Genomic DNA, 124,099 nt, shown 5'->3' with positions numbered 1-124,099 from the left:
ATTGTATGAAATGTATGCATTCACTACTGTAAGTTGCTCTGGATAAGAGCGTCTGCTAAATGACTAAAATGTAAAAATGTAAAAAATGTTCTCATGATCATTGCAACTCCACGAGGTGAGATCTTGCATGGAGCCAAGGAGACAGTTCTTTTGTGTTTCTTCCATTTGAGAATAATCGCACCAACTGTTGTCACCTTCTCACCAAGCTGCTTGGCATTGGTCTTGTAGCCCATTCCAGCCTTGTGTAGGTCTACAATCTTGTTCCTGACATCCTTGGAGAGCTCTTTGGTCTTGGCCATGGTAGAGAGTTTGGAATCTGATTGATTGCTTCTGTGGACAGGTGTCTTTTATTTACATTTTAGTCATTCAGCAGACACGCTTATCCAGAGCGACTTAAAGTAGTGAATGCATACATTTCATACATGTTTTATTTTTGTACTGGCCCCCCGTGGGAATCAAACCCACAACCCTGGCGTTGCACACACCATGCTGGCGTTGCAAACACCATGCTCTACCAACTGAGCCACAGGGAAGACCTTTAAGAGTGTGCTCCTAATCTCAGCTCGTTACCTGTATAAAAGACACCTGGGAGCCAGAAATCTTTCTGATTGAGAGGGGGTCAAATACTTATTTCCCTCATTAAAATGCAAATCAATTTATACAATTTTTGACATGGGTTTTTCTGGATTTTTTTGTTGTTATTCTGTCTCTCACTGTTCAAATAAACCTACCATTAAAATTATAGACTGATCATTTCTTTGTCAGTGGGCAAATGTACAAACTCAGCAGGGGATCAAATACTTTTTTCCCTCACTGTATTTATCAAGCCTTCATATCACTGAGTATACCAAACACTAGGAACACCTTCCTAATATTGAGTTGCTGTACAGTACAGTATTGGTTTGTTCTGGGATGAAAGTAAAGTGGCCAATGTCAATAACATTCCTTTGTTTGCACCTCAAATATACAGAGAAAAAGCATTCTTGGCACACAGATCGCTCCATGCTGAATGAAGTTGACGTTTAGGTAATCTTTGAGATTGGCAGTCTGCCTGCGTTGGACACAGCCAGTAGCTCACTTAAATACAGAGTGACAAGTAACCTTACCACACAGCTAAGGTCACACTTAAGAAAGATATTTGCTCAGTGTAGAGGCTTACAATGATTTAAAGTAACAATGACTTACAGTGATTAAAGTCCAACGTTGTTGGTGTTTTTGGACAAAACATGTCTATCCCTAGCCTAACCCTTGCATGGAACACCCATATCCCCTCTGAGATGTTTCAGTGGTTTTACTCCACCCCCCTGGAAACAAGGATAACCCTCTGATTTCTCCTTCTTCTCTGTACAACTCCACTATTGGGTGTCAACTTCTTGTCTAGATAATTTATGGAACCTTCAAACAAGTGAACCCATGCGTGGACGGGAAAATTACGGCATATTCAATGGACTCTCCAATGACATAGAACATGACTTCCACTGGATGATTTGCTAGCTATGCCATTCTACTTCCAAAACCACAATGGCTTTAATAACAGCTCTCCCCCACGCATAGTCTCTAAGTATCCATAGCACCGATAGAAAACAGTGCTATCAAGTCTTACTAAGGGGTCCCAGTTGGGACACAGTCGAGTCACTGAACTACATGCACGTCAGTTGTGTTACCATGCAAAGAGGAGATTTATCAACCAGCTGTGCATTTGCTTGGGATTCAGGACTAATGGAAAGGTCATCGGGTGTAGCTCAAATCTGATCATGTAGTACTTCTCCAATGATGTGAATGCTATGACGCCAATAGATAAGTGAATCATCCCTTTGATGGGCCAGATCACTTCCTGTTTTCTTCTCCTTGTGTTTTGAAACACAGGAAGACATAGTGGAGTGACTAGAGTTCTTTATAATAAAGAAGTGTTAGCTTAAAGTTGCACTATGCAGAAATCGCTCCATTTCCTTGTTGCTAAAGTTCTAATAGTTTGCCTAATTTCAGTTTATGTGACAAAACAAGCAAGTATAGTGTAGAGAATCATTGTACCATCTAAACCGCTGTTGAAATATATTTTCCATAACCAAAAATATTGTATTTTCAGCTGTTCGAAGCTGGTGTGCAAAACCGAAAGTAAAAGATGCAAAACCTAAACTTAAGAATAGGAAGCATAGAAATAGCGCACACAAAACAGACCTACCACTTCTTAGACTTTCTTTCAATGAGAATGACGGATCTATAACTCATTTATATGTGAATTTGGTTGTGTCGCCCACAAACTTACATATTGCAGCTTTAAGTGTCTCACTCCCTTGAAATAATGCCATACCTTTAATTTAAAGCAATATCCTGATGACCGTGGCCACATAAAAGGTGTTCCCTTGTCACAATTCATTTTGACCCAATTCCCTTTTTGCTTGTCCTACCCAAAGTGATATTGAGTGGTGTAGCATCCTTGCTTGCTTTGACGGTGCTGAGGTTTAAGAGTGGATCGGTGTTAGAAGCACCGCTCAGAGCCTCTACCCATGGCTAATCACATCCTGGCTCTAGGCCTGCCCAACATCATCATCAAAGTACTTCCCTGTAGCTCAGTTGGTAGAGCATGGTGTTTGCAACACATGGTGTTTGCAACGCCAGGGTTGTGGGTTCGATTCCCACAGGGGGCCAGCGCAAAAAAATATATATATATATGAAATGTATGCATTCACTACTGTAAGTCGCTCTGGATATGAGCGTCTGCTAAATGACTAAAATGTAGATGTCCATAGAAGTTGTACACACGCACAGACACACAATGTAAAGACAAGTCCTTGCAGTGGATTTCCAAATTGTGACGCTATAATCACAAACATTGTCTATGTATTATCCTTAAAAGGAGGAAGCACAGTCAGAGAGGAATGTTTAGTATTCATTTATTCAGGATAATGTAAAGCACACTCAGAGAGGAATGTTTATTATTCATTTATTAAGGATAACGTAAAGCACACTTAGAGAGGAACGTTTATTATTCATGTATTCCGGATAATGTTTGAAGTAAAGATACAAATGTGTTCTCTGTGAGCATTCTCCTTTCAAGGATTTGGCCACGAGTGTGGAGGTGCTGAAGGAGATGGTCCACTCTTACAGCACTGCTGCACAGTGTCCTCTGAAGTACATCCTTCTCTTCCTCCTCCTCCTCCTCCCGAGTCTCCCGTGGGCAGATTCTCCTCTAAAATTGTCAAATAAACTACATATCTCACAATGGATGTTACTGACCTTTGACAACTGACCCATGTCGTGGAATATTCTAATCAAGTAAGAGAGACTTTGTAATTTCTTCAAACAATCATCTTTATTCAATATCGATTAATTATTGCAATAATGAAACCGTCAACCCAACAGTCTTGACTTGGGCCGAGAGCCTAACTGAAAATGAATCTTATATAGGACCTAAAAATGCTTAGTCAGACTGGTTCCAACCTTCCTTTAAGCCACCTTGGTCCATCACCTGGTTATCTGCACGGGATGTTGTTTTACTTCCAACCCGGCTTAGTTTCCCAGATGCCAGGATGATGAGACAATGAGGCATTGTTCTAAACTCTTCCAAGCTATCTCTATCTCGGGTCACACACACACACCACATCTTGTCTAAGGAATGCCAACTTTAGGTTTTTATCACCAAGTCATTGTCAGCTCAAGCTATCTCTAGCAAAAGCCATTTTTTCTTGATCATATGCCCAGACTAACTGCAGGAAGCTAGAGTGGAAACCATCTCTTTACAGAAACACAGAATTAAACAGAACAGAAATGTCTTCCTATTTGTTAAGTATTAATTGTTAACTATTAATATCAAACAAACCAGCTAAATACGCAATTTTTCTATCACACCCATGCTACTTCTTAATCACAAAGATTTGAAAACAAATCTGACCCTGGATGTAGAGTCATACACTACATGACCAAACAACACATCCTAGATCTGAATGAAATAAATAATCTTATTAAATACTTTTTTCTTTACATAGTTGAATGTGCTGACAACAAAATCACACAAAAATAATCAATAGAAATCCAATTTATCAACCCATGGAGGTCTGGATTTGGAGTCACACTCAAAATTAAAGTGGAAAACCACACTACAGGCTGATCCAACTTTGATGTAATGTCCTTAAAACAAGTCAAAATGAGGCTCAGTAGTGTGTGTGGCCTCCACGTGCCTGTATGACCTCCCTACAATGCCTGGGCATGCTCCTGATGAGGTGGCGGATGGTCTCCTGAGGGATCTCCTCCCAGACCTGGACTAAAGCATCCGCCAACTCCTGGACAGTCTGTGGTGCAACGTGGCGTTGGTGGATGGAGCGAGACATGATGTCCCAGATGTGCTCAATTGGATTCAGGTCTGGGGAACGGGCGGGCCAGTCCATAGCATCAATGCCTTCCTCTTGCAGGAACTGCTGACACACTCCAGCCACGAGGTCTAGCATTGTCTTGCATTAGGAGGAACCCAGGGCCAACCGCACCAGCATAAGGTCTCACAAGGGGTCTGAGGATCTCATCTCGGTACCTAATGGCAGTCAGGCTACCTCTGGCGAGCACATGGAGGGCTGTGCGGCCCCCCAAAGAAATGCCACCCCACACCATGACTGACCCACCGCCAAACCGGTCATGCTAGAGGATGTTGCAGGCAGCAGAATGTTCTCCACGGCGTCTCCAGACTCTGTCACGTCTGTCACGTGCTCAGTGTGAACCTGCTTTCATCTGTGAAGTGCACAGGGCGCCAGTGGCGAATTTGCCAATCTTGGTGTTCTCTGGCAAATGCCAAACGTCCTGCACGGTGTTGGGCTGTAAGCACAACCCCCACCTGTGGACGTCGGGCCCTCATACCACCCTCATGGAGTCTGTTTCTGACCGTTTGAGCAGACACATGCACATTTGTGGCCTGCTGGAGGTCATTTTGCAGGGCTCTGGCAGTGCTTCTCCTGCTCCTCCTTGCACAAAGGCGGAGGTAGCGGTCCTGCTGCTGGGTTGTTGCCCTCCTACGGCCTCCTCCACATCTCCTGATGTACTGGCCTGTCTCCTGGTAGCGCCTCCATGCTCTGGACACTACGCTGACAGACACAGCAAACCTTCTTGCCACAGCTCGCATTGATGTGACATCCTGGATGAGCTGCACTACCTGAGCCACGTGTGTGGGTTGTAGACTCCGTCTCATGCTACCACTAGAGTGAAAGCACCGCCAGCATTCAAAAGTGACCAAAACATCAGCCAGGAAGCATAGGAACTGAGAAGTGGTCTGTGGTCACCACCTGCAGAACCACTCCTTTATTGGGGGTGTCTTGCTAATTGCCTATAATTTCCACTTGTTGTCTATTCCATTTGCACAACAGCATGTGAAATTTATTGTCAATCAGTGTTGCTTCCTAAGTGGACAGTTTGATTTCACAGAAGTGTGATTGACTTGGAGTTACATTGTGTTGTTTAAGTGTTCCCTTTATTTTTTTGAGCAGTGTATATAGTGTACCTGTACTAACTCTGGTAGTGTTGATCTCCTCTCTTACTCTCTACCACTAGAGGGCTCTTTACCACTTATACTGAAGAACTGAAGCAGTGTACAGTAGGCCAGGTATGGTTGGACATTACAGTATAGAAAAAAGAAAGAAACGCACACCTATTAAGGCGAGGTGCTGGCTAGCGGAGTAGAACACTAGAAAATAAAGGAAAGCCGCACACTCTAAGAGCTCAGATGCAAAAATTTAATAACCAACGTAGCGAAGCTGTCTTCATCAGGGTATCATCACAAACACTGCGAGATGAGTCATTTATATAGTGTCAAGAGACACACAGGTGTTTGTAATCATGGCCAAGTATGGCCTAATATCATTGGTTAACTCAAATATTTTAAAAAATGGCATACAAAGAACATACAAAAAGACAAACAAATGGATAGCATACGATCATAGCATTTGTAGTCTAAAATGTATCTAACAAACAATTACAATGGCAAAATCACAATAATCACAAGAATGGCTTCAGATCAAAGTCTATGTTGAGACCGAAGGGAGCAAGGGTCTTCAAATTAAAGATCCAGGCAGCCTCTCGTTTTAACAATAAATTATCAAGGTCACCCCCTCTCCTCGGGAGGGTGACATGTTCGATGCCAATATAACGCAGAGACGAAATCGAATGGTTTGCTTCCAAAAAGTGGGCCGCAACTGGGTAAGTCAAGTTTGTTTGTCTTTTTGTATGTTCTTTGTATGCCATTTTTTAAAATATTTGAGTTAACCAATGATATTAGGCCATACTTGGCCATGATTACAAACACCTGTGTGTCTCTTGACACTATATAAATGACTCATCTCGCAGTGTTTGTGATGATACCCTAATGAAGACAGCTTCGCTGTCGAAAAGTTGGTTATTACATTTTTGCATCTGAGCTCTTAGAGTGTGCGGCTTTCCTTTAGTTTCTAGTGGACATTACAGTAGACTGGGTGTTAAGTCTCCTCCACAGGAGTACCTGTAGTAGTGTGTCAAGATCAGAGAGCACAAACACAGCGACATCTAAATCAGCCTCAGGTTCAGGTTCCAGTCTGCATGGAGATTGGATACAGTACAGAATCAACTCTATGACAGGTGATGATTGGCCCACAGCTTTCAGAGCCCTCTTAATCCACCAATCAGAAGCCAGTAAATTCAACAATCCTCTTGTTTTATACCGATCACTTCCTGCCTACATGGTCTGGGTCTGAACTGTTCAGTGCTTACTGTCTCCTGCATGGTGTTTCCATGGTAAGGAATGAATGAAGTGCATCTTAAAGTGCTTAGGGGGTTGGCAGTTCCTCTCTGCAGACAGGCAGGTCCCAGCACCCCCTCTTTCATAACATGCATTCCTTCATTGGCTTTTTCCTTGTCTGATATTTAACAGTGAAAATAAGTATGCTCTGAGAATCAGGCTGCATGGGTCTGGGCTACTGCTATCCTTCTCACTGCACGTGTACCGTGAAGAATCAGGGTATGAGCACGATTATTGGCTAAACTGACTGTGTATTAGGCAGCGAATGACATTGAGAATGTACAGGTAACTGCCAAAATAATGGAAACACTTGAGTAAATGAGGGATACAATGTATATTGAAAACTGGTGCTTCCACCCATGTGTGGTTCCTGAGTTAATTAAGCAGTCCCATAATGCTTAGGGTCATATATAAAAATACTACACAGGCCATTGTTTTGGCTACCATGGCTATGCCCCCATAGGATGACAATGCTACCATCCACAGGGCACAAGTGGTCACTGAATGGTTTGATGTAAACCATATGCCATGGCCGTCTCAGCCACCAGATCTTTAACCCAATTGAACACTTATGGAAGATTCTGGAGCAGCGCCTGAGACAGTTTTCCACCACCATCAACAAAACACCAAATGAGGGAATTTCTCATGGAAGAATGATATCACATCCCTCCAATAGAGTTCCAGACACTTGTAGAATCCATGCCAAAGTATATTGAAGCTGTTCTGGCTTGTTGTGACCCAACGCCCTATTAAGACACTTTATGTTGGTGTTTCCTTTATTTTGGCAGTTACTTGTGTGTCTGTGTGTGTATGAATGAATTAATTACATGTGTGTGTTCTATTGCATGCATATGCACACGTGTGTGTGTTTTATGTGTGTGTATACTGTACATTGTGTGTGTGTATGTACACACAGAGAGCATGGTTTCCGTTGGCACGGTGCCTGGCCTGTCACTCATCTTGGGGTATCTCTCAACACGTTGGCTTTGCCGGCAACGAGGACAGAAGAACGTCTGAAACAACAGCTTCTTCCCCTGTGCCATAATCCAAGTGTTGAGAGAGCAACTGTTGTCACCCCCACACACTCCAATGAACGTCAAACAAAACCATGTTATGAACAATTTCACCCTGTCCCATCTTGAGAGAATACAAAAAAAGAGGGGGAAATCCTTTTCAATGCTTAGATGACTTAGCGCATCTGCTACAAGACCATGGTGCTGTGAGGGGAACGGCACCTCCGTACCTTCAGGCCCTGATCAGTCCCTACACCCAAAGAAGGGCACTGCGTTCATCCACCTCTGGCCTGCTCGCCTCCCTACCTCTGCGGAAGCACAGTTCCCGCTCAGCCCAGTCAAAACTGTTCGCTGCTCTGGCACCCCAATGGTGGAACAAGCTCCCTCACGATGCCAGGACAGCGGAGTCAATCACCACCTTCCGGATACACCTGAAACCCCACCTCTTTAAGGAATACCTAGGATAGGATAAAGTAATCCTTCTACCCCCCCCCCCCCCCCCCCCCCCCCCCCAAAAAAAAAAAGATATAGATGTACTATTGTAAAGTGGTTGTTCCACTGGATATCATAAGGTGAATGCACCAATTTGTAAGTCGCTCTGGATAAGAGCGTCTGCTAAATGACGTAAATGTAAATGTAATACTGGGGGTGTCATTTGGTTGGTCGGTAATGACAAGAACTGATTGTCTTTGCATAACATTAGGGGAACTGTACTGTACAGATCCTTTTGTAACTGTTGGATCCTGATCAGAAGGCATAAGATGTTTCTGATGTGGTGTGGTCTTCGTAGTGACGTGGAGCTTCCCTATTTTCTGCCAGTTTGGCTCTAGAACAGAGATAATTCAAGGGACTACAGGGACTTTCAAAGCCTGTTTTTATCAAACCGAAGAGAGCCAACTGAATGAGGTCCACCAGGGAATCGTAAAACTCAACGACATACAAACTCATGTCAACATTAGGATCCAATGTCATCATTACATTATCATTGTATTGTTTTATGAGGGTATGAACACAACATTAAAAAAACAGACTTTGTTTAGGATGGAAAATGTTACTTCAGTATCTACTATATATTTTACAAACGGAGATAATGTGAAACGAATGTCTCTTGTTGAGGCATATGGGCAGCCCACTGGCTACAGTAAAGTGACTGCAGATATGGTGCAACCTTTTGAAGTTAGTTTCATTGGGAAACCACACGGAGACTGTGGAGTGATCTGGGTTTCAGAAAGAGTGGTATTGTTGGTGGCGGACATCCAGGCAGGGAGCTCCAGCAGAGAGAGAGAGAGACACTTCTAACACTGCTGCTCATTAGCTGCTAGGAAGGGGGTGGCACTGGAGACAAGTGTGTTGATGATACAAAGCTTTGCCATGTTTAATCATGCGACTTTGCGCCTACTTTGAAAGCCTGAGTTTACACGGTGAAACTGTTCATTCAGTCCTGCCAATGTTTTGACAGACTTTTGAATGAGTGGAATGTCAACTCAAAATGTTAAGATGTGCAGTTTTATTGATTGGATATGCAGAGAGTGGCTGTAAAGGTACTGATAGAGATTCTGTCTGCGCGTTCCATTGAGTAATATCCACCTTGCTACAGATGGCCTTGGATCTATCTCCCAATTAGAGAGAGAGAGAGAGAGAGAGAGAGAGAGAGAGAGAGAGAAGGTGAAGCTTATTTTTGATACAAATCAAGGGTGATGACTGGAATTTCCCTCCAAAGGGCACATCTGAAAGGCAGCAGGGGAGCATGGGAACACTGCAAAACAATACAGAAAGGAGAGAGAGAGCGAGTGAGAGAGAACGAGAGAGAGAGGCAGACACTGAATTATTGTCAAACCGAAGAGAATAAGTGATGATTCTGAGATCAGCAACTACAGTAAGAGAGGGAGATAGAGACTGCCAAGAAAAAAGCTGTTGCTATTTAGGGAACCGTAGATGTATGCTGAAGAAGCTTATCGAAACAAAACACAGACCTTTCAATGGAACGATGCACACTATCAATATAACATCTTATCAAGCTGCATGTGAGGTGGCCTTAAATGGCCATGTACTATTATAATCTCCACCCCACACAGCCAGAAGAGGACTGGCCACCCCTCATAGCCTGGTTCCTCTCTAGGTTTCTTCCTAGGTTCCTCCCTTTCTAGGGAGTTTTTCCTAGCCACCGTGCTTCCACATCTGCATTTCTTGCTGTTTGGGATTTTAGGCTGGGTTTCTGTACAGCACTTTGTGACATCTGCTGATGTAAAAAAGGCTTTATAAATACATGTGATTGACTGATTGAGGTGAGGACAGCGATTCTTAAAACAGTGAACATTTGCAACAATAAATCACTCATGATGACGTCTTTTTCCCTTCTACCTTTTCCAAGGCCCTGTTGTTATTGGAGACAAGGGTGGTGGACCAATCAGGGCTATGGAAGAGTTTACCACCTTTTCTTTTAAGGAACGGCTCAACTCTTCTGCCAATAGGGAGGCTGCTGCTCCCGTCTTTATCTGGTCACATGACGTGTTATAATTTGGTAACGTTTTGGTTTGAGTTAGCTTGGGGTGAGTTTTTTTTCCCTTTGCTAGTGAATATTCCACTGGCCTCACTCTAGGGACAGTGTGTCAGAGTTTGACATTTCAAACCCCTTCCTAAGGCAACAGGTTTTTTCTCCTTCTCCCTCTCCTGAATTGGATCAAAGAAAAGCCTGTCTTCAGATCAGATTCAGAACAGGCCGGGCTGAGATAAGACTTCTAATAGAAACCACATTGAGTTCAGGAGGAAAACACATGACACTGGGTGCTCTCGCTCTCTCCCTCCCTCTCTCTCTCTCTCTCCCTCGCGCTCTCTCTCTTTCTCTCTCTCAAAGAGTGATAGGTGACGCTCTGCCCATTGGCAGAGTCACACTTGTAATACCACACTAGCCAGATAAGGTAACAAAATAGCCACTATTACTGCCTCTCAGTGTAAATGTTTATTTCCATAATGATTACATTTCCATACATGGACGGAAAGTTTCAACCTTTTTAACGAACCCTCGCTGGGTTGTGTCAAATGTGTGAAAAAATTGATCCCAGCAGTCCAAGGAATGCAGAGCGGGCTATTTTGGTTTTCCAGCACCAGTCTCTGATTGTTTTGGGGAAAAAGTCTGAGTCTGAAACTGCATGATTTTGATTTAGTTTGTAGTTTTTTTCCTAACCAACTTTATGGACACAGAGAAAAGTGTTGTTTGACAGAGGTAATGGTTTATTGACACAGTGTAGTGGACGTAAAGGATCCCCTTTCGATTCCTTGACACACTCATCACTTCCTTGTTTGGCCATGTCCTCTCAGCCTTTCTGTCAATTGTTGCACTCGTCTAACGTCAATGAAGATGAATTAATTCTCTAAAGCACTTGGAGTGTAATGATGCGCCTGCAGGAATATTGTTCAGAGCCTGATTAAACAAACGAACTGCAGCTGAACTAAAAATAAAATGAATTGGTGTATACAAAGACATTTTGTCTGGCCAAGTTTGAAGTTGGTGACACACATTCTCACGAAAACATTCGAAAAGTAGGTTGCTTACCAGCAACGCTGGAGGAACATAATGCAGTGTTTCTATTTGTATGAATGTGTCCCCTAATGCATTTCTAAACGGTTTTAGCCACTGAGGATTCCCTCGAGAAAAGACAAAAGCTCAAAGATCTCATCATTATGCTAGTGTCAACATTACCCATGCCGTTGTGACTCCTACGTTGTAATATGCACAGAATTAAAAGCACCTACTGTATCTCTATGGTAACAGAAACTGTGGAAGCGTATTCTATTGAATCCCTGATGATGTTCATCCTGTCTTTGGGGAGGTCTAGAAGAGAATGGATAGGCCACGTTATGCAATTCAACATTTAGCCTTTAGGTTATTTCATGCACCATTAACTACTTTATTATGACCAATTAGTATGACATAATCCTTCTCTGATATATGACCTAGGAGACCTGGAAGAGTTTAATTCCATGTCCAGGCTTGGAAAATGTCTGCTAAATGGTTATAATATCAGCTTTAGGGTCATTCATTCAATGGATTGTTTAGGCAGAAGGAAATCTACACCATCCACTCACATGTCTTAACCGCAGAGCTTTAAGGATCTTCAGCTTAAAGACCAAAATCATGGAGGGAAACGTCTTACGTAGAAGTTTTTTGTTGTTGTTGCCAACTGTGACTTAGATATTTACTGGGGCAGAAAGCCTACACTTTCTGCTTGGTGTAGATTACTGTAAGTCTATGGGGCTCCGGTTTTCAGCAACGATATCATTATGTTGTGTGTTCTCAGCAAGACTGCTTCTCGTACTCTGTTTTTGTTATGTTGTTGTGTTGGTCCTTGTGTCTCTCAGGTGTCAGTCATCCCTCTCGGATGAGTCCGTTTGTGAAAAAGGTACTTGTCCGAAGCCTCTTTTTCTTTTCCCTTAGTGAACTCAACCCTGGGTGGGTGGGTGGATCTGTCTGTCTGTCTGTCTGTCTGTCTGTCTGTCTGTCTGTCTGTCTGTCTGTCTGTCTGTCTGTCTGTCTGTCTGTCTGTCTGTCTGTCTGTCTGTCTGTCTGTCTGTCTGTCTGTCTGTCTGTCTGTCTGTCTGTCTGTCTGTCTGTCTGTCTGTCTGTCTGTCTGTCTGTCTGTCCCGTCCTTGATGGTGAGTGGTCCCATTGCCCTCCACGTGAGGACAGAGTGGATGGTTTACGGCCTGTTGTGACAGCCATAGCCCCCGGAGTGCTGCTCACAATGCTCCATGGAAAACAGATACACACTGGGACAGGGTTGCGGGCAGCTGCTGCAGAACAAACAGCTCGGGAAGAGGAGTAACACTCCACTGTGTCTTGGCAATGCAGGATGACAGGACACACAGAGAGAGAGAGAGAGAGAGAGCCCCCGAACTCTAACTCCTGGGTTTGACATTGAATCAGTCAGAAGCTTCTGTGCGTTCTCTCTGTGTGCTTAGTTCCTCTCTTTATGGATGGCTATTAGGATTGATTGATGTTGAACCTGACCTGTGGGATTTCTATGCACCTGTTTCAATGACTTCTTACAGAGGTAGTTAGTAAAGCTTTTACTTAGGCAGGCTTTGGGTGCCAGTTTTTGACTAATGTCGTCAGTTATTGATGGCATTGTTCTAAGAACTCCTTTGACTTTGTCAAATGTGGTTGTGGTGTTTTCTGCAACTTTGGTGACTTTGAGATACAATATGACAACTCTAGAAACTCTCTAGCAGCTAACATTTCATAAATAATCTGTTTCCTGTGCCGACATAGTTTATGGAATTTATTTGTGAAATATTACACAAATCTTGCCTGTTATGTCTGTTTTTCTTGGCAGCGACTCCATCTGATACTGAGGCAGAGAGAGAGAGAGAGAGAGAGAGAGAGAGAAGCATTTGGGAAACACATGATTGGATAAGACCCGTCCTCAACTTCAGGATTTGGTAGTCCAACTTCACGACTCCAATCCATCATCACTTATTGTTATTTTCTACAGCCTCCCGCTTATCAACGTGTGATAAATACTAACAATACCACAAATGACAAACCTGATACATGTGGTTTCATCTCACTTGCCAGCGCGGTGCGTAGTCTGCCACAAATATCATTATCTAGTCTTGATTATGTAACTCCAAATAATTGTGGCGATGATATTTAATCTCAATGTTCTCCAAGACTTTGTTTTTGGAACCGCTGAATGAAAACATCGTCTTCATAATTGTTATGCTCATGATCGGAGACAAGATTGTCAGGTGTTTCCTTGGTTTCCATAACTCGGAATGCTTAGCTCTTATTTTGGGAAGCTTCACCATGGAAACGAAGGCCACGTTATCCACAGCCCTATGAAGAGAAACTGTCGGTTACATAATGTTGGATTACGACAAGACTTTAATTCAGTATAAACCGTATGGGATGCTATAGAATCAGTACTTTTCCAGGACTTTCTCTCTGTGCCCAACTGACATTCTTGCTTGGGCTCCACACAATCCTCTCTGGGGAAAGGAAGAGGTGAATTGGTGTGCAACCTAATCTCTCTGGATGGTTAATGTTAACAGCAGTAGGCCCACATGCTTTTCATCTGACACCACTACACGACGGGCCATATTCAATCAAATAGGACTGGGAAGTTTCCGGCTTTGCAGGGTAACTCGTAAAATATGGTTCTTCATGCACAGAATGGAACGTTGTTTTGTCAAGCATAGATACATTATTGCATCACAAGAACAATCATGTATTTGAGATAGATATTCTAGAATCAAGATTTTATGAACTAGAAAGTGTGCACACTGCATACAGAGCCCTACACAATCTGATCCCAGATCTGCCCTAGGCAGCTTTCCCATCTACATTTTTTTTTACATTTTAGTCATTTAGCAGACACTCTTATCCAGAGCAACTTACAGTAGTGAATACATACATTTCATACATGTTTTTTTTTTTTTTGTACTGGCCCCCCGTGGGAATCGAACCCACAACTCTGGCGTTGCACACGCCATGCTGACGTTGCAAACACCATGCTCTACCAACTGAGCCACAGGGAAGACTAAGATCTAGGGCTCTTTAAAGAGCCCAACCTGAGCACCTCAGTGCCTCTCAAAGCCCATGGCACTGATCTGAGGACAGATCAGCTCCAAAATATTTTATACAAATTTACTCCACACCATAAAACCCCCTGTATTTTGTGAGGTATTGGGTTGAGGATTGAGGTACACTGTTGCATAACAGCCTTTGAACCCCAGAGTTCTGGCGCTGGGCCCGGGGAAGCCAAGGCAGACCTGCTGACTGTAATGGCTCCTACAGGCCTGACTCACTCTCCACTGGAAGGAGGAGCGGCCCCTGGAGTTTCTGACGGCCATAAAACCTGCCTGCGCTGGCGGCACATCGGCCCTGTCAGGAAACGAAGAAGAGGAGGAAAGAAAGAGAGGAAGAAAAAGGCAAATGAATGAGGATGCTGAGGAGGATAGGAGGCACTAGTTCTGCTCAGTACATCAATGGCAGCTATCTGTTTGTGTGCCAGTATCAAACACGTCTGTTTGTGAGTTTGACTGAACACCCTCCTGAGACATACAGCCTGGGCCGGAGTTCTCAGATCTCTTACAAACATGAGACGAGCAAATGTCTGTACAACCACATGGATTCTCTGAATACGGTTTGTCTGAACATGGGTCCTCGTTGATGAACCGTGACGAAACACAGCAGCATATGGATGAAACCACTGCTGAGAATATGGGGGAATACACTGAAGTTGTGTTCAGAACACAGTTGTGCTCTTGATAAGCTGTTAGCTATAAATGGCCACCTGCAGCCATTTGGTTTCCTCCCGATGCACCTCTTCAGAGTAGCACTCATTCGCCTCGTAACCAGACCGTTATGAACACTTTAACTATCCAACGAGAGAAAATAAAATAAAATGTAAAGTCAACAGTGGGTAATACCACAGGAAAACCAAAATGATATGACAACAGCGGATTCAGCAGCAGTTGAAATATGACTTATGAGAAGAGAGGACTGGTCTATGAAATCTAACTCTGTGTAATGCCACTTTTCTGTTCAACATCACTCCCTGGTTAGCTTTTTATTGCGACCTGTTTTCGTTGGCCTTTGCTCCAGTAATATAGTCTTCTGTGGCTAACTGTATTATTGAGGGGAATAGTAATGCTTTCCCAGTTTACTTTAAAAGTCACTCAATATGAAACAGTGGTATCAGAGGCCTCTGTGGACTTTCTATGAGGTAGTGCTGGATGTCTATATCGTCGGCCCTTGAATGGCCCTTGAATGGTTCCAGACATCTACATGTATTGTCAGCGCATTCAGTCATTCATTGGTGACTCGTCTAAATGGAAAATCAACCAATCCGATGGGCAGGAAAGCAGATTGACTGACAAAGAGGTGTCACTGGTCATGGAAGCAAGGGGGTCTTCATTTTCTGTAGAGACTCATTCTCAGGACTTGAGAGAATTTGCACCATCACCATCCAAGCAATTCAGCGATTCTCATAGACGGCTTGTGTAAGGCTCCGAAACAGCTTGTATTCTTTTTCGTGATGGTTTGATAGAGAACCTTTGTGTGGGACTTTTACCTCTATTCATTCCAGCTGAAGGTCAGTCAGAATGAAATGTGTTTTAGTAAATCTCCCTCTGAGACACCAGCACCTACTGTTCTATCTGGCTGCTGGTGGCACTTTTCTTCTACCTCAACCACCACTTTTCCTTGTCACTCATTCAATACTACTTCAGTAAAGTAAAGCACTTCATATTTGCCTAAGCAACTCCCAATTAGTTTATGTTGGAATATAGAGTATGGGACTGTGCTATCATCAAAGTGTGTCTTGGAGTTCTTTCACTTCATACGTTTGACCAAGGCTAAGAGTTTGAGAGTATAAAGTTATGCTGTGCATAGTAATGTGAGCCTGATGATGAGGTGAAGAGTGCTTCAGTGTCCTCATAGGAGGTTTGTGAGATGTTTTACAGGTGGTTTGCATGCTCAGATAAGTATTTTAATATTATATGATTCATATTAAACGATGAGAAGGAGAGAACCTCCATTTGAATTCTGAGGGCCGGTTTCCCAGACACAGAATAAGTTTAGTCCTGGACTAAGAATGATTTTAGTGGAGAATCTCCATTGAGAATGTTTTTTAGTTCTGGACCATGTTTAATCTGTGCTGGGATACCGGCCATAAATGTACTTCTCCCAGTTTGTGAATTAGTCCCGGAATATTTGTTTTAACATACAGTAGAAGACCTACTTTATGTTGATGTTCCAGATGTCAATCTGAAGGTTTTAGTAGGAAATTGGTTGGTTAGAATCACAGCAGGTTGGTGGCACCTTAATAACTGGGGAGGACGAGCTCGTGGTAATGACCGGAGCGGAATTAGTGGAATGGTAACAAATACATCAAACACAGTTTCCATGTGTTTGATGCCATTTCATTTGCGTCGATCCGGCCGTTATTATGAGCCGTCCTCCCCTTACCAGCCTCCTGTGGTTAGGATAGTAGCAATAGCAAATCCTTTGTTACAAGGATATCTGTATGTGTAAACCAATTTTGGGGATTTGATGAGATGCATGATGTCATCATGAATCTGGTATGAGTTGCTTCTGTATTTAACACATCCAGCCATGGCACTTACAAAACATGGATAACAATCCCTCAGCCCACACAAAGACACTTCGAAGAAAGGAACAAATTATTGATGTTGACAATTAAAAAGTAGTCTATGCCCAACAACATGTTTCTGTGTGAGTTGACACAGATGAACCTTAAACCCCAATCAAAGGTCCAAGAAAGCTACATTTATGTTTTTGTTTTCCTGTGTGATTAGGCCTGGATGCTTAATAAAACTTGGTACAATGGCCACTCTCCACATATAGGGCAAACAAATAGACCTCTATTGAGCTTGTGTGAGTAATCTGAAATCTCTTCTACCGAAACAGGTGTGGCGTGTTACCCTTAAAGTCCTCTTACAGTGACTGGAAAATATCTTGACTTGGCAAAAATCATTTAATGTGGAACACAGCCGTCCTAAGTAAGAACAAGTGCCCCTTAGATCGTTGCTCCCCTCTTCCAGCCTCAATTAAACGACCGTACTTTGTCAGGATCCTGTCAACAGTGGTTAAGAGAGCCATGGTTTTGGTTGCGTAACCATATCCCCTCAGTCCTGGCTCGCAGGTGGAAATGAAAGACCCAAGAAATCATTCCTGCATGAGGCTACACAATGTCCTGACTCCATCTATAAAAAGGTATTACTTTAATGTATCAGTAATTATGGATATGTCGAGAATATAGTCTGCATAGAAAGCAAACGGGCCTACTTCAAAATAGTGTTTTAAAAAGGTATAATTTCAACAGGCGGAAACTTAATGAAAGAAGAGAGCATATTGTGCTGTACATATAGCGTGCTTATTTCCCATATTCATACTTTCAGATTGTTAAAAAGAGGTTTTACAAGTTGTAATATAAAGGGTAATTTTACTGTCAGATCCAATTAATTAAAAACTGCTCCAGGAAGAGCACATGTGAAATATGGCCTTGCATTCTTTAGTGCAAAGCCTTCTGGGAAATGAGCTTACAAGTCAAGCTCCCATTTGGATTACACAAAAATGCACAGAAGGACTTGTGAAACAACACAAATTTGGTAGCTAATCTCCCATAATTATTTCCAGTTCTCTTCGCTGATGATACTGATTACCTACTGGAAACAATTATTGATGACTGACAGGCTGATGTGATCTGTTGTGATCTTTGGTATCTTCACGGTGACGGGTAATGCATTCTGAATGCGAAATATGCACATTCACAACAATATTACTGAGTTTTAGTATGGATACTTGGCATTTTGTCCCAAGTCCACATGGTTTGCCACTGTAATCCTTCACTGTAAGCCCTGCATTATATATACCCAGATATTGACTTTAACAAACGTTAATTATGAAGTGGAAACCGACCTCTTTACATCCAGATGCAGTTAGACATGGTTTGAGACGGACTACATGTTCTTTGGTTTTAAAAACAAACACAATCCTGTGTAAAATGAAATGTTATTGGTAACTATATTTTCTTTCCCTCATTTCATATAAACGCTTTAATTCTCCTGATTGATTTATTTGCCGTGAGCTTTGATAGTTCTGATTGCCCCCTGCTCTGCCCACCGCAGCTCAAAGCGTTGTCTGATTATTTTTCCTGTTCAGGTTCATTTGCGTTAAATCACCTACGACTGAAGCCGGGAGGATGGTCCTAACACCGGAGAACAACCTCAGATAAATCAGACTTCTGGGAAAACAAACGGATCAATCTGGAAGTCCTCCAGAAACCACTTGGAGATGACCATCTGTCTTGTAGTTCCTTTTTTTGTGTGTCTCAGCTGAGTTTGTACATTGAGCCTAACAGATGTAGAAGTCATTTCATATCAGTTGTTTGGATTATTCTAACAGGCATATTCTTTTCACAGTATCTTAACGTATATTTCTGTTGTTGATTTCCTTATTGGGCTCTTCTGATATCGTTCTTCGTGTCATCAGAATGCCTCTGGTAAGAGTATCTATCTGGATAACAAGGCGGTCCATGCCAGTTTCAACAGCTGTGTCCACCCATTACGCCAGGAATATCAGGGATAAACCAGACTTACAAAAGCTCATTTATTTTCAATTGCGTGTTTCCATGTTTATTTAATTCTGAAAAACCCATCACGTTAGACCAGGTTGTGGCTTACCTCACTGAGTTATGCCCACTAGCAGTCTTTGTCCTAGCTCTGGAAACATGGCACCTATTTGTCTAAATTGGGTATGCTTTTGACAAATGTGTCTTTCTCTGGTATCACTGGCATGCCTACATGACACATGTAATCAGAAGGAATTTTTATGTACTGACAAGATTCGACAGCCAATAATCCATTGTTCCTATTGAAACAAACGACACACAGACGTATTACAACAGCCAACTTCAATGCTGTGTTCCATTGATGGTTTACCATCCAAGAACCAATCCTGATATGTACATTTTAGTCATTTAGCAGACACTTTTAACCAGAGCAACATACTAGTAGTGAGTGCAATCATTTTCATACATTTTTCATACTGGTCCCCCATGGGAATCAAACCCACAACCCTGGCGTTGCAAGTGCCATGCTCTACCATCTAAGCCACACGGGACCATAGCCTGTTAATCATCTGAAGTATTCCGAAACATTACACATGAGGACATTTGACACAGGGTCTTTGTTATGAGGCTTATCTGAATTAATATGCTCACAGCTCATCAGACTTTTATTTTGTGCCAAAAGTATAAAATAATAACTTTTTGTCTGATGCTAACATGTTTGAAGCAGAGTGACGCATTGAGTTTGTATTTGATGAACTTTGGCATAATACTTAACAGTATTAGATAGGTGTGGTGACTAAAGTACAAATATCTACCAGTTAATCTACCATTTACTGTCCATGTCTTTTAGATTTTGCTGAGCCGGAGATTCTCAGAATGTGTTATTATTCAAATGTTAGAATATCAATTCTTAGAAAGAAATCTTGAGTATGAATAAAATCATTACATAAAACCTGTCATGTAGGCTTGGAATGATTTACAGGAAAGTCTGACTTTGACAAGTCCTCACGCCATAAACAGACTTGAGCCGCATGCTCTGTCTAAATACACAACTCAGCACAAATGTTCAAACAGAGTCTTTGTTACACACTGCTGTTATACCGTTCAATGTAACCGTTGTGAATTAACACAAGACCTTACTGGCACAACCCTATTGGGTTTGCCTCATTTAGCTTTTTATCAGCGTTCATCATTTTGGGTTACTGGTAACTTTGGAGTTTTCATAACCATTCCTCCAAGAGATTATGTAACGACGGACGTCAGAAAGCGGGACATTGTTCGTCAGAAATGTGTTAAACGGTTCCGCACAATGCTGCCCAGTGTCTGTTTTACAACTTTAGGCTATGATGTTCTCAGTAACTTTCCTACTGTGTTCTTAGACATATGAGAAACATTCCAATCACAACCCCCATCTCTCGATTCCCCATCCCACACAATGGTAGGCAGGCCAGGTGTCTTATCCTCAGCCGACCGTGCATGGCGATGGATGAGCGTGAAGGTTTAAAACCTTAACACGAGTGAAACACGAAGCCGTCTCACGTTTCTAATAAACGTCACTACCATGACATGAACTGGAGGACGTATCCTCCGCTGAGGTCAGGGAGGCTAGGAGTCTTTGTTTACTGGTAGGTTGAGTCAAGGTGGATTTATGGGTAAGACGTGCTGCTCTGAGAGTAGCCTCGCCTTGTGTTGGCTACAGATCACAGGTGAGGCCGCTCTGACTCTGCGTCTCTTAACGATGCAACATTCCCTCCTGCATGGGGCTTCCTCTTTACTGACTGTACTGAGGGGAGGAGTGTCAATATCTCAGGCAACATTCCATGCATCACTGTTTCAATGGCACTGTCATGAAGCTACCTCCTAATGTGGCTTTCTCGTGCTGTTTGTTTTAAAACTCACTGCCAACACGGGTCGATAAAATAAAAAGAGGTCTGGATTCCTGCCTCATCCACAGGCAACAGCTTGTTAGATGAGTAATGAAAGGATGACAAGGTTTACAAGTTTACGATGTGACGGTGTCCAGTACCATAAGCAGAATGGACAGCTGCTCTGATATTTCCTTCATGTGTTGTCTAATAATGTTGCGAGTGAGGCCAAAGTTCACGGGATACTTCAAAAACGGAATCTCTACAACCTGTTGAAAAACGACACCATTTGATTTTCTGAGTGTTGACACGAGTGATGCTTTTCTTGCCACAAACTTTTACTACCTAACATTTAGAAGATAACACAGTAACTCAGGGTTGGATTCAATCCGTATAGCCGAAGTATTGCGTAAGATCTGTGTTATAGCTCGATTAAAATGTAAAGGCAATGTTCCAGCGTTCGTGGAGACTGCATCAATCGGAAATTACCTTTACATTTGAACGCAAATCTTCCGTGATATGGATTGAACCCAGCCCTTAGTCCTCCTGCAGGCGTCCACGAATGAACTGAGAGGATTGTACTGAGGGATGGAAAATATCAAATGTTTTTCTTCTCCAACTCGCCAATCACGAGACGATCCAACTGGGGGAATTGACATGGTGTGCCGTTATAAGGGCTGGCCCATGTGGGCCACATCTGCAACCATTTTCCAAATCACTAAACCTGCTGACCGAAAAAAAGGCTAAAACTTTAAAATGTTATATTTTTTAGGTCCATTTTGCTGGTTCACGAGACATATTTCCATCGGAATCAAGGTAATCCATCTTGAGAATCACTATGTAAAAGTTCATAAATCTCTGTGTTGATGGCCGTCACCTTGGTCTGCCAATGTCAGGGGCAGGAGGCCAGGGTAGAACCCAGAACTCCATATGGCCAGAGAAAGTAGGACGCTGACGGAAGACGAGTGCAGTGCACATCTGCTTCCATTGGGCTATGATGGTGTTAGATATGCTAAGGTGTGGTGCGATACTGTAAAGCGGGGGAGCTTCTCCATTAACCCTGGTGAAAGGAGGACAAGCTAAGCCTTTAGGGGCTTTAAAGGAAATACAACTCCTCAATGGTTTTCTCTTCAGCTCCCCAGCAAAAATCAAATCAAATCAAATGTTATTGGTCACATACACATGGTTAGCAGATGTTAATGCGAGTGTAGCGAAATGCTTGTGCTTCTAGTTCCGACTATGCAGTAATATCTAACAAGTAATCTAACAAATTCACAACAACTACCTTATACACACAAATACACACAAATGTAAAGGGATGAATAGAATATGTACATATAAATATATGGATGAGCGATGGCGTGCGGCATAGGCAAGATGCAGTAGACGGTGTAGAATACAGTATATACATATGAGATGAGTAATGTAGGATATGTAAACATTATTAAAGTGGTGTTATTTAAAGTGACTAGTGATACCTTTATTAAGTCAATTTATTTAAGTGGCCAGAGATTTGAGTCTGTATGTTGGCAGCAGCCTCTCTATGTTAGTGACGGCTGTTTAACAGTCTGATGGCCTTGAGATAGAAGGTGTTTTTCAGTCTCTCGGTCCCAGCTTTGATGCACCTGTACTGACCTCGCCTTCTAGATGATAGCGGGGTGAACAGGCAGTGGCTCGGGTGGTTGTTGTCCTTAATGATCTTTTTGGCCTTCCTGTGACATGGGGTGCTGCTGTAGGTGTCCTGGAGGGCAGGTAGTTTGCCCCCAGTGATGCGTTGTGCAGACCGCACTACCCTCTGGAGAGCCTTACGGTTGAGGGCGGTGAATTTGCCGTACCAGTCGGTGATACAGCCCGACAGGATGCTCTCAATTGTGCATCTGTAAAAGGTTGTAAGTGTTTTAGATGACAAGCCAAAATTCTTCAGCCTCCTGAGGTTGAAGAGGCGCTGTTGCGCCTTCTTCACCACGCTGTCTGTGTGGGTGGACCATTTCAGTTTGTCCGTGATGTGTACGCCAAGGAACTTAAAACTTTCCACTTTCTCCACTACTGTCCCGTCGATGTGGATGGGCTCCCTCTGCTGTTTCCTGTAGTCCACGATCATCTCCTTTGTTTTGTTGACGTTGAGTGAGAGGTTATTTTCCTGACACCACTCTCCGAAGGCCCTCACCTCCTCCCTTGTAGGCCGTCTCGTCGTTGTTGGTAATCAGGCCTATCACTGTAGTATCGTCTGCAAACTTGATGATTGAGTTGGAAGCGTGGATGGCCACGCAGTCATGGGTGAACAGGGATTACAGGAGAGGGCTGAGAACGCACCCTTTTGGGGCCCCAGTGTTGAGGATCAGCGGGGTGGAGATGTTGTTTCCTACCTTCACCACCTGGGCGTGGTCAGTCAGAAAGTCCAGGACCCAGTTGCACAGGGCAGGGTCGAGACCCAGGGTCTCGAGCTTAATGACCAGATTGGAGGGAACTATGGTGTTAAATGCTGAGCTGTAGTCAATGAACAGCATTCATACATAGATATTCCTCTTGTCCAGATGGGATAGGGCAGTGTGCAGTGTGATGGCGATTGCATCGTCAGTGGACCTATTGGGGCGGTAAGCAAATTGGAGTGGATCTAGGGTATCAGGTAGGGTGGAGGTGATATGATCCTTGACTAGTCTCTCATAGCACTTCATGATGACAGAAGTGAGTGCAATGGGCGATAGTCATTTAGTTCAGCTACCTTAGCTTTCTTGGGAACAGGAACAATGGCCATCTTGAAGCATGTGGGGACAACAGACTAGGATAGGGATTGGTTGAATATGTCCGTAAACACACCAGCCAGCTGGTCTGAGGACTTGGCTAGGGATGCCGTCTGGGCCAGCAGCCTTGCGAGGGTTAACATGTTTAAATGTTTAACTCACGTTGGCCATGGAGAAGGAGAGCCCACAGGCTTTGGTAGTGGGCTGTGTCAGGAGCACAATATTGTCCTCAAAGCGAGCAAAGAAGTTGTTTAATTTGTCTGGGAGCAAGACGTCGATGTCCGCGATGGGGCTGGTTTTCTTTTTGTAATCTGTGATTGACTGTAGACCCTGCCACATACGTCTCGTGTTTGAGCCGTTGAATTGCGACTGTACTTTGTCTCTATACTGATGCTTTGCTTGTTTGATTGCCTTGCGGAGGGAATAGCTGCACTGTTTGTATTCGGTTATGTTTCCGGTCGCCTTGCCATGATTAAAAGCAGTGGTGCCATTAATCCACGGTTTCTGGTTAGAGAAGGTTTTAATAGTCACAGCGGATATGACATCTCCGATGCACTTGCTAATTAACTCTCTCACAGAGTCAGCGTATACATCAATGTTGTTGCCTGAGGCTACCCAGAACATATCCCAGTCCACGTGATCGAAGCAATCTTGAAGCGTGGAATCCGATTGGTCAGACCAGCGTTGTTTTGACCTGAGCACGGGCGTTTCATGTTTTAGGCTGGGAGCAACAAAATGGATTCATGGTCAGATGCGGAGGACGCGGATGCGGAGGACATTGAACATGTGGGCCTTCTCCTTCGCCATATGACAGCATTGCTGAGTGGGATGTCCAGGGCATTAAGATGTGATAACACATTGGAAGAGGAACAACTTATCTTGATTACTGAAGCAGAACAAGGAAGAACTTCTGACCCATATAACCCAATGCTCTACTTTCCCCACAAGAGTAGTAGAAACAGAGGTTCCCCATCCCATGCTGATGGATGAAGGCGGGCTGATCTATGGGTCCTGCAGGATCTGGTTGTAGTAGGTCTTCCTGTGGCCCATTAACCACTGTGGGTTTAACAAGAGACTAGAGATGGAAGACACAGAGCAGAGACATGGAGAGAGCAGCCAATGCATGGCAATCCATTTACTCCCCACATTCATCAAGTTGAGATATAGAACCTCTCCTGTAGTGTTTGGGTAGTGTATTGAGGCCATGGGTGAACACTAAACAGCTGTGGATTGGAGGCCCAGTTGCAGTATACAGTAACAATGAGTGAACTCCAGAGATGACTAATTCAACACAGAGCGTGGTCATGGCTAGATGGGATACAGTTTATGTCAATGTTTAGCATTTTAGCTAACCCTAAAGGCGTCAGCATGCTTCAGTTCGGCTTGCAGCTAGCTAGTCTTACCTGTGAGGGCAGCAGAGGTGTTGGAGCCGGCAGCAAGCATTTTGATTGGTCCATGTGAACTGAAGAAGTCCACCAATTGGAAGGCTGTCCTCTCCTCACCCACCTGAGACCCATAGGTTAGTTGTGTTGAAAAGGAAAAGAGGAAAGGCACTGTGTAGTAATCCAGCTTGGACATCTCTGGGTGAAAGGGAATACTTCCTTACAGTTAAGTCACGGGAGAACGTTTGTACACCATCATCCCAACAGTATATGTATGTATCTCTCTCTGTATGTATCTCTCTCTGTATGTATGTATGTCTGTCTGTCTGTCTGTCTGTCTGTCTGTCTGTCTGTCTGTCTGTCTGTCTGTCTGTCTGTCTGTCTGTCTGTCTGTCTGTCTGTCTGTCTGTCTGTCTGTCTGTCTGTCTGTCTGTCTGTCTGTCTGTCTGTCTGTCTGTCTGTCTGTCTGTCTGTCTGTCTGTCTGTCTGTCTGTCTGTCTGTCTGTCTGTCTGTCTGTCTCTCTCGTCACCTACTCTGCCCAGACATGAGAGAGGGAAACAAAGGTGCCATTGAGGAGAGAATGGCTTTCCTTTCAAATAGAGTATAGAATAGAAAAGAGGTTTCTTATTTAAGTTGAGCAACCTTGTCAGTGGATTGGAGAGCGATCCAGCCTCTCCAGTGGTTTCGTCATCATGGTGTTATGGTGCAGGTGCTGCTCCCACTCTGCACCACTGAAGACTGGGATGCTTTGGCTGAAGAAACGCTTCAATTGGTTTAAGAGACTCCCATTCACAACAACAACAGCTCCTATCAATTTGAGCCTGTGGGAACTCGTTCTCAGATTCCCAGAAGGATAATGTTTTGGGGTTGTTTTTGTGGTCGGATTCAGTTAGATACTGTATGGGCATGTACGTACACTGACGTACTGTTTTAATGATGATTTACAAAGAATCAAGCTGTGGGCTTAAACACTTTGTTCAATAGTCTAAATGAGCTCAATTAAGCAAAACAACAACAACAACAATACAATCAGGGGTTTATTATCTGAAGCCAATAAACACCTATGTTTTTCTCACAAATTTCAAGTGATTCTTGATATTCAGAACTCAATGTACAAAACAATAAGTCACATCAATTAATGACCACCGTTAGCATCGTTAGCAGTGACATGTTCATAGTGACTGTGATCTACCCCTATAAGACATGCACAAACACAAGAACGATCTGTACCTTACTGTCAGAGTTAAACATTAATGGGTCACTCAACCACTGAGACATTATCCTAATTGGCAGAACAATGTGAGAGACGTGCTCTGAGGTAAAACTTTTTATTGGGGACAAACTCCGGTCAGGCAATAACACCATTTTTGTTCGCAGTCAAGAGGATGAAAAAGGAGCCTGAAGTTTCACAACTGTACAGGGGTGGACTGGACATCTGGCATCTCGGGCAAATGGCAGATGGGTCTGTCCATTTAGCCTACTGGGCCTGCCAAACCTTTTTTACACAAAATGATCACTATCTGGCTAATAATGGTGGCTTCCAGGAAGAAATGGTCTGGTGTGGGGGCCACAAGGAAAAAAGTGATCTGGTGTATTAGAAATGCCAGGGCTGATTTTTGGTCCCTGTCCGCCCCTCAGCTTGGGTGTTGACTTTGGTTACCTGCGTGTCAATGCTTGTTGGTCACTGTGTCTCTGGCAGGAATGGTCCAATGAGTACGAGGGGTTAACGTCTTTCCCTAGTTTCAACATTACATTTTTCCCTTAACAGCCTTTCTTTTTTTTTAAGTCAGAAGATGTGTGCTTTGGTTTCAGTTATTCATTCTTCTGGCGGTCAGTCAGTCACCCGTTAATTTGTCCATTGTGTAAAATCTGGATTTGGTGATTTAGTGGAGGGCAGCATGAATCATGAATACGCCTTTATTCAGTTCCTGTGGGATGGAGCAGGCAGGCGCTCTGTCTGGAACAACTGTCTCCACCAGTCCGTATCCTGTCGCATGTGATGGCACGTGTTGGTTGGATGGGGCTCCTAACTTAATCAGCTTGAAGGAAGTGTGTGGATACCCCTCTTATTCCCTTCCTCCATCCCCTCCTCCTTCTCTCCTCTGTACTACCGCCCCTCATACCTCCTCTATGTCAGGGGCTGGACTTCTTGGCGGGAGAGCATGGTCACTGCCTCCCAAAGAGCTCCAGTGGAGGTTGGATTTGGAGACCCGTTGGCGCTGCTCCACCCGTGTCCTTTGTGCTCAGAGAGAATGTACTGTGATGTTGTGTAGTGCGTTCCAAAAGCAAAGTGCTTAAAAACATGGTACTGGTTAGTCTGCACAGTGTGCACATGTTGGGCAGAGGTGGGGATGGGAGTGTGCTATACAAACTACACTGCATGAGTTTAACTTTAAGGCCATAGGTTAGGATGGAGCGAGGGTGCCACTCCTGTGCTCCTCCTGTGCCACCACCCTGTTTTGCCCACCACATTGGCGCCTCCTGGAATCTACATTGCAATAGCATTTGAGTTGAACAAAGGATAAATAAATAAATAATTAATATAAATAAAAAATAATAACACATAGGAGGAGGAGGGGAGGAGGAAGGGGAGAGGGAAACCGGGTGGGTGATACAAAAAAGAAGGGAGGGAAACAAATAGAGGGAAACATTTCAGGGAGATTCCACACATTTAGCCACCCACCTAGGAATAATGTGTTTGGGGTTGGGTTGTGACATCACCAGTCCCCTCCCACCCCCACCCCTCTCCTATCCTGCTAGTATAGATGCTTCGTGGTCCGGTGGTCCTCTCCACTCCACAGTGTTTCCACGGAGAGCTGCACAAGTCCTAAATTGAGCTGCTACCTTAGTGAAGTTGTCCAGTATCCCTGTCCAGAGAGCTCTATGGCAGGCACCATGCTCCTCAGAGTCTCTCTCCTGCTCCTCTCCGGATCCATTCTCCTCAACTGCATCCCTGCACAGAGGATTAGAGGCAAGTGCACAGATTGGCCGTTCTGTAAAGTCAGGTGTATTGAGTTTCTGGATAGTATGGGTTTTGTGTTACATGTTTTATGTATAGTTTTGAGCATGCATATTATGTTTTTGCCAATGCATGTGTGATGGAAAGTGTTTTGGTGTTGTTGATGCTTATCATTGTGCACAATGCAAATGTTTTGCTGACTTTGCATGTGTTCTCCTAATGCCATTCACATTGTATAGAAAGAAATAGCTTGCCAAAACCAAATTGCAATGTGTACATGAGTAGGGGTTTCATGGTCCAGCTGGTCCAGTTTGTAAAGTCCCATGAACTTATCGCAAAAGTATTGACCAAAATGTTTACGACATTGCATAATGTGTAGAGTTGTGCAGACTTGACTGCAGCGAAACCACAGTGTGAATGGTATCCTCATTAAAATAACAATCTAATATATGCCATTCAGCAGACGCTTTCATCCAAGTGATTTATTGACCATAAATGCAATGCATTTAGATTCAGGTGCAAAACCAATTGTATATCTGTCTTGCAACCTGTAGCTGTGCAAGATAAGAATTAGTTTGGCACAAAAACGGAATGAACAGCAGAAGTTTGGTTGTTACCAGTACATAGATTATGTTTCCTTGAATTTTGTTCTGATGCTTTTTGGTCTCACTGTAGAATTGTAATGTCTGATTGGAGCTTGGCTTGCCTCTTGTTAGAGATCATGTTCAGATGATGATGAACTGTTTGAGCTACAGGACGTTCAGCAGCGTACTGATTGTCCCATTAAACATATAGTAGTTATGCAATATGATACATTTAGTCTCCTAGAAATGAAAAGGGAAATGTCAGGCTAAAAACAACGGATGATCGATACACTGTATTAGTTCACATGCAAACACTCGCCAATATCCCAATTTTTTTTTAGCAACAGTGTGTATGTGAATAGTAAAACAACAAAAATTCATAGAAGTGAAGACGTTTTGTCAGTTCTCACTTGTAAAAAAGGCTATTTTAGGCTTAGGGGTTAGTTTTATGGTTAGAATTAGGGTTAGAATTAGGGTTAGGTTTAGGGTAAGGGTTTGGTTTAGGGTTAGGTAAAATAGGAATTTTAATGGGAATGAATTGTTGATGCCAAAAAAGTCCTCACAAGTATAGTAGGACATAGCTGTGTGTGTGTGTGTGTGTGTGTGTGTGTGTGTGTGTGTGTGTGTGTGTGTGTGTGTGTGTGTGTGTGTGTGTGTGTGTGTGTGTGTGTGTGTGTGTGTGTGTGTGTGTGTGTGTGTGTGTGTGTGTGTGTGTGTATGTATTTATCTCTGCCTGTTGGTTGTCTTGGGGTGTTTCTTGGACAGGTTCCCATGATTAAAAAGTTAATCTATGTGAGCGCCAATCTGTTTGTTGACTAGAAATCTTATCCTAATGATAACTTTGCTGCTGTCCAGTGGACTTCCCAGAGGATGTAGCCTTGTGATTGCGGTGTCCGGGGCGGTATCTATCAATGATACTCTAACACAGCTGGGAGGGGTTTGGTTAGGCTTGGGCCAACATCTCCCCTCTGCACACACCACAATCTCAGGCAGAGACGCTTCTTGTTAAACAATACATGTTGTAGAACATTCAAGTGTCCACTTTGCTTTCCGCGCGGCGGTGTCTGCTTTCTGCACATTGTTGAGGTGTTACGTGTATATTCCTGAGTACATACATGTGCTTGCTTTGCTTTCCGTGCGGCGGGGGTGGTGGGGGTACATTGTAAACGGGAAACATGTGTGTACCTGAGTGTCTGAGCTCGGAGAATGTTGAAGCTGTGGTTGTGCCCCCAGCTCTTCACGCACGGTCATACTTCATTAGAGGAGATGAAAGAGAGACGGCTCAGAGTCTCACAACAAGCCACTCATCAGTTGTGCTACAGTGCTCGGTGCAAATATACCCTACCTTCAAGCTGTTTAACTACGGTCTCTCTGGTGAGGATGGGGGTGAAGAGGAGGGGCTGCTGTGCCCCACTACTGTAGCTGGATGAGGAGGGATGGGAAGCTCTACGAATGAAAGGGTGAAGTTGGACACATGCCAGATGGACACACAGTCAAAGAGAATACAGTAGGAGTGCATGTGTGGGTATTTCAACATGCGTCCATGCGTGTGCTTATACAGTATGTGCTGCCAGTGAAAGCCCCTGCAGTTATGGAGTGAATCAACAGCTGTAGACCGTTGAGATCAAGTCCATCTAAATGTGACTGGACAATATATGCTATATGAACCCAGAGAAGCTATGAGGGACGATTTATGTTCCATATAGCCATGAGGTAAAATGCTCCTGGAGAATCGATTTAGAAAAGTAGTGTCTGGAGATTTAGGGGACTTTTGTTACAGACGTCTGTGTCATTTTAATTAAGAAGGTACAGGTATGCTCAATTTGGGAGAAATGGGAGGACCATGTTCCACAACAGAATGTACTGTAAGGGTTTCACGGTTTGGTTTGAGTGACGTTTGTTCCTTATTCAATATACAAAACAAACAAACACAACGATATGGGATATTGCTGGAAGAGAAGTTGTTTATGACTAACATATCTCAAAGTCTGCCAAAGGATTAGATGCTAGCTAGACTTTTTCCCTCAGCGCAATACCCTGAAGGCTGGCTGTTATTCACTTTAAGGGTCATGTAACCAAACCAACTGTTTTCACTTGTGATCAGCCTCACACTGAGTTCTGCTCTTGGGTCAATCAGCTGCAGTTGGAATGCCTTCAACTGTGAAACAGCACATCCGTGCCAAGAAACCAGCATGCATGATTACACATGTCTTAAGTGTGAACCTTCCATGCTTTCCCACCATTTGAGAAGGCAACAGGATGCCAATGCCAATCTGTAGAACAAACAACCCAAAGATAGCTTAAGAGACTGAAGACGGACACTGATGATCGCACACAATCTGTCTCCTGAAGACTCACAGTTGGCCAAATCAAACATGCCTGCTGCTAATGCTTAAAAATCAATTTTTTTTCTAGACGACTTAGTTACTGGGAATTCTTAATATCAACGATGCCTCTCTATCATACGAACTCAATGCATTTCATGCACACTTTGACAACAACAACATTGTGCCGGGTGTGAGGGCCGGGTGTGAGGGCCGTCACCGTCTCAGAGGATTGGGTGATCTCGCTCTCTGAGGCCGACATAAGAAAGGTCTTTAACCCGAAAGGCCGCGGGGCCCAACGGAATTCCAGGGCGCGTTCTCAGAGCATGCGCAGAACAGCTGGCTGGCATATTCACTGTAATTATCAACCTCTCCTTGTTCCAGTCTGTAATCCCCACATGTTTTAAGATGACCACCATCATTCCTGTTCTCAAGAATTCTAAGGCTTCATGCCACAATGACTACCACCCTGTAGAACTCCCTTCTGTAATCTTGAAGTGCTTTGAGAGGCTGGTTATGGCACACATCAACTCCACCATCGCAGACACCCTAGACATAGTCCAATTTGCATACCACCCCAACAGATCCATAGATGACACAATCTCAATTGCTCTCCACACTGCCCTCACCCACCTAGACAAGAGGAATACCTATGTGTGAATGCTGTTCATTGACTACAGCTCAGTGTTCAACACCTAAGCTCGTCACCAAGCGTAGGACTCTGGGTCTGAACTTCTCCCTCTGCAACTGTATGCTGGACTTCCTGACGGGCCGACCCCAGGTGGTGAGGGTAGGCAACATCACCTCCGTCATGCTGACCCTCAACACGAGGGCCCCACATGGGTGTGTGCTTAGTCCCCTCCTTTACTCCCTGTTCACCCATGACTGCGTGGCCACGCACGACTCCAACACCATCATCAAGTTTGCTGATGAGACGTCTGTGGTAGGCCTGATCACCGGCGACAATGAGTCAGCCTACAGGGAGGAGGTCAGTGACCTGGCTGTGTGGTGCCAGAGCAACAACCTCTACCTCAAGACCGAGGAGCTGATCGTGGACTACAGGAAATGGAGGGGGCGAGCACACCCCCATCCACTTCGACGGGGCTGCAGCGGAGCAGGTCGAGAGCTTCAAGTTCCTCTGTGTCCCAATCACTAAAGACTTAAAATGGTCCAAAGACACGCGCACAGTCGTGAGGAATGCGCGACAGCACCTCTTCCTCCTCAGGAGGTTGAAAAAGTTTGGCATGGGCACTCAAATCCTCAAAAGTTCTACATCTGTACCATTGAGAGCATCTTGACTGGCTGCATCACTGCCTGGTATGGCAGTAGCACCGCCCTCGATCGCATAGCGCTACAGAGGGTGGTGCGGGAAGCCCAGTACCTCACTGGGACCAAGCTCTCTGCCATACAGGACATCTATATCAGGCGGTGTGAAAGGAAGGCCTGGGAAATCATTAACCTCTCTGGGGTATGTGGGACACACTATTCAACAGCCAGTGAAATAGCAGGGCGGCAAATTCAAAACAACAAAAATCTCATAATTCAAATTTCTCAAACATACAACTATTATATCCCATTTTAAAGATACACTTCTCGTTGTCCGATTTCAAAAAGGCTTTACGGCAAAAGCATAACATTAGATTATGTTAGGACAGCACCTATACAAGAAAAACCACACAGCCATTTTCCAAGCAAGGAGAGGCGTCACAAAAAATAGAAATACAGCTAAAATTAATCACTAACCTTTGATGATCTTCATCAGATGGCACACATAGGACTTCATGTTACACAATACATGTATGTTTTGCTTGATAAAGTTCATATTTATATCCAAAAAACCCATTTTACATTGGCGTGTAATGTTCAGAAAAGTTTTGCCTCCCAAAACATCCGGTGAATGAGCACATCAATTTACAGAAATACTCATCATAAACGTTGATAAAATATTAAACTGTTATTCAAAGAATTATAGATACACCTCTCCTTAATGCAACCGCTGTGTCAGATTTCAAAAAAACTTTACAGCGAAATCACACTTTGCAATAATCTGAGTACAGCGTTCAGACACGAAACCAAACCCGCCATTTTGTGGAGTCAACAAAACTCAGAAATAATATTATAAATATTCACTTACCCTTTATGCTCTTCATCAGAATGCACTCCCAGGAATCCCAGGTCCACAATAAATGTTTGTTTTGTTCGATAAAGTCCATCATTTATGTCCAAATACCTCCTTTTTGTTCGTGCGTTCAGTCCACCCCTCCAAATGCAGAAAACGCACACAAATGTCACGACGAAAAGTTTAAAAAAGTTGTATTTACGTTCGTAGAAATATGTCAAACGATGTATAGCATCAATCTTTAGGACGTTTTTAACATAAATCTTCAGTAATATTCCAACCGGACAATTCCAATGTCTTCAGAAAAGAAAAGGAACACAGCTAACGCTCACGTGAGTGCGTGCCTCTGAGCCCATGACATTTTGTCACTCATCAACTTCCAGGCCCTCTTGTTCGCTCCATATTCACAGTAGAAGCATGAAACAACATTCTAAAGACTGTTGACATCTAGTGGAAGCCTTAGGTAGTTCAAAATGAACCCTAAGTCACTGTATACTCTATAGGCTATCACTTGAAAAACTACAAACCTCAGATTTCCACACTTCCTGGTTGGATTCTTCTCAGGTTTTTGCCTGCCATGTGAGTTCTGTTATACTCACAGACATCATTCATACAGTTTTAGAAACTTCAGAGTGTTTTCTATCCAAATCTACTAATAATATGCATATCCTACCTTCTGAGCCTGAGTAGCAGGCAGTTTAATTTGGGCATGCCTTTCATCCAGATGTCAAAATACTGCCCCCTACCCTAGAGAAGTTAAAGACTCCAACCAACCAAGCCATAGACTATCCTCTCTGCTTCCGCACGGCAAGCGGTACCGGTGCATTAAGTCTGACACCAACAGGATCTTGAACAGCTTCTATCACCAAGCAATAAGACTGATAAATAGCTAACCAAATAGCTACAAGGAATTTCTGAGTTAACCTTGTATCTTTACTGACCTTTTATCTCTATGCATACTCACACACCCATTCACTCCATAATCTGCTCACTCACGCATAATATGCACATACATTTATACAGACTCTACACACACGCACAAGCTGTTGCTACTCTGTTTATTATATTTCCTAATGCTTAGTCACCTTACCCCTGTACATATCTACCTCCATCACACCAGTATCCCTGCACATTGTAAATACAGTACAGTACTGGAACTGACCCTGTATATAAGTATGCTTACTTACTTACTGTGTTCTTCATATTTATTGTGTGCTTTTTCTAGTATTACATTGTTATTGATTATTGCATTGTTGTTTGCAAGCAAAGCATTTCACTGTTCTTGTGCATGTGACATTAAACATGTAAAACTTGAAACATTAGTCAAGAGCAGGATAACTTTATTGACAACAGAACACAACATAGCTAACAAGCTTTCCAGCATGAGGGGGCTATTTTCTATGCAGGTTGGCATTTATTGGTATGACTCATTTAATGGAGGCAGCTCTGCAGAGTGGTCACTACACTCACACTCTTAGAAAAAAGGAGAACCCTTTTTGGTTCCATATATATCCCTTTTGGGTATGTAGAACCCTCTGTAGAAGGGTTCTACATATAACCCAAAAGAGTTCTACCTGGAAGCAAAAAGGGTTATTCAAAGGGTTCTCCTGTGGGTACAGCCGAAGAACCCTTAAAGGTTCTAGATAGACAAAAGGTGCTAAGAGTGTAGCTGGCATACTCACAAAGTCATAAAATCTGATTTGAAACCTTACCCTAACATTAACCCTAACCTTAACCCCACACTGGTCGCTCAAGTAAAAGTTTTGAGATTATGCTGCGGGACATAGAGGTAATTTGTGGTTTAGTACGGTACCCTTATGCCTAACCCTAACCTTAAACTAAGACCCCCCCCCAAAATAATCTAATTTTCCCCCATTCATTTTTACAATATAGCTAAATTATGACTTTGCAGCTGCACTCTTAGGAAAAAAAAGGTGCTATCTAGATCCCAAAAGGGTTCTTCGACTGTCACGATAGGAGAACCATTTTTTGTTCCATGCAGAACCCTTTTGGTTCCAGGTAGAACCTTTTGGAGTTCCATGTAGAACCATTTCCACAGAGGGAACCCAAAAGAGCTACATAGAACCAAAAAGGGCTCTCCTATGGGGACACCCAAATAATCCTTTTGGAACCCTTTTTTCTAAGGGTGTGGCGGAAATCTCTCAGTTCTGCCTCCAGGGCAAGATTGATGACAATAAACGTCAACCTGCATTTTTGATGAGTATGCCTTTCCATAAGCTTTAGTATACATTTATTGGTATTATGTAACATAATAATGTCTTCCACATTCTCCCCTTGTAGCTAGAATCACTCTTCATCTGTATGTCTCCACAACGGGTGAAGTGGTCATCTGGTCCTCTATAAACACAGGAAAACACATTACAGTCCTTGTAAGTCTAGGGTGTCTTTAATAAAACCTTATGGATTTGCAGCTATGAAGCCAGAGACTGAAAACATCCTTCTTGTTAAATTAAAGGGAGTCAGCAATAACATGACAGGAGTCTTGAGGTAAGCAGAGGTTATGTCATGTTGCCAGGGGAGATACGTTTATTAATGACAGTTAGAATCAAAGGCGCCACTAGAAATATGATCTTCGAAAGCAGAAACATGACAAGCAAAACATCCTTTCCCCCCTCCAATTATATTCCAAACAATTCAAGATTACTCTTTGGGGTTAAACGGAGAAGAGAAATTAATTCAAGATTACTCTTTGGGGTTAAGCGGAGAAGAGAAATGGACACAAGTATCCATGTAAACAGTTAATTCACTCACACTGTGTAAAAAGTTGCACAATGTTGTTCTGATTCAGCAAACCCAGTGGTCTTTTAAATTCTTCCAAACCAATAGTTCCTGGCAACTTCCGCAAAACCACCACACAAATATGGTTGTTTGTTTGTTTTACACTTCCTTATGAGGTTCTACAGCTTCACCATCAAGAGCATCCTGACCGGTTGCATCACTGCCTGGTATGGCAACTGCTCGGCATCTGACCGCAAGGCGCTACAGAGGGTAGTGCGAACGGCCCAGTACATCACTGGGACCAAGCTTCCTGCCATCCAGGACCTTTATAATAGGTGGTGTCAGAGGAAAACCCATAAAATTGTCAGAGACTCCAGTCACCCAAGTTATAGACTGTTTTCTCTGCTACTGCACGGCAAGCAGCGCCAAGTCTAGGACCAAAAGGCTCCTCAACAGCTTCTACCCCCAAGCCATAAGACTGCTGAACAATTCATAAAATCGCCACCGGACAATTTACATTGACCCCCCCCCTTTGTACACTGCCGCTACTCGCTGTTTGTTTGTTACCTATGCATAGTCACTTCGCCCCCACCTACATGTGCAGATTACCTCAACTAGCCTGTATCCCGCACACTGACTTGGTACCAGTGCCACCTGTATATAACCTCGTTATTGTTATTCTTATTGTATTACTTTTTATTTTGGTCTACCCCTGTAAATATTTTCTTCTTCTTGAACTGCACTGTTGGTTAAGGGCTTGTAAGTAAGCATTTCACGGTAAAGTCTACACTTGTTCTATTCGGCGTATGTGACAAATAAAGTTTGATTTGATTGAAGAGGTTTGTGGGTCATCGATAATGAATGCGCCAATATTATATCCAAGGTTCATCCCAAGTTTGCTCTGTGAATGGGAGTGATTGGGTTATCGTTAAAACCTAATTAATGCTCTGAGTGATGATTAGGGTTAGCTGGAGTGCCAGAACGCTTGCCTTGCCTCTTGCCTGCATGGGCATTAAAACGGCGGCTGTTGATTGATGTGTGTGACGACAAAAAACTGCCATAACATCCTTTTCCGAACACCATCTAGAGCCCCTTTATGTGGCATTTTAAGCCTGCTTTTCATTAGCATTTAAACAGCCTCTTTAACCCAGCAGCTGAATCAGTCAAGTTCCTGCATGGTGGGAAATGGGAACCTGGTGGACAAGGGAAAGCCTTTTCCAAAGCTAAAGAGCCTTATTACCAGATTTAAATGAGATCCATTACTAATGTTTAGGACATTTCCCAGACAGCTATTTAGCCTCTGTTCTTTAATAATGACTTTTCTGAACTCTTTGGACCTCAACCTTCAAAAGTTACATCCTCCATTGCATTTCACCTTCTAATTTGACCTCTCCTGTGCTTACGCACTCCCTCAAGCCTGACGATGTCAGTGGGTTTAAAGTACTTTGGTTTTATCCTAATAGTCCAATGTTATGACTGATGGGGGAATCAAGTATCCCATCTCCTGTATGCGTTCAGGGTAATATTGGCTGCAGTTGAAGAGTACTGCAGTCTGTTTCCTGAAAACCACAAACACAATCCTATTTGATTAATCCCTTGGGTACCTGGGGAGAGGCTGATGTTTATCTTGCAATTACCCCTAAATTAATCTGTGTCCAGAAGTTTCTTAAATGCAGCACTTATAGATGCAATTCACAAATGCTCTGCACAGTATTTGCAATCTGCTCATGTTCATGTGAGGTGATGAAGGTTAGCTGTGATGGAATGCACTAGCATCTTTAGGTGCAATGCCTCACAGTTCAACTAATCATAACCACAATGCAATTCAACTGTATTATTCTACTTGTTGGCCTTTAACAGTGAGAAGACAGAACATGAAGGTTCGCATCAACGCTACGGGCGACACCATCGTGATGAAGTTTGTCCGGCCCAACCCTGACACCAAGCTGGAGGGCTACATCCTGGGCTATGGCAGCAGCATGTTCTCTAAACAGTTCATCCAGCTGCCTGAGAACGGAGAGCCTTACGAGACTGAGATAGGTAAGACCAGTCTATGGTAAGACCACACTCACGCGCACACACTAACCTATTGACTTTAAGGTATTCATCAGATAGTCATAACATAACAGTGTATATTGTGACTCCAACATACGTCAGTAGATAACCCAGGGGAGAAACCGTTCCTCTGAGAAACCTAGCAACCTGTCTTTGTAGAGCACAGAGATTCTCCAAACAGGGTGAAAAGGGCAGGAGTTACACTAAGCGCACCACAGTGTTTACTTTCCTCTTTAAAACCCTTTCCTGCAGCTCAATGGGTTCCATTCATCATCAACCACAGCCTCTCATGAGATACTTTCAACATCCCAGCATCCCAGCCCACTACGGCACCTTAGCAGGGCACCACAGGGTCAGTGGAAGACTACCTTACAGCTTGTGTAGAACATCTATTGAGCGTGAAACCACATGCTTATGTTAGAATTCGAATGATACGCTGTTACTTATTTTTCTTGATACTCCCACTCACTAAAATCACTTGAGTTAAAGTAAACATTGGAGTGCTTTCATAATTAAATCAAACAAATACGGTTCCTTTATTGCTGTTTTGTGTTGATCTGTTTGGATTGCATGACAGGCACGAAATGAGAGCAGGTCAGGAACAGGTTTTCTCTTGTCGTATGAAAAGGTCTCAATGGCCATTGGCTATGAAGTGTTAGAGTAGAAGGAACCAGAGACTAAAGAGAATGGAACAAGTCCCTTGGCTGGCTCCCCAATCAGTGAAAGGAGCGCTGTTTGTTCAATGCGGAACAGCTTTTTAGCCACTTTTCCTTGAGCCCTTTCACCTGTGTGAGAGACAACAGAAGTGATCAAACATCATTTCTCACTGGTACAAGCTGTGACCTTCCACGTACAAAAACAACGACGACAAAGAGCCGAGTTAAATTGGTCTCAGGTGCCCCTCCAGAACACCTGATGGAAGTACCTCATCATGAGAGAGCCCAGAGGGATCCAACGAGAGAGCAGAGGGTAGACAGAACCTTCCCAGGAATAATGACACACGTACTAGTCCAATAGGATATGGTTGTGTTACTGTGACTCTCTGGGATCCTCTTCTGTGCTGACTCTTAACTTATTTAAAGTGTTTCCCCACACCCAAAAGTTTGCTTTATTTTAAGCAACCAAGTGACTATCATTTGTCCAATGCCCCACCCTTAACATTGTGCCAGCTTCGATCTATGCCAACCTGCTCCTGGCATGCCAGCTCAAGTACTCTGGCTTCTATGTTAATCCATTGAACACCAGGACCTAGTCAGGCCCTTAGTGCTCCACCCTTCACATCCTGTCTATTTTGTTCTGTACAGTTATTCATTAATGAGCTTGCCATTCTCATGCAATAGAAACACAATATTTTTGGATCACTGTTTTTATAGCACATTGAGTCCAAGCGACCAGATGTTAACAGTGTTCCAGATTCATACTCATATTTCACCGCTCCTAGCTAGCCTCAGACATTGTTTGCATTTGGACGAGTATTATAACAATAGACAACTGTTAGATTGTGGGTGGATAATATAAACCCCTTAGAGAATTTACTGTAAGAATTTGTTCTTAACTGACTTGCCTAGTTAAATCAAGGTATGTATTAACGTTTCTGCAGGTTGGACAACGTTCCATTGTTCCGAGGAGTTCAAGCAACTCAATTGCATTTCAATTTACCATCCGAACGACTGTTTGTTTTCATCTGTTGTGCTTGAAGTCAAGCTCTTTCATCTGTGTATCTGTTCTGTTTCTGTTTACGCCTGATTTGAATAGTTTCAGTCCATCTCCCTAACACCAGAGACCTGGCTGGGTAGTGACTCACCAAGTGTCAGCAGGACACTTTCTTCCCAAACCCTTCTTTCACTGCCCAGGAAAATATTTCCCCCCTTCTGGTATATTCCTTTTTCCATGACAGGGAAATCAATGTGACAACGTTTTATTTTTAAACTTTTCAGACGCTGAACCCAAGTATCTTGTTGCTGTCCAGCCAATCCCGAGCAACGACGTAAAGAAACAATGCACAGGTACATGCGGCAGTCTGTCTACGCATCTAAAAGGTTAAATCAGGTCATCAAATCTGTTGCAAATATAGTGTATTACCCTTGACCTTTGTCCTCACAGGAAAGGTCAACCTGGAGAAGCCACTCCACCTGGTGATTGGCTCCGTCACCCCAACCTCTGTGCTGCTGTCCTGGGGAACCTTCCTGAAGACGCCCTACGAAGCAGGCAACATCATGAACGACTGTTTGGAAGACGGGTGAGTTATACCCTACCGCACCGCCAGCCAGGCATCTGGTTCCAGTTCCATGTTGCATTTTTCAGGCCAAAGCTTCCACAGAAACAGCCTCACTCAGCTCAAAATGGATGACAGGTGAACACAGTTACACACTGTTAAGGCATTCAGACTATCTGGTTTTCACAAAAGAGAAGGATCTAGTTGAAATCAGGTGCACACAGAGATCTGAATACCAGGCTGTTATTGCTAGCTATGTATAAAGATTACATACTGTATGAAGGCTTGACTAGATTTAAACTCATACCGTGCATTCAATGTACTGTGCCGTTGAACCTTGGAGGATTTATGACGCATAACAGTTATGTAGAGAAACGTTGAGGAAGTGTGCCATTTATTTTCTATGGAAAATGGAGCATGGGAATGGACCGAGGTCTTTTCCAACGCAGGTGTGTGCAGGAGTTGACTGAGAATACATGGACTGTACTGCTGGGACACAAACACACTTTTCCATCACTCGATTTATGCTCCACCTTAAATACATTCGAGAATTTCCCCCACTCCGTAAGTTGGAGGAGTCGTTGGAAATCTCGACCTAAGTTCCAGCTGAGAGTTCCCACTTCTATCTGGTGGCTTATTAAAAGCTAATATCAGTTCCTTCTGTTTACGGCTTGGCTACTGCCGGCAGCGCTACCCAGAAAGACAGTCCCTGAGGGCATGAAAAGGGATCGGTTGACACTGACGAGATGACCGGAGATACCGGAGCCAGAATTAACGATAGCTATGGTTCATCAGACCACAGCCGTAGAGCTGGAATAGCCACCCATACTGTATAATGTGGAGCACGCCTGCTGTGCTTTGTTGGTCGATGAGAAAAGAAGGCAGAATTTTCCAAAGGTTAGAGTTTGCCATAAAGATGCACAGCTACTGTACAAGAATCAGCATGTTGTTTACTGTGCCTTGTTTGTCCCTCCCATGCAGACACTACACCGTCCGCTACAGGGAGAGGAACAGGAAGTGGATCTACCAGACCTGCCCCACCAGCGACACTGTGATTGACAACCTGAAGCCCAACACCCCATATGAGTTTGGGGTCCGCTCCAACAAAGACGAACGCAGCGGAATCTGGAGCAAGCCTGTCATTCACAAAACCAACATGGGCGCAGGGTTGGGTAGGTTACTTTCTACATGTAATAGTTACTAGTTACCTCTCAACATTGTAATCAGTAATGCAACTTTTGAATTACCCAAACTCAGTAATGTAATCTAATTACTTTCAGTTTCTTTTGGATTACTTTCCCCTTAAGAAGCATTAGAAGAAGACAAAAACGATCCATCAAACACATTATTTGTGTCATCAAAGTGGTCTCTGACTTCTGGTCAGACTTGCTCAAGTGGAACAAATGTAAAAACTTACCGGCTTCTTTTCAATGCTGAATTGAATGCCATCGAGAAAACAGAAAGGTGTCATAATGTATTTATTTTTGAGCAAACATCCTTTCTGAATTTAAAAGTAATCCAAGAAGTAGTCATCTAGTTTTTAAAACGTATCTGTAATCTGATGACAATATTTCAGCTGGTAATGTAACTGATTACATTGACAGTTTATTTTTTTGGTAATCAGATTACATGTAATCAGTTACTTCCCAAACCTGCATGGGCGGTATGTACATCATACTTAGGAAAATGAAAATCAGAGAGTTCAGGCAGTACCTCCTCGTTTTATTTTTGAAGAAGTCTGTAAGAAATCTTTGTGGCTCAAGAACAAAGAATAAAACATCCATATCATGTGAGCCATTTTGTGCTTTATTGTTCCTACTTGCCAGACTTTCAAATGATGACCTACCAACACTCTCTTCTCAGAATAGCAGTTGTTTACATCTTCTTCATGTTTTGCAGACAAAAGCGTCCAGAAACCCTACAAGCACCGGACCCCTATTGTGAAGCCAGTGGTATGTGCTGTGTTTGTTGGCCATACAGCATAAGAACCTATGACCTACAGGACTCTCAGTCTCTGCATTAAATCGCTTCCACAGGCATACGTATTCTCACACTACAACTTTACCCTACCTCTCATTTTTCTATTTCCTGCTGTCACTGTGGAGGGAGAATACACAAAGGTGGTGAGAGAGGGTGAGAAGCAGAGCATAGCTGAGCTGTATAAGACCAGAGTAGAGTAGAAAAACTGCAGTCTGCTTCCCCTGACTGACCGCGGCACCCGGCCTGAGAGACTCTTTAACGTGGGTTTAAGAGGGTCACCCTCACAGCCCAGCTGTGACATGCAGAACATTGCAAATCAACACATGACACGCTCGCGCTGACATAGTCTTTCTGCCTACTCACAATCAATCAATCAATCAAATGTATTTATTTCTAAAGCCCTTTTTACATCAGCAGATGTCACAAAGTGCTATACAGAAACCCAGCCTAATCCTTTTTCCAATCGCTTTCATGGCGGCTATTTTAATTTTGTAGCTTACAGTGAGGGAAAAAGTATTTGATCCCCTGCTGATTTTGTACGTTTGCCCACTGACAAAGAAATTATCAGTCTATAATTTTAATGGTAGGTTTATTTGAACAGTGAGAGACAGAATAACAACAAAAAAATCCAGAAAAACGCATGTCAAAAATGTTATAAATTGATTTGCATATTAATGAGGGAAATAAGTATTTGACCCCTCTGCAAAACATGACTTAGTACTTGGTGGCAAAACACTTGTTGGCAATCACAGAGGTCAGACGTTTCTTGTAGTTGGCTACCAGGTTTGCACACATCTCAGGAGGGATTTTGTCCCACTCCTCTTTGCAGATTTTCTCCAAGTAATTAAGGTTTTGAGGCTGACGTTTGTCAACTCGAACTTTCAGCTCCCTCCACAGATTTTCTATGGGATTAAGGTCTGGACCACTCCAGGACCTTAATGTGCTTCTACTTGAGCCACTGCGTTGTTGCCTTAGCCGTGTGTTTGGGTCATTGTCATGCTGGAATACCCATCCACGACCCATTTTCAATGCCCTGGCTGAGGGAAGGAGGTTCTCACCCAAGATTTGACGGTACATGGCCCCGTCCATCGTCCCTTTGATGCGGTGAAGTTGTCCTGTCCCCTTAGCAGAAAAACACCCCCAAAGCATAATGTTTCCACCTCCATGTTTGACGGTGGGGATGGTGTTCTTGGGGTCAATGGCAGCATTCCTCCTCCTCCAAACATGGCGAGTTGAGTTGATGCCAAAGAGCTCCATTTTGGTCTCATCTGACCACAACACTTTCACCCAGTTGTCCTCTGAATCATTCAGATGTTCATTGGCAAACTTCAGACGGGCATGTATATGTGCTTTCTTGAGCAGGGGGACCTTGCGGGCGCTGCAGGATTTCAGTCCTTCACGGCGTAGTGTGTTACCAATTGTTTTCTTGGTGACTATGGTCCCAGCTGCCTTGAGATCATTGACAAGATTCTCCCGTGTAGTTCTGGGATGATTCCTCACCGTTCTCATGATCATTGCAACTCCACGAGGTGAGATCTTGCATGGAGCCCCAGGCCGAGGGAGATTGACAGTTCTTTTGTGTTTCTTCCATTTGAGAATAATCGCACCAACTGTTGTCACCTTCTCACCAAGCTGCTTGGCGATGGTCTTGTAGCCCATTCCAGCCTTGTGTAGGTCTACAATCTTGTCCCTGACATCCTTGGAGAGCTCTTTGGTCTTTGCCATGATGGAGAGTTTGGAATCTGATTGATTGATTGCTTCTGTGGACAGGTGTCTTTTATACAGGTAACAAACTGAGATTAGGAGCACTCCCTTTAAGAGTGTGCTCCTAATCTCAGCTCGTTACCTGTATAAAAGACACCTGGGAGCCAGAAATCTTTCTGATTGAGAGGGGGTCAAATACTTATTTCCCTCATTAAAATGCAAATCAATGTATAACATTTTTGACATGTATTTTTCTGGATTTTTTGTTGTTGTTATTCTGTCTCTCACTGTTCAAATAAACCTACCATTAAAATGATAGACTGATCATTTCTTTGTCAGTGGGCAAACGTACAAAATCAGCAGGGGATCAAATACTTTTTTCCCTCACTGTATATGCATGTGTGACTGTCATACGGCCCTTTACCGTGAGTGAGTGAGTGAGTGAGTGAGTGAGTGAGTGAGTGAGTGAGTGAGTGAGTGAGTGAGTGAGTGAGAGAGAGAGAGAGAGAGAGAGAGAGAGTGTGTGTGTGTCAGTTAGGCTAAATCAGGTACCAGTAAGTGAAGTGTAGACAGCAGATCATAAATGTTGTCTGGTGAAATGGCTTTTCCAGGCAGAAGTCAGGATTGATGTATTTGCCGTTAAGGGAGGTTGAAGGGCACGTTAGGTACGCTAGAAGTCTGAAGGGAGACCCTCAGTGATGTAGCACTCAAGGGGAGACAGCCCAAAGCACAACGCTATCCTCACCATAAAACGAAAACATGGCTTTAGCACGGGCAGCGTATTAGCGTTGACATATGAACTGTGGCTGTGGATCTGGTGGCAATAAAAACGTCCACCAACTGTAGATTGTTTTTGTTTCTCAGAAACCACCCATGTCCCGTGCACCTTTCCTACCTCGTCCAGGTAAGCCATTTCAGTGTAATCACTTGAAACCAGAACTTTTATATTGCATCCAAATGAAACAACGAGGAACACTACATGCCCATATGCATGTCCAGGCATGTCCATAAGCTTTATTCCAGTGTACAAGAATGTAGAGTATGTCATGATATTGTTCCAGGTGTGTAAGTCCAGACAGCTAAATGCTACTTACCCTTGTTACACCTGTTTTCTGAGGATATAACTGCATATTACACTGTTTTACACTGTTTTAATATGGTATAACGCCTATGTAAAGTGTTGGTTTACAGCATCACTACTTTAGACATAGGGAGTATGTTGCTGCTACTTGAAATCCTGCCTATCTCTTCTTGATTCTCTTTCTCCCCCAGCTATTCACAATAAGACTCAGCCTAGACTCTCTCTGACCAAAAACCACGGTTTCCCAGGAGCTCCCAAGACATCTTTTGGTGATTACTCTCTCTCTCATTCTAAAGCACTTAACTTTTCACGTTGTTTTTATTTTATTTATTGTTGCAAAAAACACTACTATTTTCACTGTCTTTAAATACCTTCTGTGGTCAAACACATTTCCTGCCCAACACCTTCGCTACCTTTGCACTTCGTTCCTATTCATACTTTATGAAACGTGATATTATTTTCTACAGCACCACCAGAGAGCCACCTGGAAGCTAGACCTGACCCCCGCTCCAATGAGCCTCAATGGCCACAGTTCCCACTGGGTAAACAGAGACTGACATTTTGAATCATATCAAGCTTTATTCGCAGTCAGTCATCGCTTGGCTATGTCCACTACGCTGCGGGGAGGGGTGGGGTGGACTGGGGTGGGGGGTGAGAACCGCAGCTGTTTGTTGTGATTGGCTGCATGCTGGCATGCCTTGAGTCCAATGAGAGGTAGAACGTCCCTGGATCGTGGAGATGGTGGTGGCACAGGATGGTGCCGCCACAGAGTTGGAAGTATGCGCGTAAGTTTCTGCCAGAGCAAATGCGAAGGCCACGCATGACAGTGATTTTGTTTTGCTTAGACCTCAGGCGCTGTGAGAGGATTGGCTGCTTGTTTTGCTCAGTTTCCCTCCATACTGTATCAGTCCAACTCTGCACTTTACCTTTCTCTCTCTCTTCCACTCTTTTTTTCTTTCACCCATAGCTCATCCATTGATCTATTCATCAATCCATTTTCTATTTTTCTGCTGTTTGTTCTTCCCATGTCTATCCCCACAACCTCTGTGACTCTCTCTCTCTCTACAGCAGTGTCCATCAAAATCCATAATTTCACATGTTTGTGTCCACACCATGACGTCTTGATCAGTCATCTCAATCATCTCTCTCCATGTTTCATCCCTGTCATCTCATTGGTTTACAGAGTTGTTGCACTTAAAGCCAGTGGCAATGCTGGGTTTAAACAGTCTGCATGACAACACTGCATGCAAAAAACGTGCTTGAATTTCCCATTAGGGAAAGGCAGCACAAAGTTGCTCTGTACCCCTTCTGTCCCTCTAAATACTCCTTCCAATTATATTTTCAAGACTTTCTGTGTGTATGTCAATGAGGTACAACTACATTATGTGACAAGTTAAATCAACCTGAATCCACTAAAAAGATAAATAACTACAATCTTATACAGTCAATGAAAGGCATTCAGAGACATTCATCTCAGAGCCAAAGAGATGGATTTGAATGCCTGTCTATGAACTGTTGATATTGACAGCAACAATTGGGCATCAAAATGTTCCATAAGGTATGTCCTTATGTGACTCCCCAGTTTCCAGTACCCATAATCAAAGTATACCTCCCTCTTCTCTCTCACCCAGATGGAGGAAACAGTATTAGAAATGCTTCCTCTCATCTCGTGGACCTCCCTCCTGTCCGCCCCCAACTCCTGCCCTCCAAAACCCCCAGTACCTCCTCTGCCACCCCTGTCCTTAACAACCCCTCTCCACACGGTGATAAGCAACAGGGAAAGACCCAACCCAGGGGACCTACTAGCGCCACAGAGAAGCCACATAACCCTTCCTCTGGTAATTTCCACCTTACAACTCTCTTTTACCTTCCCCTTCTTTTACAGAGTCTAAAGTCATGTTAAGGGCATCAGAGTATACTCTGGTACCCCTCAAATATAAGTTATCTAAAATGCCTAACTCTCTTCGGAGCAAACGCCTAGATGTTTACTGAAACCGAAAGACGTACTGGTATCTAAAGCTATTAGGGACATTTTCACTTTTTTATGAAGTGAGGCAGGAATCCTTTGCTTTCCTTTACCTCAATGGGTAGTCTTTGAGAGTGCTGCCCGAGTAACAGATAGGCAAGGAAGCTCTGTCTTGAATTTCTCTACAAACCACCGTAACCCAACTCTCCAGAAACAGATAAAACCATTTTTTCCCCACACAGCTCTCAGCGAATCACAGAAAGGAGCATCACTGCTAACCCCCGCCCTGGGCAGTGAGAAAGCCAATAATAACAACTTGGGTAACGATGACCTCATCGTATGAATGCCCTCACTGTGTTTTGCCTCAGCTGCTCTACGTACACTCCGCTGTCTGTCTGCTGCTCACTGTGTCACCATCATCTTAGACCACAGCTACAGTGTTGTTGTCCAGCTTTAATGTACACTCATTGGTCCACAGCTTCAGTGTTGTTGTCCAGCTTTAATGCACACTCATTGGTCCACAGCTTCAGTGTTGTTGTCCAGCTTTAATGCACACTCATTGGTCCACAGCTTCAGTGTTGTTATCGAGCTTTAATGCACACTCATTTGTCCACAGGTCATGATCAGGAGTTGGACTAAATGCCCGTTATTGCACCATCCACCACATTATCAACCACGTTATCTGCATTATCCATATCTGCATGGCATACACAATCTGACAGTCATGGTTACGCTACACTGCTGAGCCCCAGCAGCATTATGACTCTATTCCTCAAGATTGTGGAAGCTTTAGGATGGAAAATGCTTGAAAAATCCTATAGTAAATATTGTTTACGGCACAAAATTAATTAAAAATACACACAAAAATCATGCAACACTTATAACAACAAGGCTAACATGAGTTAAGAGCTCATGTTAGAGAACTACAGTAGATGCCTTCAATCAAACTACACTATTGAATGCTGCAGATCATTTGAGAGATCATTGACTGAATCATCCTCACTAACCCCACTATTCCACTCCTAAGGGCCGTGTCTCCCAGCACACCTGAATGGCACAACATCATTGTCTTTAACATTGAGACTACACATTATAACAGGTTCTACAATTGTTTTTGTGGTTTTCTAGGTCAAGGCAGCCAGAGAAATTTGAAACCCCTTGGCCCGGCCATCACACTGATAGCCAGGACCATGAAGTCTCCTGCTGCCACAAACCCTCTCTTTCCCTTCACTGATGGCTCAAGACAAGATACCCCCTCTTCTTCCTCATCCCCATCCTCATCCTCCTCCTCATCCCTTCTTCACAGGGCCAATAACTCATCACAGACCTCCGGGACACCAGGGGGTAATGGAATCTCTCTCCCTCCCCTTTTCCTTCCTTCCTTCCTTCTTCTCCTCCTCCTCCCCTTCTTCCTCCTCCTCCTACTCTTCCTGCTCCTCCTCTTCTTCCTCCTACTATGCAATATCCTTTATTTTTTTATATATTTTTTTAAAATCTCCCCTACCCCCACAAACCCTGTGTAACCAGTGTGCGTGCAGTACTTCCTCCAAACCAACCACAAATGTTGTCATATCTGGGCAGAAATTGAGATTAGGCAAAGATTGCAGAGTTGGTTTGGCATCAAGTGCCTAATTTCACCCTGCACAACATGTGGAGAGCGTGATCGGTCATGTTTTCGACGTAGCTTTTCATCTCCGCGGTCAAGATTTGTCATGGCTGTCCAATCTATCCATCTCTCGACTCTCGCACCATCTGAAGAAGTCACTGCTACTTTCAGCAAGATCTGTCAGATACGGTCAGCATGTCGTAGATTCTGGTTGCAGCACGGGTCAGCCATGTTAAGACAGCGCTTTCCACTGTCTTTGGGGAAACACGTTGTTCACTTGAGGCTGAAGTTCTAACAGGACTCTCCGCTGGTCCATCACATACTGTATAACACGCTACCTTTCCACACAAAATCACATATGTTTTTGTCCTGTCTTTTTTTCTCCTATTTATTTTCCTCCTCACAAGGACAGTTGGGAGATTCATCTCAAATCTGTTTCTTTCCTGAAGAATTAAGTCTGAGCTAACAATACTAGCCAATTCAGTGTTATTGTCCAGCTTTAATGCACACTCATTGGTCTACAGCTTCAATGTTGTTGTCCAGCTTTACTGCACACTCATTGGTCCACAGCTTCAGTGTTGTTGTTCAGCTTTAATGCACACTCATTGGTCCACAACTTCAGTGTTGTTGTCCAGCTTTAATGCACACTCATTGGTCCAGAGCTTCAGTGTTGTTGTCCAGCTTTAATGCACACTCATTGGTCCACAGCTTCAGTGTTGTTGTCCAGCTTTAATGCACACTCATTGGTCCACAGCTTCAGTGTTGTTGTCCAGCTTTAATGCACACTCATTGGTCCACAGCTTCAGTGTTGTTGTCCAGCTTTAATGCACACTCATTGGTCCACAGCTTCAGTGTTGTTGTCCAGCTTTAATGCACACTCATTGGTCCACAGCTTCAGTGTTGTTGTCGAGCTTTAATGCACACTCATTTGTCCACAGGTCATGATCAGGAGTTGGACTAAATGCCCGTTATTGCACCATCCACCACATTATCAACCACATTATCTGCATTATCCATATCTGCATGGCATACACAATCTGACAGTCATGGTTACGCTGCACTGCTGAGCCCCAGCAGCATTATGACTCTATTCCTCAAGATTGTGGAAGCTTTAGGATGAAAAATGCTTGAAAAATCCTATAGTAAATATTGTTTACGGCACAAAATTAATAAAAAATACACACAAAAATCATGCAACACTTATAACAACAAGGCTAACATGAGTTACGAGCTCATGTTAGGGAACTACAGTAGATACCTTCAACCAAACTACACTATTGAATGCTGCAGATCATTTGAGAGATCATTGACTGAATCATCCTCACTAACCCCACTATTCCACTCCTAAGGCCCGTGGCTCCCAGCACACCTGAATGGCACAACATCATTGTCTTTAACATTGAGACTACACATTGTAACAGGTTCTACAATTGTTTTTGTGGTTTTCTAGGTCAAGGCAGCCAGAGAAATTTGAAACCCCATGGCCCGGCCATCACACTGATAGGCAGGACCATGAAGTCTCCTGCTGCCAGAAACCCTCTCTTTCCCTTCACTGATGGCTCAAGACAAGATACCCCATCCTCCTCCTCTTCCTCTTCCTCATCCCTTCTTCGTAGGGCTAATAACTCATCACAGACCTCCGGGACACCAGGGGGTAATGGAATCTCTCTCTCCCCTTTTCTTCTCCTCCCCTTCCTCCTCCTCTTCCTCATCTTCCTCCTCCTACTATGTCATCTCCTTGTGGTTTTCTTGAAATCCCCTCTACCCCCACAAACCCTGTGTAACCAGTGTGCGTGCAGTACTTCCTCCAAACCAACCACAAATGTTGTCATATCTGGGCAGAGATTGAGGTCAGGCAAAGATTGCAGAGTTGGTTTGGCATCAAGTGCCTAATTTCACCCTGCACAACATGTGGAGAGCGTGATCGGTCATGCTTCGACGTAGCTTGTCATCTTCGCGGTCAAGATTTGTCATGGCTGTCCAATCTATCCATCTCTCGACTCTCGCACCATCTGAAGAAGTCACTGCTACTTTTAGAAAGATCTGTCAGATACGGTCAGCATGTCGTAGATTCTGGTTGCAGCACGGGTCAGCCATGTTAAGACAGCGCTTTCCACTGTCTTTGGGGAAACACGTTGTTCACTTAAGACTGAAGCGCTGACAGGACTCTCCGCTGGTCCATCACCTCCTTTTCCTATTTATTTTCCTCCTCACAAGGCCTGTTGGGAGATTCATCTTTAATCAGTTTTTTTCCTGAAGAATTAAGTCTGAGCTAACAATACTAGCTGCTTTTTCCATAACAGTCACTCTTCTTCTCCACAGCCAATGGTAAGCATCACAAAGGAACCGGCCTTCCCAAACCAGTCGTTTGGAACAGACTGAGAATGGGTAAAAAGAGCTGATATTTCTCCTCTGTGTCTCTCATCCATTAACCCATACAGTTTGTTGGCGTTGTGGCGGCGTCATCAACCAATAGCGGTGTCCTTCACCCATTCATTTTGTTTGTCAATAATGTGTCTGTCTCTCCATCCATCCATCCATCCATCCATCTGTTCATCAGCCCGTCAGTCTGTCTATCCATGCGTTGCCATCTGTCCAAGGGTCTTTGTGTTCTTGGTTTTAATGCAAGCTTCTGCAGATTCAATGCTGTTGCAGGCTTCAAAAGCTTATGATAACGAGTAGTCAAAGGGGTATTAAGTAATCACTGCTCTTTTTAGGGAGGTAAGCCTGTGTTAGTACCCATTTGTGGTGGTGGGGAAACTCAGTCCATGTTTACCAAGCAGAAACTGAAGCAGTTTCAGAGGCCTTCAAAGATCAGGCTCTTTGGATGCCGAGCTACATAACCAATGCTGTTTCTCTGTCACAAACTGGAAGTCAAATCAATGTTGAGCTGCAGAAATGTCTCTCTTTAGGAGTTCCAAGGTTTTTTCCACTACTTATGGTTGGGGTTCACCCTGTGCATGATTGTATGCATGTCAGTCCTGTACTGTCCTCATTGAGCATGAGATGTGGTTGGGTTGTCTATCATCATCATTCACTGTATGTTTGTGCTCTGTTTCATGTTATGGTCAATTGGTTGTGTCTTTACTGATAATGCAAAACAGTGGAATACTCAAGGAGGATTCTTTGAAAGATCTTAATTGATATGTTCAGATATCATCGATGTCTTCAAGTGTCTGGACACGCCACATTCCGCTCAAAGATACAATAGGTTTGGGAATAGGTTTTAATCGTAATACTTTTCCTGCAGCAAACACAAACAACTCGCTGTTGGAGGACATAAACCCTGATGTTTTGGGCCGTTCAGGCTTCTCTTCCATTGAGGACCAGTTCTATGGTAAAATGGCATGAATCCAGTCTTATCTGCACCCAGCGCAAAGCTAGCCCTGGCCACGCTGACACACGCTAGCTTCCATCGCCATCATTTCCGCCCAGACTGCATGAGTCGGCCATGTTGGATGTAAAATATGTCTTGTTTTGATCAAAACACTGGTCAACCATCATTAAGAATTCGACCAAAGGCTTCAGCCAAGCCTTTGGAAAATACTTTCCTTTTTTGGAAAGTATGACGTCTGAGGGTCATTAGCTTATTTTTAAGAACCTTATTTTTGGCGTGTTTCTCACCAAGCTTTGCACTTTCTCTTACCACATGTTAAGAAATAAAGTGTTCTATAATAGCCCTGCCGCCGTGTAATGAACTTGACGTTTTGTTTGGAGGGCGGCTCAAATGTTATTTTAATCTATTTTCCTGGGTAGGTTCCACATGCTTCTGGCTTGATTGCAAGTATTGACTTAAGAAGAACAATAATCTTCACAGGCTAGTGCATCACTGTGGAGGTGCCAGTGTTTAGAGTACCCATCATGCAATCAGGAGAGCATGGCATCAGCTTTTCATCAGCTACAGGAATTCAATATTTGCTTTTGGTTACAGATTTGTGTTTGTATGAACTAGACTTAGTGGACTAATATTTTTGCATGAGAAGACAGGTCACAGTGCAAAGGCAGAAAAAGTCAGCAGTCAATGTTGATTGTGTTTGGTGGCTTGTCACTTGATCATGCAGTCACCTATGATCAAGCTTCACTGCATGTTCTGTACCCTGTGAAACAATTGTAATCTTGATCTATGCTGGTTCCATGTGGCTAGAAAAATGCAATGTTTTAAGATTACATAGAACACTGTCATTGCAGAGAAATATCTATTCTTACTCCGATTTCAGTAGACTCAGTTTTAGACATGTACAACTTATGCTATCCTGAATGACAGCATGAAAAAAGACTGGGAAAGCTTTTCTTTTTAAGTAGAACCATGTTTTCTAGAAACTGTAGAGTTGGATAAAGCAGTGTTAACTGCAAACGGGTAGTATTTCAAACATGGATATTTACATGTAATTGATGGAAAGTAATGGACCCATATTGTTTTATATTACCAGCTAAAATGTTTCAGAGCTACACCAGCTTTTATGTACTGGGGCTTTGCATTTAGCATATTTTCTTATGGATTAGGAACAATTCCTTGATTGTGAAGAATTTGGCCTCAATGCAACAGAGCGCTAATTGGCAACAGGTTAAGCATTTCGCTCTGGGTAACTTTCAGAACATGTGTAAAACCTCAAGGAATTACAAAGGATTGTTCATGTTTTAAGGTTCATTGGGCGTAGGGTATGGGGTTTTACCATCCGTTTATTTATACAGTCCATATAGAGTTCCTCCCAGGCATAAAGATGCCAAAATAATTTTCCAAAGATCATGGTCATCAGTATGATGTGCTATCTAGAACCTAAAAGGGTTCTTCTGCTGTCCTCATAGGAGAACCCTTTTTGGTTCCAGGTGTAACCCTATTGGGTTCCATGTAGAACCCTTTACACAAAGGGTTCTACATGGAACTCAAAAGGGTTATAAATGGAACTCAAAAGAGTTCTACCTGGAAGCAAAAAGGGTTCTCCTATGGGGACAGCAGAATAACCCTTTTTGGAAATCTTTTCTCTAATCCTGCTGTAGGATTTTCTCTAGATATTGCCGATTGTGTCAACAATGGTCAAGGTATTTGGGTTATTCTACAAGTGGCGGTGAAAGAGTGTTCCACTGTTTTTCATTTAAGATGACCTCTTCAAGGCAAATAACACCATCAGAGAGACAAAGGAATGGTTATCGCAGAAATTGTCATGTTTAGTGATTATGTGATTGACTGTTGTTTCCTTTGATTTCTATTTTTCAGGATCTCGTCCGTCCATTCCTGTCAACAAAAAGACCAACCTGGTTGGCAAACCTGGTGATATGAGTAAGGTTTAGTTGGTTGTAATAATAACACATAATTGAACATTGAGCAGTTTTCTATACATCTTCCACTGCCTGAAATAGGGGTGTACACACCAGTTCCAAAACTCCATTATAAACCAGCTGTTAGTGAAAGAGTATTTTGTCATCATGAAGTTTGTCATTTGGCTGAGCTTATGTTTACAACCTCGAAAGGCACTTTTCCTATAAGCAAATATAGAAATATTGAGAAAGCCAAGAAAAACGACAAACTTTTTTTTTGTAAACAACGTGCTTTGCCAAACTCTGTTCTCTACAGACAAGCTGAATGTCTTGAAGCAAACGGACAAGGCCTCCATTTTGAATAAGTTCCCATCAGTGACGGCTAAACCTGCCAAGCAAGACCGCAGACACACAACAACGACTGCACCATCAGTCAACGGTATAACTGATCACAATTCAGACCTAAATTATGTCTTAAGAAGACCTACATTACTGGTGCCCCATGTGTGGAGCTCTAAAGCATATCCTTGTCCTTTCTCATCCTCTCACAGACATCTGGTTTGAAACCTGGGAGAACTCCTCATTATTCAGCTCCCTACCCGCCTCTGACGTGGACGCATTGGGAAAGAAACGTTTCGTTGGTAAGTAAAAAACCCTTCTTGTAACTATCATGTACTTCTATTGTCCCTGGCAGAAAATACTAAGTTACTAAATGGTTGTTTTGAACCAGTAGCGCAGGGATCCTTTAAATGTGATCTCTCTTCCCTAAGCACCCCATGTAGTCTACAAGACGGACAAGAAACCAGACGAGCCTTGTTCCATCACCACCTCTCTCAGCTACTTCCCAGAGGAGGAGGGCGGGGAGACAAACGTGACAGCCCCGCCCAAGTCTCCGCCCTCCAACCTCACCGTGGTAACGGTGGAGGGATGCCCCTCCTTCATCATTCTAGACTGGGAAAAGACCGACAACGACACCACAGGTGGGGAGAGTGGGACACTGTGTACTCCAACTACAATGCAAAAGTTTGGGGAAATGTAGAAATATAATTGTTTTTCAAAGAAAAGCAACAACATAAGTCCATTAAAATAACATCAACATCAGAAATACAGTGTACAGTAGACATTGTTAATGTTGTAAATGACTATTGTAGCTGGAAACGGCAGATTTCTTTATGGAATATCTACATAGGCGTACAGAGGCCCATTATCAGCAACCATCACTCCTGTGTTCCAATGGCACATTGTGTTAGCTAATCCAAGTTTATCATTTTAAAAGGCTAATTGATCATTAGAAAATCCTTTTGCAATTATGTTAGCACAGCTGAAAACTGTTGTCCTGATAAATAAAGCAAGAGCAAGAGGACAGGTACATTAGAGTGTCTAGTTTGAGAAGGCCAGCATCCCGGAGTCGCCTCTTCACTGTTGACGTTGAGACTGGTGTTTTGCAGGTACTATTTAATGAAGCTGCCAGTTGAGGACTTGTGAGGCGTCTGTTTCTCAAACTAGACACTAATGTACTTGTCCTCTTACTCAGTTGTGCACCGGGGCCTCCCACTCCTCTTTCTATTCTGGTTAGATCCAGTTTGCGCTGTTCTGTGAAGGGAGTAGTACACAGCGTTGTACGAGATCTTCCGTTTCTTGGCAATTTCTCGCATGGAATAGCCTTCATTTCTCAGAACAAGAATAGACTGACGAGTTTCAGAAGAAAGTTCTTTGTTTCTGGCCATTTTGAGCCTGTAATTGAACCCACAAATGCTGATGCTCCAGATACTCAACTAGTCTAAAGACCAGTGTTATTGATTCTTTAATCAGGACAACAGTTTTCAGCTGTGCTAGCATAATTGCAAAAGGGTTTTCTTATGATCAATTAGCTAATCTAAGTTTATCATTTTACAAGGCTAACACAACGTGCCATTTGAACACAGGAGTGATGGTTGCTGATAATGGGCCTCTGTACGCCAATGTAGATATTCCATAAAACAATCTGCCATTTCCAGCTACAATAGTCATTTACAACATTAACAATGTCTACACTGTATTTCTGATCAATTTGATGTTAATATAATGGTAAAAAAAAATTGCTTTTCTTTGAAAAACAAGGACATTTCTAAGTGACCCCAAACTTTTTCATGGTAGTGTACATTGGAAAGTGTGACTCTGAAAATTGGGATACTTGGTGAATTCTTGAATTCAACAGTGATTTCCTGGTTGTTGTGTAGAATATGAGGTCATCTCCACGACGAAGGGACCAGATGGTACTCAGGTCTCCATCCTGACCACCAACCAGACTCACACTGCAGTGGAGAACCTCAAACCCGAGAGCAGGTATATAACATAACATCTTTGTGCCTGTGTTTCAGATTGATACAACACATGCAACACACCTCTATGCTCTCTCTCAGTCCTCAGACGGTAGCTTTTTTCAAAGCTTTGAAAAAGTATGAAAATGCATGCACTCGCTACCGTAAGTCTGCTAAATAACTAAAAGGTAAATGTTCGTGAAACTCAAACTTTCTGGAAATAATACAGCATTTGAATTATTCATTGTATTATTACTACTTTTGTCAGAAGGATTAGCTAGCTAGCTAGCTATGTCTGGTTAAGATCAGGACCTGCACTTCTCTCTGGCGTAGTTGGAGAAGAAAGGTTCTTCACGTGTGGAGAGCAGAGGAGGGCCGCCACGCTCCCTAGGTTTTTAATGAAGTCTGAATATGGGACTATTTGACATTAAAGAAGTGATAGAATATAAACCAGGGCTTCCTGTGAGCTGAGCCTGCTGAGGCTACTGGCACGTGGTGCACCAATCGCTGTGTCTGAACATCTCATATGGAGGAGACATTAGCGGGAGGGACTCTCTGGACTGCACTGTCTGGAGAAGAGATAAATAGGGAGGCAATACTAGAGCCTCATTTTTCCTTGCTGTAACAACAAGGCCGAACAAGAATACACTACGTTTCCATCAAAATACCGTGTCCACTTTAAACGCTGTGAGGATTATAGGAAAATCTGATTCTGTGGAAATGATTGCATGCAATTGGAAATGGAGCGGAAATTGGAATCTGGAGCGAGTTGGTTGGATAATCGCTGTGAGACCTTCTGATAGTGACACTTCCTGCTCTTACCTCACAGCTACGAGTTCAAGGTGAAACCCAAGAACGAGCTTGGAGAGGGGCCACCCAGTGAGCCTGTGTCCTTCAACACTGAATCAGGTACAGTATGGGCCACATTGTTTTCTAGGCCAGCACTAATACGCCTCATTAAACGGCACAAGAACTTGGTGATTAGTTGTTTCGTTGAATCGCTGACTTACACCATTACCTATTCAGGATCAGTTAAAAGTTCAAGAGCCACATCTGGCCTTTGGCGTAGGCCATCTGTTGACTAGGTCAGGCATTTGGCGTTAAACAAACAAACAAGCATCCACTAAAATACGCATGTACAAACGTACTAACGCACAACATCGTCAGCCAGCTCCAGTCATGTCTGGCGGTCCACTGCTTACTGGTGTAGGGGTCTGTAATTAACTAGCTGTTATTAACCTAATGATTTCAGCATGGCCCCTCCATTTCCATAACATTGGCTGCTGCCTCTCCATGTAAACTGCCTCCAACCCCAGAAGTGCTGTCCGGCTGCCAGCTCTCCCTCATCCTGCATTGCAGCTCACAACACACTCAATCAAACTCACTAATACAACAGCGTATCAAAAATGAATGGCAAGTAGGGAATCAGGTCATTTTTATGTTTCTGGGAGGACCTCACCGCTCTATGTGAGAGATGATGAGGAGTTTGAAAGCAGATGATTTGTCCTGGAGTCTCCTGGAGTCCCACACTACCATATCAGACTGGCTCTTCAGTGCCAAAGTGGACTAAATGACTTGCCGTAGATGTTGTATGGCTTTGCTACAAGACGTGTGGTTTTGTGGTCTTTTCTTTAGGAGAATCACCAACTTATTTCAAAATCGTTTCGGAACCATTTGTACAGTCTATTCTGAGAAGAAGACATTTGAAAGCACCTACTAACTCACATTTCTCTTTCTGCCTCTTTCTCTCCATCTCTCCATCCCTCCGTGCTGCAGCTGACCCACGTGTGAGTGAGAATGTCTCAGGTAAGCTTCTCAGTCTGTGGTCTGTCCTGAGCACTGGTGCCAGGTGACACATTCCACCAGGCTGAATGAATGGATGATCTAATGAAAGTCTGGCCTGGCACAGTGAGAGTCTGTGGAGACTCAGGCCACAGTGCCCCAGTGCAGCAGTACACTGCTCTCCATCCAATATCTATGAGCTCACTTCTTCCACACCCAACTCACAGCCAGACCAAACATTTACACAGCTAAATGAATGGAGACATTTTTATTTTCCCTTTCATTTCATCAGTAGTAAAAGGCTGTGATACACTTAAAAGACAACTCTGTTTGGGAATGCAAATATACATTTGGGCTTCTACACATCTCTATTTTCTTAATTATTATCTTTGTTTCATGCTTCATGCCTTTGATATTCCACATTCTAATATTTTGTTAACTCTTTCCTGTAGGAAAAGATGCCATCTGGACCCAGTTCCCCTTCAAGACAGACTCATACTCGGAGTGCAATGGCAAGCAGTACGTGAAGAGGACCTGGTACCGCAAGTTTGTGGGCATCCAGCTCTGCAACTCCCTCCGATACAAGATATATCTGAGTGATTCTCTCAACGGTCAGTTCTGCTTCCAGCGCTCAGTGTCTATAGTACAGTACAGAACAGTACTGTAGCTCAGTTTAAATTGACATCCCTTTTGACAACTTTTCCCCCTAATAACTTTGCAGGTAAATTTTACAACATTGGGGACCAGACTGGCCATGGTGAGGACCACTGTCAGTTTGTAGACTCGTTCCTCGATGGAAGGACAGGAAACCAAGTCAGGGCTGACCAGCTGCCAGCAAGAGAAGGTACAAGCTACAGCACTGACAGATCTATCTTTGAATTGTTGAAATGCGAACCTGTTAAGAATATGCTTAATATCCATGCCTGAAAACAACTACATTTTCACAATGTCTAAAATGACTCAAAGTTCAGCCCCTCACTTCATTTTGTCTGTCACATACAGGGTATTACAGGGCTATGAGACAAGAACCTGTCAACTTTGGTCAGATAGGAGGGAACTCTCACGTCACCTACGTGTCATGGTACGAGTGTGGAACAGCCATTCCTGGCAAATGGTAGGACCCCCCCCAAAGCTGTCTGTGGAGAAGCCCGAAGGATATACAGTACATATCAAACCGGCTGGGAAGGTGGCAGGAGGGGTCCTTCTACGCATCCAATCAGTCTCTGGATGCTACATATCCCCCATCTATCCGCCTCCGAACACCAGCCATGTAAAAACGTGTACAGGATCTCCGTGTCAGGTTAATATAATGTCCATATGTAATAGCCTTATCTTATTTATCAAACATGACAAAAAGGCAAACGGATAAAAAGAACATAGTATGAGATAGATGGAGAAACTTCTAACTAACAGAGTGAGGTAACAAACATACAGTAGATATCTTTTTTTTTTAAATAATGGGAAGCTGGCTCCCTGAAACTTATTTTGATAACGTGTATAATATTATTTATCAAAGTGTTTGATGCCATGTTCATAGTTCTAGGAAATGGGTTATAATGCAACGCTTTTGCTGTACAGTACGAGTTGTAGAGTTTCAGACAACCTGCCGGAATTTCATGATTTCATTCAGTGACCGATTCATGGTGCAAGAATTGTTCCATAAATTGGTCAGTCTTAGGGCTCTATTCAATCCGTATCGCTGAAGCTCAGTGTTGTGGCGCGATTGAAATGTAAAGGCAATATTTCCGAGTTAGTGGAGACTGCATTCATGGTAAACGCTGCATATGTCGGCTCAATGGGAAATTACCTTTACATTTCCATCACGCAATCTTGAACGCTTCAGCGAAACAAATTGAATCCAGCCCTAGTTCAATATACACCTTCAGAGAAGATAATGCTGTATATATTAACATGAAGTCCACTCTCACACATATCCACTAACCAGTGGAGGCTGCTGAGGGGAGGACGGCTCATAATAATGGCTGGAACGGAGTAAATGGAATGGCATTAAACATGTGGACACCATGTATTTGTTGTATTTGTTAACATTCCACTAATTCCGCTCCAGTCATTACCACAAGCCCGTCCTCCCCAATTAAGGTGCCACCAACCTCCTGTGCCAGTAAAGTTCATTGTATGAATGTTGACCGAGCAATGGCACATGGTGCACCTGCATCTTCCCCTCGCAGTCACCTAAAACCAAAAACAAGCATTGGAAAATAAGCACACACGCAAAACACACAGAGGACGTCTTGTACCAAACCAATATTTCTCCTTCATTAGCCCTGATATATGGGGTGGCTATGCATGGGAGGTCTTTAAACATGCAATTTGCACAGCATAAATGTATTTATATGTATATGGAGAGAAAGTATTTTTTCAACTAACTTTTTCAAAAGACACGTCCGTTAAAGTTAACGTTCATACTTCACAGTGTTCCACTGGCAACATTTTACAACCTCTGATACAACACGTTGTATATATCTTGTTGGAAAATAAGAGGGATATCTTATCTTCTTAGTAGCCTTGATAAATGGTACAGAGAGGAGTCCTGTTGAATGATTTCTTAGTTTTGTACAAAAATACACTTTTTGGCTCAATGCGCTTGCAGATCAGTGTTTTTATACTTATTTTTTATGGAAAATGTTTGTCATATGGAACTGTACTCTTGTTTTTTTAAACATACTTTCATTCCTGTATCTATTTTCTAATAATAAAAACAGAAGTTCTGTTCCTTTTTTATAAAAAAAATATATGTCCTTGACATTTTTCACTTTGGGTAGCTAGAAGGATAGTGTTTTCCAGTTGAAGAAGCGTACAGGTGGAACTTGAAAAATAAACTGCCTTCCTTAACTGGGCTGCTCTGTTTCATCCATAGAATTTCTATTAGGTAGAAAAGAAAACGTAGTGTTTTTTATGGTCTGTCTATGTTGACATGAGATGTTGACCACCACTGAGCCGATCCCCTTACAGCTCATACATCCTGGTGTACTTTCCCCATGTCAGAGTAGAACCACATCGCCAATTAGAAAAATCAACAGACATCCATGGATTACCACACTTTTCCAGAGAAAGCCCAACGAACGCCAAATTCAACACAAGGACATTCTTCGAAATCGCAGGGGCAAGGGGAAAAAAGGCTCTCAATGTCTGTATTAGCTTTCCAAGAGAAAGTTATAGTCTGGGCATAACAGCAAATGTCACATCAAGGTGGAGCGTTCCCTCAAATAGGACAGTAGTCTGAACCCAGGAACCTGACTGCATCTCCCACAGCTGACCTACATACGCTTTTAGAAGCAGTCTTTCAGAAGGAAGTTCAAGTTATGTCACTCTCACACAAAACCAGCAGGCTAAATACTGCTAAAATAACCACTCATACAAAACCGACAGGTTAAATACTGCTAAAATAAACACTTCATACAAAACCAACAGTCTAAATACTGCTAAAATAACCACGTCATAGAAAACCAACAGGCTAAATACTGCTAAAATAACCACTTCATACAAAACCAACAGGCTAAATATTGCTAAATAAACACTTCATACAAAACCAACAGGCTAAATACTGCTAAACTAACCACTTCATACAAAACCAACAGGCTAAATACTGCTAAAATAACCACGTCATAGAAAACCAACAGGCTAAATACTGCTAAACTAACCACTTTATACAAAACAAACAGGCTAAATACTGCTAAACTAACCACTTTATACAAAACCAACAAGCTAAATACTGCTAAACTAACCACTTCATACAAAACCAACAGGTTAAATACTGCTAAAATAACCACTTCATACAAAACCAACAGGCTAAATACTGCTAAACTAACCACTTCACCCTTGTTGCTTTAGTAATAATAACACTGCTCTGTATTAAGAAGGATGGACCAGTCTGTGCAGGCAATGAGACATTACCAGCTGAATGTTATTTTTTTGTTACAATAAGATTTGCAGAATGATAAAGATAAGCTTCAGCTAACCAGTGCCATCAGGGACACTGCCAAGCTTGGTGCCAAGCTGATCCATTGGGAACAACTCAGCGGTACGAGTTGAATGGGAATGTTATACAGATATAGGATCTTCATTTGAGACAGTTTGCTACAGCAGGAAAATAATCCTGCAGCAACAGGACATCTGATTTATTATGTGGATTATAATTAAATTGGGATTTTTGTAGGTGTTGATAATTTTTTTGTAAGGAAAAATCTCATCTCAAATTTCAAAGTGGATATTGCAAACATCGAAAGCCTTTTTATACCACAAATACACTACAAATTGCTTACAGTACATTCGGAAACTATTCAGACCCCTTGACTTTTTCCATATTTTGTTATGTTACAGCCTTATTTTAAAATGTATTAAATTGTGTTTTTTCCTCATCAATCTACACACACAATACCCCATAATGACAAAGCAAAAACAGTTTAGACATTTTTGCTAAGAAAAAAAATATAAAAAAAATGAAATATCACATTTACATAAGTATTCAGACCCTTTATTCAGTACTTTGTTGAAGCATCTTTGGCAGCGATTACAGCCTCAAGTCTTCTTGGGTATGACGTTACAAGCTTGGCACACCTGTATTTGGGGAGTTTATCTGATTCTTCTCTGCAGATCCTCTTATACTCTGTCAGGTTGGATGGGGAGCGTTGCTGCACAGTTATTTTCAGGTTTGATCGGGTTCAAGTCTGGGCTCTGGCTGGGCCACTCAAGGACATTCAGAGACTTGGCCCGAAGCCACTCCTGCATTGTCTTGGCTGTGTGCTTAGGGTCGTTGTCCTGTTGGAAGGTGAACCTTTGCCCCAGTCTGAGGTCCTGCGCGCTCTGGAGCAGGTTTTCATCAAGGATCTCTCTGTACTTTGCTCTGTTAATCTTTCCCTCGATCCTGACTAGTCTCCCAGTCCCTACCGCTGAAAAACATCCCCACAACATGATGCTACCACCACCATGCTTCACTATAGGGATGGTGCAAGGTTTCTGCCAGATGTGACGCTTGGCATTCAGGCCAAAGAGTTCAATCTTGGTTCCATCAGACCAGATAATCTTGTTTCTCATGGTCTGAGTCCTTTAGGTTCCCAAGCAGGCCGTCATATGCCTTTTACTGAGGAGTGGCTTTCGTCTGGCCACTCTACCATAAAGGCCTGATTGGTGGAGTGCTGCAGAGATGGTTGTCCTTCTGGAAGGTTCTCCCATCTTCACAGAGGAACTCTGGAGCTCTGCCAGAGTGACCATCGGGTTCTTGGTCACCTCCCTGACTAAGGCCCTTCTCCCCCGATTGCTCAGTTTGGCCGGGTGGCCAGCTCTTGGTGGTTCCAAACTTCTTTCATTTAAGAATGATTGGAGGCCATTGTGTTCTTGGGGACCTTCAATGCTGTAGACATTTTTTGGTACCCTTCCCCAGATCTATACCTGGACATGATCCTGTCTCGGAGCTCTCTGACAATTCTTTTGACCTCATGGCTTGGTTTTAGCTGTAACATGCACTGTCAACTGTGGGACCTTATATAGACAGGTGTGTGCCTTTCCAAACCATGTCCAATCAAATGAATTTACCACAGGTGGACTCCAATCAAGTTGTAGAAACATCTCAAGGATGATCAATGGAAACCAGATGCACCTGAGCTCAATTTCAAGTCTCATAGCAAAGGGTCTGAATACCTATGTAAATATGGTAATTCCAAAAAAAACTAAAACAATTTTCACTTTGTCATTATGGGGTATTGTGTGTAGATTGATGACGATTTTTATTTATTTAATACATTTTAGAATAAGGCTGTAACGTAACAATGTGTAAAAAGTCAAGGGGTCTGAATACTTTTCGAATGCACTGTAACAGTACATAGAGGCTTCTGTCCAAACATGCTGGCAAGACAGACTACATACAACAATGTCAGCAGTGAGTATAGTGTAAGTGGCCATGTCTCACTACACCACTACACCGCCCACCCACACCGCTTTACACAAGGGAAACACAAAAAGGGAACCACAAATCCCACGCAGCTGTTTCAACAGCAGGGCATTCACTGTATAGAGGAACAGTTTCACAGTATGGCCTTTATAGCTAGCTGGTTTCCCATGTTAGCAGGGGTAGAACTGCAGGGCTTGGCTGTTAATCAAATACACTGTATAATTAATGATCACAAGCAGAATTCAGCCTCAACAGTTGATAAATAAGCTCTATGGAGTGTAAGGCCAAAATGCCAGTGGTGAAATCACTATGCATGGACATTACATCATTGAGTGGTGATTTCTCATAATTTCAGGCATTAGGCAATGCATGTGTTAAAAAACTGTAGGGATTCTGTTTAGTTTAGGAGTTAGACTTAAGGTTAAGACTGAAGGTATAGGGGCCAGTCATTTGGGGTTGAATCCTAAGTAAAATATTGATAAAGCCTCTTTTACACGACATTGTGAAGCCCAAAGTGTATGCAGAGACAGAAATATAGAAGCATGTCAAAACAACTGAGTGTAGTAGAAAAACAACGGCGCACGATAACAGATGTCTGTATGTGTTGTACTGAAATCAGTTCTCAAATCATGGAAATGTGCACCAGACGCCAGTCCACAGATCTCCATTCAACAGTCTGTCAACCACTGTCTGACACTGTTATGAAACAAATGAAAACCAAGAAAATCGAAGCGTCCCATTTCTATTTGAATTGTATTGAATTGAGGTCCATGTCTATGGGATATTCCAACTCACAAGCCCTGCATGTAATGTATACAGTCTGCTATTGTTGAGCCGTATGCAGACACAATGGAATGACTGTCATTTTTGGTGTATGCGCGAGTGCGTGAGTGCTGACATGCGTGTGTGTGCTCAGATCTCTGTCAACACTAACAGAGGAAACGATCGGGGACCACATGAAAAGTCACTCACCAGCCTTGGGAAAGTCTTTTCATGCGATTATTGGTAGCCTAGTGGTTAGAGTGTTGGGCCAGTAACCGAAAGGTTGCTAGATTGAATCCCCGAGCTAACAAGGTAAAAATCTGTCGTTCTGCCCCTGATCAAGGCAGTTAACCCACTGTTCCTAGGCTGTCATTGTAAATAAGAATTTGTTCTTAACGGACTTGCCTAGTTAAATAAAGGTTAAATGAAAGAAGAAATGTGTCTGAGAAAATAAAATAAAATGAGCTAATCAATGACTTGGACTTGAATGGGATCTGAATGTCACTACCCAGGAAGTGTTCAGCACTCTGAACAGCACATGCTGGTACTGTAACCGATCCTCTAGATTTCAGGGGATGTGATAAAAGTCCACTTCCCGGTTACTGACAGTAAGCACATGGCCCTGGGGAGTTTAAACAGCAGGCCTCTGGGAGGGTCTGTTCTGCAGCCAGCTAGAAATGTTCAGTCTCTTTCTCTAGGGGTGCATCTAAAAATGGCACTCTATTCACTATATAGGCCTAGTGCACTACTTTTGACCAGGGTCCATAGGTGGTTCGACCAGGGCCCATAGGTAGTGTACTATATAGGGAGTAGGGTGCCATTTCAGATGCAACCGTAGTGTGTTCTGCAGCCAGCTGGAAGTTCTCTCTCTCTCTCTCTCTCTCTCTCTCTCTCTCTCTCTCTCTCTGAGAAGGCATGTGTGTACTGGGGTCGTTCATCACATCCACATCCAGCTGTATCACCATCACGTCTCTAGAGCAGGGTTTCTTAAACTATGGGTCGGGACCCGAAACGGGCCCTGGGCATATGAGAGATGGGTCACAAATTATGACAATACATCTATAATCACATACTATTTCTTCTTCATCTGGGTCGTTGGAGTACGATTTGGGTCACAGGAGGACAGTACATTTCTCATTTGGGTCTGGAACTGAAAAAGTTGAAGAACCCCTGCTCTAGAGGACTGCTGGCAAAAATACAATTTCATTGAAGCTGACTTTAGGGGCTTCTCTTCTCTGTGATTTGTCTCAGTAGCAATCACTGTGACTGTTGTGAAATAAGACAGTGTTAAACTCAGTACTGACTGTCGTACCCCTCACCCCAGTCACTCAGCCACAAAGTGCATTGTGTGAAGGAGGTTCTGATAGTAAGTAAAAATGTTTGTGACAATGCTCTTGTCTAGCAATTCAACAGCATGGATGACATTTGCAGAGGAGTTGTGAAGAATGACCTTTCCCTTTCAAGGACATACATAGCAGAATACACTGAAAAGACGAAAAAAGAGAGCTGTCCAGGCACTCAGTATTCGGTCAACCAGACAAAAGCACTCCTAAAACGAAAAGACATAAAACTGTTTTACTAGCATTACAAATACGGGGTAAAGCTTGCGTGGTCCATTTTCTGTTTTAATGTTATGAGCTACAACGCTTCACGTCAGTACAAGATAGACAGAGGCCCATAACCAACATGAATGACGGAGCAAGACGTTAGCACAGTCCTGCAGTGGACAGACGAGGGCTGTGAAAACAATCACAACACTAATCTCTATGCAGGGATCCCATGCTTGTATGAGGTAGTCATCACAGAGCAATACTACATTAATCTCCATGCCCCTCTTCACTGTCATCCACCTTCCCCGGAGCCAAGCACCCTTCATCCTCCATCCTCCTTCCATCTCTCCATTCATCCCTCAAAAAAAAACATTTTTCCTTATACAGGGAATCCCTGCCCAGATAGGATTAGGGAATTTCCCTTGGACCACAACTCATCTATCAAGGAAGCCCTTGAGAGAAACATGACAGGGAGAAAGAAAAACGGAGGGGGTGAGAGTCCTAATCCGACGCAGTGTTTTCCTTTTACACACTCCATTCCCCTCAGCTGGGATGCTCTCTCTCACACACACACACTTATTTTCAACACAAAACAGTTTTCCTACAAACAAGCCAGCCTGTGAAGTTCAGAGAACAAAAACTCAGCGGTCTTAATGGAGAATTGATGTTGAAAAAATGTGGGACATTCCAACTGTACTGACTAATGACCACAAGTTTATGGTCCTGAACCTCTTTAATGACCACCATTAATTAAAGAGGATTAGAAAGTGTGAGGAAAACAGAGGGGAGGGCTAAAACGACAGGGAATCGATGGAGAGAGAAAAAAAAACGTTGTAAATACAACCTATATTCATGTTTATTTATTTTCCACTTTGTACTTTAACTATTTGCACTTCGTTACAACAATGTAAATTCACATAATGACATTTGAAATGTCTTTATTCTTTTGGAACTTGTGTGAGTGTAATATTTACTGTTCACTTTTATTGTTTATTTCACTTTTGTTTATCCATTTCACTTGATTTGGCAATGTAAACATATGTTTCCCATGCCAATAAAGCCCTTTGAATTGAACTGAGAGAGAGAAAAACAGACAGAGAGAGAGAGAAAAAGAGACAGAGAGAGAAAAACAGACAGAGTGAGAGACAGACAGACAGACAGACAGACAGACAGACAGACAGACAAACAGAGAGCGAGAGAAACTGAGAAAGAGAGAGAGAAAGAGAGAGAGAAAGAGAGCGAGAGAGAGTGAGAGAGCAAGAGAGAGAGAAAGACAGAGACAGAGACAGATAGAGCAACAAGGGGCATTTCTAGAGAAAGCGAGAGAAGAGGGTGGTGCTGAGACAGACTGGTACAGAGAAGCCATAGTCTCCATGATGATAAATGAGAGAGTGTGTTATGCCAGAGGTGGGCAGAGCATTACTACATCACAGAGAGTGTGAGCAAATTCCAGACAACATGGAAACTGTTGGGCAACCAGGACTCAAATGTTTTGGCCGAGTTTTGCCATTTTGCTCCTGATGCGCACATCAAATCACTGGGCATAAACCTAAAAATAAAACACAGTAAAACAATGAGCAAAAGCAGTAGAAACGGTTAATAAATGTTTTATTTACCATAAAAAATAAATGGGCTTTCCATGCTTTGAGCGACTGTGGATGCATGCAATGGTTTTCCTAACTGAGCGAGGCTCTGTTCTCATTTTCTCACGGGGAGTTGAGTTGACTCATATTATGGGTCTAAATAGAGAGATAAAGTGGATTATGGGTGTTTGGCGATAGTGTTACAGTGGCTGAAGTTCAGACTAACATTCTGTTGGTGTTGAGATGATGATTTAGGGCTGAGAAGGTTATTTGAGGCCATAAATAAAATAACAAATACAGATTAGTATTAGTCCCAAATGGCGCCCTATTCCCTACATAGTGCACTACTTTTGCTACTGCACGATATATGGCACTATAGGGATTATGGTGCCATTTGGGACGTAGCCTTAGCCCCAAATCCTCTTGAACCTACCCGTAAGGCCTTGTTAGTTAGTAGCAGATAGTAGTGATAAAGTGGTGACACTGCTGTCTCAACATCTCTGATATAATGAGGTTAGGGTTGATTGGGTGTTCTGATACAATGAGTTTAGGATTGGTTGGGCGTTCTGATACAATGAGTTTAGGGTTGATTGGGCATCTGATATAATGAGGTTAGGGTTGATTGGGGATCTGTATAATGAGGTTAGGGTTGGTTGGGTATTCTGATACAATGAGGTTAGGGTTGGTTGGGCATCTGATATAATGAGGTTAGGGTTGGTTGGGTGTTCTGATACAATGAGTTTAGGGTTGGTTGGGCATCTGATATAATGAGGTTAGGGTTGATTGGGGATCTGTATAATGAGGTTAGGGTTGATTGGGGATCTGTATAATGAGGTTAGGGTTGGTTGGGTATTCTGAGACAATGAGGTTAGGGTTGATTGGGGATCTGTATAATGAGGTTAGGGTTGGTTGGGTATTCTGAGACAATGAGGTTAAGGTTGGTTGGGCATCTGATATAATGAGGTTAGGGTTGATTGGGGATCTGTATAATGAGGTTAGGGTTGGTTGGGTATTCTGATACAATGAGGTTAGGGTTGGTTGGGCATCTGATACAATGAGGTTAGGGTTGATTGGGGATCTGTATAATGAGGTTAGGGTTGGTTGGGTATTCTGAGACAATGAGGTTAAGGTTGGTCGGGCATCTGATATAATGAGGTTAAGGTTGGTTGGGCATCTGATATAATGAGGTTAGGGTTGATTGGGGATCTGTATAATGAGGTTAGGGTTGGTTGGGTATTCTGAGACAATGAGGTTAAGGTTGGTCGGGCATCTGATATAATGAGGTTAGGGTTGATTGGGATCTGTATAATGAGGTTAGGGTTGGTTGGGTATTCTGAGACAATGAGGTTAAGGTTGGTTGGGCATCTGATATAATGAGGTTAGGGTTGATTGGGGATCTGTATAATGAGGTTAGGGTTGGTTGGGTATTCTGATACAATGAGGTTAGGGTTGATTGGGGATCTGTATAATGAGGTTAGGGTTGGTTGGGTATTCTGAGACAATGAGGTTAAGGTTGGTCGGGCATCTGATATAATGAGGTTAGGGTTGATTGGGATCTGTATAATGAGGTTAGGGTTGGTTGGGTATTCTGATACAATGAGGTTAAGGTTGGTTGGGCATCTGATATAATGAGGTTAGGGTTGGTTGGGTGTTCTGATACAATGACCAAAGGTTAGGGCTAGTTGGGGATTGGGCTTCAGAAACAGATGGAAAGTAAAAACGACATAATATAAATACGGTTCTGCCGGAGAGTATCCATTGCAACTAAAACCAAATGCATTAGACTCAAGTGTCAAAACACAACAACCATTGGGCTGTTTCATCCAATGACATATCTAACCTCTTTGAGAGACTCTGAAGGCACCATGACCATGCCAACGACCGGACGGTTGAGAAAAAACCTGTAAGTGCGGTTAGCGTTGTCGGCGCACCTTAAAGTGACACATGTCAAAGGACTCGTAGCCTTGAACTCTGAGTACCTGTAAGGGATCCTGTATGTGTGTGTGTGTGTGTGTGTGTGTGTGTGTGTGTGTGTGTGTGTGTGTGTGTGTGTGTGTGTGTGTGTGTGTGTGTGTGTGTGTGTGTGTGTGTGTGTGTGTGTGTGTGTGTGTGTGTGTGTGTGTGTGTGTGTGTGTGTTAAATCCACTTGGCTGACTCTACTACTCCGTGGCCTGTTACCCATCAACTCTGTTACATAACTCAAGACAGGAGTCCAGTTTCCCCAGTCACTCTTGTCAAGGCTCATTGCAATAAGAAGTTCATGTCTTTTCAACAGAAGGACGATAGAGGAGGAATGACAAGGGAGCTTTTCCTTCAATCACTCCTATTATCCAGACACTATCTACCCTTATTAGGTGACTGTACATTCTCCAGCTGTTGATTGAGTTGTGACAAGAGGTTTTGACAGTACCGAGGACAGACGGAGACATTCCATAATACATTCCTTGGGTAATTGTCTGTATGGCCTCATGAGTGTAAACCCACAGCATTCAAAGCACCTGTTCCCCAGACGTCTCCACCTCATCGCTTTCGAAAACATACATTCTCAAATTTGCCACTGCTGTCATGAGTGACTTCTTTTCAAAGAGGACCAGAGGCAAAACAGCTGCCATTTCTTTCATTTCTTCTCTTCCTCCAAAAAAGCATGTAAAAACTAAGAAATACAGTCTGAAACAATCAACTAATTTGTTCCTGAGAGGAATTTCGTGATCGACTCCAGCAACTCTTTCTTCATCCAGTTTTGATCAGAACATTTTCAGAGTTCGTCTTCACCAGCTGGCTTTCAAATAAGATTGAAATGTATTGTATCAAATTGCTTCCCCACCTGTCCTCCATCCTACTTTAGTCCAACCCTTAGAACAATCAAACCTCTCAACAACTCTGAAAAGGCACTGCGTGGCTTAAAGGTTGAATTACAGATTTGCTATCTTAGTTTGATCACTCTGTTGTCGCAGGAAATGCACATTGTAGTCTATTAAAGGTTTATAAAAGCTTCTAAAGTTTGTACTTTCCACTTTAACATTTCTGACTTGATTTGCCCTAATGAAAAATGTATCAACACTTACAAAAAATATCCATTAATTATAATCCACATAATAATTCACATTTCCTGTTTCCATTTCCTGAGAAGCAGAGTCAAATTAAGATAGACCATCTGTACCTGTACAAGAGATGAGCCCAATAATATATAATGTATTCCCATAGTAATGATGCTTTACTGTGAGAAACATTTAAACCATTTAACCTGTAGACTCTAGTGGATGGAATAATGTTGCCGAAAGGCTGCACAAATTATCAATCACTCCTACGACCCAGAAACTGTCACGTCCTGACCAGTATAAGGGTTGTTTGTTATTGTAGTTTGGTCAGGACGTGGCAGAGGGTATTTGTTTTATGTGGTTCGGGGTGGTGTTTTTGTAGAAGGGTATTTGATTTATGTATTCTGGGTTTTTTGGGCACTGTTCATTGTTAACGTATTTCTATGTTTAGTCTAGTTAGTTGTAGTTCTATGTTTAGGTTAATGGGGGGTTGGACTCTCAATTGGAGGCAGGTGCTTTCTCGTTGCCTCTGATTGAGAGTCCTATATATGGGTATGTGTTTGGTTTAGTGTTTGTGGGAGATTGTCTCTTGTTTTGCGTGTGTGAGCCTTACAAGACTGTTTGGTTGTTCGTGAGTTCTTCGTCGTTTGTTATTTTGGTGTTTTCTTGGTTTCAATAAATATCAAGATGAGTATCCACATTCCTGCTGCGTTTTGGTCCTCCTTTCCCGACGACAACCGTGACAGAAACAATCTACCCTCATTAGACGACTGTAAATTCTCCAGCTGTTGATTGAGTTGTGACGAGGTTTTGATAGTACCGAGGACAGACGGAGACATTCCATAATACATTCCTTGGGTAATAATCTGCATGGCCTTGTCAGTGAATGAGCTTGACCTCATTTATTACTGTAAACCCCATAGCATTCAAAACACCTGTTCGCCAAACGTCTCCATTGAAGATAACTCATCTCTTTCGAAAACATACATTCGCAAATTGCCACTGCTGTCATGAGTGAACTTATTTTCAAAGAGGCCCAGAGACAAAACAGCTGCCATTTCTTTCATTCATTCTCTTCTCTTCCTCCAAAAATGAAATACAGTCTGAAACAATTCATTATTTTGTTCCTGAGAGGAATTTCCTGATTGACTCAAGCAACTTTTTCTTCATCCTGTTTTGATCAGAACCTCTCTTCACCTTTCATTTATTTTTCAGAGATCTTCTTACAAAGCTGGCTTAAAAAAAATAATATTTATATCTATAAACTTGCTTCTCCACCTGTCCTCCATCCTCTCAACAACTCCGAAAAGTCACTGAGCGGCTTAAAGTTTGAATTACCTGTACAATTGTTCCAACAGGGTTCTTCGGCTGTCCGCATAGGATAACCCTTTTTGGTTTTAGGTATAACCCTTTTTGGGTTCCATGTAGAACCCTCTGTGGAAAGGGTTCTACATGGAACCCAAAAGGGTTCTAACTGGAACGAAAAATTGTTATTTAAACGGTTCTCCTATGGGAACAGCTAAAGAAGCTTTTAGGTTCTAGATAGCACCTTTTTTCAAAGAGTGTACAAGAGTTGGGTCCAATAATATTCATATGATGTATTCCCTTAGTAGATATTCTTTACTGTGAGAAACATCTAAACCAGGGATCACCAACCCTGTTCTTGGAGAGCTACCCTCCAGTAGGTATTCCCTCCAACTCCAGTTGTAACTAACTTGATGCAGCTGATCAACCAGCTAATTATTAGAATCAGGTGAGCTAGGTAGGGTTGGAGTGAAAACCTACAGGACAGTAGCCCTCCAGGAACATGGTTGGAGAGCCCTGATCAAAACCATTTAACCTGTAGACTCGAGCGGATGGACTCCAACTGATCCGCCAGTAGCCGATGACTAATAGCTGATAAATCAGTTGTGCTGTTTAATATGTCACTAGAAAGAAAAGACAAGGGAAGCAGCACATCCCAGAATGTACACTGCTCAAAAAAATAAAGGGAACACTTAAACAACACAATGTAACTCCAAGTCAATCACACTTCTGTGAAATCAAACTTTCCACTTAGGAAGCAACACTGATTGACAATACATTTCACATGCTGTTGTGCAAATGGAATAGACAACAGGTGGAAATTATAGGCAATTAGCAAGACACCCCCAATAAAGGAGTGGTTCGGCAGGTGGTGACCACAGACCACTTCTCAGTTCTTATGCTTCCTGGCTGATGTTTTGGTCACTTTTGAATGCTGGCGGAGCTTTCGCTCTAGTGGTAGCATGAGACGGAGTCTACAACCCACACAAGTGGCTCAGGTAGTGCAGCTCATCCAGGAAGGCACATCAATGCGAGCTGTGGCAAGAAGGTTTGCTGTGTCTGTCAGCGTAGTGTCCAGAGCATGGAGGCGCTACCAGGAGACAGGCCAGTACATCAGGAGATGTGGAGGAGGCCGTAGGAGGGCAACAACCCAGCAGCAGGACCGCTACCTCCGCCTTTGTGCAAGGAGGAGCAGGAGGAGCACTGCCAGAACCCTGCAAAATGACCTCCAGCAGGCCACAAATGTGCATGTGTCTGCTCAAACGGTCAGAAACAGACTCCATGAGGGTGGTATGAGGGCCCGACGTCCACAGGTGGGGGTTGTGCTTACAGCCCAACACCGTGCAGGACGTTTGGCATTTGCCAGAGAACACCAAGATTGGCAAATTCGCCACTGGCGCCCTGTGCTCTTCACAGATGAAGCAGGTTCACACTGAGCACATGTGACAGACGTGACAGAGTCTGGAGACGCCGTGGAGAACGTTCTGCTGCCTGCAACATCCTCCAGCATGACCGGTTTGGCGGTGGGTCAGTCATGGTGTGGGGTGGCATTTCTTTGGGGGGCCATGTGCTCGCCAGAGGTAGCCTGACTGCCATTAGGTACCGAGATGAGATCCTCAGACCCCTTGTGAGACCATATGCTGGTGCGGTTGGCCCTGGGTTCCTCCTAATGCAAGACAATGCTAGACCTCATGTTGCTGGAGTGTGTCAGCAGTTCCTGCAAGAGGAAGGCATTGATGCTATGGACTGGCCCGCCCGTTCCCCAGACCTGAATCCAATTGAGCACATCTGGGACATCATGTCTCGCTCCATCCACCAACGCCACGTTGCACCACAGACTGTCCAGGAGTTGGCGGATGCTTTAGTCCAGGTCTGGGAGGAGATCCCTCAGGAGACCATCTGCCACCTCATCAGGAGCATGCCCAGGCATTTTAGGGAGGTCATACAGGCACGTGGAGGCCACACACACTACTGAGCCTCATTTTGACTTGTTTTAAGGACATTACATCAAAGTTGGATCAGCCTGTAGTGTGGTTTTCCACTTTTATTTTGAGTGTGACTCCAAATCCAGACCTCCATGGGTTGATAAATTGGATTTCCATTGATTATTTTTGTGTGATTTTGTTGTCAGCACATTCAACTATGTAAAGAAAAAAGTATTTAATAAGATTATTTAATTCATTCAGATCTAGGATGTGTTATTTTAGTGTTCCCTTTGTTTTTTTGAGCAGTATATTTATTTACATTACATGCTCTAGTAGTACATGGTCTATCAGTCACCTTATGGAGATCTGAATAGCATACCATCCCTGTGTTCGTTTTGGGGAGAACGTGTCCTTACTCTGCCTACTCTGTCCTTACTCTGTGCTCTCGTGGAGATTTTCCTTGGGGTTTCAAACAAAAGAAATAACTAAACTAATGGAGCTTCCAAAAGACATCAGTTAATCAACGCTGGACCCAGATCTTCCACCCCCAGAGACTCTCTGTGCCTGCACTGCCTGAGGTGGACCGCCAACTCACTGTCATGTCCAGGACTTGATTGTTCAAACAGACGAAAAGATCGAGGCGGACAAAATCGTCCAAATATCTGATCGTTTCTACAGAACTGAGAGAGGAGAGGAGGCTCTGCACACCGTGCCAGTGGAGAGGCTGGCTGTCAGGAACGAGGGGGATGAATTCCCAGAAGAATGATTATAATCTGAAACGTTTGGCAGAGCCAGAGACGCTAGATTTATGTTTGAAATTACGATTGGACATCCACACAGAGAGTGGGAATGGTTTGTAGAATATTTTGTCTGGTGTATGTTACACAGGAGGTTGGTGGCACCTTAATTGTGGAGGTTGGGCTCATGCTAATGACTGGAGCGGATTCAGTGGAATGGTATCAAAAAATCCAACACATGGTTTCCAGGTGTTTGATACCATTCCATTAGCTCCATTCCGGCCATTATTATGAGCAGTTCTCCCCTCAGCAGCCGCCACTGGTAGGTTTCACTGCAGCATGCACTCCAGAGAGTCTCTCGTTCCACGAACAATCCCTGCTTGTCCTTATTACCCATTTCTGAGAACTGGTATTTATTGAGGTCTATTTAAAAAGAGTTTATTTCCAAAACGCTATATCCAACAAAAAAAAATTTCATCATAAATGAATGGTTATAGGTATCTTCATGTGTGTGTAAAACATTACTGATCTCATATATTTTCGACGTGTATTAAAATTGGTATTTAAAGTAACCATTGTTTAGCTGAAATGGAATGTTGGTATCCTGCGTATTTAACATATGAATTGAACACATCATAAATCTAGCCTCATGCTATAGTGTTTGGATAGAGTAAGACCTCTTACCAAATGGCACGCTATTCCTTACCCTTCACCTCCACTGTGACCGGAGTGTCAATGGCAATTCCTTACCCTTCAGCTCCACTATCAGCTTGGTGTCAATGGCTATTCCTTACCCTTCAGCTCCACTATCAGCGTAGTGTCAATGGCTATTCCTTACCCTTCAGCTCCACTATCAGCTTGGTGTCAATGGCTATTCCTTACCCTTCAGCTCCACTATCAGCGTGGTGTCAATGGCTATTCCTTACCCTTCAGCTCCACTATCAGCGTGGTGTCAATGGCTGTTCCTTACCCTTCAGCTCCACTATCAGCGTAGTGTCAATGGCTATTCCTTATTAACCTTCAGCTCCACTATCAGCGTGGTGTCAATGGCTATTCCTTACCTTTCAGCTCCACTATCAGCGTAGTGTCAATGGGTATTCCTTAACCTTCAGCTCCAATATCAGCTTGGTGTCAATGGATATTCCTTACCCTTCAGCTCCACTATCAGCGTAGTGTCAATGGCTATTCTTTACCCTTCAGCTCCACTATCAGCGTAGAGTCAATGGCTATTCCTTACCCTTCAGCTCCACTATCAGCGTGGTGTCAATGGCTATTCCTTACCCTTCAGCACGACTATCAATGGCTATTCCTTACCCTTCAGCTCCACTATCAGCGTGGTGTCAATGGCTATTCGTTAACCTTCAGCTCCACTATCAGCTTGGTGTCAATGGATATTCCTTACCCTTCAGCTCCACTATCAGCGTAGTGTCAATGGCTATTCTTTACCCTTCAGCTCCACTATCAGCGTAGAGTCAATGGCTATTCCTTACCCTTCAGCTCCACTATCAGCGTGGTGTCAATGGCTATTCCTTACCCTTCAGCTCCACTATCAGCGTGGTGTCAATGGCTATTCCTTACCCTTCAGCTCGACTATCAGCTTGGTGTCAATGGCTATTCCTTAACCTTCAGCTCCACTATCAGCGTGGTGTCAATGGCTATTCCTTACCCTTCAGCTCCACTATCAGCGTAGTGTCAATGGCTATTCCTTACCCTTCAGCTCCACTATCAGCGTGGTGTCAATGGCTATTCCTTACCCTTCAGCTCCACTATCAGCGTGGTGTCAATGGCTATTCCTTATCCTTCAGCTCCACTATCAGCTTGGTGTCAATGGCTATTCCTTAACCTTCAGCTCCACTATCAGCGTGGTGTTAATGGCTGTTCCTTACCCTTCAGCTCCACTATCAGCGTGGTGTCAATGGCTATTCCTTACCCTTCAGCTCCACTATCAGCGTGGTGTCAATGGCTATTCTTTACCCTTCAGCTCCATTATCAGTGTGGTGTCAATGGCTATTCCTTACCCTTCAGCTCGACTATCAGCGTAGTGTCAATGGCTATTCCTTACCCTTCAGCTCCACTATCAGCGTGGTGTCAATGGCTATTCCTTAACCTTCAGCTCCACTATCAGCGTGGTGTCAATGGCTATTCCTTAACCTTCAGCTCCACTATCAGCGTGGTGTCAATGGCTATTCCTTACCCTTCAGCTCGACTATCAGCGTAGTGTCAATGGCTATTCCTTACCCTTCAGCTCCACTATCAGCGTGGTGTTAATGGCTATTCCTTACCCTTCAGCTCCACTATCAGCGTGGTGTCAATGGCTATTCCTTACCCTTCAGCTCCACTATCAGCGTGGTGTCAATGGCTATTCCTTAACCTTCAGCTCCACTATCAGCGTGGTGTCAATGGCTATTCCTTAACCTTCAGCTCCACTATCAGCTTGGTGTCAATGGCTATTACTTACCCTTCAGCTCGACTATCAGTGTAGTGTCAATGGCTATTCCTTACCCTTCAGCTCCACTATTAGCTTGGGGTCAATGGCTATTCCTTAACCTTCAGCTCCACTATCAGCGCGGTGTCATTGGCTATTCCTTACCCTTCAGCTCCACTATCAGCATGGTGTCAATGGCTATTCCTTACCCTTCAGCTCCACTATCAGCGTAGTGTCAATGGCTATTCTTTACCCTTCAGCTCCATTATCAGTGTGGTGTCAATGGCTATTCCTTACCCTTCAGCTCGACTATCAGCGTAGTGTCAATGGCTATTCCTTACCCTTCAGCTCCACTATCAGCGTGGTGTCAATGGCTATTCCTTAACCTTCAGCTCCACTATCAGCGTGGTGTCAATGGCTATTCCTTACCCTTCAGCTCCACTATCAGCGTAGTGTCAATGGCTATTCCTTACCCTTCAGCTCCACTATCAGCGTGGTGTCAATGGCTATTCCTCACCCTTCAGCTCCACTATCAGCGTGATGTCAATGGCTATTCCTTAACCTTCAGCTCCACTATCAGCTTGGTGTCAATGGCTATTCCTCACCCTTCAGCTCCACTATCAGCGTGGTGTCAATGGCTATTCTTTTCCCTTCAGCTCGACTATCAGCGTAGTGTCAATGGCTATTCCTAACCCTTCAGCTCCACTATCAGCGTGGTGTAAATGGCTATTCCTTAACCTTCAGCTCCACTATCAGCGTGGTGTCAATGGCTATTCCTTAACCTTCAGCTCCACTATCAGCTTGGTGTCAATGGCTATTCCTACCCTTCAGCTCCACTATCAGCGTGGTGTCAATGGCTATTCCTTAACCTTCAGCTCCACTATCAGCGTGGTGTCAATGGCTATTCCTCACCCTTCAACACCACTATCAGCTTGGTGTCAATGGCTATTCCTTACCCTTCAAGCTCCACTATCAGCTTGGTGTCAATGGCTATTACTTACCCTTCAGCTCCACTATCAGCTTGGTGATAATGGATATTCCTTAACCTTCAGCTCCACTATCAGCGTGGTGTTAATGGCTGTTCTTTACCCTTCAGCTCCACTATCAGCGTAGTGTCAATGGCTATTCCTTATTAACCTTCAGCTCCACTATCAGCGTGGTGTCAATGGCTGTTCCTTACCCTTCAACACCACTATCAGCTTGGTGTCAATGGCTATTCTTTACCCTTCAGCTCCACTATCAGCGTGGTGTTAATGGCTATTCCTTACCCTTCAGCTCCACTATCAGCGTGGTGTCAATGGCTATTCCTTACCCTTCAACAGCACTATCAGCTTGGTGTCAATGGCTATTCCTTACCCTTCAAGCTCCACTATCAGCTTGGTGTCAATGGCTATTCTTTACCCTTCAGCTCCACTATCAGCGTGGTGTTAATGGCTATTCCTTACCCTTCAGCTCCACTATCAGCTTGGTGTCAATGGCTATTCCTTACCCTTCAGCTCCACTATCAGCGTGGTGTCAATGGCTATTCCTTAACCTTCAGCTCCACTATCAGCTTGGTGTCAATGGCTATTCCTTGCCCTTCAGCTCCACTATCAGCTTGGTGTCAATGGCCATTCCTTAACCTTCAGCTCCACTATCAGCTTGGTGTCAATGGCTATTCCTTGCCCTTCAGCTACACTATCAGCTTGGTGTCAATGGCTATTCCTTAACCTTCAGCTCCACTATCAGCTTGGTGTCAATGGCTATTCCTTACCCTTCAACACCACTTTTAGTGTAGTGTCAATGGCTATTCCTTACCCTTCAGCTCCACTATCAGCTTGGTGTCAATGGCTATTCCTTAACCTTCAGCTCCACTATCAGCTTGGTGTCAATGGCTATTCCTTACCCTTCAACACCACTTTCAGCGTAGTGTCAATGGCTATTCCTTACCCTTCAGCTCCACTATCAGCTTGGTGTCAATGGCTATTCTTCAACCTTCAGCTCCACTATCAGCATAGTGTCAATAGCTATTCCTTACCCTTCAGCTCCACTATCAGCGTAGTGTCAATGGCTATTCCTTGCCCTTCAGCCCCACTATCAGCTTGGTGTCAATGGCTATTCCTTAACCTTCAGCTCCACTATCAGCTTGGTGTCAATGGCTATTCCTTGCCCTTCAGCTCCACTATCAGCTTGGTGTCAATGGCTATTCCTTTACCTTCAGCTCCACTATCAGCTTGGTGTCAATGGCTATTCCTTACCTTTCAACACCACTTTCAGCGTAGTGTCAATGGCTATTCCTTACCCTTCAGCTCCACTATCAGCTTGGTGTCAATGGCTATTCCTTAACCTTCAGCTCCACTATCAGCATAGTGTCAATAGCTATTCCTTACCCTTCAGCTCCACTATGAGCGTAGTGTCAATGGCTATTCCTTACCCTTCAGCTCCACTATCAGCGTAGTGTCAATGGCTATTCCTTGCCCTTCAGCTCCACTATCAGCGTAGTGTCAATGGCTATTCCTTACCCTTCAGCTCCACTATCAGCATAGTGTCAATATGACATTCCACCTGCTACACAGAGCTCATTGTTTGAGAGTGGAGAGAAACAGAGGGGGATGGCATCTTTATTCTATTTCCCCTATTGTTTTGTACCATATTCATTGATTGCGTATAAGTATAATAGCTTTGGTCCAGTTTTTTGCAAGTACTCATACATTTTTTTGCTAGTGCTTGTGCTAAATGATCCTCTAATTACAGAAGTTTATTTTGTTTACATTGACTACGTTCACAATGTAGCTTGCTAGAGTTTCTGCTAGCTAGAAGCTTCTTGACTTCATACTGTAAGGACCGACGCCAGAGATGAGAAGCAGGTACGGGGAGTCAACATTTAATCAGGAAACAGACAAAGACCAAGACAAGAACAGCGTCAGCACACAGGTACCAAACGAAAAACGACAATTAATGCTGAAGCAGGGAACAGCGGGGAACCAGACAGATGTAGGGGAGGTAATGACAGAGGTGATTGTCCATATAGTGCCCTGCTTTTGACCAGAGCCCATATTACTGTGTCGATACATTTTTTAACATGTATTTTTTTTATATTAATGTCACAAATGTATCATTCGTACCGTTTTTTATTAAAAATATAATTATTTTTCACACCCTGCAGTTCTAGTTTTTTCTCTGAGTGAGGCAGATATATCTAGTTTTGCAACAAAATGTGATTGTTTGTCTCTGAAATGAAACTACCTAGTGATAGGATTCAAACAAATACATGTCTGTCATTTACCAACCATATGCCATGATTAGATTGGGAAAAAAACACACCAATCTCTTACATCATTTATTTCAACAAAAAAAGTGAATTGACCCATATTTTTTAAAATGGATATACTGTATAGTGTTTTGGAATGAAACTTAATTTCTACATACAGGGAGATGCAGGATATGTGAGGTTGTAAATGTGCTGTGTTGATCATATTTTTTTACATTTTACATTTTCGTCATTTTAGCAGACGCTCTTATCCAGAGCGACTTACAGTAGTGAATGCATACATTTCATTTCATACATTTTTTTTTGTGCTTGAATGAGAGTCATTAACATGGAAGGAGGATGATGTCAAAGATGGCAGGTTATGGTTCTAAGACAGACCGTGAGTTTAACGAAATACAAAGCATTTTAGAAAAGTGAATTACTTAAAACGGATGGGGTAGAAAGATGTAGACAAATTAAAAAAGCCCAGGGAGAACATACTGTATATTTGGCCTTTTCTAAGTAGGGTGCAAGGTTTCAATTAGGAGGACATTAGCCTGTCCTCCCTGAGACCAGAATTGTTGGCCGGCTAGTTTCTCTTGATGTTTAATGGTGACTTCTATGGCTTTATGACATCCAGAGCCATGACACACTGCACAACACTGCAATCAATGCATGTTTCTCATTTTGGAGGGAAAAAACTATCTCGGAGAAAGAGGTTACATAACAAAGAGATGCAAGAAGGCTATCAGCAACTAATGATTACTTATGAACTGTCTTGTCTATAATCCTTCAACATCGGGACGAGGTCATTCCCACATTCTTATTTTTTTTTTATTTTTTTTTTTTTACAGTAGTTAGTTATACTCCTGCTTGAAATAATCTGGCATAACGTTTTTGCACTTAGCTGTGCTGATGACAACTGTGATTGATTTATCCGACTTTCGGAAAACGTGTGATTGCTAATGTCCGTTCACTGTTATTGCAGGCCCCAAATGTATGACTTTATGACCAGTCGAATGAGAACAGAATGTTTTCATATGTCCGCCTTTATCTGAATGGACGAATTGTCTCTTACATGGGGAATCTAAGAATTATACTGTATGACATATTTCCATCACATCTTGGCTTAAATGAGAATGTACTCAGTACAGTACAAGAACTTGTAATTGCTCAAATGTTCCACATAGGGGCCAATATAATAATGGTAACCAGTGACGTTCACCCATGGCAAGGCTCGAAAGCTTTTTGCAGTTTTTTTTTAATGTCAACATCAAAACGAAGCAGGGGGACACAATGGTGACATAACAAGATCCCCGTTCATCTAGCATTATAAAAACACAACATCTGTCAATAAATTCTAAACCATATCAATAGCTGGCACCAGGGACTTACTAATAACAGACTCAAGTCATACTTTACCAGACAAAAGGCAACAATGTATGAAAGAAAGTCTCCCAGTCAAACTGTGTCCGTTTACAGTCCATACAACACGCCCACAAAGTTTTAAATGCAGAGTACAATTATTCACGCATCATCTGCTCTGGCACAGAAACCATACGGTAGAAACAGACTGTAAACAACATCACATTTCACAGCACTTGTGGTTATGGTTTCAGATCTGAAGACTCCTATACAACTTACCAGTTACAGCTACTCTGTGGCTGCAGCTGACCCCAAGGTCAGGCCTACTGTACGCTCCACAGACACGTCTCGCTTCCAGCTGACATGACACATTTGGCTGGCGGTGGCGACGTTGTGTCATTGTCACTCAGGAAACCTCTGGCTGGGGACAAATGACCCCGTCCACCTAATAAAAGACATCTTAAGCGCCGACATCATGTCAAGACTGGAGCAAAAATAAATGGCGAAATCAAGAGTGAAATATCACTGGAGTCAGCAGGAGCTTTTTAAATCATCCCATGATTAGCAGCTGAAGACGGGTGAACAGTCTCTGACGTTTTAAGTTAATGTGTGTGTAGGGTTGTGTTGGCTACCTGTCACTATGGCCGGATTTATGTTCAGTGCTCCTAAGTTACGCAATGCATGATTTAAACAAAAGTTCTGAGTTACAGTATGTGCAGATCTCAAGTTAGGACGCTAATGGAATTATGGTCGTCTTTTGTAACCCATCCTGCTTTATCCACCTCCTAGTGGAAAGGTGTAGGAGTACCAATATCACTTGGCAGACCTCGCCAGACCAATCCTCGCCAAAGATCAGTTTAGAGCCCACGATCAATAAGTCTCACCGCAGCCTAGAGCTGCAGGGCCAAACACCAGGGGGATCGATGTCTTCTAAACCTCTCCAATAGGAAATACTTGGATCTCTCTCCCTCTAAAATCAGTCATTCTCAGTCATGGATCTGGGTCAGTTTCCTTCACCCCATGGATAGCAGCTCCATTTCACCACCTCCTCTCTGTTTACCTGGCTGCTCATAACTGCTCTTACATAACCTGCACTTTAAGGTTATGAAAACATAACAGCTAAAAGAAAGCAGAGAAGTGCGTCATACTTTAAGTTCCCAGTTTATAGATCCGTCATCACACTAGGGGCTCTGGACCGGGAAGTGCCGCCTGCGCGGGGGAGAGCTGGGTTGTTTTTCCACCTGAGGGGGACTGGGGTCTATTTTAAAAACACTCATTTCCCACATGGCTCTGTAAATGAAAGTTGAAGTGCTGTGGGTTGGAGAGCGCAGATAGAACAAAGCTTTGATAGTTGTCCATGGAGAAGGTTTCATCTGTGAACCTTTGCCACTTAGCAGTAAACTCTCCAGGTGACTGACTGGGTTTAAGTCTCAGAGAGTGAACCAAAGGCCTGTAGAGTGAAGCAAAAGCCTGAAGGTTAGCAGCCTGCTAACACCTACTTTGTCAAAATGGAGTGAATGATAGAGGGCGAATAGGGCCTGTATTCAATCAACATGGACAACCTGCTCAAACTTCTGGGTATCCAAAAAACATACATATTCACATGGTATCGACATAGCAACAGTTTTATTACAGTGCATGTACGCATTGTTACATAATACTTGCTGTACAGTACTGTTATACCTCTTTGTGCCAAGCACAATAAACAGATCACTTCCTCCTACAGTGCCTGAGGTGACATAAAACCATCAGGTAGATGATTAGTAGCCATTTTAACAGTAACTACATCGGGGCACTTAGTCTGCTGAGTAATTTATAAGGAGTAAGTATTAAGAGCTCATTTCCGTACATTGTCCCCTCTGGGCTCGTCAGTAGCTCTGACTGCTCCTGTCGTTCTTGTTCATTACCTTTCATGCACCACTTCTTATGATTTAATTAACATTTAGATGCATAGTTACCAAGTATTTACATGGTTGAAAAAGGTATTGCAAAAGGATGCGATACCAAAAAAACCTTTGACTTTAACAATGTTTGTTCAGCAATGATGATGTTGCCTAGCTCTAGCTTGTACTGCAATAAAGCATTTACATAATTCCTTCATAAGTGGAAGATGTGTTTGCAGCAAGCTGAATCGTCTGCTTCTGATGAGCAATTTGTCATGTTTAAATGCGCTTTTTATACATGATACAGAGCACTTGAGAAAGTCCCTTTTTCTAATCTAAAACAGTATTAGACTAGACAAAGCCAGCCCATGGCCTCACTACATTTTCCTCTCCTCAGTCCCACTTTACTCCAGCTGCCAAGCCCTCCTCTTCCTTCTCTTCTTCACGTCTTCGGCGAAGAGGCGACAGTAGACGTAACCAATCTGTGACTTTCAGTAAATGGATTAAAGTCAGAGACAGTCTTCAATCTGACACACGTTGTTGATAGATGTCCGTTTAAGATGATTGGTTAATGATTTTTGTGAAGTTTCCTTTTTTGTGGTTTGCATGTTGCAACACAATACATCTGTTTGTCACACCCCGATCTGTTTCACCTGTTCCTGTGATTGTCTCCACCTCCTCCAGGTGTGGCTTATTTTTCCCAGTGTATTTATCCCTGTGTTTCCTGTCCTCTGTGCCAGTTCGTCTAGTATGTTTAAGTCAAGTCAACCAGCGTGTTTTTTCCGTACTCCTTTTTCTATTCTCCTTTTGCTAGTCCTCCTGGTTTTGACCCTTGCCTGTTCTCTGGACTTTGTACCCGCCTGCCTGACCATTCTGCCTGCCTTGACCACGAGCCTGTCTGCCACTCTGTACCTCCTGAACTCTGATCTGGTTTTGACCTTTTGCCTGTCCACGACCATTCTCTTGCCTAGATTTGACGTAAATCTACGTCAAACCCTTCAGCAGAAGGGCCTCACCGTTTTAGGTAATAAATAAAGAACCAAAATCTGGTTTAGAACTTTTTTTTCTTAGAAATCGAGCAGAACATCTAACTTCCTTTTGTACATTTTTAGGAATTGTCTGGATTTGAAGACATCGGCCACGTCTACTCCCGCTCCCCCTCTCCGGTGCTTGACGTCGCCGGTCTACTAACCACCGGTCCTGGCAACCCATCTTTACACACACCTGGCAACCTTCATTACGCACATCTGCGCCTCATCATTAGGCACACCTGAACTCATAATTTCCCTGATTACTTCCCCTTTATTTAGCCCTCCCTTGTCATCCATACTTAGGTGTTATTGGTTTTTCTCTCGCGTGCAGTACGTGTCCCAGGTTTGTTCTTTTGTATCTGTTCAGTGTTAAAACTCACCTTCTGCACCTGCTTTCTGACTCCCTGTGTATACGTTACAGAATAACACCTCGCAATATGGAAGCAGCAGAAGATTCAACTCTCTTCCAGACGGTTAATGAACAAGGTCATCTACTCCATCAACACCACGACCAGCTGGCGAAACTGGGTACGGCCATGGAGGAGGTCCTCTGTGTTCTCCACCGCCACAACACCACCAGCGAGGTTCTCCATACCCCTATCAGAGGGCCTCCTACCACGGGTCGTACAAGTGAGCCAGTCCCCCATCCTACCCAGCCGTCCCCCCAGGTCAGGGCTGCCCGACTGTCCCTTCCGGAGAAATATGATGGTACTCCATCAAAATGCCGTGGCTTACTACTCCAGTGCTCCCTCTAGTTTGTCTATCAGATGGGAGCTCCCCCCACCAAGAGGCCCAAGGTTGCCACGATCATTTCCCTGCTGACCGGATGGGTGTTGGTGTGGGCTACGGCCATCTGGGAGGAAGGAGAGGAGGAGCTGGGTTCGTAAGAGAGGTTCATGGCTTTGTTCAGGGCAGTCTTCGACCATCCTCCAGAGTGCAGAGAGGGAGGTGAGCGACTTTTCCAGCTCTGGCAATGTGCCCAGACCGGCATGATGCCAAGAGCCTCACCTTTCGCCTGTGGCAGCTTCCAGCGGTTGGAATGAGCCGGCGCTCCGCATCTCTATTCCGTAGTGGTCTGTGCGAGGAGGTCCAGACAGACTTGGCATGTCGGGATGACAACATATCCTTGGACACTCACCTCGATGGCCATCCGTCTGGATAACTTTCTTCGGGAGCGCAGATGTCCACCTCGCCACTCGCCTCCATCCTTTGCCTGTCCTGAGGCAGAGCCTGAACCCAAGGAGTTAAGGGCCACACATCTCTCCGCGACAGAGCGGCGTTGCCAGAGACAGCTGGGGCTCTGTCCCTATTGCGGCCAGGAGGGGAACCCCTAGAGCATGATCTTCCATTATTGTTGTTATCCCGCCAAACCCTTTCTGGTTCCTAATTCACTGGCTGTCTGTCTATCAAATGCTGTCTATACAGCTCTAGTGGACTCCGGTGCTGCTGGGAACTTCATCAACCAGGCCCTCGCCAGGCCCTCCATACACGAGCATTGGGATCCGGCACAATTACGCACATCACCGCACCACTCCTCCTCACCGTGGGACCCACGCACCAGGAAAGCGTCCCTTATTCATCACCACCGCACCTATACACAAGGTAATCCTTGGCCTTCTGTAGATCCAACTTCACAACCCCACCATCTCATGGTCGAGGATGAAAATCACCACCTGGGGACCGGGATGTTGGAGGACCTGCTTCCCTGTTCCATGCCGGTTGAGAGTCCTGTATATGCCCACCAATCGGACCTCCTGTATTGTTGGCCCCGTGTTTTGGGACATAGATGTGGACATCCGTCAGGCTCTGCAGACGGAACCTGCTCCTGCCACCTGCCCTCCAGAACGCATCTAGTTCCCCACGGGGATGAGACAGCGGTTGTTGACCTGGGCACATACATTTTTTTGCCACTGGACATCCAGGTATCACCCGCACCATCCAATCCTTCTCTGAGAAGTACTAGTGGCCCACCTTGCCGCAGGACGTCGCCCACTAGGTCTCTCCAGAGATGTTTGTTGTTGTTGAACGCTGTCGAATGCCGAAAGCTGAACTAAAGACCTCGGTTTAAGAGCAGTGTTTTTATATGACAGTGTTTTTATATACTTTTATTTTATTTTGAATCCTGCGGCTCTGTTGGGCTAAATTGCTGTGAGCGCTGCTATCTGTCCCTGGATCAGGCCAGATTCCGTATAGGGGGAGAGACGGCAAAGGCCCAGCTAGCCTAGCTGGCTCGCAATTGAACGTTTCCAGCGTTGCAGGAGCTGTGTTTACTTTGCTTTGTTCCGGGACAATGTGGACCGCACTTACTTTCAATGTTGCAACTTCTTGCTTGCGGAGGACTACAGCTTTTTCTTTTCTTCCACCCCAGTAGCTGGACGCCGCTCTGGTCTGGTGGAAGTTTCGCCGCTGTGTCGGCTCTCCACAGCCGACTGGCCGGTGCTAGGCAGGGTTCTATCCGCGAAAGGGTCTCCCCCTTCCCTAGAGAACAGAGCTGTTCTCGACCCAACCAACCAGCCATGGGGCCGCCGTGGAAGTCGAAGAAGGCGTCCTCTGGCAACGGGGTCTCCATGGAGATGTTGAGCCCGGAACTGACACAGACCAGAAACAGCTTTGCCTCCCTGGATCCAGAGGTTCCGGCGCCTTGGTCCTTGGTGACATCCCAATCAAGATCGGATCCAGAGGTACCTGCGTCTTCGTTCTCGGTTTTGTCTCTCTCTCCGGTGGATTCTACCTCAGGTTAAGATCCCCGGAGCTCCCAGCCTCACCAGACTGTGAGGCTGCCTGAGAGACCGGCCCAATCAACATCACCAGCTGTCATCAGAGGCAGCTCTATGGTGAAAAACATCTCGTTCCCCAAGGCAAAAACCCTGTGCTACCCAGGAGCATGAGTACAGGACATAACAAGGCTGCTTCTAACTGTTCTACCACAGATGCCGGGAGCTGACACTGTCGTAGTCCATGTGGGCCGCGGGTGTGAAAGATTCAGCAGACTGCTGGCATTACACATCTGGTTAAAGACTACTGTAGCTCTGTTGGAGTCACTTTTATTGACAACTCTGACACCTTCTGGAAACAGAAGATACTCTACAGGAATGACGGAGTCCATCCAAATCATCTTGGCTCGTGGACTCTGTCCATGCATTTCAAGGCTGCGTTGAAACAATGACTGGTAAATAATCCAAGACCAGCTCAGTTAATCCCTACCATTGTGACAATGAGTCGTCATAATGCTGCATCAAATGTACATGATCTTAGGGGCACTGGCAAACACAATGTAAGTAATTTAATGTATGTACCCCTAATTGCACCAAATACATCTGTTTATCCTACGGCTATTGTAAGCAGTAATCATGAGCCTATAAACCAGAGTTACACTGTTAGCACTGAGGTTGTGTGCAATAGTAGGAAGACAACATGCAGCTCGCCCTGCACTATCAGCTCCAATGTAAATAACATGAGTAAGTCTACCTCTGATAAGCTTCCCAATAAAGCATTAAAAACAATCAAGCAACTGAGAAAAGTGCTAAAATATAGCCCATATTAACATATGTAGCCTAAGAAACAAGGACCATGAAGTCAATAACTTACTTGTAAAAGATGACATGCATATTCTGACTATCTCTAAAACTCAATTAGATAATACCTTTGATACAGTGGTAGCAATACATGGTTATAACATTTACCAAAAAGACAGAAATGCCAACGGAGGCGGTGTTGTGGTCTATATTCAGAACCCCATTCCTGTAAAGCTTAGAGACAATTTAATGTTAAATACTGTTGAAGTAATATGGCTACAGGTTCATCTGCCTCACCTAAAGCCCATTCTTGTGGGAAGCTGCTATAGACCACCAAGTGCTAACAGTCAGTATCTGGATAAAATGTGTGAAATGCTTGATAATGTATGTGATATCAACAGAGAAGTATATTTTCTGTGTGATTTAAATATTGACTGGCTATCATCAAGCTGTCCACTCAGGAAAAAACATCGAACTGTAACCAGTGCCTGCAACCTGGATCAGGTTGTCAGTCAACCTACCAGGGTAGTTACAAATAGCACAGGAATTAAATTAACATGTATTGATCACATCTTTACTAATGCTGCAGATATTTGCTTTAAAGCAGTATCCAAATTCATAGGATGTAGTGATCACAATATAATAGCCATATCTAGGAAAACCAAAGCTCCAAAGGCTGGGCCAAATATACTGTATGAGGTCATACAAGAAGTTTTGTAGTGATTCACATGTTGATGTAATGTCACGTCCTGACCAGTATAGGGGTTATTTGTATTTTGTAGGTTGGTCAGGATGTGGCAGAGGGTATTTGTTTTATGTGGTTCGGGGGTTATGAGTATTGTAGAGGGGTGTTTTATTTATGTATTACGGGGTTTTGGTGTATGTTCTGGGTTTTGTATTCTAGGTTGGTTTTCTAGTTTGTTTATTTATGTGGTCTGTGTGGCTCCCGATCAGGAACAGCTGTACGTCGTTGTTCCTGATTGGGAGTCATATATTAGTTGCGTGTTTTCACCTGGGGATTTGTGGGTAGTTGTTTTTGCATTGCGTTGTGTATAGCCTGCAAAACTGTTCCTGTCGGTCTTTGTTTTCTTGTTTTCCGTGTTCACATTTATTTAATAAATAATAATGATGAGTACGCAACCCGCTGTGCCTTGGTCCTCTATCTCCTATGACAGCCGTTACATGTAAAGAATATTTGATGGTCTGTGGTGTGTAATGAGGAGCAACCAGACACTGAACTTGACGCATTTATGAAACTACTTATTCCAGTTACTAATAAGCATGCACCCATTAAGAAAATGACTGTAAAAACTGTTAAATCCCCTTGGATTGATGAGGAATTGAAAAATTGTATGGTTGAGAGGGATGAGGCAAAAGGTATGGCAATTAAGTCTGGCAGGCAAACGTACTGCAAATTAAGAAATCATGTGACTAAACTAAATAATAATTAAAAATAAACTACACTATGAAACACATAACTTATATAAAGAATGATAGTAAAAAGCTTTGGGGCAACTTAAATGAAATTTTCTGGAAAAAAGCCAACTCGGCTCCTTCATTCATTGAATCAAATGGCTCATTCATCACAAAGCCCACTGATATTGCTAACTACTTTAATTACTTTTTCATTGGCAAAATAAGCAAACTTAGGGATGACATGCCAGCAACAAACGCTGACACTACACATCCAAGTATATTGGACCAAATATATGAAAGACAAGAATTGTACATTTGAATTCCGAAAAGTCAGTGTGGAAGAGGTGAAGAAATTATTGTTGTCTATCAACAATGACAAGCCACCGGGGTCTGGCAATCTGGATGGAAAATTACTGAGGATAATGGCAGATGATATTGCCACACCTATTTCCACATCTTCAATTTAAGAGAGCTTGTGCCCTCAGGCATAGAGGGAAGCTGAAGTCATTCCGCTACCCCAGAATAGTAAAGCCCCCTTTACTGGTTCAAATAGCTGACCAATCAGCCTGTTACCAACCCTTAGCACATTTCTGGAAAAAATGGTGTTTGACCAGATACAATGCTATTTCACAGTAAACAAATTGACAACAGAATTTCATCATGCTTATAGGGAGGTACACTCAACAAGCACAGCACTTACAAAATTGACTGATGATAGGCTGAGAGAAATTGATGATAAAATTATTGTGGATTATAATGAATGGACATTTTTGTAGGGGTTGATATATTTTTGTAACGAAAAAAATCAAGCATGAAATTTCAACGTGAAAATTACAAACTTCAGAAACCTTTTTAAACCTCAAATAAACTACAAGTTGTGCCGAAAGGGTGATCAAATTAAGATCCTACATCTGTATAAAACAGTAGGCCCCAGACTACGGGGGATGCCGGCTGCTGTAACTGTTGTGGACACACTTTGGTGAAACCACTGTTCCCAAACGATTACAGTAGAACCAAACAGAGGGCAGAGAGAACTTTGCTGAGAAAGAAAAGGTCTGGCTTCTATCAGTCAACAAGTGAAAATACTTTATCGCTCAATTAACATCTCCTGGTTTATTCATTCACTCACTGAGCCAGGAACAGAATAGGCCTAAACAGCATCAAAGTAGTCACAACCTCCCTCTAATCTGACGGAGTCATTGATCAACGTGAGGGGATTGTTACCCTTAGAAAAACCTTCACTGACCATCTGGCCCCTGATATTTTTCCTCAGAAAAGACCCAAGTCCTTCACCTTTCATCTGAAAGGATCTGTATAGAGGAAGGTGGTGCATCAGTTACAGAACCTTGACAGGATGCTCCATCATCTTGACTTGAGGTTCAGCATGTAAAGTAGCTACATGTACAGTGGTCCATAAGATAGACCTTACCAAGGTATGCTCCTAGTTAAAGCTAAAATGTGTAACTTTTGGGGCGACCTGACCAAATTCACATAGAAATGTGGGTTATAGATCTGTCATTCTCATTGAAAGCAAGTCTAAGAAGTGGTAGATCTGCTCTATGTGCGTTATTTATATTCTTCCTATTCTTAAGTTTTGTTTTTGAATATTACTTCCAGCTGAAAATACTATATTTTTGGTTATGGAAAATATATTTCACAGCAGTTTAGATAATCATTATACTATCTACACTATACTTGCTTGTTTTGTCACATAAACTGAAGTTAGGCGAACTAATAGAATTTTAGAAACCAGGAAATGGCAGAGAGCGATTTCTGCATAGTGCATCTTTAACATTTCAGAATATGGATTAATGATGAAAATAACTGATTGAATCAACGTTGTTTCCATGTCATTTCAACCAAAAAAATGAAATGTGATGACGTTGAATCAATTTGAAAAAAGTAATTTCATATTTTTTGCACCCAACTTTTAACCTTAATCCAATGGTTAAATGTTTTGTGGATTTCACATTGAATTCACATTAGTTGACAACTCAACCAAATGTAAATCAAAACTAGACATTGAACTGATGTTTGTGCCTAGTAGGAAGGGTTCCAATCATAAGTGAAAACATTTATATGAAAGTACACACTGGTACGACATAATTTATTTAAATACCAGACAAAACTGTAAATAAAGTGTGGTAGCCCTAGCCCTAACCATAATATAACCATTGTCTCATAACTGTCTGAAGCTGACAATAAACCAAGACAAATTACTGCCCTCCCAGGAGTTCCTTGGCTAGGACAGTCCCTCCTCCGAGGTTAGGGTTAGGAGAGACAAACTCAGTCCTGGTGTCAAACCACAGGTCCCCGGAACACCGTCTCGCCAGAGAGCCTGGTGATTGATCCTGGAAGGGATGAGCTAGCATTCTAATTGGTGGATAGTACTGCGCCAGGCCAGACAGCAGCAACAATGGGGGACGAACACACATGGAGTATTTAGGACCACACGGTGACAAACAGACTGGAAAGTAATAATGGTAGCAGCACAACACCTTGGAGATGCAGCTCAGCGCGGACAGTGGAAAGATGACTTCAGAGGGCTGAGTTCCACTAAGCCAGCCAGTACAGGAAATACAGCTAAGTACTTCTATATGAGGATAGCTCTCCCTGAAAAGTCATCAGGATTAAACCTCCAACTGGGTGTCATTGGCATAGTCTCTGCTACAGTGCTGCTCTCTCATCCTTAAGAAAATACTGTAGATCAGGCCTGGGCAATTATTTTCCATGGAGGGCCACATAAGAATATATTTTTGCCGTCGCGGGACAGAATCATATTACAGGATTATACATCATGTGTATGACTGTTGATAGATATATCTACTGTAAATCACATCCAGATATGCTACTTATTTTACTGTTTTAACATGCACAGAAATAAACCACATCCATGTACTCCTTTTGGTAGGTATTTTCATTACTAAACATGCAATGAACTACATGGAGGGAAAAGTACCACTGTGCATTCAGCACCACGGACAGAACTCTTGTTAACAGGTATGCACAAAAACACAAGAAAGAGAGAGAGCTCAACATTACATTTAAATGGCTCAAATCAGTGTGAGGAGTGAAGTCTCTGATGGGCATTGACTAGAGCAGTGAAGTCAGGTGTAGTTTCTGACGTCGCTATGCGCAGGATTGCTGAGAGGTGAGAGTCAGTAAGAGATGATCTGTGCCTTGGCTTGTTATATTTCATCACTGAAAATGTCTGTTCACATACATAGGTTGACCCAAACAGTACAAACATCTTCTGAGCATGACTCCTAATCTTTGGAAAGTTTAGTTAATTGAGAGATGCATAGAACCTTGTCAGTGACATTGTTTTGAATAGTTCTCCAATCACTGCATCAGACTGAAGAACGATAAGCTCAAGTTGCAGGTCAGTGGGAGCGTTATCCACACTGAAGGTGAAAGGAGAGGAAACCAACAGCATGTCATTTTCCAACACTTTGAAATCCTCAAAACGATGAGATAACTCACCGTTCAAAGCACGCAGCAGTGATGTATATTTCTCCCGCTGGTCATCTGATAGGGAACAGACTGGTAGTGTAGGAAGGTGGGTGAGATTGTTGGCGTCTACTTGGCGGGTCAGGAGAAGTAATCTTCTCTTGAAGGCTTTGACAAGGCTTTATATCTGATGTGCAAAAAGGCCCTTCCCTTGTAGTTTGGAATTCAGTTCATTCATGAGGGCCATGATGTCCACGTTGAAGGCACAATCAGCCAACCATTCTTTATCTTGCAGTTGAGGGAAATCCACGTATTTTCCTTTAATTTGCAAAAACTCAGCAATCTCCAACTCCAGGTCCCACACCTTTTTAAGCACCTTCCCCAAACTCAGCCATCTCACGTTTGTGTGGTAGGGGAGATCTGCATGACCCGACTCTGTCTCTTCCAACAGTGAGACAAACTGGTTTAAAGATTTTTCTCTTATGAAGTTTACCACTTTAGTGACTGTACCCACAACATGGCTCATTTTCAGAACACATTTACAGAGCACCTCCTGATGAATAATGCAATGCAGGAAAATTATTTTCTGATCTGGGTTCAGCTCAGCTACTTGATCTTGAATCCTTTTCAAAAGGGGGGCACCCATCAGCAGTCACTCTGGATAACTTTCAAAACTCAGTCCCAGCTTCGCCACACACTTATTAACCTTTCTAGGGTAGGAGGCAGTATTTTCACGGCCGGATGAAAAACGTACCCAAATTAAACGGCATACTACTCGGGCCCAGAAACTAGAATATGCATATTATTAGTCGATTTGGATAGAAAACACTCTGAAGTTTCTAAAACTGTTTGAATGATGTCTGTGAGTATAACAGAACCTGAGAAAAATCTAACCAGGAAGTGAGAATTCTGGTGCTTGTAGTCCTTTCAAGTCATTGCCTATCGAACACACAGTGACGTAAGGTTCATTTTGCACTTCCTAAGGCTTCCACTAGATGTCAACAGTCTTTAGAAAGTTGTTTGAGGCGTCTATGATGAACAGAGAGCGAACAGAGGAAGTTGGAAGTTGTTGACTCAGGAAAGTACTGGCGTTCATTGGCGCGCATTTACGTGAGAGTTAGCTGTGTTCCAAAATGTTTTTCAAGACATTGCAATCGTCCGGTTGGAATATTATTGAAGTTCTAAGTGATAAAGGCCCTAAAGATTGATGCTATACAACGTTTGACATGTTTGAACGAACGTAAATATAACTTTTTTACTTTTCGTCGTGACATTTTCCGCGCGCTTCCTACACTTGGAGTAGCTTACTGAACGCGCTAACAACAAGGAGCTATTTGGACATAAATTATGGACTTTATTGAACAAAGCAACATTTATTGTGGACCTGGGATTCCTGGAAGTGCCTTTTGATGAAGATCATCAAAGGTAAGTGAATATTTCTAATGCTATTTATGATTTTAGGTGACTCCAAAATGGCGGGTATCTGTATTGCCTAGTGTATTTTTCTGAGCGCAGTACTCAGATTATTGCAAAGTACGCTTTCCTCGTGAAGCTTTTTGAAATCTGTCACAGCGTTTGCATAAAGGAGATGTTCATCTATAATTCTTTGAATAACAGTTTAATATTTTATCAACGTTTATGGTGAGTATTTTTGTAAATTGTTGTGCTGATTCACAGGTAGTATTGGAGGCAAAATATTTTCTGAACATCACGCGCCAATGTAAAATGGGGTTTATGGATATAAATATGAACTTTATCGAACAAAAAATGCATGTATTGTGTAACATGATGTCCTAGGAGTGTCATCTGATGAAGATCGTCAAAGGTTAGTGCATAATCTTAGCTGGATTTCTGTTTTTTGTGACGCCTGCGTGCTTTTTCTTGTGTTGGAACTGTCCTAACATAATCTAACTTTATGCTTTCGCCATAAAGCCTTTTTGAAATCGGACAATGTGGTTACATTAAGGAGACGTGTACCTTTAAAATGGTGTAAAATAGTCCTTTGTTTGAGAACTTTGAATTATGACATTTTGTGGTTTTGAATTTGGCGCTCTGATTTTTCACTGGCTGTTGCAGTGTGAACCGTGGGACGCAAGCGTCCCACCTGCCCAAGAGAGGTTAACCTTCTCCAATAAATCTTTCACTGTGATTGTGCTCTTCATTGACTGCACTAAAGCAAGCTCCTCTGTAATTTCAAAGTCTGGGGTTATGCCTCGTAAGAATATCAACAACTGTGCCATGTCACATGCATCACTGCTTTCATCCAGGGCCAAGGAGAAACAGGTGAAATCCTTTACCTTGTTTTTCAACTGTTGTTCCATATTCTCTGCTATGTCCTCAACATGGCGTGTCACTGTTCATCTTGACAGGGAAACATTTTCAAACAGCTCTTTCTTGTCAGGGCAAAGTATTGCTGCAGAGTCAATTAAACATTCTTTAATGAATTCACCCTCAGCGAATGGGGTGAGTACATAGCAATTTAGCAATTTTGTGGGACAGTAAATAGCTAGCCCTTGCAATCTCGTTGTTTGCTGAATGCAGTTTTGTAAAAAGTCCTTGCTGCTTTTGCAACTAAGAAAGCAACTCTTTCGATGCACTTGCCCTCTGCTCAGAAGACATATTCCTATATTTCTCTATATGCTTCGTCTGGAGTGTCGGGACAAGTTGTAGTCTTTCAAGACAGCCATGCTCTCTTTGCACACTAAGCACACAGCTTTCCCTGATACCTCAATAAAGACATATTTCGATGTCCACTCTTGCTGGAACACCCTACATTCATTGTCTACTTTCCTTTTCTTTGAAATCTTTGAAAAACTCATTTTTGCACAATTTCCAGCTAGCTACTATTTGTAACTGTGATGTGTGTCAGCCTGTCAGTCACTGTCTGTTCTCCTGCAGTTGTTATTTATACGTGCCTTCAAAATAAATGTCCCACAAGTGGTGGGAGTTAAATCATTACACAAAGGCGAGTATTCATTTGGCTTTTAATTTGTATAACAAATACGTTTTTCAAAACGTTACTATCACTAAATCTTTATGTGATCTGAGCATGATTCTGCTGGCCGTATTGAATCAGGTCGCGGGTTGCATATGGCCCCCGGGCCAGCCTTTTCCCAGGCCTGCTGTATATCATACCTGATTTGTCGCCAATAAGACCTAAATACATTACGACAACACTGCATGGCAAATAATTGTGCAGAAGTACCAGAGATAGCCCAAAATAGAAATGACAGAAATAAACATGCCTATATGTCATTGATAGGGTTGATAATTCTGCCTCAGACTGTAAACAAACCAATTGGACAACTCAATAGTATCTTAATTCTGTGGGAAAAGGGACATTTGGTGTATTCTCTTCCCCTGTATGGTGAGTTCACCCATTTCACCGTCAGTAAGGGCTAACTGCCTCAACCACAAGGATGTCTGGCTTACCAGAGCATCCCATCTTTGGGATAACTGTAGCATAACATTGATGGACCTCACCACATCAATGTGTCTTTGAGTGAATCAAACTCCAGTAGCAGAGCAGCTGAGGATCAACAAGATGAAAGACAGTACCATGAATCACCACTGGAACATCCTAAAATGGCTCTGTGTCTGACAGAGACTACTGTGGCTGGGCATTCTTGTGTTTGGGTTCGTGGTTGAGATGGGCGATGATCTAATGTTGTGAGCTCAGAGAGAGAGAGACTGGCATGGACTTACTGCTGTCTCAGCCTCCCTCCTCTGCTCTCTCTTCTCTGTCTCCTCTCCTCTCCTCTCCTCTTAGTCACCTCTTTCCTCTCCTCTCCTTGCAGTCTTCTCTCCTCTCAGTCTTCTCTCCTTTCCCTCCTTTCCTTTCCCCTCTCTTCTCAGTCTCCTCTGTCTCTTCTCCTCTCAGTCTCCTCTCCTCTCAGTCTCTTCTCCTGTCCTGACCTCTCCTTTGCTCTCTTTTCTTCTCCTCTTCTTTTCTCCTCCTCTCCTCCCCACAGTCGGCCTCGATGAAATTCCCTGCAGCCTCCCGTGAGGCCTACTCAAAGTCATCGGGAGAAGTTTGACGACCAGACCGCGCTTTAAAACCCAGCAGAAGAAGGGAGGATGATGCTCCTGTTGCAATTGAGGAGTGAAATACCACCCTCTTCAGCGAACATCCTGATAAACGACCTGTCGACACACTGGGATCCTGGAAGCGTGTGGGTGTCTGCTTGCCCGGGGGATTATTCCTAAAAACAAACACATCTTTCCAGATCCCTCCACCGCCCTCGTAAAATAGGTCTCCTTCTTTCAGACACTCATTGGTGGAGAGGTAGCGAGGCCAGTTGCCAGGTAACAGGAAGCCAGTTGCCAGGTAACAGGAAGCCAGTTTCCTGGTAAAGGGTACAAGTGTAACCCAAGAGCCATTGGGACCCCTGGCATAAAATAAGATAATATAGGCCCTATTCAAATGTCTAGAAAACAGAGGTAGAAATGGAACCCGCTCGTAAATCTCCTGAACAGACTGGAAGATGGCGCAGAACCTCACAGAGAAAGAACCGGAGCACAGGGGGGAGAGAGTGGTTGAATCAGTCCAAACCACCTGCAAACATTTTTTCTCCAACCCTTGAGTCACAACAATGGACCGGTCCGCTCCCAAACCAGATCTTAATGAGCCACACAGAAACAAGTGTTATTAGCAAGAGCCTTGGGGAGGTAGAAAGAGTGATTCCAAACAGTAATGAAATCATTAAGACTACTCTTGTTCCAAAAGGGTTCATTGGCTGACCCCATAGAAGAACCCTTTTTGGTTCCAGGTAGAACTCTTTACACAGAGGGTTCTAGATGGAACCCAAAGGTGTTCTACCTGGAACCAAAAAGGGTTCTTCAAAGGGCTCTCTATGGGGACAGCCGAATAATACTTTTTTCCCTAAGAGTGTATATTAAACCTCTGAGACATGGTAGGGTCTGTAGTCCAAGGTCTGTAGTCCAAGGTCTGTAGACCTAGGTCTGTAGTCCAAGAGAGGAATACATACAGTACATTCCAGGAACTCTACTTATACAGTATATCTTAAAGGTTGAGTATATCCTGTGAATATGCCTCAAAGACCCTAAAGTTCGACAAAGCTCAAGCTGGAAAACTTTAGACTCAATAGCTACTCTGCTCTGAGACTCAAACACATACTGCAGTTTAAAAATGTATTTTGACATGACTGTCACACTGATAAGAATATATATATATATAATTGTGAGTTGAAGCAATTCCTTGTGAGAGCATAACTTGGCTGGGGTTGAGACCCCCGGAGGACGCCAGGAAATTAAACACCATCACTTGTCAGAATTTTTTCTATTTCTTCGAGGAGAAGGAATCTGTTTCCCCAGTCATGTGTGCTGAAGAGGGCTTAATCTCAATGTGATGGACAATCATGGGAATGGTGCCTTTCAGGAAACAAACCCACTCAAACAAAGGTTTAATTCACCCAGAATGAGCAGCAATAGTAAATTACTTCGCAGACACAGGAAGTCAGGAAGTGGAGCGTTTGAAGAAAAATAAGTTAACTTGATTACTGCACACTAAGTGCAAGGATCGTAGCAAATTCTTAAATCCATCTTTTTTATATTTGTTCAACTTCGATGGCAGTGATAGAGAGTATAACTGAGAGCAACACCTTTCAGTCTAACTGCTGTTTGTTCGAAAAATGAAAGTGTGGAAAACCCTTATCCCCTCTCAGCTAGAATGTTCCTTCCGAGCCGGATATCAAACAAACAACAGCCTTGCTCGAATTTGATCATTGAGACACTCTGGACCGTTCATGTGCGTCTAGTCTGAACACAAGACCTAAACCAGTTCAGACAGAAAACCAAAGAGCAGAGCAGAGCAGAGCAGAGCAGAGCAGAGCAGAGCAGTAAAATACAGAAACCGGACATAATCCAACCTGCGGTATAATTACATTGATTCTCTGAACGCATCAGAGACGTCTGTCTGCCGTCATCATGTCACGATGCAGTAACCCCTCAACTATTTCAACCATCGCAGCTGTGAGCAATTATGAAAATTAGATTTGATGTTTAGATTATTTCTACAGACAGAGCACTGCTAATCCTCTCCTGACTGTTCCAAGATCTGCTGCTCCAGTGGTCCGTCACAACCAAAACATGTTTGCTCCAAGAAAAGTCCCCGACCCCTCGACTCCCACGCTAAACGGGTGTAGAAACAAACCTGTGCGGACGGAATAACCTCCTGTTCAACCCAACAGGGGGAAGCACAGGCTGGTGCTGACCGCATCTCCAAGAGGAAAAAAAACTGAACAAAAGATACAGTGGGTCTTAGGTTGATAGAGTAGGAAATGAAAAACTTGATTCCCACTGTCAAAGAAGACCAACGCATCTGACATCTGACGTTTACAAGGCATCTGAAAGTCTTTACATGGTCTGAAAACAGAATTAGCAGCAGTAATTGCAGTGTTACAGTACCTCATACCTAGTGTAATATAATTTTGCAGTTACCCCGGAATAATGTCTATGTAATACGGTTGCATATCTATATGGTTGCATACGGTTCTATGTAATATGATTGCATACCATTGCACCCCAGTACCTCTACTTGCACATTCATCTTCTGCACATCTATCACTCCAGTGTTTAATTGCTAAATTGTAATTATTTCGCCACTAAGGCCTATTGTCACGCCCTGGCCATAGAGAGGGTTTTGTTCTCTATTTTGGTTAGGCCAGGGTGTGACTAGGGTGGGCATTCTATTTCCTTTTTTCTATGTTTTTGTATTTCTTTGTTTTGGCCTGGTATGGCTCTCAATCAGGGACAGCTGTACATCGTTGTTGCTGATTGGGAGCCATACTTAGGTAGCCTGTTTTCCTTTGGGTTTTGTGGGTGGTTAATTTCTGTTTTGTATTGCTTACCTGACAGAACTGTTTGGCTGTCGGTTTCTGTTTATGTGTTCTCGGTAAAATAAATACATGATGAGCACTAACCACGCTGCGCCTTGGTTTACTCCATTTGACAGCCATTACAGAACCACCCACCACAAGAAGACCCAGCAGCGTGGATTGGAGCATCGGGGAGAAGGATGGACATGGGAGTCGGAACGTAGATTCTGGGAGGACAAGTTAAGGGAGCTACGGGAACCTGAGAGGCAGCCCCAGAATTGTTTTGTTTTTTTTTGGGGGGGGGGGGTGGCACACGGGGAGTTGGGGTAAGTCAGGCAATAGACCTGAGCCAACTCCTCGTGCTTATTATGGGGAGCGTTTGATGTGGAGAGCACCGTGCTATGCGGAAGTGCGCACGGTCTCGCCCATCCGCACGCACAGTCCGGTGCGGTTGATACCAGCCCCCCGCAAGTGCCGTGCTAGAGTGGGCATCCAGCCAGGGAGAAGTGCGCCGGCGCAGCACATCTGGCCACCAGTGCATCTCCTAGGCCCAGGCTACCCTGCGACTGCGCACGGCAGCCATCATTCCTCAGCACAGCCCAGTTCGCCCTATGCCAGCACTCCGCCCGTGCCGGGCTACAGTAACAACTCAGCCAGGATGGGTTGTGCAGGCCGTGCGCTCCAGACCTCCAGTGCGTCTTCAAGACCCGGTCTATCCTGTGCCTGCTCCCAGAGCCAGGCCTCCTGCATGTCTCCCCAGCCTGGTGAGTCCTGTGCCTGCACCCAGAGCCAGGCCTCCTGCAAGTCTCCCCAGTCTGGCGAGTCCTGTGCCTGCTCCCAGAGCCAGTCCGGCGCTGCCAGAGTCGCCCAACAGTCCAGCGCTGCCAGAGTCGGCCGCCAGTCCGGCGCTGCCAGAGTCGCCCGCTGCGAGGGTCCCCAGTCCGGGGTCGGCGGCGAGGGTCCCCACTCCAGAGGCGCCACCTAAGTGGGCCAAGCCGAAGGTGGAGCGGGGTCCACGTCCCGCACCAGAGCCGCCGCCGTAAGGAAGGCCCACCCGGACCCTCCCCTTTAGAGTCAGGTTTTGCGGCCGGAGTCCGCACCTTTGGGGGGGGGGGGGGTACTGTCACGCCCTGGCCATAGAGAGGGTTTTGTTCTCTATTTTGGTTAGGCCAGGGTGTGACTAGGGTGGGCATTCTATGTCCTTTTTTCTCTGTTTTGTATTTCTTTGTTCTGGCCTGGTATGGCTCTCAATCAGGGACAGCTGTACATTGTTATCGCTGATTAGGTAGCCTGTTTTCCTTTGGGTTTTGTGGGTGGTTTATTTCTGTTTAGTATTCTTACCTGACAGAACTGTTTGGCTGTCAGTTTCTGTTTCTCTGTTTATGTGTTCTCGGTAAAATAAATACATGATGAGCACTAGCCACGCTGCGCCTTGGTCTACTCCATTTGACAGCCGTTACACCTATTTATTGCCTTACCTCCCTTATCTTTCCTCATTTGCACACACTGTATATAGATTTTTCTATTGTGTTATTGACTGTATGTTTGATTATTCCATGTGTAACTCTGTGTTTGTGTCGTACTTATCTTGGCTGCTTTGCTTTATCTTGGCTAGGCCGCAGTTGTAAATGAGAACTTGTTCTCAACTGGCCTACCTGGTTAAATAAAGGAGAAATGAAAAAATCTACGAGGGCTTGGCATCTTCATCACAACTATTATAGAGATATGTTAAGACCAGATCAGCAGTATAATGGCTATAAAACAAGTCTCAATTCCAGGCACCATACACGTGGTTATTGGAACCACCGGTGAAGTGTGGCAGAGACCTTACATGTGGCTCATGGCTATTAAATACATTATGCTCTTGATCATGAGTTTAAGGCATTAGACACACAGGGGATAAATAACTAGCAAAAATGCCATAAAGAGTAATTCCACCTGTTGTCTGTCTTTTGGATGGTGGCCAACGACAGACGTTGTGCTTTCAGTGTACATGATCTAAAGCAACAGTTCTCAATGCCAGTCCTGAAGTGTCTGCAGGTTTTGTTGAAGAAATGCATTCAAATCTGTAGCGCAATGCTTGTGACTTTGATGACATCATCCGGAAACCTGGTTACTGTGCAACTGCATAGGACCCTAAAAAGTTCTCAACAGTGTATGTTTGTGATGACTAGCACCCCTAAAGGCCTTACCAATGTGTGTGTTTGTGATGACGTCATAGAAATATAGACTTCTGAGAATCATAGGCATGGATAGTCAGTTCACACTCCCCTAATCACACATGATCACTGCCTTTTCATTCCTCTTCTCACAGTCAAACATTCTAGAGACTCGACACATCACCTGACATACAGCTGTATTTAAAGGAGAACAAAGCTGAGGGAACCTCCCTCCCCCACTAAACAAACACCATATGTGTCTGTGGTGAACACTGCTTTATCCAGCCCTGTAGCATAATGCAGTACCACCACCACTCACTCACTCACTCACTCCACCGGGCCTCTTAAAGAAAAAAAGTGGTTCATTTTCCAGAACAGGAAAATACATGTTTTGACATCAACACTGTGGAGTAAGGCTATGGTGTATTTTGGAGTGATATTTTGGTGACGACTTAATTATGAGGAATCAATCATCAATGTTCTCCGTAAAATCACACACACAACATTCTGTAAATGTAATCACTATTCCAGCTGTCTCACTTCAGAGGTGATTTCTCTACTCTATTGAGGTGGCTGAGAAAGCTGTCGTGTGTCTGCCCCATGTTTGCCTGACAGAAATACTATACCAGGGGAGCATTCTCACAAAGTCCTTTGAATACTAGAGTCCTATGAAACTTGATTACCTTAGACTCTGGAAAGAGAAACACTTCTAATTCAGTTTTATCAGAATGGAGAACTCACCTGTTCCACTCAAGCTGTTCCAGCTCCACCACATTCACTAGCTAACTCAAGGTATCCTCACTGTAGCCCATGCTCTGCTGTAGGAGTGGTTATGCTGTTAGAGTTCAGACCATATCACAGGTCCACCAGTTGTGTTTATATGGCTCTGAGGTCAACATGGAGAGATGGCTGTAGCTGAAAGGGAAAGTCATTGAAGCACAAACCAGTTGTAGAGACCAGAAGGGGTTAACTAACTGAGATGAAGTGTGTCGACGAAACACAAAGATACTGTGTATAGTTTAACACCGTAGTTCCCAGTCAGCTGATACAGAATGTATAGATCACAAGAGGCTGCTGAGGGGAGGACGGCTCATAATAATGACCGGAACAGAGCAAATGGAATGACCATTCCACCTATTCCTCTCCCACCATTACCACAAGCCCGTTCTCCCAATTAAGGTGCCACCAACCTCCTGTGGTATAGATTACACTGCTATGTGACAATAGCCTCAGATACTCCACGATCTACTATCTCTATGGCAATACACTGCTTACCAGACTCCCGAATTAAAGGGAAGTCTTTTGCATTGCTGCTTTTGTTGACACATGCCTGAAGTGAAAACACAGGCAAGGAAAAATCAGACTGGCCAGGCAGTCATCCATCTTTGTGATTTAACGCTAGCTGCTTGTTCGCCAAATACCCAGGAATTCCTCTCTTTAAAAGACACAGAGAAGAGAGGAGACCAGATTCACGGGGAGAGAGCTAATTTACGAGTTGAGTCATCATCCGCACAATATCAATCACTTCACAAGGGCTTTTTCTTAAACCCAGTTAAGCTCAGCTCAGCATGAGTCCTGCAGGACAATAGAAGGGAGGCATCTTTTCAATTAGCCTCTTCACAGGTAGAGTAGTTGATGTTGACTGCCGCCAGAGTGGTCACCTGACATCACAGAGGGTGTGGATGAGAAGAGAACGCCTTCCAGAAAGGTACTTGAGTCTGCAGCAGAGTCAAATATAATTTTAGTCATTTAGCAGATGCTCTTCTCCAGAGCAACATACAGTAGTGAGTGCATACATTTTCATATGTTTTTGTGTACCGGTCCCCCATGGGAATCAAACCCACAACCCTGGCACTGAAAGCACCATGCTCTACCAACTGAGCTACACAGGAGGGCAGAGTAATACGCAGACCGTCACTGAGTGTTCCGATTCTTTACGAAGAGACAGTGATGGGAGAGGAGGGGAGGTGGAGGGGGCATGTTTATGATCTTCAGTTCCTCTGTGAGATTCCACAGGTCTGACTGCTGTTTTCAGGTCTCTCGCTCCCCTCAGCAGCATAGCGTGGTTGGGTAACAGGACGGGAGACAGCGTCAATATAGCAGTAATGATCCGGAGCACATCATCGTCCTATTAGCCTGTGTCTGTGGTGAGTCCCCACACCACTTCCAACACAGCAGGGTCTTAATAGGGGAGAAAACTTACAGAATGCACTCAGACGTATTAAAATGACTATGACCACTTTGATGGTAAACCCCAGTTCAGACTGAAAACAGGACATGCTTCCATATGGTCCATAACACCACAGGAATATTCTATCAGCCATTCCCCGTTCTTTCACATGCTAACTAACGCTCAAGTTCTTCCATGTTCGCAAAGAAGACCCCAGACCAGACTATTCATGTGTCCTCTCCCTTCCCTTGTATTGCCAACTGGTGATGTTGTATGTTAATAAATGGTTGGAAACAGCTGTACACTTTAACCATAAGAGTGTGCACAGGTGCTTGATGAAATATCAATATACCTCTTTGTACAAACGAGATTTCCATACCACAACAACAGCAATTAGTAATGGCTTAGCTTACCCGTAGAATTGTATTTCTTCAAGTTCATTTCATGAAACCATGTGTGATGTCATTTCGACTGCTCCCAGTCCTTGGCATCTTCAGGTATGAACTGGGAAAGGCCTACTGATGCGGTGTAGCGCCCATCAATCCTCCTCAATGGCTCACAATTAAACCCCACAATGGCTTTAAATAAAAGCTGACATATGAAAACAAGCAGAGGCCGGGATCCTCATCATCAGAAGCATTATTCTCTAATGTTTCCACCCTGGGCTGGTTTTAAATCATCACAGACCATTTTGTAATGGAGAGGATTCTCTTTATTGAGAAGGGCAAGAGCGGAACCCTTGTGGTTCTGTTCTCTCTGTTCAGGAGTCACCTTTTCCATTAGAGAAAGAGACTGATGTTGCTGATGGGCAGTGGGTCTGGAGCTCAGTGAGAGAGGAGAAGAGAGAGAGAGGGGGAGATAGAGAGACAGAGAGAGAAGCTACAAGCTCAGAACTACAGTAAGAAACAAGTTGTCATGGTAGATATCACTAATCACATGATCTCTCTCTACCCTTAAAGCCAGTCATATTTCTTCCACAGATGCCATTCATCACTGGTCTTGGGATATGTCCAAAAGGAACAAATTGACAAAGGCCTGCAACCTGGACTGAGGGGTAGATAATCACATAGTAAATGAAAATCCTGGACACTCAAATTAGTAGGATATGTTATGTTTGGTATGATATGTATTCATTTGTGGATGTCCATCATCCATTTTGTAGGAAATGTTACGAATTGCAATTTGTTTGCTGTTACAAACGTTAGGGTTAAGGTTAGGAGTTAGGTTAAAGGGTTAAGGTTAGGGGAAGGGTTAGCTAACATGCTATGTAGCGGCAAAGTAGCTAAAAAGTAATAAGTAGTTGCAAAGTCGCTAATTAGCTAAAATAAAGTTATCCGTGATGAGATTCAAACACACAACCTTTCGTTTTTGCCATCCAGTCTTATGTAAACATACCAAACATAACATATCCAATTTGTAAGTTGCTCTGGATAAGAGCGTCTGCTAAATGACTAAAATGTAAATGTAAATATATTTCTAATTTGAGTGTCCCGGATTTTTGTTTACTATGTTACGTCTAGTCTATGAGAACAGCCTGGACAACAGCATCCTCAGAACACAGGAGGGCATGTCCATCGAATCAGCCCTTAGGGAGTCCAATCTATCTATGTACCTTTAGAAAAAAATGTTGTTGTTCATGGTACTGCTGTTGATGTGTTCTTAGTAGATGCCAGTGTGAATGTGAAAAACAAACTGTGACATATACTGCTCAAAAAAATAAAGGGAACACTTAAACAACACAATGTAACTCCAAGTCAATCACACTTCTGTGAAATCAAACTGTCGACTTAGGAAGCAACACTGATTGACAATAAATTTCACATGCTGTTGTGCAAATGGAATAGACAACAGGTGGAAATTATAGGAAATTAGCAAGACACCCCCAATAAAGGAGTGGTTCTGCAGGTGGTAACCACAGACCACTTCTCAGTTCCTATGCTTCCTGGCTGATGTTTTGGTCACTTCTGAATGCTGGCGGTGCTCTCACTCTTGTGGTAGCATGAGACGGAGTCTACAACCCACACAAGTAGCTCAGGTAGTGCAGCTCATCCAGGATGGCACATCAATGCGAGCTGTGGCAGAAAGGTTTGCTGTGTCTGTCAGTGTAGTGTCCCGAGCATGGAGGCGCTACCAGGAGACAGGCCAGTACATCAGGAGACGTGGAGGAGGCCGTAGGAGGGCAACAACCCAGCAGCTGGACCGCTACCTCTGCCTTTGTGCAAGGAGGAGCAGGAGAAGCACTGCCAGAGCCCTGCAAAATGACCTCCAGCAGGCCACAAATGTGCATGTGTCTGCTCAAACGGTCAGAAACAGACTCCATGAGGGTGGTATGAGGGCCCGACGTCCACAGGTGGGGGTTGTGCTTACAGCCCAACACCGTGCAGGACGTTTGGCATTTGCCAGAGAACACCAAGATTGGCAAATTCGCCACTGGCGCCCTGTGCTCTTCACAGACGAAAGCAGGTTCACACTGAGCACGTGACAGACATGACAGAGTCTGGAGACGCCGTGGAGAACGTTCTGCTGCCTGCAACATCCTCCAGCATGACCGGTTTGGCGGTGGGTCAGTCATGGTGTGGGGTGGCATTTCTTTGGGGGGCCGCACAGCCCTCCATGTGCTCGCCAGAGGTAGCCTGACTGCCATTAGGTACCGAGATGAGCTCCTCAGACCCCTTGTGAGACCATATGCTGGTGCGGTTGGCCCTGGGTTCCTCCTAATGCAAGACAATGCTAGAGCTCATGTGGCTGGAGTGTGTCAGCAGTTCCTGCAAGAGGAAGGCATTGATGCTATGGACTGGCCCGCCCGTTCCCCAGACCTGAATCCAATTGAGCACGTCTGGGACATCATGTCTCGCTCCATCCACCAACGCCACGTTGCACCACAGACTGTCCAGGAGTTGGCGGATGCTTTAGTCCAGGTCTGGGAGGAGATCCCTCAGGAGACCATCCGCCACCTCATCAGGAGCATGCCCAGGCGTTGTAGGGAGGTCATACAGGCACGTGGAGGCCACACACACTACTGAGCCTCATTTTGACTTGTTTTAAGGACATTACATCAAAGTTGGATCAGCCTGTAGTGTGGTTTTCCACTTTAATTTTGAGTGTGACTCCAAATCCAGACCTCCATGGGTTGATAAATTGGATTTCCATTGATTATTTTTGTGTGATTTTGTTGTCAGCACATTCAACTATGTAAAGAAAAAAGTATTTAATAAGATTATTTCATTCATTCAGATCTAGGATGTGTTATTTTAGTGTTCCCTTTATTTTTTTGAGCAGTGTAGAAAGCTACTTGACACAGGTTAAAGCCTGTTCACTCACTACTCATTGCCAATATAACGTAGGATGTGCACATTGGCACGGAGTGATTCTACTGTCAGGTAAAATGTTGTTGGAGAGATAAGATATCTACACTAATGTTACACACTACACTAGATCACTCCACACATCCTGTTTCTCAGAGGAAGAGCAGACCGCAACCATCAGGAAGAGCCTTGGCCACTCCGTGCCTCCATGCCCACAACACCCATCTAACCGAATAACACTGAACAGATACTATGGAGGGAGAAGAAGTGTGAAGGAGCAAGAGCTGTCAGAATGCCGGCATGGCCGGGGAATCACTCTCTAATTTCCCTCCCGCCTTTTTTTGTGCTCGGGTGTATCCCGCGAAACAGTAGGGGGTGTGGATCCCAAAACCTTCGCCAGACATGCCTTAGATCGGCAGGCCCACGTGAGGTCACAGCCCCCGGCACGTGGCGAGGTTCCTAGGCACGTCACGAAATGTGCTAAACTTTTGGGTCAGACTGACGAGCCCTCTGAAAGAAAAAAAGGCTTATTTTCTTTTCATTTATTTTGTTGTTTCTCTTATTCTAATATTAGCTGAAGCATTCAAGGGCCGTGATGGAGACCAGAGCCAAGCGTTGACAGCACAGGAGAGGGAGAGGAGGAGGGGAGGCGGAAGGGACAGGATTCAGGTAGATACAAACAATGTGGTAGATCCAAATTCCTCAAACACGTGAAATATATCCTGACAGTTCTACTCATGTGGTCATAGTCAGAGTATAGTTAGCCTCATTGACTCCCCTATAACTTGCTGAAAGGGTATTTGAGAAACAGCCGAGGGATCCATAACAAAGACTGAAGGGCCGAACGCCAGCCAACATTTATCTCAGTGGGAGACATTCATTGTTTTCCTTTCAAGGTCAAAATTCTCCTAGATGAATCACCTCACACACAAGCACACTGAAAAACACACTCTCTCTGGTTCTCCCAGCAGCCTTAGCAAATCCAACTTTGGGCTGGAAGCTGAGCTCCCACTAGTTCAGCAAACTAGCTGTGTGATGATTCAGAGCTTGGATCAGGATAGGGGCTGGAGAATCTCGACATTTCCTGTCCACAATCTCTCAACCCCTGGTTGATGACCCTGGATCCAGTCAGCTTCCAGCTGAGCCGTTGCTGTGGTAACAGACTGTTGTGTTTTGAAGGCCTTGCATTTTCCTACATCCAGAGAATGTATTCTTTATGATTGTGATGTCATGTTCTCCCTCATGTCCCCGCTGTTGTTTCTGTTTAAATAAGATGGAGGGGGAGACATTTATCTGGCTTGAATGTGTTGTCATGTATACATGAATCTATAGAACAACTCACATGTGAAATCATGTGAAAACAAGTGTTTTTGGAACACTTCACATGTGAAATTCATGTGTTTTGATTCAACGTTGTTTCCACATCATTTCAATTAACTTAAAACTTAGAATAGTTTCTAGTTTCTGACTCGTGCAAAATAGAAGCATTCAGTCTGTCGATATTTGCAGTCCAACCAAGGTGCATGGCCCTAATGAAGGCTCAAAGTCTGAACTGTTTTTAATAATAAAGAACTTATTCCCTATAATAGTGGGCAAAATGTATAGCAGTTCTTTAAGAATGTACCCCTAAATTAGCCTTATGAAACAAATTAACCTTGAATTCTTGAAATTAGACATACATAAGGAAAAGTGTATATGCTAAAAGGCTTTTCATAAACATCTCTACCTATCTGCACATTAATGAGGAAGACTGGTGAACAGCTTGGATGGACGTTCCACTGCCATAATAAATCCCCCTTTAGAGGAAGAGTATTGGCGCCACCACATGGCAGTTGAAGGTTGACACAGAGGCTATGTCAAAATCAAATGGAATTGTATTTGTGTAGACTAACCGTGAAATACTTACTTATCAGTACCGGTACGTGGGTCACTGGTGAAGCCCCCCAACAAAAGAAATCCATATTTCAACATGTGTTGTGATAATTGCTTGTTTGCTCTATAACCTGATAATTCATTTGCCTTGCGACCGTGATATATAGGCATAAAGGCCGACACAAGACAAAGCGGCAGAATAAATTCAACCACACCTTTGTTTTATCACAAAACCGTATAGCTCTGTCAAATGAAGTCCACAAAGCATATTGCGTGTACAGTAACAGACAGTTACATGACCTGCTGCATGGCCAAGCAAGTTAATGTTTCCGACATTTTCGGACCACAGAGAGTTATCACAAGTCGCAAAGAAAACAGGAGCTGCCTCCTGAGTGGCACAGTGGTCTAAGGCACTGCATTGCAGTGTTAGCTGTGCCACTAGAGATTCTGGGTTCAAGTCCAGGCTCTGTTGCAGCCGGCTGTGACGGAGCACAATTGGCCCAGCATTGTCCGGGTTAGGGGAGGGTTTGGCCGGCAGGGATGTCCTTGTGTGGCTGGCCGGGCGCAGTGCACGCTGACATGGTCGCCAGGTGTACGGTGTTTCATCCGACACATTGGTGTGGCTGGCTTCCGGGTTGAATGGGCATTGTGTCAAAAAGCAGTGCGGCTTGGCTGTGTTTGTTTTTCGGAGGAAGCCCGGCTCTCGGCCTTCGCCTCTCCCGAGTCCGTACGGGAGTTGCAGCGATGACATAAAACTGTGACTACCAAATGGATACCACGAAATTGGGGAGAAAAATGGGGTAACAATTTAAAACAGGCGCTGCCTCCACTATTCCAGCAAAACTTCAACATTTGAACATCATCAAATCACCTCTGCTGAGTCTAATACACTGTCAACTAAAATATACCAAAAACAATTTAATCCAATCAATGTAAGCTAAATATGCTGTGGCTGCCAATAGTTCTGATTTCTGTGTGAGTAAAAGTAGAAAAACATGTTGACTCACTCTAACGGTTACTTGTAGAGAAACGCCAATGCCATCCTCCTCTCTTTCATGTTGAGGAAACGGTCTATCACTCTGCCATACAGTACATGCTTTAATTTTTTGTTGTCCTAGGCTACCTGGCTTCCATTCGTGGGCAACATTAGCTAGTTAACATTAGCCTTCTACATCTAGCTACATATTGAACTTCCATCCTCAGGCTATAGGCACAACAATGTATGTATTAATGGTTGGATCAGAATCGCCATTATAATCATTGGCTAGTACGGAGAATTAAATAAAAGCACAAGGCCAAATCCCTATCTCCATCCATGGCTAATTTAGGAAAGGGACAATTTTAGCTAGCTAGCCACGGGAGGACAACGAGATGCAACAGTTCAATTTGTTCCGTGAATGACGTATGGGACTTGATAGGAGTGACGCCAAAATCCGAGCTGGTTTTGCTTGACACTTTTTTGGGGTGAGCCAGGACCAGTCACAGTTGAGTTCGCTTAGCTCAACGCTAATTGTTTTATACTTTTTTTTATCAAGGGAGGCCAGATGCACGCTGGATTCACTTGCCTTCAATGCTACGGGCATCAACAACGTCGTACTCGTTTGGACCAGACATAATGAGATAGATGGCCTACGCGTAGAGAGACAGAGGGCGCTGTTTTGCTCGCTAGGATGCTTTCTCCTGTGAGATAATTGTTTTTATTTGGGGGGGAAGCCTGGCATCCCTTGGCATCCATGAATACAAAATAGTGATAGAAGGAATAAATGCACAGTGTCATGCATACTTCAATTATTTGAGACTTACTAATGGTGTGAATGTGCTACACTACTGGGTACCAGTAAGGAGATATACTAACTGTCATATATAGTGACAATATCATTGCCTGTTGAGGTAGAGAAAAAACAAATCATATGTAAATAAGAATTAGTATGAACTGTACATCAGACTTTGTTTGAGCAGCACAACACAGATACACAGTACAGTTTGAGCATCATAATTCCTGGTGACAACATCACCCCTTGAGATCACAGCCACATTACCATCAACATCAACTCTCCATAATATACTGCTCAAAAAAATAAAGGGAACACTTAAACAACACAATGTAACTCCAAGTCAATCACACTTCTGTGAAATCAAACTGTCCACTTAGGAAGCAACACTGATTGACAATAAATTTCACATGCTGTTGTGCAAATGGAATAGACAACAGGTGGAAATTATAGGAAATTAGCAAGACACCCCCAATAAAGGAGTGGTTCTGCAGGTGGTAACCACAGACCACTTCTCAGTTCCTATGCTTCCTGGCTGATGTTTTGGTCACTTCTGAATGCTGGCGGTGCTCTCACTCTTGTGGTAGCATGAGACGGAGTCTACAACCCACACAAGTGGCTCAGGTAGTGCAGCTCATCCAGGATGGCACATCAATGCGAGCTGTGGCAGAAAGGTTTGCTGTGTCTGTCAGCGTAGTGTGCAGAGCATGGAGGCGCTACCAGGAGACAGGCCAGTACATCAGGAGACGTGGAGGAGGCCGTAGGAGGGCAACAACCCAGCAGCAGGACCGCTACCTCCGCCATTGTGCAAGGAGGAGCAGGAGGAGCACTGCCAGAGCCCTGCAAAATGACCTCCAGCAGGCCACAAATGTGCATGTGTCTGCTCAAACGGTCAGAAACAGACTCCATGAGGGTGGTATGAGGGCCCGACGTCCACAGGTGGGGGTTGTGCTTACAGCCCAACACCGTGCAGGACGTTTGGCATTTGCCAGAGAACACCAAGATTGGCAAATTCGCCACTGGCGCCCTGTGCTCTTCACAGATGAAAGCAGGTTCACACTGAGCATGTGACAGACGTGACAGAGTCTGGAGACGCCGTGGAGAACGTTCTGCTGCCTGCAACATCCTCCAGAATGACCGGTTTGGCGGTGGGTCAGTCATGGTGTGGGGTGGCATTTCTTTGGGGGGCTGCACAGCCCTGTGATTAGGTACCGAGATGAGATCCTCAGACCCCTTGTGAGACCATATGCTGGTGCAGTTGGCCCTGGGTTCCTCCTAATGCAAGACAATGCTAGACCTCATGTGGCTGGAGTGTTTCAGCAGTTCCTGCAAGAGGAAGGCATTGATGCTATGGACTGGCCCGCCCGTTCCCCAGACCTGAATCCAATTGAGCACGTCTGGGACATCATGTCTCGCTCCATCCACCAACACCACGTTGCACTACAGACTGTCCAGGAGTTGGCGGATGCTTTAGGCCAGGTCTGGGAGGAGATCCCTCAGGAGACCATCTGCCACCTCGTCAGGAGCATGCCCAGGCGTTGTAGGGAGGTCATACAGGCACGTGGAGGCCACACACACTACTGAGCCTCATTTTGAGTTGTTTTAAGGACATTACATCAAAGTTGTATCAGCCTGTAGTGTGGTTTTCCACTTTAATTTTGAGTGTGACTCCAAATCCAGGCCTCCATGGGTTGATAAATTGGATTTCCATTGATTATTTTTGTGTGATTTTGTTGTCAGCACATTCAACTATGTAAAGAAAAAAGTATTTAATAAGATTATTTAATTCATTCAGATCTAGGATGTGTTATTTTAGTGTTCCCTTTATTTTTTTGAGCAGTGTATAATACCAGTCATCCTTTATTGTAATCTTGTTTAGTTTAGGCTAGTATCGATTGGATACACCACAGACGAATCCGGCCCACGAGCCCATTCAATCTGGCCCAGAATAATTTATGTTATCTTCTGATTTTTTTTATTATTATCTCAAACGACATTGAAATGTCTCAAAACAAATCTAAACTGTGTTGAAATGATAATGGACCTACATTTATAGTCTCTTCACTCTGTCCAGCTTGATAAAAGTCAAACAAAACCTAGACAGCTTGGGAGCATGGAAAATTCTAAAAGCGTTGGATAGAGGACTATTTTTAGCAAATGTTGACTGCGAGGAAGTATAATATGTTAAATACAAAGTGTGTCATCGCTGTCGGTTCACCTGACAGGTACTCTCCACCCTGCGTCTTCTGTGAGCCGGATGGCACTGCAATCGCTACTCCTTCCTTCAAGGAATCACCTTTATCCACCAAATACAGACCGAACGTGGCCCGCAGGGAAAATTAAAGCTTAAAATTAAAGCTATTTTCTGAGATAGTGTTTTTTCTCACAAAAAAATACTGAACAGTTTCAAAGAGAATAATCAGTTTTATTCAAAAAAGTTATGTTTTTTTTTTTTTAAACATACATTATGGATATACAGTATTTACAAAAATGCGCATAGCCAAAAAATCCTTGGACAACAACTTCTGAGGGAATTCACAGTAACAATACATTGATACAAAATGGTGTGTATTATACTGTATATTATATGACAATAGTGGAGGTATACAAAACATTTTACAACAGGTTGAAACTGCAGCCCATCAGTTAGATGTCTGTGGAACAAGGTGGAAATGACACAGTGTCCTGCTGTGTGTATGATTCTACTTTATCACTGTGCTTTCCTCGCCATAGACTGAACTTCCTAGTGGGATGCAGGATTCCAAAACTAGAGATAGATTTCAAAGCACTTGACATCTTTTTCTTGACAATTGCTGTTCTTGCTGTGAACAGAATGAAAATCTGGAAGCCCTGTGGAGCGAAAACAAAAACGTTATCAAGTATTTTCAGGAACACACAAGGACAAACAAAAGGTATCGTTTCCATAAAGACCAGCTCAATTTATTTATGTTTAGTAGGTGTCTAATTTTCAATCATGTCTGGATTCTGTGGTACAATAGTACACTAGTATTTATAGTTTACATTTTAGTCATTTAGCAGACGCTCTTATCCAGAGTGACTTCCAGCAGTGAGTGCATACATTTACTACCTGAGTGGTGGTGAGTACACAGAAGGAGATGTTGAGTATGGTGTACATGGTCTCGTTCTGTGTAATGAGCAACAGATAGCCCAGGATCCAGGAGAGACCGAGCACCACAGCCAGAGAGAAGCTACTGAGGAACTTCTTCTTCATCGATGTGTGTCTTGTACTGGGAAACATAACCAACATACTTAGATTGCTGTAATAGACTGCTGTAATGCTGTGGTAGAAGAACAGTATGCTTCCATTGACTGAGTGGGTTAGAGCGTGGTGCTCATTACAATTGTGATTTGGTTTCTAATGACTAATAATAAATAAATATTTTCTAATAGGCTTTTCATTGAAAGACAATTTACACTTTAACAAGCTTGTTGGCAGGCATTTAATTCAAGACTGATCTTTGTGACTCCAACTTTCTACTTTGTGTCCCCATTAATGTTACCTGGTTAAATGTGGGTTGGTCTTGCCTGTTGTAACTGCAAAATATATCAACATCACCGTGTTGAAGATAAGCATGAATGCCACAGGGATCAGAAACCCCCAAAACATTGGCAGCTTGAAGTCAAAGTTCCCCTTTGGATCGAGGGCAGCAAGCCAGCAACTGAGAGGTCAAATGAATGAGTGGGACAATGTGACAGACAAAACAGGCAGTGATTTGAATAATGTGGTACAAAGTAAACATGGTGGCATAAGTAAACAAGAAACCTTTCAACACAATGGATCATTCTTTTAGTTTTTTACAACTTTTAAAATTGGTCTTTACCATCGTTAAAAGCATGCAATAAGATCATTGATAGGGAAAAGCTTTTACAGTATTAGTTATAACATTTTATACAGCAATTGCCCCACATTGATATTGGTAGTACAGTACAATTCAGTACAGTTCATGTGAGAGATATCCATCACCTCCAGCTCGTGGCTTCAGCCAATCAGACTGTCCTATTGTACCCCACACACTGCCCATGCAGTGGTTCACAAACCAATAAATGCGTTGAGCCGGGTCGCTCTCTTTCAAGTACCGCATAGTATAGTACAGTACAATACAGTACAGCGTAGTAGTACAGTAGTAGTATTGACTCACAATTCCTCCTGCCTGTAACCCAGTGGATCATCCACTCTGTAACTAATTCCTAAGGTGAGAGCCACCACAACCGCAGGCAGTCCTAAAGGACAGAGAATGATGATGTTATTTCCTGGTAGTTTTGCATGCAGCCATATACAGAGTATATACAGTATATACACAATATACTACACATACATCCTCTAAAGACATATCATCACTATACAAGTTGCTTTTAAGTTCTATTCCAGGCTTATTTGAACCTGAAAATATCACTGAGCATTAGTTTTGGTTAAAGGAGCCCAGGGCTAATGCCAGCCATAGCTTCTGAAACAACTAAATACTTTATTTTTCTCCATGCTGTCCTACCCCATCCGATGGCCACGGTATAGGCTGTGAAGTCTGACGGGCTGGTGGCCAGGCTGTTTCTGATCACCAGGAAGACATGTGTGGCATACAGCGTGTTCCAGGTGAACGTCCCCAACAGGAAGTACTGCAGCAGGACCGCCACTACAGTACAGGGCCCTCTGTCCCGCTCTGTTTGTGTGTCGGACGGGGGGAGAATGTTGTCCTTCTGTATTTCAGGTCTGTCCAGCTGTTTATGAGGGTTGTCCACTCCCAACATGAAGAGGAGGGTGAAGATCAGGAGACACACGCAGACGCTCACTAAGAGGACCGTTGGGTTGGATTTGCGTGATTTCCTGGGGATAGGTGATAGACAACAATATGTTAGGGAAGTTAGATGTGCAGCTATGGATTTGTTGGTTCATTAATAGTGGGTTTCATAATGGTTTCACCTATCAAGCCCTGTTGGATCAGACAAAGTGCTTCTTTACACTATTGATCGTTCTGAATTGGGTCTGGAACCCTGTAGTATCTTACCGGGTCACTATCTGGAATGTTACTGTATATTTTGAATTGGTTCTGGAACCCTGTAGGATCTTACCTGGTCACGATCTGGAATGTTATTGTTAAACTCAACCCTATGATGGACATGGAGCATCCCAATATGGTGATCCAGTTTAGCGCTTCAGCGTATATAAAATCCTTCCTGTACGACTGCAGAAAGAAAATAAAAAGATACATTTCAACAGTAAGTTTGTCACAGTCAGAAATATTTGTTGACGATAGGCCTATGACATTGGCCTATGTCTCATCCTGCGCTGCGCAGAATATCAGATCTCAGTAACAATTGGAGACATCCCCATGGCTTAGGCTACCACATCCTTATGATTGCAAGTATATTTTTTCATAAGCGCAACGTGACTGCAAGAGACAGGTTTTAATGTCTGACTGAAATACTGGACAAATCAAACAAAATTCTAAATTGGTGGTGGTGTTTGAATTTGTTGATAAAATGTGGGATGTGATTGTTTGGTTGCGGGACAAAGGTCCAAAATGCAGGACTGTCCCGCACAATCCGGGACATGTGGTCACCCTATTCCCATGGTGAATGGCTAGGCCCACTACTGTATGAAACCACTGTCATGACGTTGGCCTGTGGGTAAGGTTTATGACCCCCCATAAATACCTTTCTCCCTTCCCCTCTCTTTCTGACTCTACTGAAGGGCTCTCGAATAGCCCTTGTTAAACATAGAGAGTCTGGGAACATCAAACAAGTGGGGGGAAAGGAACCATATTTCGGTAATAGAACCAGTTGGAAATATGCGTTGGTACGTAATGAGTATGGATGTCAGTTCGGTTGTCATCTGAGACATTATGACTGATGACAGGACGACATAAACTGTACCTGGGAAAGTCTACACATTCTAGTTATCAGATTCACATGGAATTCAGATTATTTCAGATATATTACCGCCACAATCGATATGTTGAAAACAAGTTGTGGGGAGGCAGAGGCACAGAAACTCACATCAATACCTTTCTCTGATAACACTGAATCTAAGAATTGATGCTATAGCTAGCAATCAATAGGAAACTGACTGAACCACTCAAAAACTCCCCAGCTTTCCAAATGGATGTTAGTTGTGAGGGCCGAGATGCCCGTTCATTTACTTTTGTTCGCTACATGTCGGGGATGCTATTCACAAGGACATATTGTTCTGTCTCACGATTCAGCATGAAACTGCACAGAGGATCAGCTGCATGGCTATATTGCCGAAAAACAGATTCCATGAGATCGAATGGTGGACAAAAAAACCCAGACTTCGTTGACTTTCTGTGTAATGAAAATAAAATGTGTCTCCTTGCCTATGTAAATGACATATTTGGGAAACTGAATGCAAGCATGCAGGGAAAATACAAAAACATTCTACAGATGAGTGACCGAATCAGTGCATTCAGAGAAAATATTTCTTATTGGAGAGAAATCTGTTTGACTGTGATCCTACCTCAGTTGACATGCCGGTAAGTGAAATCGAAATCAGATTGTGCCGTCATATGACCGAATGCTGCAGATAAAGCATTTTGGTTCCTGACCCAAAGTGAATAAATACCCTGCCGTCTCCCTCTGAGTATTAAAACTCATGGTACCCCATGACAGATCATATCTGTGTGAGACTGGATTTAGTGCATATCGATCCAGGTTGGAAGTGACAGCAGAGATGAGGTGAATACTGGGAACCACACCACCTGATTTTGAAAACCTCTGACACGACATGCATCATGTCTCTTGAGATAAGAGACTTTATGTCAGACCAATTTACATTGACTGTCATAGTCCCACATTAAATGTATGTGATGGTAAGTTGAGAAAACAATCAGAAATACTGTTAGAATATTTTGCAATTGACTTCCATAGCACCATAGACACAAATAAAAAAGTTAACATTGGCTCTTAATTACAAAAAGAAATTCACAATGGTTGGGGTCACAGGAACTTTCCGATATCAAAATGGGGTCATGTTTCAAAAAAGTTTGGAAACCCCTCCATAGGTCAGAGTGTCATCAGTAAAAGGGAGATGAAGGCAGCTAGCTACTCACCATCAGCACAGCGAAGTTAGTGGTGTGATTACAGAAACATTGCAGGCCGTCTTCTGAGTGGTTGACTTTGGAGCAGCCATAGGTGCTCCAGTCTTTCAACGTGTAGTTCCATGACACGCAGGCAAAGTCATAGAGGGAGGCGTTGTGGACAGCCTGAGAAGTGAGAACAGAAACAAACTCACTGTAAATCCTTCAGCAAAAGACGTGCATTCACAGTATTCCTCATTTAAAAAGATGTATAAAGTCAATTGTGAAGTATGAAAGGTCATCACGCAAATGTGGAAAGAAGAAGTTTCAATTATGATAGATCATATTATATACAATGCAATATATGCTTTCTTGTTCTTAATGGCGGATAAGCCATTAGTCACCTTAATTATCAATCAAGTACAAGGGAGGAACAAAAATCCACAGCCACTTGGCCCTCTGTGGAAAGAGTTTAACACATGACTTAGAGTTGACTTTTTCCACATTTTGTTATGTTTCAGCCTTAGTCTAAAATTGACTTTTTTTAAATCCTCAGCAATCTACACAAAGTACCCCATAATGACAAAGCATAAACAGGTTTTAAGAAATGTTTGTAAATATATAACATTTTTAAAACTGAAATACTGTCACGCCCTGACCATAGAGAGCCCTTGGTTCTCTATGGTATAGTAGGTCAGGGCGTGACTAGGGGGTGTTCTAGGTTTATTATTTCTATGTTGGTGTGCTTGGTATGGTTCCCAATTAGAGGCAGCTGGTAATCGTTGCCTCTAATTGGGGATCATATTTAGGCAGCCATTTCCCCACTGTGTTTTGTGGGATCTTGTTTTGAGTTAGTGCATGTGGCACCTCTGATGTCACAGTTCGTAGATTTTTTTATTCTTTTGTTCTGAAGTTTCGCTTAAATAAATATGTGGAACCCAGATCACGCTGCGCTTTGGTTCCGAGTATGCTTTCAACAACGATCGTGACAGAAGATCCCACCACAACAGGACCAAGCAGCGTGTCCAGGAGGAGAAGGTATCCTGGACTTGGGAGGAGATCTTGGATTGGAAGGGATCCTGGACTTGGGAGGAAATCCTGGCAGGACAGGATCACCTTCCTTGGCGGCAGACGCAAGGAGAGAAGGGAGGACAGCAATGACACCGGGGTTCGTGGCCACAAGGGGTGGGCACACGGGTGAGCCAGTGACAACCTGGGAGGAGATAGAGGTGATCGGTCGACCCAAGGAGAGTACCAGAGCCCGCCTGGGAGTCGATGGAACAGTCCGAGGAGGGATACTGGAGAATGGAGTTGGCTAGGAGTATGCGGCAACGCAGGCGTCAGTAGGAGAGTGTCACCAGTCCGGTGCAACTTGTGCCGGTCCCACGCATCAGGCCTCCAGTGCGCCTCCCCAGTCCGGTACGTCCTGTGTCTCCTCCTCGTACTCGCCCTGAAGTGCGTGTCCCCAGTCCGGGACGTCCTGTGTCTCCTCCTCGCACTCGCCTTGAAGTGCGTGTTCCCAGTCCGGTGCGTCCTGTGCCAGCTCCCCGCACTCGCCGTGCGAGGTGTGTCATCGTTCCGGTACAATTTGTGCCGGCTCTACGCACCAGGTCTCCAGTGCCCCTCCACAGCCCAGTACATCCTGTGCCAGCTCCTCGCACTCGCCGTGAAGTGCGTGTCACCAGTCCGGTGCCATCTGTACCGGCTCCACGCACTAGGCTTCCAGTGTGCCTTCCCAGTCCGGTACATCTTGTGCCTGCTCCTTGCACTCGCCCTGAAGTGCGTGTCACCAGTCCGGTGCCACCTGTGCCGGCTCCACGCACCAGGCTTTCGGCGACGGTTCCCAGTCCGGAACCTCCTGCGACGGTTCCCAGTCTGGAACCTCCTGCGACGGTCCACAGTCCAGAACCTCCTGCGACGGTCCACAGTCCAGAACCTCCTGCGACGGTAAACAGTCCGGAACCTCCTACGACGGTCCACAGTCTGAAACCTCCTACGACGGTCCACAGGAGCCTCCCTCTGCGCCGGTGCCCAGTCCAGGCACAGCGTCCAATCCAGCTCCAAGGCCGGAGCCCTCCTCTGCGCCGGTGCCCAGTCCAGGCACGGCGTCCAGTCCCGCTCCAGGGCAGGAGCCTCCCTCTACGCCGGTGCCCAGTCCAGGCACAGCGTCCAATCCAGCTCCAAGGCCGGTACCCTCCTCTGCGCCGGTGCCCAGTCCAGGCATGGCGCCCAGTCCTGCTCCATGGCCGGAGTCCTCCTTTGCGCCGGTGCCCAGTCCAGGCACGGCGTCCAGCCCAGTGCCATGGCTGGATCCGGGGTCTGGGCGGGGGCTACAACCTGCACCGGAGCCGCCACCGACACTAATAACCCCCCCTACCCTCCCCAGTTGGTTTCAGGTTTTGCGGCCGGAGTCCACACCTTTGGGGGGGTACTGTCACGCCCTTGGTTCTCCATGGTATAGTAGGTCAGGGCGTGACTAGGGGGTGTTCTAGGTTTATTATTTCTATGTTGGTGTGCTTGGTATGGTTCCCAATTAGAGAAAGCTGGTAATCGTTGCCTCTAATTGGGGATCATATTTAGGCAGCCATTTCCCGACTGTGTTTTGTGGGATCTTGTTTTGAGTTAGTGCATGTGGCACCTCTGATGTCACGGTTTGTTGTTTGTTTCTTTTGTTCTGAAGTTTCGCTTAAATAAATATGTGGAACCCAGATCACGCTGTGCTTTGGTCCGAGTACGCTTTCAATGATGATCGTGACAAATTCCTTATTTACATAACTATTCAGACCCTTTGCTATGAGACTCGAAATTGAGCTCAGGTGCATCCTGTTTCCATTGATAATCATTGAGATGTTTCTACAACTTGATTGGAGTCCATGTGTGGTAAATTCAATTGATTGAACATGATTTGGAAAGGACGCGGTCTCACAGTTGACAGTGCATGTCAAATCAAAAACCAAGCTATGAGGTTGAAGGAATTGTCCGTAGAGCTCTGAGACAGGATTGTGTTGAGGCACATATCTGGGGAAGGGTTCCAAAAAAATTCTGCAGCGTTGAAGGATCTTCCTAGAGCTGGCCTCCCGGCCAAACTAAGCAATCGAGGGAGAAGGGCCAGATGGTCACTCTGACAGAGCACCAGAGTTCCTCTGTAAAGATGAGAGAACCTTCCAGCACTCCACCAATCAGGCATTTATGGTAGAGTGGCCAAATGGAAGCCACTCCTCAGTAAAAAGCACATGACAGCCCGCTTGGAGTTTGACAAAAGTCACCTAAAGGACTCAGACCATGAGAAACTAGATTATCTGGTCTGATGAAACCAAGATTGAACTCTTTGGCCTGAATGCCAAGCGTCACGTCTGGAGGAAACCTGGCACCATGCCTACGGTGAAGCATGGTGGTGGCAGCATCATGCTGTGGGGATGTTTTTCAGTGGTAGGGGCTGGGAGACTAGTCAGGATTGAGGGAAAGTTGAACGGAGCAAAGTACAAAGATAGCCTTGATGAAAACCTGCTCCAGAGCACTCAGGACCTCAGATTGGGGCAAAGCTTCAAATTCCAACAGGACAATGACCCTAAGCACACAGCCAAGACAATGCCGGAGTGGCTTCGGGACAAGTCTCTGAATGTCCTTGAGTGGCCCAGCCAGAGCCCGGACTTGAATCCGATCGAACATCTTTGGAGAGACCTGAAAATAGCTGTGCAGCGATGCTCCCCATCCAACCTGACAGAGCTTGAGAGGATTTGCAGAGAAGAATGGCTGTATTCGCTGCCAAAGATGCTTCAACAAAGTACTGAGGAAAGGGTCTGAATACTTATGTAAATGCAATATCAGTTTTTTATTTTGAATACATTTACTAACATTTCTAAGGACCTGTTTTTGCTCTGTCATTATGGGGTATTGTGTGTACGTAGATTGATGAGGTAAAATAGCTATTTAATACATTTTTGAATAAGGGTGTAACGTAACAAAATGTGGAAAAAGTGAAAGGGTCTGAATACTTTCCAAATGCACTGAAGATAATGGACAACTTCCCATTATATTTCACAGATATATTTGGACCACGATGCGTTTATTGATTCTAAGATAAATCTTACTGTGGGCTTGAAGAGCATCTCAACATGTAACCCAGACACTTGTCCCAGGTTAGCAGAGATGACACTTCTGCTGGTCCCTGAAGAAGCAGTGAAAGCCCTAGACCTGAAGAACCGGTCGTTTTGGTAGAGCACAAAACCAATGGAGTGGTTTGTGTTTTTACTATGCAAAACTGAGTGGAGTGAAATTGAATGAGAGGGTAGAGGGATAGAGAGATTGTTATTCGTATCAGGACTTCATATACATGAGTAGCTTGACCTTGCCTTGTAGAACTATCATGGAAGCCTAATTATTTCTCAATAGTTTACCTATCCATATGTCATGTGACTCATCTTTATTGGACGATCTAAATATTTGGCATTGCTGACCTGATTTTGGTGACCACAAAGAGCAGTTAAGCGCTCTATAAAGAAATTGAATCTTGAGTTCATACACTGTTTGTATACCAACATTGACTCACCTGGTGGGAATTTGATAACAATCTGGACATTGGTAACACCTCCTTTGTCAGCTATCAGTTCAGAGGTGTTGGTGTTGAGATGAATTCTTTTGGCCACAAAATTACCAGATCTTCCTGGAGAAGGAGATTAATTTTATTTAAACAGTTATAGCAGAACAGTGTTACTTCTTTACCACAGGAGGCTGGTGGCACCTTAATTGGGGAGAATGGGCTCATGGTAACGGCTGGAGCGGAATGGTATCAAACACATCAAACATGTGGTTTCCATGTGTTTTATGCCATTCCATTCGCTCTGTTCCAACCATTATTATGAGCTGTCCTCCCCTCAGCAGCCTCCACTGTATCTGTTCTAGTCTGTAGTATAACAAATCAAATCAATTCTAAACCTTATTGACAGCAGAGGAGAAACATTTGAAAAATGAGGAGATAGAATTAGACTGTCAACACAGATATAAACTATCACTTTAAATGCCAGTATGTAGGTTCACTAGCAGTCCCACCCACCAGTCAGAGCAGTAAACTGGATCCCTACTGAGTCACTTGGTACTTGGACCGACTGGACTACCAGGTTGGGCTGAACCACCAAGGACACATTATTGTGCTGGTCCAGGGAAAACATCTCCAGGGTCTCTGTGAGGCTGGGAGAGAAACACAGAAAAACATTAGTTTGCATGCACCATGCAGACAAGCAGAGGCACACATAAACTCAAACATATGCAGAAATACACACCACCACACATGCACGCTCACACACACACACACACACACACACCACTCCTGTACTTTTGGACAGCGTCTCTCTCCTGTGTACTCTCCTCATTGGCATTCAGCAGCTGACTGATGGTAGTTACAGCTGCCACTGCGATGTCCTGCAACATAATCAAAACCAGGGGATGACCCTCAAGTGTTCAAATCACTGCAGTAACAACCTCACGTTTCTCTCCAGAACATGTCATAGTTCACGACTTGATTTCAAAACATCTAATACCTCTGTGATATTTGCAGACTGAAGCAGTGTGTTAGCTATCTGAGCTGCTGTGGTGATGTTGTCAGCTGACAGCTGCTCTGGTTGGGAGGTCAGGATCTGAGTACTGAAGGCTAACTTTAGTAAATCACCTGGACTGCTGGAGATCTGAACAGGGAGAGAGAAGGATTTATATTTTAGTATTGTTTTTCAACAGAACATTGTATAAGTTGACAGCAACATGTTGAACTGTGAGTACATTTGGATATTATAATTGCCAGTACTAACTATGTGGCTCAGTTGGTAGAGCATGGCACTTGCAATGCCAGGGTTGTGGGTTCAATTCCCACAGGGGACAAGTATGAAAATGTATGCACTCACTACTATAAGTCACTCTGAATAAGAGCATCTGCTAAATGTAATGTAAAACACAATAAATACAACAACAACAAAAAAGTCATCAACTGTTAAGCAGAATAAAGGAACAGAATACATGAGCTGAAGGTAAAAGCCAGTTGTTACTCATCTTCAAACTGTAAAATCCACTCCTCTTAATGGTAACTGACCTGAAAAATGCTAAATTGAGGCTGGACATAAATCAAGATAATAAAAAATATGCCTATTGACTTACATTTCCTAGAATGTCACTGAGGGTTAATTCCCGCTCTAGCTTGTAAATACGACCAAACACTGGAGATCCAGTGTCATCTGAACATTCTGCTAAGGCTTCTGGTAAACCATCTAGAGGAACCAAGATAGTAAAGATGTTGTGTTACCTAATA

The 124,099-nt window shown here is 43.6% G+C and overlaps 2 protein-coding genes and 1 pseudogene across 11 annotated transcripts in view; 1 reads left to right on the top strand and 2 right to left on the bottom strand.

Annotated features, from left to right (window-relative positions):
• The first annotated feature begins 27,633 nt into the window (after positions 1-27,633).
• On the top strand, positions 27,634-60,372 carry LOC106574775 (target of Nesh-SH3). 10 transcript variants are annotated; one of them, XM_014150827.3, is made up of 25 exons: positions 27,634-27,820; positions 37,435-37,614; positions 39,567-39,635; positions 39,733-39,868; positions 40,826-41,016; positions 41,744-41,796; positions 44,393-44,432; positions 44,801-44,878; positions 45,077-45,151; positions 46,241-46,447; positions 46,818-46,895; positions 47,704-47,919; positions 49,632-49,835; positions 50,504-50,569; positions 51,432-51,518; positions 53,397-53,459; positions 53,754-53,876; positions 53,989-54,078; positions 54,208-54,417; positions 55,657-55,762; positions 56,567-56,646; positions 57,514-57,543; positions 57,972-58,130; positions 58,241-58,363; positions 58,522-60,372. In XM_014150827.3, the coding sequence occupies exons 1-25, from the start codon at positions 27,733-27,735 to the stop codon at positions 58,635-58,637; spliced, it is 2,868 nt and encodes a 955-aa protein (XP_014006302.2). In that variant the 5' UTR covers positions 27,634-27,732; the 3' UTR covers positions 58,638-60,372. The 10 variants fall into 10 exon arrangements, with proteins under 10 accessions (XP_014006302.2, XP_045553932.1, XP_014006306.2 ...); XM_045697976.2 differs by lacking the exon at positions 50,504-50,569; XM_014150831.3 differs by lacking the exon at positions 51,432-51,518.
• A 24,379-nt stretch (positions 60,373-84,751) lies between these two features.
• LOC145861052 (general transcription factor II-I repeat domain-containing protein 2A-like) lies at positions 84,752-93,287 on the bottom strand (annotated as a pseudogene).
• A 19,934-nt stretch (positions 93,288-113,221) lies between these two features.
• The window catches only part of LOC106573017 (adhesion G-protein coupled receptor G7), a 14,327-nt gene continuing 3,449 nt past the window's right edge, over positions 113,222-124,099 (bottom strand). Inside the window, exons 2-13 of the mRNA XM_082962419.1 lie at positions 123,949-124,058; positions 123,342-123,485; positions 123,126-123,222; positions 122,858-122,983; positions 122,354-122,467; positions 121,896-122,065; positions 117,838-117,990; positions 115,841-115,953; positions 115,264-115,595; positions 114,916-114,997; positions 114,277-114,435; positions 113,222-114,003 (exon numbers count right to left, since the gene is read on the bottom strand). Coding sequence (XP_082818545.1) covers positions 113,784-114,003; positions 114,277-114,435; positions 114,916-114,997; positions 115,264-115,595; positions 115,841-115,953; positions 117,838-117,990; positions 121,896-122,065; positions 122,354-122,467; positions 122,858-122,983; positions 123,126-123,222; positions 123,342-123,485; positions 123,949-124,058 — 1,820 coding nt within the window. The 3' untranslated portion in view covers positions 113,222-113,783. The remainder of the gene's footprint in view (positions 114,004-114,276; positions 114,436-114,915; positions 114,998-115,263; positions 115,596-115,840; positions 115,954-117,837; positions 117,991-121,895; positions 122,066-122,353; positions 122,468-122,857; positions 122,984-123,125; positions 123,223-123,341; positions 123,486-123,948; positions 124,059-124,099) is intronic.

This window comes from Salmo salar, chromosome 16 (genome assembly GCF_965601325.2).
Source record: "Salmo salar chromosome 16, fSalSal1, whole genome shotgun sequence".
NCBI classification, from domain to species: Eukaryota; Metazoa; Chordata; class Actinopteri; order Salmoniformes; family Salmonidae; genus Salmo; species Salmo salar.
This window is presented reverse-complemented; position numbering and strand designations above follow the sequence as displayed.

What these genes read in the sequence shown, in the direction of transcription:
- LOC106574775 (XM_014150827.3), top strand. Translation starts at nt 27,733, where the DNA reads ATGGCAGGCACCATGCTCCTCAGAGTCTCTCTCCTGCTCCTCTCCGGA. An exon ending in GCCACATAACCCTTCCTCTG is followed by an intron (nt 46,448 to 46,817) that starts GTAATTTCCACC and finishes TTCCCCACACAG; the next exon opens with CTCTCAGCGAATCACAGAAA. An exon ending in TTGGAACAGACTGAGAATGG is followed by an intron (nt 50,570 to 51,431) that starts GTAAAAAGAGCT and finishes CTTTTCCTGCAG; the next exon opens with CAAACACAAACAACTCGCTG.